Below are 125,864 nucleotides of genomic sequence, written 5' to 3' on the forward strand. Positions count from 1 at the left end.
TGTATACGATAGTTGTAGTCGAAAATCGTAGCGTCTAAACCGGCCTTTACAAGGCTAATTTTCGTAGAAACGAGATCTGAACTTTAGACTCGTTCTCTCCCAACATGACGTAGTTACGAATCTTAGGACAAGATGGCGAAGCGATGGAAGGGTTTCCCGTTTGCCATGTTGTTGGTGAAAACAATATAAAATTTCTCCTTGGGGGAATAAAATCCCTTGTCATGCATCCTGCTCAAGAAGATGGCTGACGTGAAAACCCCTAAAGAGTCGCTATTTTGCTTTATTAACTTCAGTTCCATAATTGCGTTTGGCACTAATTTGGACCAGCACTTGAATGGCGGAAGAAAAAAACTGCAATATAATGTAAGCAATAAAACACGCCTTTTAAAACAAAAATAAAGTCAAGAAATTTGTATCTTAAAAACAAGTGAAAGTTTTTCATTTAGGGAATCAATAAGGCGACGTGCATGGCTCCCCACGAGAATAAAAAGGACAAAAGGTGTAGCCGCCATGTTGGTTGACATGATAAGAGACACCAAGAACAAATCTTTTGTAAATGGTGGCTATGACGTCACATGCACCCAAAGAATGCCAGGTGATCTCGCCGATTACTATTAACCAATCAGACTGCGAATTGAGTTTCAAGTTAAAAATCAATCCCATGCATAAAAATCCAAAATGGCTAATTAATGAGCACAACAAAAACCAATCCAAAACACACATTTGCAAGCAAAATCACATTTATTAGCAAAAAATAAAATACATGCATTAGAATTTCGTTCAAGCCTGTCCACAGCAAATGTTTGACACCCAAAGTAGAAATATTCCACAAAATATGTGCCTAAAATAATAAAATAAACTGGCAAATGAAAAGTGAGAAAGGAACGCGGTGACGACGATTGCTTGTTCAGTAAATGAAAGCGAAAGATTCGTAAGTGATCAATACAATAAATGTAAAGCCTTTTTCCATTAGAATAGTGATGATCCATAAGAGGCTATCGGAAGTACTTCTCAACCCTTCCTATTAGAACCAGTACAGGAAAGACACAAGACAGTTCACCTGGAACTAATTTGATGCTAAAAGGATGAAGAATCGACCTTCTGCTTGCAGTTGGATTTCCAGTAATCTTATACTGGTACCACGAGCCGACACCAGTTAAACATTGGAATCAAGTATGAGGTAGCGGTAGTTCACTTGCCTCTCACACCTCTGGGGTCTTGGGTTTGATTCATTCCTGGACTCAGCATCACACATGTGAGTAGAGTTTGTTAGGTTTCTCACTAGATTCGATGTTTTTTTTAAGGGTTCTGGTTTTTCTCTCCCCGCAAAACTAACCAGCTATCTAGTGTCAGTTTGATCTGTGCCAGTCAACCGTGCCCTATCTTTGATCAGCCCAGAGGTTGTTTCAGGGTTCAATCTGTGAATAACCAGATCCCTGACTTAGATCAACGCTGAGGTTGTTTCAAGGTTTAATCTGTAAAAACTGTAACTAGTTATCCGTGCCCTGACTTGGGTCAACCCAGAGGTTGTTTCAGGATTCCATCTGTTAGTAAGCCGTGCCCCATATCATGTGACGATGAACAGCCAGGTTATTTCAGGGTTAGATCTTTTTGTTGAGTTTGATTCCTTTTTCCTTAGGTCGCAATCGATCGTAGGAAAAACAAGTTGGATTTAAACCATCTAACGATAAAATATGCAAAGATACAAGGTCAGTATTAGAGAATTTCCTTTTTCCTATGTATTTAACTATCTGGATGGCAAAAGGACTGTGAACTCGCTTCATCAGTACGACTGTGCGCTGTAAAAGGTCTATATTGAACAAATACGACCAAAAAAGTCTTTGCTTTTAGCACTCAATATAACGGGTTGCATTAGCTGGGGAAAGTTAAACTAATTTCTTTTTTTTTTTTTTTTTAATGCCAAACCAATTTTTTTTTAAATGGCTGTATACACCTCTTTCAAAAAAAAGTTATCAGTTGGAGATCTGAAATATGAGACCGAGTAACGCGCCTCAAACGAAAAGAAAAAAAGAAGGCGCCCATTTCAGATCTCTCTTACAGAAACCGTCGTTTTTTTGAAATACGTGTATTTTCCAACGGGAAAGCAGCACATCTGGTGTTGAGCTTTTTATGCCATGGCCCGAGTAAATCAATTTTATACTTTAACTATATAGATTCCTCATAAATGGTATAACTAAATATTTGATTTTTCTAGGTTTCTTTTTTACTCTTGGTTATCAACATTATCAATTTCACCATGGCAACAAACGTCAACAATTCTTCTGGGTGGCCCATCTGTAAAAATAAAGGTTTCAGTGGCTGTATCTGTACCAATCAGAAAACAGCTCGATGTTACATCAGTCACGTGGCCGATATCGAAAAACACGTGATCCAGCCAAACTGGTTTTTGCAACTGTAAGTAAAACTAGTCTAATAGACCTCCTTCAGTTATAATTACAATGAAAACGAGACAAGCGGGAAAAATACGAAAGTAATCATCTGCGATAAATTGGCAACAAAATGGATAAAGATCATAATCGACTAGGAAATCGGAGAGAATTTCTTTTTGAACTAAAGCGCAAATTTACTTTTCAATCAAGTTAGAGTCACTTTAAAATGATTAGCATTGATTGTTGTCTTCAAGTTCTCTCAAGCTACAATATACAATTTCATTCTTTTGTTTTTAGGGACCTTTCAGGGAATGGAATTCAATTCATACCCAAGACGAAATTATCAAACTTCTCTAGCCTTATCCAATTGTAAGTAGATCCAGTAGCGTAAAAAAAAAAAAAAAAAAAAAAAAAATTGAAAAAAAAATTTTTCAAAGCCAAAACGAAAGAGGAAAATAAATTATTACAACCTAAGATTTAAGAATGGTTAATAAAATGTTTCTTAAATTTTTGTTTGAGCGTTTATTTGTTTTATTGAGGAGTAATTTTTTAATATTTTGGATCAGTGCCCCCCCCCCCCCAGCTCCTAGGTCCTCGCTACGCCCCTGAGTAGATCTGATAGTCTCCTTTTGTCCTAATAATCTCATTAAATCCAATAGAGTACTTCACTTTACTGCCTTAAAAGTGTGGTCACCCTGTAAGTCCTTCTACAAGCATACTTTATATAAGTAGCGGGAACAATGTATACGGCTCCTTGAATGGCTCGGCTCATGCATCTAGCCTTTTCTTCTTTTAGGTCTTTAGCGAACAATAGTATACAAACTGTTAGCCAAAGAGCATTCTATGGTTTAGCACGACTAAGAGAACTGTAAGTATATTTACACAAATAACCCTTTACTATACTAGATCTAGATTATTTATAACATCTTCAAAAACGTAGGTTTACACGATGTAAAATTGTGTAACAATCGGCATGATACAGCTTTTCTTAGGCTGCAAAAAAATTATTAAAAATTGTTTTTCTTCGTGAAAAAAGTCAAAGGGATGGACACGTGATACGGCATCGTATATACCACGAACAGCGCGCCGTTCTGTTTACACATGTGACGATGTATACGAACACAGTGTCCAGTAGAATTGTAGGGGTGGACGAATGGAGCGGTCTCTGTTGTGGGCACCTTCACATTGCATGTCTTGATCTGCGCCTTCTGAATTACAGCTTACTGCGGTAGCATTTTCAAAAATAAACTTTTTCTTGACTTTCTGTAACATTGTTGCTGTTTTTGTTGTGTTGGCAGAAATCTCAGGGACAACACCATCAAACAATGGGACACGACGTCAATAGGACAAGATTTGCCAAGCCTCAGTTTACTGAACGTTGCGCGCAACACGTACTGGAAGCCTGACCAAAACATCCTGTCTTTACCAAACCTGAAGGTCATCTATCTCCTGCTGGAGGTCACTATACACGAATCATCATCGTTTCGATGTTATTTGATTCGACAAAATATGACATTAGGGAATGAAAACTACAGCGAAATCTTGCCTAGTAATGTTCAGGAGAAAGTTGACTTCACCACTTTTGCATGGTATGACAAGATAAGTTGCATAAAACGAAGCATCAATATTCCTGATAGTAACTTTCTAAATGTTATAAAGGAGCAGGAATTGTATTTCCATTGCCAGGTTGTGCCACGCGACAAGAGTTTTCTGGGTGGTGAAGACAGAAAAATGACATCTCGCAAACTGAGCCACACAAATGATAAAATAAGGCCGTGGTATTATATATTTATGGTAGACATTTGTTGGGATACTGTAAACTTGGTTCATATTCCAATTTTATGTCTTGGACTTGTGGCCATGGTTTTCAATCTGATCATTGTCATAACAACACTGAGAAGTAGAGTTCTACGAGAATCTGTAGCACACGTTCTCGTGGCTAATATCGCTGTGGGTGACCTGTTGATGTCATTGTATTCAATAACACTCATCATTACTAGACGGAGCTTGTCTATGAAGGAGTTTTATCGCGTTCATCTACCATACTACTGTAGACTTGTTGGTTCCTTCTTGGTAGCTGGGCAGTTCGCTCATTGTATGCTCTCATTGATCACGACCTTAGAGAGATACCTAGCTGTGGTATACTGCATGAGACCGCACATCAGGATCACCATGCCAACGTGTCGGGTTGTCATGGTGATGGTTTGGAGTATTTCGACTTCACTTGCAGCCTGTTCTGTGACGAATGAAAGCTTTTCAATTGACGACATGTGCCTTCCCCATATTGAAGTTAACGACATACCAGTTTTCCATTACATAGGTGGCACAGGACTTGCGCTGTACTTTCTGTCCATTGCCTTATATGGTCATATGTACCTCGACTTCAAAAGGACCAATCAGAAGACAGCCCAGCTACAAAGAGAAAATGGTTTGGCGCGAAGGATTGCACCCATTGTATTAACAAACATTTTCTTTTTAATTCTACCTGCGTTAATACTTGCAATTATCTTTTACATATTCAAAAACTACAAATTCAGCAATACTTTGGAGGTTTTTTGGAGAACCTTTGGGATAGCGTGTGTGGGGTTGAACCCATTTCTTAATCCCATTCTGTTTTCATTTAGGAACAGTAAATTTTGTGGCCAACTTCGTCGATATTGTCATTATTTTAATTGCAATAATTCTGTTTCTGACCGAATAGTATAGCTGAAAGAGTACGTTTTAAACTAGATGAACGTAATGGCTCATGATCCTTGAACTTGTGATGCTAATGTACCAATCAGTTTAGGTTGTTTGCTTGTTTGTCTGTCTGTCTGTCCGTCTCTCAGTCTATTTTGAGTCTGTTTGTTTGTCTTTCTGCATGATTATCCGTCCGTCGCTTGTTTGTCTCTTTGTTTGATTGTCAGTCGGTCTCTTTGCTTGTTTGTCTGTCATTCCAATTTTCTAGGGGATGGTTTCAGGTCTGTCTGCTTTGTCTGTCTGTCTGTTTCCTTGTCTTTCTGTCCATTTTTTTGTTTGTCTGTCTGTCCGTTTATATGTTTTTTGTCTGCTTACTTGAAAGACTCTTGAAACTTTCTTCGTGTCTTCATGTCAGTAATATGATGGGCAACAGCCTAGCCAAACAATAACAGCGAAATTAATTTTTTTCTTCAAATGAATAAATAAAGAAGATGATATCCTTATTCAGCTCAGCACTCTCACGAATGTCAGGTGTCAATACGGTAAACAATATATAAAGAAAGGAACAAAAAACTAAGAGAGAATTCATTAAAAACAAACGAAAGTAAAAACCATTTCTCGAATGGAAATAACAAAAGCAAGTAAGACAGCGCGTTTTTGGACCTTGAAATGAGCACTTTTTTCCTACTTTTTTCTACATCATCACAGTTTAAAAATAATCCAGTTTGGATGACTAAACTGACAACTTAATGTTGTCTTTACTTCTCGCAAAGACCACAAACAATAATCTTGACTCCTGCAATGAATTTAATAAAGTTTGGATTCAAAGTTTTAATAAAGTTTGAGTAACTCAATCATGCTCTGAATAATTGAATTGTTTTATCTAGTGTAATAAACAAACTTATATAAGTTATATACTGCTGCATTAGGGAAAAAAGGTCAAATAACTGCATGCGTCAAGATAGCTGTAACCAACTACAGTATTTATTCCTCGAGCTTGGGCGTTTAAATGATGGGAAAAACATACAAGGAGGTTTGTTTTTTTCTTTCTTTCTTTTTTATTTTTTATTTTATTTTTTCACGAGTTTAAGCGAACGTTGTTTTTATGGACAACGTCCCTTGATAGAGCGCTATATATACTGTACCTATTTCAACCAACGTTATCGTCGCTAAAGGCGATAGCTCATTCCGACATGGAAATGGTTTCGTCGACCACAAACAACATTGAATCAGTCTCAACACTAAGGTCTATATTCTTGACGAGAATAAGAAGCAGAAACACAAGTCATTCCAGCTATTCTTGGATCTTGAAATGACCTATCTCCTATATCTTTTCGCCGATCGCCTATTACCTATCGCCTTTGGACATGACAACGTTTTTGGAAATAGGTGTATAAAGTCAAATGGCTGCCAAAAGTTCAACGAGAATATCTAAATTACCGCCCGTTAATCAAATCATCAAACACGCGAAATACCTCGCCATCATACCAGTTTGATATCTTTCACTTTCGGTTCATTTTAGCTGTATTTCTTTTGTTTGTTGGTTGGTTTTTTGTTGGTTTTTTTTTTTTTTTTTTTTTTTTTCGTTTTTTTTCTTACTCATTTTTTTATGGCCTATTTTAGCCGAAGCCGATCTTCTCTCTCTTGCTCTTTCTCTTCGCACATCACGTGACTCCAGGACATTTGAGCAGCGATTTCAATTGGACAGTCTGTACCTCACGTGACCGGCAGGGCTGTCTCTGCTCAAGTGACTTCATCGTCAGATGCCACATGACTAACTTGTCATACTTGGAACATTTGATCGAATCTCCTGAGGTCGTTGAAAGGCTGTAAGTTTGTCTTCGCTAGTAGTTGCCCTAGCTACTTTCATCAGTCTTTATTAACAATATTAGAACATTTATTAAACAGGGGCGTAGCGAGGACCTAGGAGCTGGGGGGGGGGCACTGACCCCCCCCCCCCCAAAAATTACTCCTCCTCCCACAAAACAAATAAACGCGCAAACAAAAAAGAAACAAATTCGTATTCGTATAAACTGATTTTTACAGCGCACTTTCCTAGGTTACAATAATTTATCTTCCTCTTTCGTTTTGGTTTAATATGTTTTGTTTTGGTTTTTTCGATTTTTGTTCTTTTCAAAATAGTTGTTTAAAAATTTGGGGGGGGGGGGGGGGGCATGTGCCAGTTCATATCACGGAGCTTATTAATTGAGTGAAAAATAAACCCGTGTAACAGATGTTAGTGTATTCAGCACTATTGGACTATAGACAATATGAAAAACGAGTGTAAGACTGCAAATGAGCACTACAAACAATTTTAATTAATTAATTAATAATTATTTTAATCGTTCAAATGATTTCAAATATATATTTTCGTAACAAAACAGACCATGTGTAAATAAAGTCATTTCGGAGAGTTCTGTTGTCATATATTAGGTCACTGCAGAGTTATAAGCATTTGTAATGTACCAAAAACATGATAGCAAGGCTGGTAGGCCCTTGGTTGTTGTTGTGAGGGGGGATTGGGAAAATTTTGGTAGGAAAAATGGGGGGTGGTCAAATTTTTATCAGAAAAATCGGGGGGATGCATAATTTTTGGAAAAAGCTGCAAGCCTTGCTTAGGGGGGATCGTAATTTTTTGCATGACTTTAAGGGGGAGGGGGTGTTAAGAATTATTCTGAACATTTCAAATTTTCACCTGCCCCTCCCCCCCCCCCCCTTCTGCCATACATTATGAACGCAGCCAAAATACGGTTATTCCATTTTTTTGGTTTTTCAACAGAAATCTTTCTAACAACAAAATACAAAGACTTCCACGTGGTTCGTTCATAAGCTTCACTAACCTGACCTACTTGTAAGTTGAAACGGTCAATTCGTCATTTTCATTTGCCTGAGGTTTTTTTCCCTCGATGCGTGTTCCTTCCCAGAATGAATCATTCGATAAGCAGTGGTTTGGGAAAAACATTCTAAAACAAAAAATAGAGACAAAAGTATCCAATCATTGCTTGGAATAGCGTTGCCTAGTGTGCATATTGTTAACCACTAAAGAAAGAAATAATACTCAAGGAAAAAGGAGCGGTTCATACTTACGTTTTAGTTTTTTAATCAACAGGTCCTTGGCGTCGAATAACATTCAGACAATCGGCGAGGGAGCATTTAATGGCTTGACGAAACTACTTGAGATGTAGGTTGTTCTATGATCCCTAAACACTAAACAGAATTCCAGACAGCGATTTTCGGTCGCTGTATCAATCAAGGTTTTAAGGCTGCGTTCATAATGCATGGCAGAGGGGGGAGGGGCAGGTGAAAATTTTGAAATGTCCAGAATAATTCTTAACACCCCCCTTAAAGTCATGCAAAAAAATACGATCCCCCCTAAGCATGGCTTGTAGCTTCTTCCAAAAATTGTGCATGCCCTCCATTTTTCTGATAAAAATTTGCCCATCCCCCCTTTTTCCTACCAAAATTTTCTCGGTCATCCCTCAATTTCACCTGACCCCCCCTCTGCCATACATTATGAACGCAGCCTAAGGTTCTGTAAGGGTCAGGAAATTAAAGACTTCGATTAGCGTCTTTGATTATTATTATTAACGTCAATATATTTTTTTATTGTCAAAAATGTCTAGTAAAATCAGAGAAAACATTTAGAATTCTTAAACGAGGACATTGAAGGGTGGCTTTTAGGGGCAGGTAATGAAACTGTACTGAGAACAATAGATCATGATGTCACTATTGGGAGGCACCAGACACCGTACAAATATATCATGCTTAATTATTATGGCAGTGTGGCTTTGTTTGGTTGTAGTAATCTTAAAATATTTTTTACAACAAATTAGAAAGGGACTTTAATTTATACTGGCCAAAAGAATTGGTGGGCAATGACCCCCCTGTCCCCACACCCCTCCCTCACACACTTAAATAGACAGATAGACAGACAGACGGACAGAGAGGCAGGCGGGCAGACAGCCAGACAGCAGGGAGGCAGGCAGAAAACAGACATACAGAGTGGGTAGAGGGGCTCGACAGACGGTTTTGAAAATGACCCTAAAAGGTACGCATAAATTAACTGAGATGCTGATTTCTGACCCTAAAAGGTACGACCACATTTAAAATGACGTTTCCAACCATTTTATTCTTGTATGACGTTTGATATTTTTCAAAACGAACAAAGCTGAACCTAAAAGGTCCGTCGAGCCCCCCTACCCACTTTTTAAGAGAGTCCCCCCCGCCCCGGGGAGTCAGACAGACAGACATACAGACAGTCCCCCGTCACTGACCACGACTCCAAGACTCCATTGTTAAATATTTTTTCTTTTTCATTACAGAGACCTCTCAGATAACAACATCACAGCCTGGAACACATCTGGAATAAAAAGATACCTGCCTCATCTTCGTTTCCTCAATGTTGAAAAAAACCCATTCTGGATCCCTGACCATCGCATCCTTTCTCTACAAAATCTTCAAGGGGTTGCTTTCCTCTTTATCAATGTGCATTTTACTCCATATAACCTTAGATGCTACTTAGTAAAAAACAGCGAGTCACTGAACCAAAACAAGTCTGAACCATTTGACAAAACCACGATGGCGATGCCGGAAAATACAACATTAATCAAGACCAAGAATCCAAACGAACAACTTCGTGTCTTGACACCCTCTACATGTTTTACACCAAAGCTGGTCTTCCGTGATTCCAGCTTCTTAGATGTGGTGGGTAATCTCAGCTTTGGTTTTCGATGCGAGATGATATCGGGTTACATAGATCCAACAGTACGAAAAAAAATCGCTTACATCACCAAAGGATCGACCTTCTATATTCTCATGGTTGAGACTTGCTGGCACCTCGTATCTTTGGTGCACATCCTGACCTCTATCGTTGGCATTTTGTCTCTACTCTCCAACATAGCAGTCATTATCACAACGTTGAGAAGCAGAGTTCTACGAGAGTCTGTAGCACACGTTCTTGTGGCTAATATCGCTCTAGGTGACCTGTTAATGTCGTTTTATTTGATAATCCTCGTGTCTACCAGACAGAGCATGACCAAGAAAGAGTTTGATGCTTTTTTCAAGTCATACTTCTGTAGGATTGTTGGTCTTTTATTTCTCCTTGGTCAGATTTCAAGTTCTTTGCTCTCGTTTGTCATGACATTAGAAAGGTACCTAGCCGTGGTTTACTGCATGAGACCACACATCAGGATCACCATGGCAACGTGTCGGGTTGCCACGGTGATGGCGTGGAGCTGCTCCTTTTCAATTGCTATTAGTTTCATGACATCCAAACAGTTTTCAAGACATACTGACAATACATGTGTACCAAAGTCCAACAGCAATCATTTTCCTGTGATGGAAACAATTGGAGGAATCGGCGTTTTTTTGTACATTATATCCATTGCCTTATATGGTCATATGTACCTCGATTTCAAAAGGACCAATCAGAAAACAGTCCAGTTACAAAGAGAAAATCGCTTGGCGCGAAGAATAGCTCTTATCGTATTTACTAACCTATTCCTTTTTATTTTACCACTGATCCTTACAACGGCATTAAAAATTTCACCATTAACAAACTACATAACGAATCGAGTCAAGGACATTCTCTGGGATACCATGGCTATAACATGCCTTGGAATCAACTCTCTTCTAAACCCTATTATATTTTCATTCAGAAATGAAAAAATTTGGTAACGAATTCCGCAAGCGAGTGTTACCCTGCAACAACTCCATAGGCAATCATAATGACCCCTAGAGTCCTAGGGAAAACTGGTAACGAATTAACGCCACGAAGAATCCTGGTGCTACTGTTGTTTCTCAATGACGTATTTCCGGGCCCTCATAGTGCCCGTTATAAATAAAACATAAAGAAGAAATACGGGCTCTGCTTTCGACATTTTCATCGGGTCGGAGAAAAATGCAATAAGCTGACAAGGTGAAATACGGGCTCTGCCATCGACATTGGGGTCGGGAAAACATGAAAGGTGCATTCATTAAATACCTCTGCAAATTAGCTTCATTTCAGCAATAAATTATTCATAAATGCCAGCTGCAATATAAGAACAAAAAAACGTCAACACTTTGAAACTTCAAGCACGTTTTGAGTACAAGAATGATTCATTTTGTCAAGAGACCATCGTTAATAACAAGAGTCAATTTGAAAGAGCAGTTGTCATTGATATCTGATATCCGCGAGTGTGGCTCAAAGAAGGGATATTGTTTATTCGAAAATCCCATCAATTGAGGGGTAACTATAGCATACCCAGAAATAGGAATCTTTAACTGGGCTAAATCAAATACTAACGAATTAAGACTAAGTTTAGTAGAGGTATTGTGGGTTGATATCAGTCAGTTTTTAGTGGCTATGTAACACCGACCTTTGCAATGATTATCAATCTATCTTTGAAAAGTTGAAGTGGTCAAAGTGTGTGAGTTCCGATATTGTTTTTTCTCATTTTTCGTGCTCTTTTTCACGTTCTCTGACGCATGAACCACATGGTGGTTGGCGTGAGAGTATCGTCACTCTCATGAAACAACGACTATAATAAAAAATAATCACTTCAGTTAATATTGGTTTCCTATTAAATCAGTTTTTCTATTAAATCAGTTTTCCTATAAAGACAGTTCAGTTATATTGTTTCTCTTTTTGCTTCAGTTCAAAGTGTAATCATTGATGAAATGTTTCTGTTTGTATCAGTTTTTTATACAGTCCTAATACAGTCCCACAATGCACTATAATGCCCACTCGACCCAGTTTTCCCTCAACTTTACTCCTGATATAGACTAATTTGTTTAAATAGGACGTTTGCATGATGGCGTCATTGACCTCTACTACCAGACTCCATTGCACACTTTCTTTTGTTCAGTGAATTAGCACCAATTGTCTCACTATTCCCATGAGGGAATACAAATTTAAATAAGAAAGAAAATTCGCGAAGCATCTTGGTAGTGGGAGTCAAATGACGCCATCATACAAACGTGCTATTGGTGTTATCTCTTGTATTAATATACCATGTAGGCAAACGTGTACCCTAACTTGTACCTTAAATGTTGCGTGTGAAGTTGCCTTCAAAATTTTAACTCGGATGCGAAACATTAAATCCTTTTTTAGTCTAAACGACCCTCGCAAAGAATTCCGCCTTTGTTCGAAATCCACCGTTGTTTGTTTGAATTATTATTTTCAGGCAAGATGGTGATAGAAATGTCAATTGACACATCAAAGCTGAGTACCTTTTTCTGAGTTCATGATATTACAAAATCAATTAATTCGAACCAATCTATTTTAAATTAGAGTTTGATCTTCTGGTCTTCAAATCAATTTCCTGAAACTGTAGGCCTGAATACCCGCTACTAGCCGTGACACATGTGCAATATTATTTATACTTAATCACCAGAGTACGTTCATGTAGGATTCATTATTGCTCTCTCGCATCCAAATCTTGGTCAAACATCTGGAGGGGTTCAGATGAGAAAAAAATTCAGCCTTTTTCGATGACCATTATTATAATGTTTTAAATATTAAATAAAAAGAAAAAAGACAAGATGAAGATACGATAGAGACACGATAAAGACTTAACTCAAAGGTAGTGAAAATTTGTTTTTCTTTCTTAGTCATTTGAGTCAATTTTACTTAAGTGTTAGATTTTAGCATGGCGATCAGCTCCTAGTTCTAAAAGGTCAAAACTCACTTTCTCTTACTAGTATTAAGCTTTCGATCGTTGAAAACTGATTAGCGACCTGAACAAGATGAGGAAAAAGAAGGTGAGTTCAAAATATATAAAACAAGAAAATATATATATATAGCTGGAATATCTTAACGATTAAGGTTTGTTGAAATATAGTATATTCTCGATCTTTTATTTTATTTATATTTTATTCTATTTTACTTTTATTTTGCTATAACATATTTTATCTCAATAGAAAATAAATATGTAGCTTGAATAAGGTTTGTTAAAATATAGTATATTCTCGATTTTTTATTCTATTTATATTCTATTTTACTCTTATTTTGTTATATCATGTTTTATCTCATTCGTTTCTGACAATCTCACCTACTCGTTTACTTACAAACAAAAAAACAAACAAAAAAATAAAAATAAAACAAAAACAAAAAAAAAACACTTTCATATTCCTCTATTTAAATAAAGCCCCTGGCAGTCGGTTTTTGCTCTTGGGAAATTATTCCTTTATTTGCTTCTGTTACATTTACTTTTCGTCGTTTTCATCTCACTCAGGCCGTGGCGTTCCACACATCATAAGTGGCTCCAATGCCAAGATTTCAGGTTCAATTCGATTGTATTTTTACACTGGTTTTCGATAACATTAACGTTATCTCCATCTCGTTTAGCTGTGGAGTACCACACATAATAAGTGGCCCCAAAAGGTTCAATTCAATTGTATTTTTACACGATTCTCTCTCCACTTGTTTTTGCTTTCATTTACTTTTTGTTATTTTCATTTCGTTTAGCTGTGGAGTGCCACACATCATAAGTGGCCCCAATGCAAAATTCTCAGGTTCAATTCAAATCTTTTTTACGAGATTCTCTCTCCACTTGTTTTTGCTTTCATTTACTTTTTGTTATCTTCATCTCGCTTGGCTGTGGAGTGCCACACATCATAAGTAGCTCCAATGCAAAATTTTCAGCTTCAATTCAAATCTTTTTTACGAGATTCTCTCTCCACTTGTTTTTGCTTACATTTACTCTTTGTCATCTTCATCTCCTTTAGCTGTGGAGTGCCACACATCATAAGTGGCTCCAATGCAAAATTCTCAGGTCCAATTCAAATCTTTTTTACGAGATTCTCTCTCCACTTGTTTTTGCTTTCATTTACTTTTTGTTATCTTCATCTCGTTTAGCTGTGGAGTGCCACACATCATAAGTGGCCCCAAAAGGTTCAATTCAATTGTATTTTTATAGGATTCTCTCTCCACTTGTTTTTGCTTACATTTACTTTTTGTCATCTTCATCTCGTTTAGCTGTGGAGTGCCACACATCATAAGTGGCTCCATTGCAAAATTCTCAGGTCCAATTCAAATCTTTTTTACGAGATTCTCTCTCCACTTGTTTTTGCTTTCATTTACTTTTTGTTATCTTCATCTCGCTTGGCTGTGGAGTGCCACACATCATAAGTGGCCCCAGTGCAAAATTCTCAGGTCCAATTCAAATCTTTTTTACGAGATTCTCTCTCCACTTGTTTTTGCTTTCATTTACTTTTTGTTATATTCATCTCGCTTAGCTGTGGAGTGCCACACATCATAAGTGGCCCCAAAAGGTTCAATTCAATTGTATCTTTATAGGATTCTCTCTCCACTTGTTTTTGCTTACATTTACTTTTTGTCATCTTCATCTCGTTTAGCTGTGGAGTGCCACACATCATAAGTGGCTCCAATGCAAAATTCTCAGGTCCAATTCAAATCTTTTTTACGAGATTCTCTCTCCACTTGTTTTTGCTTTCATTTACTTTTTGTTATCTTCATCTCGTTTAGCTGTGGAGTGCCACACATCATAAGTGGCCCCAAAAGGTTCAATTCAATTGTATCTTTATAGGATTCTCTCTCCACTTGTTTTTGCTTACATTTACTTTTTGTCATCTTCATCTCGTTTAGCTGTGGAGTGCCACACATCATAAGTGGTCCCAGTGCCAAATTCTAAGTTCTAATTCATTTTTTCTTCTTCAGAGCGGCATGATATTTCTGTCTGTTTTATTCACCTTGTTCAGTCTTCAAACTGCAGGAAACTTTACAGATCCTGACTTGTCTATCCTCTGTGTAATACAAGATGGATGGGGATGTAATTGTTCAAGTGACAGTCGGCATACGGCAGCCAAGTGTAACGTTGCTATCTTGCCTCATATCGATAGCTACATCAATGATCCACAGTTCGTTCAACGATTGTAAGTAAATTGATCAATACATTTATAACATTGAGTATTTTTGGTAAGAACCATCGATATATTTTCCTGCATCAATTAAAAGCCCCTTTATTTTCTTTCCTCATCGATCTTATTTAGGGATCTTTCCAACAACAATATCACAGATGTTTTTTCAGGAGCATTCTCGAACTTCACCGGGTTAATTTACCTGTAAGTAGCTTTTTTCCCCATTTTTTCTTTAATTCCTTGCCTTGGCCTTTCCTCTTTTCTAGATCAACAGATTAATTCATTCACATTTTGTTCTCATTTTGCAGGTCTTTATCTTCTAGTCGCATAGCAGCGATAAGAAACGAGGCGTTTCGAGGGTTGACAAGACTACAAGAACTGTAAGTTTATTTGATTTGTCACAATGAAACTTACAATAAAATCCTATCAATTCAAACTGGACTGACAGCTGTGATCCGACGCGAGATAAACATCTTTTTCGCATATCCTTCGAAATCTTAAAATTTAATTTGAAAATGAAAATCTTATTTAGAAACTGATGCCGATTCATAATGCGAAATTCATCCGTGACAAATAACAGCAAAACTAATTAAAATTGAAAACCAATTAAAGAGAAAACTAAACAAATGCAACTTGAAATGAAAAAAAGGACAGGAACAAATTGGAACCGCAGGACAATATTAAAGGTAGATTCAAATCTAATCATATCGTAAAAGAAAACAGGTTACAATGGTGTAGGAAGAGTGAGACTAGGGGTGGCTAACACAACCTGTCTCTTCTAAAATTTCCTGGTTGCGACTTAAATTTTATTATTATAAAATAATTTTATTTATTTATAGTTTATTAGTCGAATAAAAAAGAGAATCTATTTCTAGCTTTATGTTCCGGATAACAAACAAGCCCGTTGGAACTACAGGTTTTCTTAATGGCTTACACTTATGGAGTTCATGCGGTTTTGGAAGGAGCTTTCCCGCCAAAACGCTCGCATGCTCGTCCTCCAGGCTTATTTCTTGGATTCTCAATCATGTTTTGTCTATACTGTAAAGTTAAACCTCTGACCAGACCTAAAGCTGCATACTATGGGATTTTTTTCATTCCAGAGATCTCAGTCACAATAATATCCAATATTGGGACACATCTTTCCTTGCACGAAACCTGCCCAATCTTATTATCTTGAACGTTGCACAAAACAAACACTGGATGCCAGATGAGCGTGCCCTTTCTGTAAGAAGCCTTGAAGTCGTTCATGTTATATTGTCAGAGATTCCTTTTATAAAAAATATGTTCCTGAATTGTTCTCTGGTGAAGGATGCCTCACATGCCAACGAAGATGCCAATGTAATGAATCCCAGGTACGCTTTACCTGGTCTCTATCTTTGTATTACTCCTAAAGTGGTGATCAGGAATACAAGCTTTGGGGAGATTGCTGGTCGCTTTGGGTACAGCTTACGATGCAATGTTCTTGTCAAAACTACACCAGTCTTCGTTGTCACTTCGAGGGAAAAAATGGATAAGGATAACGCATGGTATGAAGTATTTCTGGATTCTCCATGTTGGAAGACCGTAAACAGTGTCCATATACTAACTCTGGTTATTGGTATTTTGGCAATGTTCCTCAACTTGGCAGTGACAGGAACAACGCTTAGAAGCAGAGTTCTACGAGAGTCTGTAGCACACGTTCTTGTGGCTAATATTGCTGTGGGTGACCTGTTGGCGGCATTTTATATGGTTGTAATCATCATTACCAGACAGAGCATGCCCAGTGCCGTATATCACTATGCCTCGTTGTTACCGTACTACTGCAGGACTATCGGGCTCTGTTTCCTGGTCGGTCAGTTCTCAAGCATCATGATGTCATTTGTCATGACCTTAGAGAGATACCTAGCTGTGGTATACTGCATGAGACCGCACATCAGAATCACCATGCCAACGTGTCGGGTTGCCGTTGTGATAGTGTGGTGCTTGTCGGTTTCAGCGGCCGTCAGTTTCATGTTTTCACCAAAATTTTCCGCTCGAGTCGACGATATATGTATTCCTGGGGAAAACAGCGATGATTTAAACATCGTTGCTCTTGTCAGCTTGATAGGTATTCTCCTCTACGCTTCATCTATTGCGCTCTACTGTCATATTTATATCGACGTCAAAAAAACTAGCGAAAGAACTGAACTGCTGGAGAGAGAGTGCAGATTGGCTCGACGAATAGCAATGGTAGTTTTCACAAACATTATCTTATTTATCTTGCCCCTGATTGCAACAAGTATAGTGAGTGTATCACCGCTTAATAAACGAATTCCCCAAAATAACAAGGAAATTTTCTACAAAACGTTCGCAGTGACATGTCTTGGGATTAACTGCTGCTTCAATCCCATTCTATTTTCATTTCGTAATGAAAAATTTCGCTTCGAGTTCTCGAAGTTATATTTTCAACGTCCAAATTCTGTGGCCCCGGATACTTAAAGCTGTAGTATTACAGCCACCGTGTAGGATAGATCTATTTGTTTGGAAGTGGTATAATTTGTACTACTTGAAAAACATTATTAGCGTGAATATCATTTCTCTTTGCCGATTCATTTAAAACATTCCTTACTTTTAAATGCAACAACAGCAATTATCGTTTTAGCAATATAGTGAATATTAAAGCAGCCGAAATGGAAAGTATCTCTAATGTAAACAACTAGTGTGTGCGTGTGTGTGTGTGTGTAGGATAGGGGGAGAGGCGTTACCTCCACCGGCTCCTACGTCGCTACCAAATAATACCTTTAAGTATTATTACTTTCTTTAACAGTGGTTAAACTCGCGTGTTTTTTTAAAGAGCTCAAATATTTTGAAGCTATTTCAAAATCCCACTCGAGTAAATTGATTCCCGGCCAAATTGCATTCGAAACCATGATAACCTATACTATTATTATACGACACACTCAATTTCTTGGTATTACAACGTAACCATTTTTCAAGTGCAACTATAGAGCGATAATACACGGTCTGTTAACCGGTTTGAACAGTTCGTGAAGCTGTATTTTTTTCGCCCCTACGAGGCTCGAAAAAATACGGCCGCTTTCACTCGTAACATTATCCGGCTGTGATACACAACTAGCAGTATAATAACCTCTACCAACAGAATATGAACTAAGAGAAGGAATCCTACCTATATAGCCTTGTAACCATCATGTGCACAGTTTGATGCTATTTTTAGCTTGGAGATATTTTGAGCGAAGAACCTGATTGGCCGATTTTTTTGAGGGTAGGCGGCTTCTAGTCTTGCAGTAAACAAAAGCCTTTGTTTTCGTTGCTTTTCGTGTCCTAAAACGATGCATTAAAGGAAACATTATCGCGCGGGCATGGTAACGAGTTAAAAATAGCATCAATGATTCTAAAAATAGCATCAAAGTGTGCACATGATGGGGCACGGGGATTCCTTCTCTTAGTTCATTTTCTCTTGCCTCTACATAATGAATTATGGCTTAATGGCTTCTTACCGAGAACTTGGCTTCACTTCTTCACTTTACAAGCCTCGTTACGGCCACAAAATTTAACGGCAATAAGTACTCAATATACTGGAAAAGAAACAGAAAGAAGTATGAGGAAATTTGAAAGATTTGGAAAAAAGAAAGAATTGTACTCACCCTGTCACGCGTGGTATATTCTTGTATCAGTTTTTTTCTGTGGTCAAAAAACCTATTTAAACATCATCTACGTTATGCTTATCAAATTCATCTAGGTTAAATTTCCAAACATCGAGAATAGGGGGGAAAGGTTATAAATTTATGTCCAAGTGAAATACAACAATGAATTGACTGTTTTCGTTTAATATATTTATTGCAAATTTAAAATAGCAAACTGCATCATATAAGAATCAAAATTCACATTCATGACAAACCAGTGTATCAAAATAGAACATGGGATAGGACATAGGCATTATGGTGTCATTAACTACGACTACAACTATCCATTGCACACTTTCATCTGTTCAGTTAATTAATACCAATCCTCTCACAGCTACAGGTATTATGAGAAAATACAATTTTGAATAAGGAACAAAGATCGCGAAGCATTTTGGAAGTCGTAGACTAATGGCGCCAGCGTGCAAAGGGACGATTGCTGGCTTTCGATCATTCCCATGGGAGTGAAGTAACAAAAGATACGGCGGCCATGTTGTTTGAGCCAAGATGGCGGCTATGACGTCATGTTCAAACGAAGGATTCGAACATACCCGAATCAACCAGGTTATGTAAAAAAATGCAATATTTGTTATTAAAAGCGTATAAATCTAATTTTCAGAATTCCAAAATGTGATTTGGTTGACCTTGACTTTCTTATGAAGGTCAACACAGCTTAATTCTGTTGCAACATTTTCCTCAGATAAATAGAATACTCTTATATTTTTCTTATTGCTATTCAAATAAGACCAAGAAAAAATATATCTTAACCGTTATTCACGTTTTCCAGAATAATCATCATATTTTCTCCGGACATGTTTTCTTGGTATGTCCTGAAAGAAAAAAGTAAACTCAGAACCCTTTGTATTGATGGTTTGCAAGTAATGCAAAAAGAATCAAATAATAAAAACATGGCGACCATGTTGGTGGTATGGAAGTCTTTTGTTAAATACCACCAACATGGCCGCGAAGAATTGTAAGAATACAAGGTAAGGGTATTTCACTATTGGTTTTTCCATAGTCATTGGAATACAACTATAATAAAAAAATGAAAAATAAATGGGATTTAGCAGTGGCATTTCTACAGAGTAGCTCTTTATCCACTGTGATTCCAATTGGGATTTAGGAGTTGATTTTTGCGGAGGGAGGAACGCCGGACAACCCGGAAAACCTTCGAAGCACAGGAGAGAACCAACAAGCAACTCTACCCACATACGACACTGAGCTCAGCGAGACTCGAACCCGGGTGGCATTGGTGAGAGGCGAGCGCTCTAACCGCTACGCCACCCCGTGCTTCCCAACTATTTAGCTTCGTTGGTTTGATGTGCACATTTCACACCATGTGATGCCACTCTTGGAAGTTGATTCTTTCATGTGTAAATACTTTAACAAGTTCGTCATAAAAGAACAATTCTCAAGTCAATGTCATGTGATCTGAAATGAGCAATTTGCATACGAAGCTAAAGTTTACTGTTCTCTGGTGTGAACGTTTGCATGGGTCGTACCTTCCTGATGACAGTTTCCACATTTCCGTTTCCTACCCCCTCGTCCTCCACTCGTTCCTCTCCCGTTCGACCCTGTCCATCCTCTTCCCTGGCTACTGCCTCTCGCTCCCCTTGAACCACGCCCAGTTGTGGGTGCAAATCCTCTGCTTTGGGGTGCTCCATCCTGATCTGCCCATTGGAAGAATGAACAGCCTTGGCCCATGGGCTTTGGACAAGCGTAGAATTGACGCCCTTGATTGGGACCGTCTTTTTTCACGGTTCGACTACAAAATTAATAAAGAAATGTCTCATAGGAACAAGACACTCTAGCGCTCTGGGTAGATTTTTGTATTGTTTGCCTAGTATTAACCATATAGCATTATCCATATCGGACATATCAAAATGTATTTTTACAATAGCTTACAAATTTCTCGCGCGAAGGTTATTTTTTATCATCAATAAAAAGACAGACAGATATGCTGACGTAGCCTCCTCCGCAGGCATCTCCTTGGCTCTTTTTGCTCCTTGGGCTTCATGTGGCGATGACACTTCTTCTCATCTACTCTTTCGTTCCTAGTTCTTCTCTGCCATAAAATTCAATACAGGGATCCCAACAGAGAATATAAAATTTAATGAATATAGAATATATGGAGTAGCCTGCGGAGGAGGCTAAAGCTGACTTTCCTCTGATTGTTTTGATTACTTTTTTTACTCGGCAACGCCTCATGGATCCATTAGATGACGCAATCTATCGTCAATAAGAGGACAGACACATAAAATTCTGATGTCAATTTGTTAAGTATGCATGTAGTATAGTTCCTACCTGACCGCCGGCTCGTTGCAGTTACATACTGTTTGGTTAGGATCATCGAACCTGAACAATGCGCACAGTTGGTTAAAGCAATAAAACACTTGCAAGGTTGTGCGCAAATCTAAGTTTCAGTGTCAGAAAAGAATGGGTAGAAAAGAAGATAGAAAAAGGAGGGAGGAGAGAGTAGAGAGGAAGAGCAAAAGGGAATAAAAGTTCAAAGCAAGTAACTGAGTAGACATATATTTAGTATAAAAACATTGATAGCATGACGTCTTACCCTTGATTGGAATTACTATCTTGAAAACCCCCTAGAAATTAAACATAGAAATACAACGAAATTATTAATTAAAGAGGCAGTCAAGATTATTTCCATTCAAAATAAAAACCCTTGTTTATCCCGTATGAACTAATCCTAAAACGCTTGAATACTGCGCAGTCTCTAAAAACCTGTGAGATACTCACCATTATTGTTCCAACTGGTGTTTCTATTTGGAGGTTGAGACCCAAAAGGTGCGCCACTAGCCGTGTTGTTGGCTGGGGCACCGTCATCTCCCCATAGAAAGAAGTCACAGACACCATCTCTTTGTGAACATCGATAAAAAGGACGTCCTTAGAAAGATAATTACAAAAACCTTCAATTTACAATAGACTCCTTGCATGTGACGTCAAAGCAGCTCGATCTGGGGGGCAAAACAAAAGAATTCCAATCTCCTGAGAATTGGAACCTATTGTTTTGTCCGCCAGATTGAGCTGCATTCCAAAGTGCTGCAACTTACAAATGGTAAAGGGTCAGAGAAGAAAGTTGGTTGATGTTTCAAAGGAATGCTTTACAACTGGTTACACCCGGGATGATGGTCACCTTCGGTGATAATGATAATGCTTGTAGTTTTGTGCCATTGAAATAGATAGATGAAATGGCGGTAGATTCATGATGGCCTTTTGATCGTCATGCATAATAATGATGATGGTGATATCATGAAGTTAATGAAGATTTTGATTGATGATTATGTCGATGATGGTGATGATTGGTTCATTATATTACTGCAATTTTCCTAAACATACGAGTTCTGTGTCTGCGAGCTGCACGCTGAAATTTGTTTTTTTTTTCGCTGCCGTTAATCAAACCTAATCAGACGGTACCTTTTATATTTCAGCTTAGAGTTCCACAATATCTATTAGATTCATTAGTTTTAAATTCTGATGTTCATTCAAGAACTACTCGTTATTCCAAATGTAATTTTGTTTGCTCAAAGTTCAATCGCGTAACCGAGGATTGGAGGTCATTTGCAGTATCTGCCTTTCAACTTTGGAACACTCTTCCAGTTGATATTATTAAGTCTAAATCTAGTGTTAATAGTTTTAAGTCAGCCCTTCAGGATTACTGTTTTAATGAACAGAATTCTATACATCATTTTAGCCCTTATTGATTATATTATTTGTTATTACAGTAATTTATTTACACCTGATTGCCGTTTTTTTATTTTATTTATTTATATTTTTTTTACAGTTTTATAGTTTATGTTTCATAGTTTTGTAATTTTATAGTTTTATAGTTTTATAGATTTATAGTTTTTTATATTGTAATGTAGTTTAATATTTAAGGTGAGGGCCACAAGTTTATAAGTGTTATCACTTTTTAGTGTTTACCCTCTTTAAATAAAGTCTATCCATCCATCCATCCATATTTTTGACTGGCGGCAGTGAAAGACCAAATTACAGCGTGCAACTCGAAGACACAGAGTTCGCATGTTTATGAAAATTGCAGTAACGTGATGCTGATTTTGGAAATGTTATTGATGGTGATGATGATGATGATGTATGATGATGAGATGTATGATGATGATGTATGATGAGATGTATGATGATGATGACGTGTGATGATGATGTATGATGGTGATGATTATGTATGATGATGATGGATGATGAATGATGATGTATGATGATGAGATGTATGATGATGATGTATGATGAGATGTATGATGATGATGACGTGTGATGATGATGTATGATGGTGATGATGATGATGTATGATGATGGATGATGAATGATGATGTATGATGATGAGATGTATGATGATGATGTATGATGTTGATGATGGTGATGATGACGTATGATGATGATGTATGATGATGATGGATGATGAATGATGATGTATGATGATGAGATGTATGATGATGAGATGTATGATGATGATGTATGATGTTGATGATGACGTATGATGATGATGGATGATGATGACGATGATGATGATGACGATGATAATGATGTATGATGATGACGATGATGATGTATGATGATGACGATGATGATGTATGATGATGACGATGATGATGATGATGTATGATGATGACGATGATGTATGATGATGACGATGATGATGATAATGATGTATGATGATGACGATGATGATGATGATGTATGATGATGACGATGATGATGATAATGATGTATGATGATGACGATGATGATGTATGATGATGATGATGATGTATGATGATGACGATGATGATGATAATGATGTATGGTGATGACGATGATGATAATGATGTATGATAGTGGTATGGAACAATGATTGATGAATGTCGATGATGGTGATGTTCATGATAGCAATACCTTTATTAGGACCCTCCTTCTTGACAGTAAGTAAAGTGGCAGGATGTCCACAACCACAAACAACTGCGTTTTCATCCCTGCAAAGAAAACAAAAACAAAGAAAAAAGCCCCACACAATTCCTTTAGATATTTTCTCGACAGTATGAAAAATCAAAGGCATTTTCACGCACAGCTAAAACAATCGATACGGAAGGAATATCACTTCTAATCTTCATTACTTACGTTGGATTGGAACTGAACGAGTCAAAACTACTTCCTGGAAATGAATTAACAGAGTATGTGTTTTTAATAAGATTTCATGGCAAAGAATATAGGAATAGACCTACTGCTGTGTTCCTTGATTGCAGACTTACTTACTCCGGGTTAATATTATTTCAGTATCCAAATATCCCAAATACCAACAGTGAAGTAAAGAATGCACAACTTCATCAATACAAATACTTTGAAATTCGACGGACTTTCACTGAAACACATGAATATTCTACGAAAAATCGAGGTTAACTGCGTAAATGGATCTGTAGTCAAGGAACACAGCGGTACTTTTTAGTTAAGAATTCGAAAAATACCTGATCCAAATCCTGAGTCTCTTGAACTACTTCCACTCCACGTGTTACCACTCCCTCCAAAACCACCGCCATTAAAACTGGACTGGCGTATATAATTCTGGGTATTCCTGTCAAACTGGTTTGTCTGGTTAAACGAGTTATTTTGGCTTCCATTTGTTGTGGTGGTAGTTTGGTTTCCACGTCCTTTTCCTCTTCCTCTGTCTGCTCTTCCTCTGTCTGCTCTTCCTCTATCCGCTCTTCCTCGTCCAGGGTTGGCGCTTGAAGACGAGTTGGTTTGTCTGGCTGGCTGTGATGTTCTTGTGGTTTGAGATGAACCTAATGAGTGTTTACAAGCTTAGTTGACCTTCAGAACAAACTAAAGGTCGACCAATCAGAATTGAGGATTTGACATGGTATTTTAATTAGCATTTTCTATGATTTTGCGTGCCCCTCACTGACATGACAATGAAAAAAATGGCGGACAAATCTTAGTGTGATGGTGATGTGGTACAGAAGAGGCAAAGAATTACGAGACGATTACGAGCAATTATGAATTTTTTATTCCTTCAGCATTGCTATGTTAAAAGCTAACCAAAAAATAGTTGGCCCATATTTTTCTTACGGGGGACACGTTTTACTCTGGTGGTAAGAAAGCAACAAGCAATGCAAGAAGTCTAACCACAGGGAGCCCAACTCGATCTTTACCTCTCGATGGTTGAGTAACGTTGGATATATCTTTGATGTCTAATGTCTCACGTAACATCTCATCACATCCTCCTATACAGCTAGTGTACCTGTATCAATAATTATCAAACTCATGAATAATTAATGAGGAAAACACAATAGAAATCACAGCCGTGAAGAGTTCTGTAAATCAGATACAGAATTGTGTTCATTTGCATAAACTTTAACTTGGATTTTCTTGGGCAGACTTTAATTTGAGAATTTTAGTGAAACACAAAGGAACTAACCTAGACGTTTGATAAGCAATCTACAGTATTCGCCTCGAGTTGGTATATCGGATACAACACGGCCACTCATACTGTATATATTACTAACAGAACATTACAATGTCGAAAAGTCCTTAATAGCTACACTAGATGGAATTTCCAATAAGAGCGCGCAATATTACTGATCACCCAATCAGAATGCTCAATGAATACCTCATCTTCACGGTCACGCTACACAGTATGGTCACGGTATGTAAATAACATCATTTGTTTAACCAATCAGAGTGCGCAATATTACTCTTTATCCAATCAGAATGCCCGCATACCTAACAATCACCGTCACGGTCACGGCACAGCAATTCCATACTGTGAAACGTCACGACACGCAGCACCGTTACAAAATTTATATCCTTTGAAGGAATCGAGGAGCGAGATCAATCCTTCACGATACGTTCGTACTGTGAGTTTTCTCAGATATGACGAAATCTACTCTACGAAATCAGCTCCATTCAACGTTGAATGTAGCTACAGCGTTGCTTAAGAAGTTTACTTACTGTAGTGGTAACATTGGAGGTACTGATCCTCTTTTGAAGGTAAATCGTAGTCGGTATACGTCACCCGGTCCACACACACGACAGATGGAATCATCGACTGCTGCTTCTAATACGAACTTGGGTAAAAATATTGATGCTCGACAGTTGGGAAAACCAAGACATCCTATCATATAACTAGATAACAAGGAAAACAAATACGATTATTTTGAGCAACAAGGACCCCTTTATTTTGGTTTTCAATCATTCCCAAGGGAGTGAAATAACAAAAGACCAGTGGTTGATTTAGCAAAATGATTCATTGGAAATTCTTTTGTTAATTTAACCAAGATGGCGGCTATAACGTCATGTACAAACGAAGAATTCACACCACTAGTCATGTCCTTGAGTATTATTCTCTTATTTTTTCAGTAACGCAAGACAAAGACTTTTATTCCTAGTAAGTTTGAGATGGGCAAAATAAAGTTACTATCGTTAATCAAATACCTTTCACGCGCGTTTGCTATTTTACCGCTTGTTTTGGACATGCGCAGTAGGCCTCACCCTCCCCAACACCGTTCACATTAAATCTAGAATAATCAATGACAATAAACTACTTATATTTAAATTTAACTGCTAAATATAATAAACATATAGCAATACTTACTTTCCTTCTTTAGTCTTTCTTAAAACCATTTGTTCTTGTTTACATCTTGGACATAATCTGACTTGGGGGTTGGCGATTTGCGGCTCTATCGCTATAATAACAGCAAATTAAATGAAAAAAAGTACGTCTTTATTTGGAACAATAATACTCCTAGTCCAAACACCCACAAAAAAGACCCTGAACAAATAAAAAGCAATCTTGAAAACGGCGCCCTATTGCTATTCATAAGAGAATCCCACACACTTCAGTCGACATCCTGAGAAGAGGCGCCAATGCCTTCACTATAACTCTTGCCATAAATAATATAAACTTAATATTAATTTATAAATCAATGACTGAGTATTCAGCATCCTTGGTGCCAGAGTTCCTTCTCTCAAATGCCTGAGGAAAGTGAGACGGGAGACTCTTAAGGCTCAGGTCAAACGTCAAACTTCACATGAGCCGAACCTAATTGAAGCAATGGATAACAAGGCAGTCTTCTTTGATGTCATTATGTTCGGCTCATGTGAAGTTCGATGTTAGACATGAGCCTAAGGACGTTCTTTCTGCTGAATTGTTTTGTTTTATACAGTAAATATATGGGAAGGAAATTTTGGAACCGTGCAAATAGCTGCCCGTTAATAGTGTCCTCTAAGTAGAGGTGTCATTGTAAATCATTCTTTTCATGATTTTTGGTCAGTCTTACTAACCGGGTTCTGTATAAGCCTCTGGATTACCAAAATAGGCCGACAAAGCCTGATCAAGTTTTAAGGCCTGAAATAGATAATCAAAGAGATGGATTAATAAGGTGAGATTTAAGTAATAACTAAAGAACACTGTATGAAATACAAACCTCCTGCGCTGCTTTGACGAAACTCTCCTTGTATTTAGCAATTTGCTCGCGTAAAACAACTGTAGTTGAGAAAATATATGGAAAATTTAGAGCTTGCGCAATCGTGGAGACAAATACCCCCACCCACCCACCCTCCGTAAGGTGATGGAAATCGATGCTACAATATAGTATAGAGAGCCTCACACCAACTGACTTGGGCATTTACACCGAGCTAGAAGTTTGGAGCCATATTATGGTATCCCCCAGAGATCTTACTTGGGTCCGTCGATTTTCCGATAGCTCATTCAAATCGAAACAGAACCGTGTTTGGAGCCATTTTAATATAAGAGAGGCTAATAAAGTTTTTATTATATTATTTTCTTAGATCGTAAACTAAGACGTTACAAACCTGCACCCCTTTTAGAGCCATCTTCAATTCTAAAGTAAGAAAAAAGGATGATAGATATTACATCAACCTGTTTAGCATAGTACTCTTAACAGAATGAGGATATAAAATGGGTTAACTGTGTTATAAGGACGGAGAGAGGTTGGGCTGGTAGAACTGATCAGAGAACGTTACCTTTTCAGATCAGCCTCAAGCTCTGCTCGTAATCTGGGCTTTGAGAACTCAAATTTCATTAAATCATAACCTGTGAATGCAAATAAATATCAAACTAAAACAGGCACCACCAAGGAAAACAGGCACACAAAGGAAAACAGGGTCATATACTGACCCGTTTGACCCACACAACTAGCTATAATTCAAGTCATCTGTATTTTTCATTTTCCATCGGTCTAAGTTAGTAACTTATTGATTGACGGGAGCAAAAAATCCAGACGTCTTGGGCTATGTTGGTAGTGTGTATCCATGGAAATGGAGGTGGCAATATTATTTGAGTGTCTGCACAAGGCTAGGCAATCTTTTGAATAATATATGGATTAGGCAAGCAATGTATTGTTTGCAAAAACAATATATTTTTATCATATGTTTTTCTCTTGTCAAAAACGAATATAAGTGTTGTATTTTTTAAATTAAAGTTTAAGATCGGATAAAAGGTTCCCTGATTGGCTGAGCTGATTACATACCTTCAACCAGTCCCATGCCTAGCTGTCCAGGAAGGAATGTACCATCAGCCTGGACACCGACGTACGATCTGCTCTTTATTGTCTCGATATGGTCTGCGTGGGTGGCGTCAGTACCTTGTTACAAGAACAAAAGTCAAATGACAATTAAAACCATTTGGCTACATGATCACTTCGCAAAACGGAGGGGGTAGGGGGGGCTCTTGGGTAAAAGTATCGGGGGAAGGGGGGAAGTACGCCCTTTATGGAAGGGAACAAAGTTAAGGTTTACTTACCTATACCATGTTTTTCCATCAGAGCGATCAGATCAGCTTCAGAGAGCAATGGCGGAGGGGATGTCATTCCATCAACCATCTAAACAACGGAAAATACACGTAACTATTCAACATTGTACATCTTCCATAACGAACAACTTAACAAAGCTTTCGTATATTTTTTATCTGACCTCGATCGAAGATGGCTGGAATTGTTGGCCTTGGTCATATACTGGAATTGTCTGGAAAAAATCAAAGCGTCTCTTTTTTAGTTCTGAAAAATGATATGACTGCTGAATCAAAGTGGATTGTAGCTTGGGCGTAATGTTGAACCATTGCAAACCACTGGTCATTCACCAGCTCTAGTATTATTTCATTCTCTTGCATGAGAAGTCATAAGAATATAGGAGTGCACGTCGGAATGCAGCTCAGTTTGGAGGGCATAACGATAGGTTTCCAATTTTCAGATTGAAATTCTTTTGCTTTGCCCTCCAAATTGAGATCGTTGGACGTCACATGCAAGGGGTCTATTCATGAACCAAAACTACTAAAGCTTATGTAGATTTACCTTGTCGCTCCACTTGTCATATGGATAGACATCTAAGTAATTCCGCTCAAGTATCATCAGTCCAGTTGCTGTGAACTTTAATGTAGAGTAAATATCTATCAGCAACGAGACGGTGGACTACGACGCAGTACAGTAGTAGCTCCATCCAACCAATCATACCACAAGATAGCAGGGCCCGGTTGTAAGAAGCCTGGATAGCGCTATCTGACGGATAAATCTTATCCAGTGGATAAATTTATTGGATAACAGCATCGACTTATCCATTGGATAAGGATTTATCCGCCGGATAGCGCTATCCAGGCTTCGTACAACCGGGCCCAGAAAATCAAATGGCACGGTCACGGTACATAAATGAATTTGGTTGTACCAATCAAAAAGGGCGAAACCACCGCAGAGACAACTGAGGGATCAGTATGAAAATCTTAAAACGTTAAAACAAGCAATGCGCAGTATTATATTTTTAAAACTAACCTTTTCTCCCGCTATCTCGATATCCACGCTTGATTCTCGACCAACAGCATCCTTTAAAATAAGATGAAAAATGTTCAAGACTAATTGTTGAATCCTTGATTTTTGATTTGACAACAAACATTGAATATATACTATATCGCAACATCACATGACTTTTAATTAAGTCTAATTTAAAGATCTAGATTTGAATATCTCGAGAAACTAACCTTGGAACAGCAAGCAAGAAAGTACCTCACAATAAACTCATATAGTCGTTTTTCATTACCCTGAGATAATAAAATGGACAATAAAAAAGGTGTGAGTATTTTTCCCCCTTTCCTTTTTTCCTTCTTTTCTTCCTCCCTTCCCTTCCTCCATAACTGAAAACTTGTAAAGTGTCATTCCTTTAACCCTTAGCCCTGCTTTTCCTCTCTTCTCCCCTAACCTCACTTCTTACAGGTGTCCTTACCCCCCCTGGTTTTTGGGTACCATACAGACAACTGAAGATGAGCTTGGACTTGCTGTTGTCTATCCAGATACATCTTTATCTTACCTGCAAGTTACCAGTGTATTTGGTAGGGTGAATGGGAGGATGTGCATTATCAGTCTTCTTGCCTTGTCTGGGGTGTGGACCATCAGCAAGCACTCTTGAGGCAAAAGCTGGAACAATAAAAGTCAGTAAGGTCAATGGGACACTGACTCTGCTCTCTCTGAATAGTCCCTCTCACAGTTCCCTGTGCCATCTTGAAAGGTAGCCGTGCCTTTGCATCTAAGGGAGACGAACGGTGAGCTTGCAATGATAGAGACCTTTTTTTAACACCTTGGACAATTATTCACATGACTCTATCATTGCAAGCTCACCGTTCCTTTGCTTCTTGATTGATGGCACCAAGAAAACGAGTTTCAGTGAGCAGCTTGTACTGTAACAACTGAGCACAAATATCAAAAACTGTAGTAATACGTTCTTTGTCATTCAACTATTTACTCAATACAAGAACTGCAAGGCATTGGTACAAGTATTGGTTTATTTCTGATCACTTATACATCAAGAATATTTACCTCCCCAGTTCGCATCTTCAGTTTGTTTTTCAACCAGCTCCGTGAGGTTTAATGATTGTGGGAAGATGTTTGTCTCAGTACGTGGATAGCTAATGAACCTTTAACAAATAGTAAATAAATTCCTCACTAACTGTACCCTGACTTAGATCAGCCCAGAGGTTGTTTCAGGGTTGGATTTGAGAGTTAGTCATGCCCTGACTTAGATCAGCCCAGAGGTTGTTTCAGGGTTTGATCTGTGAGCTAGCTGTGCCCTGACTTAGATCAGCCCAGAGGTTGTTTCAGGGTTCTATCTGTGAGTTAGCCATGCCCTGACTTAGATCAGCCCAGAGGTTGTTTCAGGGTTCTATCTGTGAGTTAGCCATGCCCTGACTTAGATCAGCTCAGAGGTTGTTTCAGGGTTCTATCTGTGAGTTAGCCATGCCCTGACTTAGATCAGCCCAGAGGTTGTTTCAGGGTTCTATCTGTGAGTTAGCCATGCCCTGACTTAGATCAGCCCAGAGGTTGTTTCAGGGTTCTATCTGTGAGTTAGCCATGCCCTGACTTAGATTAGCTCAGAGGTTGTTTCAGGGTTCTATCTGTGAGTTAGCCATGCCCTGACTTAGATCAGCCCAGAGGTTGTTTCAGGGTTTGATCTGTGAGTTAGCCATGCCTTTGATCAGCCCAGACATTGTTTCAGGGTATCGAATATAAGATTTGAAGTGTTTAAATACTTTTTCTTGTCACAGGAGTCAGAAAGTTCTTTGGGACTTCTTATGAATGAGTTCACTTCCCAACAAAGCAGATGATTAAAACAACTAACAATAACTAGACAAAGTATAATGTACACTTATACTAGTATACTGTGAGTGGCAGCAGTACGGTGATACAAGGAAATTAAGCGACCAGAAAATATAATTACTCAGTGTCCTCTTACCCCTGATTGTAGAGTTTCTCGGCAATCTTCATGGTTTCTTTGGCACTAATCCTCAGTTTCCTTGATGCTAATTTCTCTAATTCCTGGGGAAAATAATACAGTAAATACTGAATATCCTACTTATGGGCAATTTCATAAAATATCAAATATCATGTACATACCACCGTATCCAAAGGCAGCGGCCTCCACTTGCTCTTGGGACGAGATGAAGTATTTGTAACGACTGCTGTTGGATTCTAAAACAAGAACAAGGTAGGTTATCACTTCACGTCCTTACTGGCAGAATTGCTAGCAGGAGAGAATAGAATACACTAACAAGTACAGTAAAAGCTCTTTACCTCTAGACACATTTGATAAAGGATAAGGCAGGGTGTATGAAGGAACAATCTTCCTCTGAAACAAAATAAATATTAGAAATGAAATGCTTAATATAATATATAAATATATGATACTTAATGCTTGATCTGGGACCATGGAAGCAAAAGGGGGAGTTTTAGCCCCATACGTTTTTAGACAGAAAAGATTTTGTTATGATTTGCCTAAGTTAATTTATGAATAAATACACAGCAATAAATTGCAATAGAGGCTTTGCACCATCGCGTGATGGCAGCCATAACAGAAGCAGGAGCAATTGATTCTGGTCTAATCTGATTTACATTAGAAAGGATTAGAAAGCCTCTATTGGGCATTCCCCTAACTGGACCTCCAGATTAGAAACCCCACTTAAAACATACTCGGCAGTCCCTGTAATTAGTTTAATGGCCAGGGGTTATTTATTTAGCAATTAGTTAGCAATACAAATATTATAATAATACTACATGAATCAAACAAAGTCCAACAAAGGCTTGAACTTATCACATATTGAACACAACCAGGAACCGGATTACCTTTTCCATACAAAATCTACTTTTGCTGTTGGTGTTTCATGGGTGACTGAAAAGAAAGGAATTCATTCAATATTAATGGAGGATAAAGAGAAGGGAGGGGAGGTGGGTTAAGCAGGGTGGTATAGAATTAAAGTAAAATTAATACCATCAAATTACAGCATCACTAGAGGTATGACAAAACAGAAATTTGATTGTTGGGTAAAAACAATTTGTGACAGGAAGAAAAGCGCTTACAACTTTTGCTGGACTTGATACTTGCAGGACTGTTATAATTGTAATTTCCAAACATTGGTGAGAAAATATCCCTATTATTATTATTATTATTATTATTATTATTATTATTATTATTATTATTATTATTATATACCTTTTATTTTGAAGAACTGCTCAGGAACAAACTGTTGAACCTGTTTATACTGGAATAAAGAAATCAAAACAATCGATAACAAGCAACAATTAAAGGGACGTATTATACATAGGCATGCGATATTATTAATTTTTGTTACAATGGACCTAATCCATATAGGCTAATATTTTCCCAATTTCCAATTTTTTTCAAACAAACTCTGTAATTTGTCCTTTCTCTGATCCCTCGCCCCTCAGAAATTCCAAATTCCTCAGGGGTGGGGGGGAAGGATAATTTCTGGAACTACACAATTTAGCTGTGTCATTCTCTTGAGAACAAGATTCCATGAGATTCTTTGTTTCAGCAATATCCATATTTTATGTGGCTTCCTATGTGAAACCATTAAACAAAGAAATAACACTCTTGGGAATGATACAGGGCCTAAGATGAGAAAACACTGCACTATGACAAATAAGGTCTATTATACAACCACACCCTAAAGTATTATAATTTATAATCACTTAATTTACTTTTCCATACCCTATCAACAACGAATCCAAGGGTAGGGAATTGACAGCTGCCATAGCTTATGAGTTGGTCACTCAAGACACCAGGAAAAACTTTCTGTAGTCTGAGGGTTTGAAATCTAGTGAATGCAGCACCTGCGATGATAGACAGAAAAAAAGACTTTTCATTTTATTGATATAAATATCAAATCTTGAATCAAGTCTTAAAATCATGGCCAGTGATCAGACAATGTTCTGCAAGAATGGGTATTTGATTGGTAAAATCTTTGCCTTTTGACCAGTAATGCTGAGCCAGAAATGAGGTATGGCCGAGCTACAATCTTGGTCAAAAATGTTGAGAATTTTTCAGTTTTAATGGTATTTTCATTTTAAAAAAATGAAAACTTCCCCTTAAAATTACCCCCTCTTCCCCCTTTACAATGTTGTTTCGAGGGATACTGGGCTGCTTTACCCACTGGGACCAACATTGTCCTGGGGGAGAGGGGGTACGGACAATATGTTTTTTTAATAAGGTAAATTCTAGTATTTCATGATTGGATGAAAAATTCTCAACTCTTTTTGTCCAAGATTGTAGAATTACCAGGTAATTTGTATAGTGAATGACAGGTGAATAATCAGTCACTATTTTAAGCTCTTTGAATAGACATCACATTGAGGCAAACCACACAGGGTGCCCATTTTACCAGGATCCATTTCCAGGAAGTTCCATACATGATTACAAGTATCTATGTTTCACATACACCTTTCAGAAATTCTCCTTAATGTGGGATTTGCATTATATTCTTGAATAACAGTTATATATTCAATTTAATTTTAATATTTTTATTTTACACTATCCTGGTATTATCCTTACCAATTCTCAAGTCCAGCTCAATTCTGACATCCACAGCTTCTGACTGCAGGTTATCGGGAGCAATAAGATTAGCACATGCTCTACTGACTGACCTGTCAATGTCAATGATGATAAATGTGGTTATGCAATGTGCAACCCAAAAATTCATTTGCTAGGATGTACTGTGCTTACTGGGGAGTTATTTCGGAAAATCTTGCTCTATAGAGCTTGATTCTTGGACAAACTGAAAAATAGATTATAGCAAGTTATCTTATTAGTGAGACATATTTTCTTACAGTTGGTTTCACATTAATTTACACCTTAGGGTTCAGAACTATGTTCAGAAATTCCTAAGCTGGCGACCAATTTCGGAACTTCCAAACTAAGTTTGTTATGAACTTTAGAACTTCTCTTGGTTTAGTATGTAGAATTTAAAGTTCCTGAATGAATATCCCAAAGAAAATTCAGAAGTTTCTGGTTGAAAATAAAGTTTGTTTGCTGCAAAATAAGCCAACCAAGTTCTGAACTTCAGCGGGAAGTTCAGAAGTTCATGATGACCTTCGTTTCAAAGTTCCGAAGTTGGTTGCCAACTTGAGATTTTCCAAACATAGTTCCGAACCTGAAGGTGTAAAGTAATTATGTGAAACCGACTGTAATGGACAGTGAAAAACAACAAGGTTTTTTCTCAACTTTTTGACTTAGCATCACACTCTTAAAATACTTTGACTAGTATTTTCCTAAATTATAAGTCAGAGATCAAGTTCAGATCTTTCCTAACCTTTCGTACACACTTCAATGATCTCAAAGCCAATATTTTCTCCTTCTCTATCACAGTCAGTCCATATGATGAGGGCTTGCGAACCTCGCACTTCACGTTCTAATGTCCTCTGTTGTTAAAAAAAACACACTTAGGCAAATATTTGAAAAAAATAACAATATGTATCATGATTACCTTGTGTGAGGAGGATAAAGGGTTTTTTCATTGGCCAGTGTGGAAAACTTGTCAACAAATATCAGCTGGTAAAGCAGGGCTCAAAATAGAAATTTTTTTAGCCTCCCATAGTAAAGAAGAATGGTAAAAGGGGGACATTCCAGTAACATTTGCCTGCCATTTCATTATTCATTTGGCAGTGCATCATTATTTTCAAATGCCAAACCTGAAATTTGGCCTATCATTTGGCCTTTGGCAGGCCACTATATATTTGGAGCTCTGTAAAGGTTAGTTGACAACCTCCTGTTTTTGAGGCTAATCCCGACCGTATAAGTATTAGTAAGTATTGGATTTATATGGGTTCTCACCTTAATCTTTTGAAAGTCTTCTGGTACCATCTTAACTACAGGAGCACTGAACAATTCCAAAGGAGAACAACTGCTCCTATAATAATTATCCAGAAAAAAAATAGTTAAATAAACTTTGGCCATAATGTTTTCACATTTAATTTCAGACCATGTATCATTCTCTTCAAAATAAGATTCTCTGTTAAAGTTGTATCAGTGTTCATGTATCGATCTTCTCATGAAATCATAAAGTAGTGGCACGTGGTCTGAAATGGGAAAAGAGTACACCTAAGCAAGGTAGTAGCATCCACTTAGACAGTGGTCTGGTTCTTAAAATATTTGGTTAGTATCATTTTTCCTTTTTCTCCTTTTTTTTTCTTTTCCCCTTTTCGTTTCTATATTTTAAGTAAACTGTTAGTTTTTCATTTATTTATCATCATATTTTATTTGTAAATCTTCTAATATTTATTTAATGTAATATATCGCCTCCCGCCTAGATTAGCTTTATGCTATTTGCGGGAGGGTGATAAATTGTGTACATATAGTCATTATTTTGTAAAAATAAACTTGAAACTTGAAACTTAAAAAAGGTCGTCCTGTATTTTTTAAATTTCTTCTTGTAATAATTATTTTTATGAGGGTAAAAAATGGTTCTGAAGGCAAAGAGTGGTGCAGTTAAGACCAGATTAACCGAATCGGTGTATATGGCCCTCAAGTTGAAGAGGTCTTATTTCTTCAAGATCTTAATAATAACATGTTTACCATTTCCTATAAGCTTGATTGAACTCAAGTCCCATAAGGTGACCTGAAACTGAGGTCATGACCATCTGTGCATTCTGTAGTCAGAAAACCATCAATATATGTGTCAATAATGTCAGTAAATAATTCAAATGCAATAGTTAAATTAATAATAGACCCCTCGCAACACATCAGAATGCAGCTCAATTTGGAGGACATAACAATAGGTTTCCAATTATCAATTGAGATCGAAATTCTTTTGTTTTGTCCTCCAAATTGAGCTCCTTTGACGTCACATGCAAGGGGTCTATTCAATCAATCAATATCCAACTTACCGTGTTGAGAATATTATAATTAAACTCGTAAATCTTGTTAAACTTGGAAAATCCCTCTCTCTAAAAAATATAGAATAACCAAAGAAGTTTAGTCTATGAAGCTTCACTCATATAATGAGTTAAGAAGCGTCATCAATATTCCTTCCCTCCTGACCCTTTTATATGAAAAACAAAAGACTGTTGACAAAAGTTCATTAAACTTTATTTTGTTTTTACTGATTAAAACTTTTAAAAACATATTTACTCACCCTTCTGACTTGTCCACGAGACATAATCCTCGACAGCTCCTTAGCGGCATCATTTTTCTCGGCGACATTAAGAATACGCATTGTTTTTTGATAATATTTTAAGGCGGTTAACGAAAAAGACCATAACTAGCTTCATCTAAATTAGAATTCAATTTTCCCGCCACACTTGCTCTTTGTCTCTCGACCCGCGACGAAAACCTTTCTTTTTCATTATCTTACGAACAACCATTGAAATTAAAAACCATGTGCATTAGAAAGTTCTACTTTCTGTATAATTTTAAGGGGTTAAAAACCCCCTAGATTTGACGAAAGATTTTACCAACATACCTATACAGCCGCCATTTTGCTAACTTACTTGCAAGGTATTCTGGGACACATTCCTGCGGACATTCATTTGGGCACAGGGAGCCCAATTTAGATAAAAGTAAAATCGAGAAAAAACAAAAGCGCAAAAAAAAAGTCGTACTAGCGCGTTTTTATTAATTTTCCCCCCCACTCTTTCGTGCTATGGAGATAGTTACCTCCATTAAGTTAATTTTATCCTTTTCTCATTTTCGACTTTCACTTTAAATCCGAGCCCGCTGGAGAGGGGTGGGTAATTCTGGGCATTCAACAGCGCGTAATTTCATTTCTCTTAGGCATATTTTTTCATAAATATTATTTACAATCATCTTCATCACAATCATTAATTGTGGTTTGCAATGAATGATGGTCAATAATATGTTACAATGTATTGTGGGTAAAATGCAAAATGGCGTCCTAGAAACAACATAAATTTAATGTTTCTTGCCCAAAACTCACCTTATTTTATTCTAATCTGCGTTTCATGCATCCGAAGCTTTGAAAAAGAATATTAATATAATATGCCTTATCAGGTAACCAAGTATCACTGTAGTTCTGTTAAAATGTAATTGTTTTCTTTATCATGTTTGCCCGCGCTGGTTTGAGCGGCTCTGCTACAAATGTCAGAAATACGTCTGTAAATAGCAACAAGAAAGCACGACCTAAATCTGATACAACTGCTACTACATCAAGAACAACCCGCACGAAGAAGCAGCAGCAGCAGGGAAAGCCTGTTGAAAAACAGAGCGATGAGGTAGAAGATGAATGCTCAGTAACTCCAGCACAGATTGTAAGTTGACAGTGCATATTACGATATTAAGTTGTGTACCTACTGTACCTAGATCACAGTTTATTCTCTGGTCTCCCCCCTCCCCACCCAGCAGTTGTCCTGTACTTCTCTATACACCTGTGCATTTTCAGCTTCAAGATATTTTGCAAAATATATTTCAATGCTATCATTTCTTTTTTGCGTTCCAGCTCGAAAATGCCCAAGAGAAAGATTGTAATAAAGTGTTTGAAATAAACTTCCATGCTCAGAAGTTGAAGAAAATCCCAAACCTTAAACAGGTAACTCAGTCCTGCATTATCATACGCACAGGTGAAATATTTAGCTATTAGTGAGACCCCACATTTTCCCCTAAAATCAGGAGCAGATACAGGAATCAGAGAAAGGGGAGGAAGAAATACATTTACTTCATCATTAATAGGGGCCGTGGACCCCACCCCCTATTTCAGCCCATGCACATATATCATACTTCTCCATTCCTTGATCTGAATGAGGCTAGGCATCAGATGTTTATCATGCATTTTTTTTTACTTGTAGTTCACCAAAGTCAGGATATTGGATTTATCTTGTAATGCAATCCCAAATATTACTGGATTAGAAACCTCTAGTGTAAGTATAGTTGCAGTACAATCCACAGCTGTACTTTACATGCTATTTATTGCGGGCGATAAGAGTAGCATGCAAGCATAATCTTGACGAGAAAACACCAAGTGGCCTGGGCCAGCGGAATACGAGAGACTAGACAGCTTTTCAGAGTTTTCGACTTCCAACTGGAATGTAAAGAATGTGAGGAATGCAGACTTACAAGATTAGGCCAGTGCTCAAACAGGTTTTCACGCGTATGTGAGGGAATTCACAACCAACCAAATCACTAAATACTCACTTGCATCTGCCTCTCCATTTATGAATAGCTACTCAAGCCTCTCAAATAAATTAAGAATATCTTCCACCAATGTTCTACTCCCACAATCCCAAACCTGAGGTTACCCCTAGTATACTAGTAAAGATACAAGAAACAATCAATTTTAACTTCAACTATGTGTTTATTTTTTCAGGAATTAAAGGAGCTGAAGCTTTATTCAAATAAGATTGAAGAAATTACTGGGATGGAAAGGTATCATGGTTTCATTCTATAATCATTATATAAATATATTTATGCCTGATGATAGATTAAGTTGAGCATGTATTTGTATGTGTATGTTTACAGGCTTAAAGAACTACAAGTGCTTCTCTTACAACATAATAGAATCAAGACAATTGGTAAATGCACCCTACTCCTTCTATATCTATTTATATTTATGTATTAGTGAATATAATAGATAAATAATAATATTCTTTTTCTATAATTTGAAATTTTCTTTTTCTTCTTGATTGTTTGCTGCTACTAAGAGCTGGGACTCCTGTGTTTAAGGAAAAAGAAGGGGAATCCCCAACCACAGGAATCCCAATCATAAACAAATAACATGTTTCTCTCCCTCTGCATATAGGTAAAGGATTACAAAGTGTGAGAAAACTAAAGATCCTAAGACTGGATAGTAACTTGCTATCGAGTATTGATCACCGTGAGATTGGATGCTGTGGTCAGCTTGCTGTGTTAGATATCAGTAATAACAGGCTCACTGATATTTCTGTAAGTACCAGGTTAAATAAGATCCATAATCTTTGCTGAAACTTTATAAGTGACTGATCCCCTAAGAATCACTATCTATTTTTATGATTTAGTGGTTAAGTGGTTTGCTACTCTCTCAGGGCTTAAGATAATGGCCAGGCATGGGACAATATCCAGGCAGAACGGGGACACGTCAGGTCAAATCTTTGCCTTGCTGGTCATTTTGTCCAGTTACTTTTAATTAATGAATATTACATTAATACATATATTAATCTCTTTTACAGGCTATTAATTCCTTGACAACTCTAGAGGAACTTGATGCTGCTGCTAATCAACTCACTAAGATACCTGTTGTCAGTAGATGTAGACATGTAAGTACTACTGTAATCACCAACATTACAATACAGCATATTGCATTGATTGTGAAAAAATTCCTCATCATAGAAAAGGCGATAAAAATAAAATAAATAAAATAATTAAAAAACAAATGCTCAGCTGTAGCGATATCTTCCTATTAAAAGGCTGCTATCAAAAAAAGGCAATGGTAAAACATTGTTCACCTAAACACTGTACTCTTTAAGAATTGCAGTGTGATTCACTGTATTGTATTCACATACTTCTATGTACAGACTTTTTCCAATCAAATGAGCATTTACCCGCCTTTTTTGGTAAAATTAAAACTTTGCATTGAATGTTTCTGTTAAACATACAAATGCCATTGCATAAATTAATATGCAAAATTAAAACTTAAAACACTTAAAACAGCTTCTTTTTTATTAACTAGTTACAAGAACTAGATTTATCAAGAAATCAGATTCATGATCTGTCTGGTCTACAGGGCCTTGTGAACCTCAATGTAAGTAGAATTATATACTTCGTTAATGTATACATTGCATTTTCATTGATGCTACTGATATATGTACAATCATTTTAGGTAATTAATATGTTTCTTCAATCTTTTTTTATTACTTTTTACCTAGCTTTCACACTACTAACCTATTTTCTGGGTTTACAACATGTGTAATGTGTTTGTCATATCAAATACTGACCAAAAATATATAACATACAGTAATATCTTAATGTAATCTTTGCTCTTATCAAGATCCTTCACCTTGAGAACAATCAGGTTACATCATTTAATTCAGTGGGGAAGCTAAGGTATTTATTTCGTTCTCTCCCTTTCATTTCTTACTAGCAACTGAGAGATACGTCATGAAATATTAGTGGCTTCTCAGATAGTGTGAGAGGAACAGTATGATTGTGTTCTTATTAGGAGTATGTTTGGGAAGCACCAGTGGCGTGCGCTGCTAATGCGCCACCTCTCACTAATACGGCCCAATTTTGAGTCCTGCCGATATCGATGTCATATATGTGAGTAGAGTTGTTTGTTGGTTCTCTCCTGTGCTTCGAGGGTTTTTCTCCGGGTTCTCCGGTTTTCCTCCCTCCTCAAAAATCAACTTCTAAATTCTATATGCGATCTTTGGGCTTTCACCTAGCTTGGAGCCTAGCTCTGTTGTGATTGTCCCACGCTGTGGTACAACAGCGAAAGCTTTGTAGATTTTTTTTAGGAGTCACTATTTGAAACCTTACTGTCCCCTAATATTAATCTACTGCTGGTATTTTTCTAATTTGGTAGGAATTTGCAAGAGCTGTATGTTTCACACAACAGAGTTTCATCCTTAAAGGTATCATTATTAGCCATAAGTGAATAAGAAGGAAACTTATGCATGAAGAAGTTTGTACACAATACTCTAACATTTCAACATATAATATTATATTAATGAATAATATATTAGCCCATTTCACTCTACTCTTCCATTAATACTCTTGAGTATTTTTTTTAAACCAGTTATCCTTGAGAAGATATAATAAAAATGGAGAATTGGATGTAACTGAAATAATTGATTTTTTTTTTTTTTCTAAAATAGAATAACAAAAATGAATGAATATTTCTCACTTATAATAAGTTCAATGTTTTAACAAATTTCCAACATTTTTCTCCCTATCTATAGGACATTAATCAGCAGTTCCCTTCTCTAGAAGTTCTTAATGTTTGCCATAATTTAATTGCATCTTTAGATGACTTTGTAAGTATACCTAATATTATGATATTGCAGTTTATTTTCATGAATAATTCTGACTAATATCTTTGAAATATTAAAAGGCAAAGAAAGAAACCCGCAGGGGGGGGGGGGTTGGGGGAGGAGGTACTCCCATTAATTAATCTCATGTATCCTGTACCCTGACAAAACCCCAAGAGGTACCAGCTTACTCTCTGATGGTCCTTAATTGGATGATACCCTTAGTAGAGGTACCAAATCAAAGATTTAGAACCTTAAAAGGTATGACTTAAGCCTCCCCATTCTTTTCAATTCGGAATACCCCAAAGGTAAAAGAATGGAAAAAAACTTGTATTAAAACAAATGCAGATTGAATGCAAGCCTCTTACTACTATGATCTTTCATTCAATTCGATAATATTAATCAAGTGGTATTGATTATAAAACGAATAAAAAGTTGGATTAAAACAAATGTAGATTGAATCAAGCCTCTTACTACTATAATCTTTCTTTCAATTTGATAATATTAATCAAGACAGTGGTATTGATTATATCTTTTTTGCCAGTCTCCTCTGACAGAGTCAAGTCTCATTGAGCTGTCTGTTTTAGGTATGTTAGATGCTTTGTAATTCTCATCATTAACTTTATAGAATACAATAACATTATATGATATCACAGCTTACAGCCCTCAATTCTGGGTAGTGAAATCATTTTGTGTCACTGTTTTTAAGTATCTCCTTTGCAACCATTTCCCAGTGCCCTAGCTACTGTAAATTTGGAACCAGTCTCACCTCATTATTTTCTATTTCCAGGGAACCCGTGCATTAGAATAGAAGATGCTGGGTAGGTATTTTAAAAACATACTGCATGAAATTAAGGAATATGTAATACAAGTACTGCATAGGAGTTGACTTAGAACAACCTTTATCTAACACCAAATGTTTGGTAGGTCTTGTATGTCTCTGAAAAGCATGCAGTACGGATGTGTCTTGCCATGCATTACTGTGCTAAACAATATTCTGGCAATAATATCTTAATCCATCATTGATTGACAGGTATCATCAGCAGCTTCATAAGATGATTCCTTCTCTTGAAATGATAGATGGAGTGAGTATTTCCATTTTTCATTGTACTTTAAATTTTTGATATTTAATTCAATCAATCAATAAACTTTATTTAAAGAGGGTAAACACGTAACAGTACTAAAAACTGACAAACCTGTGGCCCTCTATAAAAGAAAAATCAATATCTAACACTCTCTCTCTCACACACACACACTCTTACTCTAACTCACTCTCTATATATTAAATATTTATTTACATATATATATATATATAAAAGTATTCTAAAATGATAATAGAATCTAAATCTTAAAAATTGAAACCTAATAAAATTCAAACCTAATAAAATGCAAAACCCACACCAATACAAGGCTCAACCTGTGAACAAAGCGATCCGGCGCGATCTGTGACTTTAGCGGCGGATCCCTCCGTCCACAAGCCAAGCCCCACACCAGTGTGAGTTTTGCACTTGGTTTATACTAATCGTAATATGGTTGTAGTCATTGCTCAATGTTGATTTCAAAACATGTTTATAGTACGTAAGTTCGTCTTTTAAAGAATTACCTTCTTAATACGCTTAACAAAATTACTTGATTCTGATTGGACAAGAGGAATACCAATTAAATCCCAAATTGTACTCTGTAGAGTCCCAATTACGTTGCTCAGTTTTGTTGTGTTAACAAAAAAATCGTGCAATCTTCTTGTGATGTTTTGAAAGTTCTCAAATTCTCAAACACGTCCAATTTTGAAAACTTTCAAAACATCACTGGTACCTATAAATTCCGAACTGTACTCAAGATCAGTCCAATTTCCTAATATACAAATAATGGCAGTATTCAAAGGTGCCCTTCTCCTTTCCTGACATATTCTTCCCTCTTGAGCTAAAAAAATGTTTGGGCTGATCAGTTAAATTAAGTTAAAGTTAAATTAGAATGTAGCGTATTGGGTGTTGCAGAGGGAGGAAGCTGGAGAAAAACCCTCAAATCAAGTGAGAAATCCAACAAGCTCTCCTCAAATACGTAATGACAAGTTCAGGGCTCGGTTATATGAAGCTTGGATAGCGCTGTATGGTGAATAAATCCTTATCCAGTGGATAAGTCGATGCTGTTATCCAATGAATTTATCCACTGGATAAGATTTATCAGTCGGATAGCGCTATCCAGGCTACATACAACAGGGCCCAGTAATGGAGCCCAAGACCCCAGAGGTAATAGAAGAGTGTACTACTGCTATGCCACCCTTGATTGTCACTCATACTAATGTTGACCTAATTTGCTTGAATATATCCAAGATATCATTAAAGAGGCCGCCCTCTTCCTGTGGTAAAGCCAAACCATTAATGAGACCGCTATCTGCTTCTCAAGGTATGCTATCGTGCTCCTTTCTTATCAGTAAATATGATTTACCAGGAAAATTATAAAGTTTCTTATTTCATCAGCATGGCATGGTTATGGCACGACACTGTCTTATATAAAGCGATATAGCAGTTTTTGTATTAGTGGGAAACGATAGGGCGGTTTTCATGAGTGGAAAACAATATGATAGCTTCGTAGCTGCACTGTAGCAGTACCATATTTTATAACCGTAGCTTTAACTGCGTTGTGGTTGGATGAATTATTAGAAAGCAATCTCCTAGTTGTACCATAACAGTAACTATGTGATGCAGATTGGATGAATTACTGGGAATGTCGTACCTTACTCTAGGTGTACCGTATCTTATCGTAACTGTAACTACGCGTTGTGGTTGGATAAATTATTGGAAGGCAATATTCTAGGTGTACCATAACAGTAACCATGTGATGCAGATTGGATGAATTACTGGGCATGTCGTACCTTACTCTAGGTGTACCGTATCTTATCGTAAATGTAACTACGCATTGTGATTGGATGAAGTACTCGGCATGCCTTACCTTGTACGTGTTGTAGAGTATTTTTTCATATGACTATAAAAACCTCAGTGCCGTAAGGGTGTCGTAACCGTGATTTATTGATATATTTTTTTGTCATGCAATGTGATTGGTCTGGCGATGCTGAGACGTTGACGGTGACCGAGTCTGCCCCATGTTCGTGCCGTATTCCGGGTATTTGATTGGATGGAGAGCCGTTCATTTCTCACTCGTACGAATACTGTTCATTGAATATTTTTACGGATATTTAATAAATGGAATCTTCTGTATTTTTTCAGTGCTGAGCTCCCGGCAGGTCGAAGAGCAGCTTAAAGCTGCAATATTTGAACAGACATCATTTGAAGAATCAATTGCTAAAAGGTTCGTTTCTTTATATTATTGTACATGTATATTATCATTTTCCTCTTTTTTTTTTTTTTTTTTTTTTTTGTTAGTGCACTCGACTCTCACTGCTACATTCCTTGACTGGGCATCAAGACATAATAGTTTTCCTCCCAACATGCAACCCGATATCCTAAATTCCAATTCATTGTGTAGAATCAAAAGAGCATACTTAAGAGAGTGACCCGTTCATCATAAACTTGCGCGCGTGCGCTCTTTCCGTTTAGTTCTTAGTGATCAAAACCTCATCAAAACCAGGTTCAAAACGATCAAAACAATAAACGGAAAGAGCACGCGCTCGCAAGTCGATGACGCACGGGAGTAGGGTAAGGCAAATTTAAACTGCATCCGGTTACTAAAAATAGCATTGCGCGATTGTTATTAAGAAGTTTCCCTCTCTTATTTATGCTCTCTTGGTAGAATACTGATTGCTCATACATATTTAGGGTATTTTAAAATCTTGTGTTTTTTTAATTTCCAGATATAGCTCCATGAAAGATTTAATTGACTCTCTCCCTGCTCAGCTGCCAAAAACATTGACCCTATTTGACCAAGGTAGATGGGGAAAATAATATGCTAATTGTTACTAAATAATCAGTTCTTTCATCCCTGTCTATATGTATGTCCGTCTATCTGTTCCATTCTTCTTGAGTTTTCTCTTTGAGTGCGTACGATATATCTGTGAAAAACTTTGTAAAAACTGCACAAATTAGTTACTTACTAGTAATTTAGCAAATACACTCAACCTAGACCTAACTTTGGGATCGGGTATTCATCGAGTTACGCGTTTCGAGTTTTGCGCTTCGAGTTACGCGCTCGACCACACCCAAATTTGACGTTGTAACGCAGTGCGCATAACTCGAGTTACGCGATAGGCGCGTGACTCGACTGCATTATTGGTGCTGTTAACTTTTTCACGTGCATATTATGGTATGCACTCCATCAAATTTTGGTACCCTACACAATACTGTGACACACAATCTCGGTACATGAGTTTTAAATACTTTTTGTTTAGAACCAGCTTTTGATCAAGACGTGGAGTCAATATCAAGCCCTGAGAGACCTGACACTGCTGGGGAATCCAGGCCGGTCAGCAGATGCAGCAAGTAAGAAATTTTTACTTTCAGTATTAGCTAAAGCACTTTTGATATTTCTGTGACATACACAACTCCATGATGCGGCACATTTTCTTATCTTTTAGCTCACTTCTGTCTATTAACCTTCATGTGAGTGGTATAACTACGTTGACGTCACAGTTACGCGCGTTTGGATCGGCCCGGGAGGCCCGGTGAATATGGCTCGTACTACTTGTAAACAATCGACAAGTTTTGGCGCCTTTTGAATCACACACGCGTGTAAATGATGTCAAATTGTTTGATTGACTGCAGTCTATTGCAAAGTGCACGTCGCGATTTTTGTCTGGGGTGGCCGCGTAGCAATGCAAATGGCGGTAAAACCAAATGCCTAGAAGGTGGGACATAGGTTGTTTCAGGGTTCAGTCTGTGTGAGAGTTAGCCTTGCCCTGACTTTAATCAGCCCGGAGGTTTTTTTTCTGGGTTTGATAAAATATGGTGTGTCCTTTTATTGGCCACAGTTACATGTTCTAACTATATCCTGTTCTTTTATCTTGACAGTCGATCAAGAATAGCCCAAGCAAAAGCTTTTGCTCTGGAACATTTCAATTCTTCCTGAACTATCGCATATCAGCTGCCAGCACAAGTAGTATTAAGAGTGTTATATATATATTAAAATATTTTAACAACTATATGGAAGTGTATTTATTGTTAGTATTAAAAGGATTAGAATTTACATGAATTGATGTCAAAAAAATAAAAATATGAAGCACAATCGTAAAAAAGATTTACTCGGTTTTTTCCCTTTGAAAGCCAGGATTTATCCTTTGTATTCTTAAAGCAGAGTCACTACTTTTATCTTTTTAGAAAATAAACCTGTTTTCTAACTCGTGTTTGTCACTGTAAATAAACCAAGTATAAAGATCATCAGAAATGAGATACCCTACTAGTCTCCTTCCTCTCCAGTCTCCTTCCTCACTGGTGATGTATGACCCCCTACCAGTCTCCTTCCTCACCGGTGATGTATGACCCCCTACCAGTCTCCTTCCTCTCCGGGTGATGGATGACCCCATACCAGTCTCCTTCCTCTCCAGGTGATGTATGACCCCATACCAGTGTCCTTCCTCTCCAGGTGATTATGACCCCCTACCAGTCTCCTTCCTCACCAGTGATGTATGACCCCCTACCAGTCTCCTTCCTCTTCAGGTGAAAGATGTCCCCTTACAATCTCCTCCCCAGGTGATGAATGACCCATTTCCACTTTTCTTTGTCTCAAATGTCCAATGCTGCTGATACTTTCTCATTCTTTATTGCATCTATATTGAATTTCTCTATGTAGCTAGTGAAAATGTCCTTGTTATGTTAGCAATAATACAGTGCTTCCTATGAAAACTACACAAGAAAACTGCATCAAAGAAGTTTACACTAAGGACATTCAAACCGTGAACACCAAGTTTTTTTCATGTTATTGTTATTCTACCACCCCAACAAAATGAAGTATGAGTTCAAATACACCAAGTGGTCAAATAAATCTTATTTCAATCGATTGGCTCAAGTGGTGAGTTACAATAGTAAACAATTTCAACAAGTGAAAAAATGCTCTGTGTTCATGGTTCGAGTGCCGTTAATGTAAAATCTCCTACTTACAAATTCATTAATGATTTATAATAAGTGATTTCATTTGACCCGTGAAATGAATTTTTTTATTTTGTATTCTTTCAGTCCTATTTTTACAAAGCTCTGTTAAGAGCCCCACACGGCCTCTGGCACCCAGGGTAGTTAAGCTCTTAAATAGCCCTTGTTTCACAGTTCAAATGAAATCACTAAGAGCTGCTAGTCAAAAAGAAAGAATGACACTGGTGTATTGCATCATGGGATACAATGGAGGAAAATGACACGTTTAGATTATAATTAATATTATCATCATCTTCCTTTTGCAGGGCACTATACTGTGGCACCCTTAAAGCTTGGTTACCAAAGGCAGCCAGACTTAGTTACCATAAATTTAAAAACTTAAAAATAGCCACAAGTAAGTATGGGCATCCATATGGAATATGACAGCATGTTGGGAAAATATCTAACCAATAGTACTGTGAGTAATAACTAAATTAATAATTATTATTATAAAATATTCTAAACAGGTTGCACACTCTGATATCCTGCTAGTGTGGCTATGTACTGAGGAGATGAGAGATATGCTCCTGCAAAATTTTTGAAAATTGTTTAAAACAACACGCAAAATTCCATTCAAAGTACTCCAGTTTTGAATTCTCTGTTCTACAAGGTTAGCCTTGATGCATTCCAGTGAAGGTCCATAGAATTTCAAAGTATTTGTATTGTTGAAGTGTTTATTATTTGGGAATTTGGGGACTGAAATGAGGCTAACCCTGTATAAGTGAGGCTATGATCAAGGAGCACAGCAGGTTTGGACTTATTCGAAAAATGGTCTATTGACCATGCTCTAATCATGACTATGAAGAAATTGTTTTAGACAACACAAACTATTTGTTATATTTTTATACCTACAAATACTTCCTATTTACTATTATTTTACAATTGCTAATAAAGCACTATTATTAATGATTAGATTGACCTACATTACCTTATTGTGTAGTTCCAGAAATCATCCATACCCCCACCCCCACAGAGAAATTTTTTCAGACCCCCCCCCCACCCCTAGCCCTGGAAATTCCAATTTTCTCTCACACAAACTCTGCAGTTTTGTCCTTTCTCTGACCCCCCCACCCCACATGGAAATTCCAAATTCCTGTGGGGTATGGATTATTTCTGGAACTACAGTCATTACATGAAAGTTTCACTACACTTAAATTTCACGATTTAGGAAATTTAACGTAGAATGCTTAAACAAAAAGATATCAATTTTGCGTTTTTTTTAATCGAGAAATTAAGAGTCCAGAAAATTTCATATAATAAATTTTAAAATTCTACATAATTATATTCTTGTTCTAATTAATATAATTTTATTATTTTTACTTATTCAAAAATATTTTCTTGCCAGAAGAGAAGACTATTAAGTTATGCAGTTATGGAACTTCATCTCTATTCCTTATGTATATTTATTTGCTGTATAAACAGTAAATGTAATTAGAATAAATTATTCTAATTACATTTATTGATAAAAATTCAGTAATAATAAATTTCCTAACAGAAATTTGGGCGTTAATCAAGTCACAAATATGTGAGACCTGGTGAATCTCGATGCCAGGATACCACAAGAGCTTTTAAAATGTAAATTCTAAAACTCACTGAGAACAGAATAATAATTATAGCTGGAAAGAGCATGTTGAAATAAGCAGGAACTTGTGGATAAATAAGCCTGAGGCGAGATGATGTTTTACCCTCGTCTCTAGACCAAAAACCTTTTCACATTGCTTTTGTTCTTTAATTATGACTATTGTTCCTGTATTCTCTGAGGAATCAAAAATTTTAATATGAAAGAATTTTAAAAACTGTTATGGTATACAGTCGGTGGTAAAACGTCATCTTGCTTCAGGCTTATTGAATCACCGTAAAAAGCTTTGCGAAACTGACATTTTGGACATTAGTCCTTCATCAGAGTATGAGTTAAAATGAATGTTAAAATTAGTACGGCAGTGAAGTCTGGATGAAGTAAGTTCGAATACTGCAAAGATATGAATTTTCAAAAATGGAAATGTTGTATGAAAACAATATTATATTCCTGTAGGCACCACTTGCCTCCAGCAAGGATTTTCTTACAAAATTCAGTACTTTTAAAAAATCATATCTTTGCTATTAAGTTTCGAACTTATTCTCTTCGAACTTAACAAAGTTAATGCTCTTTCCAGCTATGGTTAATATTTTTCTGTTTACTTATTTAAGAAATATCTGATTAAAGCTCAATGGTTCAAAAATAAGATATAACTTTTTAACCGTACAAGAATTTGATATTCCTGTGAATGATAATAATTGAACTAGGCTGTGTTACTTTTAATGGAATAATATCTGTCCAGCAGTATTGATCTAGTGTGACTTCTTCCTTCTGTGAAGTGATGATCGCTTCTTTTGGTTATGTTGTTCTTGAGCTTTCTCTACTACAGGAAAAAAATTCAGCATCTAACTTTTCTTTGATATATGTGACTCACATCAACTTCAGTGAGAAACAAGCTGACTAAAAAGTATTGTAATCATCCAGTAAACTTTTTTTCACAAAATCTAGCTAAATGACAGTATAAAAAATACTCATATTAGGAACTGTACAATTTTTCTTACCGTATAATTTGTACGAAAGTTAGTCACATCATATTTCATATTAAACACTGTTTAAAGGTGATCTTGGGCTAACTGTGCTAAGAACTAGAGTAAGCAACTGGACTTACCCTCACGCTTCTCCTTCTCAGAAATTGGACGCTCAATAACGGCCTTGAGCGCACTCATCCACATGTCTTTTTCATTTGGCACATCAGCACTTAAATTGTAGATTCGTTGTGGGGTTTTTAGAGTAAAACAATGGCTCCTTTTAGAGGAGTTTTCACATTCTGTCACATCAAAACCATTATCTTTGGAACCTATTTGGATTTCTCCCTTGGGGTGTGCATCCTTCGTATGACAAGATAGAAGCCACAAATTAAAATAAGTATCAAGATCAGTGTGACAACTGCTTGTGACTATGTACTGTGACTACTCAGTGTTTGACAGATTATTCCCCTTTCTCTCCTCTTGAGATGGAAAGGAGCTAAAACAGATTTGTAACTGGTCAACTGCATTTAATGTTTGCCCCTTCACACTGACTGCATGTATAAAAGCCTACTCTCTCACCTGCCCTACCTGGTCCATTCACTGAAGTACCACCACCCCACTCCCTCCAAAAGTTTATCAAACTAAGTTTGGACTGTCACGTGTCATCTGCTCTAAACAAACATGGTTATAAATGATAATATTAACAATTATCAATATTATCAGTCCTTACCATTTCCTTTTCAAAGTACAACAGTCTCCTACCAGAAAGTGTAAACCATCGCTTTTGAAATCCTTCATTAGGCTGAAAGTATTAAATAAAAGAAGTTTAAGACATGGTTAATGCTGCGAAAGTGGTAGGCGGGAATGGACTCTTACCCTCGGTCCTGTCTTCCAAAGGAATCCTTCTTGTGCGAAATCTCTAGTCAAAAGATCACTGATCTGAAACAAAAAAATTTATAAGTAGAAAAAAGGCCTTTCCCAAGATACAGTCAAATCAGTCTAATGTACTGTAATCCTAAAGATTATGATCATCTCTGGACAGTATTATGATACAAACCTCTTCTCGCTTGACTCCAGGTCTGCTTAGTCCAAGAATATTAAACTTTGCAGCTCTTATAGCCATATACCAATCAATTATCTCCTAAAAAAGCAAGTCCACAATATTATTATTGACTCAAAATTTGAAATTTCACAACCCTACAGTACTCGTGTGATGAAAAAGTTTTAATATTTGATTTTTAAGAAAAATCTCACTTGTCTGAAAAAAATATTTTGCATACCTCTCCTGAGTCGGAGGCCACAAAGTAGTTCCTAGTTTGTCCATCTTTTAGCCATGTTATTTGTAAACTATTTGGTTTATGAGTCTTTTCGTCAGCAAAGACCACATTAATTTCTGATACTCTTAAATCTTCCTTGGGCACTGTGTCCTGAACAAGTAGAAAATTTTTTAAAAAAGAAAAGTTTACTAGTCACTTTCCAGTCTCTCTCCTCCCTCCTTCTCCAAAGGGATCCCAAGTGAATAGTAATTCGTAATTAAAAAAATAAATAAATAAAAAAAGAAAAATGCTGTTAAGTTCTAAGATGTATGCTAGCCTGTGTAAAGCTGCTTCCTACCACTCCCCACTACAGGCTAATGCATGCTTTTGAGATTTCAATCCTATTGTCATTATGAGTGATGGTTTTTGTTTTTTAATTCCCTTTTTCAACTATATACACCTACTTGCAAGGACGTTGACATACGAATATAGAACATTAGTGATTTAGTGGGATAGGAATTATATTAAAAAACAAAAGAAGATCATTGAAGCTGAACATTTTCTTTTGTCTTTTAATATATTCCTTTCTCACTAAATTACTAATGTTCTAATATCGTAAGACAACGTTCTCGTAAGTAGCTAGTTATATTGCTTGGTGATACTTACAGTTTCTTTTAAGAAGTAAGCTAACGAATCCTCCTTCTCAGAAAGTATAAATAATCTCTCATTCCAACTATCTTCCTTCTTCTTCTTCTTCTTTAGTTTGCCTTTTTTTAATCCTCCTTAAAAATACAACCAACAAAATACTTTCACAGTTGAACAATTTATGAATCAGTCAAATATTTAACATATAAAACAGCTTTTTTCATGCTCCGTTTAGTAATAAAGCACGCAGGAAGTGCCCTAAGCATGAAAGAAGTGTAAGGAGTGTAAGGGTGCTTCTTACACTTCATGAGTGCTTATGGCGCTTTCCAAGTGCTTTATTACTGAACGGAGCAAGAAAAAAGCTGTTTTATTCGTTTTATTATATAGTCACCAATTCTATTTTGGTATTGAATTTATTTAAGCAAAAAGAAAAACTGTTGCGGGATCTAGCAGCACTTTGAGGGCACTCATGGTGTCAGCACTGTGCTCAGTTCACTAATAAAGCACAGTTTTCGACCAATCAGCGTGCGTGTACTATCCTAACTATATAATAAAATAATACTATACACCACTTTCATATTCCTGACAAGTGCACAAAAATGAGGTCACCCAGTCATTAGTTCACAATAAAAGGTACAATAAAGCAGACTCAATACGTTACTTTATAGAAGGAAAGTAAAGAAATTTACCTTTTGTTTTGAACTAAATTCGTGCTATTGACCTTTATTTTTGAATGAGCAGCCTTGCCCAGCTTTGCAAGATGACTGGGTAGCCTCAAGTTTTTGTGCACTGGTCAGCCATTAGAGAATGGTGAATACTCCAGTTATTCAATCAACAGTGTAAGTCAATTAACCAGTGTCAGTCAGTCAAGTAGTCAGTTAGTGTCAGTGATTATTATCCAGGCTAAAAATAACAGCTGGTCAACAGCCAACAATGTCCAGCCAGAATTGGAACTTGTCCCTTTAGTGATCAGTGAAATTGAGCCATAAACAAGGTATAACCAAGCTAAAACTAATTTGGCCTGTCATTATGACTGATCAGTGACCAGTTGTTATTTTAAGCCTATGCTCATTCAGATATTTACCATTTAAGTCATAAGATGGATTAGGAGCTCCATCAACAAACTCCTGTCTCTCATACTTGGCTCTTATCCATTGCTCTTTCAAAACGCTATTGATATGAATGATAAATTTATCTTTTGTACAATCAGCAAACCTTACATCTATTCATTCATCCATCCATCCATAAAGGTATCTCTCCATCTATCAACATTCTGTTCATCAGGCAATCTGTCAATTCACCACCTATCCACCATTCTATTTGTTCATTTACCCCAGCGTCTGGCTTTCATCGATCTATTCATCCATCAATTCTAGCTTATCAATTTATCCATAGGTATTGTGGTTGCTGACCGGCCTCAGAAGGAGTTTCAGTCATACGTCTCGGTGAAATCTAAGTTACATAACAAAACGGTACAACCACATGCTTGATCAAACATAGCACAGATGTACAGTATACTCTCAAGCGCAGCCACTGGCCAATAACCACAGGAACTCCAAACATGACACAGGGTTCCCATCTGTGGCAACAGGTATCTTCCACCTATTAACCATAGGTTCATTGGCCAATCAGTCTATTTATTCATGTACCCTGCAGGCTTTCATCCATTTATTCATCCGTCTATTCATCCATCAATCTAGCTAATCAATCCATGCAAGACTATCCAGTTATCTATCTGCATCATTATCACTTACTATGGATCTGTGCACTTTGGAATCCTATACCACACTGGAACATTCTTAGCCCAAATTGCATTCCCTTTCGCATTGCCATGTTCAGTCATAAACTACATGGAACAAAAACAAACATTTTGAAAGATCAATATTTTAAAATTTCCATTAATTTATAATGTAATTTCCTGTTTGATATGTGTCATGTGTCACGTCCCGATCCCTTTATTTATCATTATTTTGTTGTTTAAGGTTAAAAAGGTTATAAAAGGTTAAAAAAACATGGAAGATACTCAAACAGTGAATTTTATAATTTTCTCAAGGGAATGGCAATATGACCTCTATTGCGTAAAGAACTTTAGGAATTTCCCCTGTCATATACACAAATTATTGAGTTCTAACATGTAGAGGAAATAACTATATATTATGAATATTATGCATATCGATTTACAAATAGAAATGCAAGGCACAGGAAATAGGTTAACAGAAAATTGTTATCTCTAATAATAATTATCAGATTAATAATTATTAGATTAGATTAATTATTATAACTATATATTTTTACAAATCAAATAAGTAAATGCTATAAATATTTACTTGACCTTGAAAACCACATGAAGAAAATAAACAAAACTAAATATGAATAAATAAATAAATAAAACGTTTTGCTTTGATTTTAAATAATCTGAGGAAAGATGAATTGATAGGCAACCGTTACCTTGAAATTTTAATATATCAAATTAAATAAGACTGGACATTTTATTTTTACTTTACTACATGATGGTGCATGATCAACATATATAATTACAGCGTCTCGCCTCAAAGCTCAAGCAAGCAAGTGGACAAGGAAAACATGAATCAAAAATATTAAATTATCGATTTTTGAGTTCAAATTAAAGAGTAAAAAAAATTTTCATTCAATCAAAAAATTAAACTCGGGTCCAACTTTAGGAAAGGAATGTAAAAAAAAAATTATCTTATTGCTCGGGTATTTCAACAATTTCCCCGGAACCATTGGTCAAAGGCTTCCATGCTTCTGAAATCTTAATCTGGAGAAAACAAAAGTATATTTTCCAAAGCTTTTCGCCAATACAAACAAACTGTTATTTGGGTATTCTATATGCCAACACCAGTAAACAAGGAATAACTTAATTAACACGGGTAAATTCTGGCTTAACTTCCTTAATCTTGGAGTCAGTCAATTCATTGACCGAAATTTTACGAGGGTTTGTATGAGAACACAAGAGAGCTAGCGAGGGAAGCTATATAGTGCTCGCTTTTGAGGTAATATTGTAGAGTATGTACGGTGGATAGGAGCAAATAGAGCAAAATTAAACTGTCAGCTTGGCCATCTGCTTTGATGAGGGTGCGACTGATTGCCGTTAGTCCTCAGTGTTAAAGAACCTCCTTAGCTCACCTGAAGTCGATCATCGTGCCAAGTATCGAGCCTTAAAGACTTCACAACAGATATCTGTGTTCCTAAATTCCTGTGAACACCACTGCAGTGGATACAAATGAAGATGCCTTTAGATGCTGAGGCCCACTCCGGATCTAAAACATTCACAACACCGGAAAAAGTCAAATAAAATCAATCAAAAATTATTACCTTGGAGCTAGTTTACGCTGGAACTAAAATCCTTTATCGTTATAAGCACTCACTTTCGGCACCACAGTCTGCACAGGTGTTGTTGCCTGGCTGTTTAGCCAGTTCTATGATGGCTGCACGGTTCTTGTCGGTCATGTTGAAATGTCCACCAGAAGACGAAAAATGATCTCCACTCTGACCCTGCGGTCCATTCGGAGTTGTTATCAATATGGACCGCTCCAGTCTTACGCGGAAACTAGTACATACGATACACCTCCAGCAACCGGGCCTTATTTGGTAATCGCAGCACGTGGGTAGCCAGAGTACAGTATACAGTGCATGGTTCGGTTCAAGGTAAGCAATAATTTGACTATTCTATTCCATAGATGGTTGATAAATCAAATACCGCATATATCTATAGATAGGTAGAGTTCGAACTGAACTTCGCAACATCGGGTATAATAGCTGGTCAATTTCTTGACCGAGTGTACTGTATTCCATATACAACTACTACACGAAAGTGACAACATCAGCTTTGTATTGACTTGGATGTTCGACCTTTTTTTCCCAAAGATATTTCACAGAACTATAGTTTACTTACCAAGCCATGTCTTCTTTTATTTGCATAGATCGAAAATTTATGGGTTGAATACATTTGTTTCATTCGTTGTATCTGTGTTTGATTTATTCTGATACCGTTAGAGTGACCACAGTAAATCCGTGAAACTTTAGTAATACTAAATAGCACAATTTCATGCAAATTCTATTGTTTTCTATTGTTTAACTAGCACTATTTTGTACTATTTAGTAATTAGTGTTTCACGGATTTACTGTGGTCACTCTATACATGTGCTCAATATATCATCCATATTAGAGAAAGTAATTTTTTTTACAGGCCTCCCCTTAACTTAATTTTCAAAGCCCCCCAAAAAAACCCACAAAAATTTTCAAATGAAATTGATAACCCCCCCCTTCCCCATGCCTTTGTATGCATGGCAAATTCTTAGAGCTTTGTGTTTAGAACTTGAATACCTTTTCATATTCATAGAAGGAAAATACGAATAATGGAAGAGCGAAAAAATAAAAACAGCAAGAAGAAGAACAAGAAAGAAAGTGCAAAGGATGTTGATATTAATGAGGACAGAGGAAATAGCAAAGAAGAAGAAGAAGGAATGTTGGATCAGGATTTAAAGCCAAAAAAGAAAAAGCATAAAAGGAATAAAGAAAGTAATAGTGATGAAGATGAAATAGAATTGGGAAAGAAGAAGAAGAAAAAGATTGAAAAGAAAAGTGAAAAAGAAAAAACTGTTCCTGAAGATCTAGAAGACAATTTTTCTTCTGACATTGAATCAATGACAAAAAAGAAAAGAAAAAAGGAAAAGAAGGGCAAAGAGGAAGTTGAAAGTGGTAAAGACTTAACAAAAAGGAAAGAAAAAAAGAAAGACAAAACTCGTCATGAGCAGGAAGTTACCTCTAGTGACAGTGATTCAACTACAAAGAAGAAAAAGAAAACCAAAAGTGAAGACAAAGAAAGCATTTATGATGACATAAATAATGCAAAAAAAGACAAAGGAAAAAAGAAAAGCAAAAGTAAGGAAAGCCAGGACAATTCAGAGGAAGATGACAGTGAACATAAGTCAGATGTAAAGAAATCTAAAAAGCGAAAGCATAAATCTAAAGATGATTCAGAGGAGAAAAGTAGTGACAGTGAAACTGAAGACCAACCAAAAAAGAAAAAGAAGAGAAAGAAAGAGAAAGAACACAGAAATGAGAAAAATCACAAAACAGATGAGACTGAAAAGAAGAAGGAAAAGAAAAAGAAAGCAAAAGACAAGGATCAAACTGATGATGGTGACGAATCTCAACAAACTGAACAAGATCTTGCAGCTGGTACAAGACAGGTAAATAACATAATATAAGCATTTTCAAATAATAGTAGAAGTATCTGTAGACCCTCTCAGCTTTGGCATAATGTTTTCCCAATTCCCAAGAGTATCATTTCTTTGTTTAAACAGTTGCATATGAGAAGACACATGAATATGGATACAACTCAATCAAAGAATCTTATTCTCCGGAGAATGACACAGTCTGAAATGGATAAACATTACGCTCCCAAGGAGAGATCTATTGGGAATTAGCCCATTAAATTTCAAAGTACTTTTGCTGGGTTGCCTGTGGTAGAACTCTGTTTTGGGCATTGGACCTACACCATCTTTAAATCCAAAGGGCAGATCCAGGAGATGGATTGGGTGGCTTTCTGCCCACTATGGCATGTAAAAATAATAAGAATGTAAAAGCTAAAGAAGATGCTATTTGATGCTTTTGTAGGAAACAGTTATCGTACCCTCCCTCAAAACTGTCCAGGTGCTGCCCACTATGTATGAAGAACATGATGCTTCATTAAACCCTAAAATATGCTCTTTTTTTCTAACAGTTCAACAGTTGGGAAAATGCATCATTTGAAAGTGATGAACGAAAAGAAAAGTTTCTTCGACTAATGGGTGGCTTCAAAAAGTCCAGCAACAAAGATGGCTCCGCTCTGAATCAAACCAGCCAACCCAAATCAAGCTTCAGTGCAATGTCAAGATCTCAGGAATCTTCTTTTAACAAAGCACTGGAGGACCAATTCCAAAAGGCTTTTGATTTGAAGCGTACTAGCCGAGGGCGTGGCCTTGGGTATGATGGTAATCTTGATCCAGAGAATAAGACATTTTTCATTGATAAACAGCCAAAATCAACAAAATTTTGAATGCAATGGAATCAACTGAGTTAATACCCAGTTTTTATTCCTTAAAAAAGATGCATTTTGAGAGCCTTTTGTTTGTCAAAAACCATGTTTAGTGAAGTTTACTTAATGTAGTTTTCCACATTCTGCGAACTCGGTAGTTGCGATCTGCACGCTGAAATTTGTTTCTTCACTGCCATCAATCAAAAATATCAGTTGGTGCCTTTTATGTCCTTGACTGGCGGCACTGATAAACCAATTTCACAACGAGCTGTTGAAATGTCTGAGTTCGCAGAATATGGAAAACTGCATTAAAATAACATACGAAGGAACCTCAAAACCTTCATTGGATCTTTCTTGTACAGCAGCCATGTTGATTGGAGCAATAGATTTTTCCCTTTGTAGTCTAACAGTTTTTATTGGATAGTCAAAATTTTCGAAAACTCACTTTTAGAGTGAAGTCATTAAACCAGTGAAATAGATTATTAGACTAAGGCCTAGGGCAAACGTCGGACTTTCCATGCACCGAACTTAATTACATCAAAGAATGCCGCCTCATTATCACCTGATATCCATCGTTTTTAATGAGTTCGGTGCATGAAAAGCTCGACGTTTGCCGTAGGCCTTATACACAGTTAGTAGACCCTAATTCCATTGTTTTCTTTTGTGTCCATTTGACAATAACATGTTGACTGGCATTTTTTATTTCACGGGTTAAATGCTTTCACTCTAATAAATCGAATCACTTTTTCACCCCAAACTTCTCTTAAGAGATGGTTAGGATGTGGTCAGAACTAGTTGCCCAATACAAATTGTTTTTACGACATTAAGCACTTTGATTTGAAAAAAGCTCTAATAAAAACGTTTGTGAACCAGGACGATATGAACCGTCTCGTATATTGTGCAACAAAGATGCACTGAATCGAGATAGACCACCAATTTGAAAAACTCTAGTTCTGGACTGACTAGCCTCATGTTCACGTGGAGAAAAAAGAGACTAGTCAGTGCAGAATGATAGAGTGAAGTAAACCCGTTAAATAGATACTAGACTAATACACTTTAGTAGACCAGAATTCCATTGTTTTATGTTTGTTTGTTTGTTTGTTTCTATTTGACAATTACACGTTGACTAATATTTTTTATTTCACGAGTTAAATGCCTTCACTCTAGTTATTCAAATTGCTCGCTATATTTCGATTACGTGTATAGACTTCTATTAAAGAAATAGAAAACGCGCGCGCGCGCACGCGGAATTTGGCAGAACATGAGAGAAGTGTTAGGAGAAGCACGACGCGCGTAGCGGACTCGACACTTCTCTAGTGTTCTGCCAATCCCCAAGTGCTTTAAAAATCCACACAGCACAGCTAGCAAGTTTTTTATTTCTTATATGAAATTCAAATAACGATTATTGTTATTTTAAATAGAATGAAGCAACTGAAAGTGCGCGCGCATGCTGTGTGCTCTCACAAAGCACGCGCTTCTAACCATCAGAACGCGAGATTTACTCAATAGTTATAGGACACTTTTTTATCATCACCACTTTTCCCGTTACCTAACATTTTAATCTTTTCCAGCGGTATCGAGATTAGTGGTGCAGGTAACAGCACGCGCGCACAACTTCTAGTACATTACTGGGCGTCGACCAAGAAATAAAAGATGGCGCTTGATAGCGCAAAGAAGAAACATTTGGACTTTTGGTTTGTTACTGAAGGGAAATTCTTCCGCTAGTTGGCAATATTTGCACTGCCATATTGAAATGATAAAGAAAGAAATCATGCGCAACAAATTAAGAACACCCGGTGCGGTCACCCTGTGTTTTACGTCATAATTACAGTGATTGCTGACGATTTTAAATGCGACGCACAAAACGATTCGAATAATTTTGAAAAGAATGCTGTTTGGAAAGAAATCAGAGATGATACTCTCTGGTATTCTTGCAGTTTTACTTTTTTCAACGCTTGCGAGTCCAATCATAGTTAACCAAAAATACTTGGTTCATATGGAAAAATTCTCACTGGGTAAGATGGATGATAGATTTGATTTTTAGATCCATGATTAAGATACTATTCGGTTTCATTAATTTTTCACACAAGTTTTTCTAAGTCCCATTCAGTCTATTAAGCTTCCCATCCCTTCATCAACGTACTACAACCAGCTTTACAAACGCACTAGAGCGCATGCAGTAAAACCATGAAATTAAAACAAAGTTGATACTGACAAATAGTAGCTATTAAGTGACTAATAGTTGCTAGCACTCAACCAGAACATTTATTAAACAAGACACAAATGGTCTCTTGTATATTTGTCTTTGTATGATGAATGTTCTGGTTGAGTCATAGCAACTATTACTCACTAGTGCTATTTGTCAGTATCAACTTTGTTTCTATTTCATGGTTTTACTGCTATTCAAAACTGCGTTGCTTTCATTCAGCGAAGTTCTTTTCTTTGAAGGTGTGCAGGGCTTTACTTATAATAAGTCAACCATGACCATGGGGCACACCCCTGCAACATATCTCATAATTAATTAATAATAATACTTTATTCAAAAATGCAGATTACATATTTTGAAAAGGAAGACATCTCTCTCTCAAGGAGGCTGTGTTTGATTATCCAAGCATCTTGCAAGGAATCGATGGTAAATACTTGAATACAATCAATATATATTATCCTTAACAACATAATAAGGATCTCAGTTTTCTTGAGGTGGTTCAAGAAATCATACTTCCTGGTTAAGAGATCACCTCGAAACTGCTCTTGTTCTAGTTAATATTTTTATTCAGCTCTTTGATAAAACTTTTTTTATGCCTTCTAGTCTTTAACGTGTCTGTTGTGTCATTTCGCGATCAGGTGCCTCGGCAGAGATGAATTGCAGTCTGGTATCACACAACAGCTTCAACGCTTCAGAAGATCTTTCTAGTTTGGTTGAGGATAAGACACCTTCGCTGAAGACTTATTTAACGGTCTTGTCACCTCTTTATCACGCTGATTTTGAGAGCCTTGGAGAACCTCTCTTACAGTATGCTGTCTTGGATAGAGCAGGTACCACATGTCAAGATGGCAGGTCAAGAGATCTTCCATACGGTAAGTGCAGATTGAAATTTTTAACGTCTAAAAGTGGAGAAGTACGAGGATGAAAGGAGAGAAGGAAAGAAGAATGGAAGGAGAAAAGGAAAAAACGAAGAAAAGAAAACGATATAAAAAAATTGAAAAAGCAAAAGAAAAGACATCAATACAGGAACTACTTGAGATCAGTCGAGGGAATGAAGAAATGGAAGGAGGAAAGGGAAAACTATATATTTCTGGCGTAACTGTATTAAATATTACAGTTGCTTCACGTAAGCATGACTGATAAGCATGATTCTCTTTTTCGTTTTATTATTATTATTATCTCTTTGACTTTAGAATTCCATTTGCCATGGCTTTACAAGACACAAGATGTCCTATGCAACATGCGAGATGCTGCTATCGATCATCTATCTGCAACCAGCTTGAAAGCATCGTCATTACTTACTCCATGGCTTTACAAGACACAAGATGTCCTATGCAACATGCGAGATGCTGCTATGGATCATCTATCTGCAACCAGTTTGAAAGCATCATCATCACTTACTTCATGGTTTCATAAGTTACAAAATGATCTCATGGATCTCTCCACGGCAGCTGGTATGAAGGCAGCAAAATATGATTATTTTTGGTTGTACAAGATTCGAGATTGTCTTGTTGTACTTTTCCGCCTTCTTGCCACGATGGATAAAACAGCAACAGCTCGCAACATCGCGTACGCCGTCGTCTCCTGCAAAGTTTTCTGTTTCTGTTTCACGTTTCTGGGCGTAATGGATGACGCAGCAACAGGACGAAGGTAAATAAAACATTAAATGTTTATTTGGTACCTTTACAAGAGTACCCAACGACATATATAATAATTATTATAAGAAGTCCTTTTTTTCTGGAGTACGTAAACAGTTGCCTCACTGGATGGTTTGCCAGTTTGTCCACTGGGTTAGATCGAAATGTAAACACAACATATTGGAAAAGACTGGCCCAACTCGAGCTGAAGGTTCTCAGTAATTAGGGTTCAAACTCAGATTAGTTCTCGCAGTTTCTTTTTTTCATGGATAAAGACAACTAATAAGTCACTTTATATATCTATTTCTACTCACTCGGGACCAACCCCGGGCTATAAAAAACTGGAGTGGAACTGCACTTCAATGTGTCTGTAAACTGTCAAAATCAATTCAAATGCGCACAGGCAGAAATCCGTTTCAGTCCTGGGGATGCTAAAGGCAGCTTATTTATTTTTAAGAATTTATTTAGAATCAAGAGAGAATTTTCTCTTGTATATGTATTAAGCAATACCCTGGAATACAAAAACTCTAACACCAAAATAAGTTAATGTTACTCATATTCTTTTAATAATGTCTCCACCTTCAGACATCGGGACAGAAGTATCGAGGAGATGGACAATAAGCTCGCTGGAAACACCCAACAACATAACAACTGGAAAAACAATAACAGGAGAAACAACAAAAAACAACAGAAGAGGAGAAACAGAAATCGCAAATAAATTGCCTGGTTCAGAAACAATAAAGGAGAAAAAGAAGCAGTGATTGTTATCATTATTTTATTTTTCATTTTTATACTTTGCTTTATGTTTGTGTTGTGACAAACTAAGTTTTTTTTATGTACAAATAATGACTTTTGTATTTGAGATTTCATTCAAACTTTGTAAAATAGTTTGTTAATAAATTACTTTCCTCTTATAAAAATGGTTGGGCGTGCATGCATAGAGAGCTGAGGCCCTACATAGCAAGCAGTTTAATTCATAGATAATAAAAGTAATGAAAAAACGTGTGTGCTCTGCTGAACACTCTAGAAGTGTCAGCTGTATGCTGTGTGTGCCATACTTCTCTTCTGTCAATCCTTGCATGCTATATAATTGCATACATCATGCTCAATTGTTTTCTTTTTTTTTTTTTTTCCTTTTTTTTTTTTTTTTTTTTTAATCAGATAAATGTTATTATTTATTAACGCATTTCATTTTTCACCAAGAGTTTTCTTCTTTGCTGCCCTGTATGCCTCAATCACTCTCATCCTTTCCTTATCAAGAACTGCTTTCTCTATTTCTGTCATGTGCTTTCTTTTCTTTGACTTTGGAATTGAATTTTTATCATCTGAACCTTCAGGTTTGTCTGAAGATTTTAGGGTTTGGTTTTCCTTAGAGAGAAATTTGCTACTAAGCAGTAAAGATTTCTTTGCCTGTTAAAAAATATTTTATGATGTTCAAATTATTAAGGCTGTGAACTCTATGCGGCATCTGGGGTCTTGCCAGTAGGTTCAATTCCCACACTCAGCATCACATGTGATGAGAGTTTGTAACTAAGGTCTCTCACTTGATTAAGACCTTTTAATCCAGGTTCTCCAGTCCCCCCCCCCCCCCCCCCCCCCCCCCCCCGCAAAAAAAAACATGCTAAATTCCAATTCAATCTAAGTTTTGACATACCCTGACTTTCATTAGCCCAGAGGTCAATCTAGAGTATGATTTGCAAGTTAGTGGTTACCTGACCTTGATCATCCCAAAGGCTGTTTCAGGGTATTGATAAAATTTGATGGTTCTAAATGTCTCGGGAATTGTAGAGAGGAAAGGTTAGGTGGGGCTATAGCTCTAATGGACTAACTATCACAAATAAGAGTTGGTGAGAGTAAATACCTTGGACTCTAGAGGAGCCTTGCGAGGTTTTGCAGTTAACATTGGAGGCTGTAAGACAACATCCCCAAACTTCACCTCATCTAAAGACCAAAATACATTTTGTTTTATAGAACACTTCAGTTTGTATAGCTAATCTTTAAAACTGATATCGTTTTACAAACTATAAGGTAGATAAGATATAAGAGGAAAATATCTGTTTCAAGAGACTTAGGGCAACTCAAAAATAGTTGGCGAGGGTTTAATTGTTGCAAGCTGCATCTGGCATTTTGCTTACTTGAAATGTATTTTACTCAATAAAATAAAAATAACATCGCAACAAATCATACTGGAAAATAGTACAGTCAAAGTTCCATAAAATTCTGTGTTGTTGTGACCTTGTGCTGATTTCATTCACATTTGACCATACTGCAATGTCGGCTTTGTATACTGCATGTGAAAAAACCTACAACACCCTTTTTTGAAATATTTGTATACTGTGTGGTATATTGCACATTTGACCATACTGCAATGTCGGCTTTGTATACTGCATGTGAAAAAACCTTCAACACCCTTTTTTGAAATATTTGTATACTGTGTGGTGTATATATAGTGCACAAAAAAATTGGACAAGTTGTTTGACAAAATACACGTGAAAAAACTGGACTGGCTGTGTTGCTAGGCAGACTTAGAGAAGTCACAGGTTCCAAATATTCATAACTGGCCATTCAGAATTTCTTTTACATGTACCTTTGAAGTCACTAAATTCTTTTATAGTTGATAAAGCTCTTTCAGGATTCTTCTTTACTTTTTCTTTTTCTTTTCTTTTTTTCAGATGACTAAGATTTAGAGAAAGTGAAAATAAGATTAAGATGGAAGGCAAGAAAACTGTAGAACTCATAGAAAACCCTTAACAGACAGTACTGTAGAACCAAGAAACAACTTCCCCCTGAATCTAAATACTGTCGGCATCAAAGAGTTCCCCAGGGAGTTAAAGTTAATGAGCTCTTATGCTGTGTGGGACCTCATTAACTTTACCATGATACACACATGGTAAGATCCCACGCGTACGAGCGGATCCCATTTACGGGGTCTGTGTGCAATACACACAGTTGACACATAGAAAACCCTTGACGGAGAGTAGAACCAAGAAACAACTTTGCATACATTATTATATAACCATATGGGTAATTTATGTAAACAATATAATGATGTCAGTATTATATTGGCAACATATTGGCCTGCCCATATTCTAGTGAAAATCTGCCATCACCCTACAAATCCTTGCAATGTTAAACCAACACACTGAGCTACCAACATCCTAATAGCTTCTAAAGTACTCCACTGGTCATGAAAAAGTAAAGCACATTCTGATACGAATTATAAATGTGCTATATGAGAACCTCCCATTACGCCATTATTTTTTTATAATTCTTTTCATGCTATCATTATCCTACCAATACCGATTTGATGATGGTGGTGTTTACTCTACCATCCTTAGGGTAGTTCCTAGTATTGAGAACCTGTGACCACAGCAGTAAGAGGCTTGGATTAGCTTAATTTGCAACACATGCCCCATAATGTGCTAAAATCATTGGGAAAAAGAGGCAATTGGTACTACCAACAATGCTGTGCCACTGGTTTCATAATTTCTTACCTTTTTCTTCTTTCACTCATTTTTTTGTTTTTCTTCATGGACTCCACCACAGCTGAAGCAGCTTCACGGTCAATTCTGTTGAAATATTTCTTTTTGCTTTCACCTTTCTGTTGCTGGAACAAGGCTTGCTTCTTTTTCTTCACCTTTTTATTTCCTTCATCTAGGGGTATTTATAATAATTGTGCAAGTTTCATTAAGTGATGGTGCAAAGCCTCTAAAGGTGTTGCATTATGGCATTTTTTGTTCTGATTCCTAGCACCCACAAATGTTCAAATCGGGTTCATGTCCAAAGCACTGTGTTATTAACGTCAATCAATATCTAGGAAGCCCTTGTCAACACTAGTAAAGTAAACTGATTCTGGGACAAATTTGGGTCCCAAATATCATGAATGCCTATCAATATTTTGAAGCCTGCACAACACAAGTGAAATTAGTCCAGAGATGCACCACATCGTAAAAGTGTATTTTTTGTCATACTTTTTCTAGAAAATGAAATATTTATGCATTAGCAGGACCCCTATAGACACATACTAATAAAAACAGTTTTCTTGCCTTACTACTGTACATGTACAGGTAATAACAATTTTTCTTATGGCTTTTACAATTCAAAACATCTCCATTTCCCATGCCCAGTGAAAGAAGAAGAGAGAATTGTCCACGATAGAGGAAAATTGAACTACGACACTCTTTATAAGGGAGATTTTAACATACATGCAGTCGTACATCACCACTGTTGTACCTAATCGTTTGAGCTTCTTCTTCTTCTTCCCCTTCATCTGCTTTGCTCTTTCAAGAATGTCTTTCATTGTTCTAGGCATCTTTTGCTCTTCCAATCCACTACCTTCCGCACATTTTTTAATCTTTCTGAAGCAAAGAAGAGTAGGACATTTATTACATAGTTGAGCTTATGTACTCCACGTGACTGCCAACCATAGTCGTACTTACTTGATTTTAGTGGGTAAATCTGTCTTCTTTCCCTTGTAAAATGGATCACAAGACTTGGTTTTTCTATGTTTGCTCACTCTACCCATGATATTCTGGTATTTTAGATCTAAATGAATCAAAATATAAGTTAATTTTGACTAACTTTGAAATTCGAATTGTAAACAAAATTGAGTCAGCGGTTTATTGCACGGTCACAACATCCCAAAATGCACCACGGTTTTTCTTTTCTTCTTTTACACTTCTTTCTTCTTTATTTTAAGATTTTGAAGAAAAATAAATCTTTTGATAACGAATTGCCGTATTTTAAAATAGTTAAATAAAGTAAGAAGAAAAAATAAAAGGAAAAAATTAATTGTCATTTGACTATGGTCTGAGCCATCGATTCCATATTTTCGTGACCAGCAGTTTGCCAAAAGAACAAATGACGTAATAACAACAAATCAAGATGGCGGATGGATGGGTGTTTTTTCACAGTGCTCTGTTTCTCTCGTGTTTTATATCATTTAGTTAGCACACATTAATGATCGCTAATGCCTTATGACTAATTAAAAGTCGTAGCTAAAGTATAGTTTAATGTTTCGGACATTCCGATTTCTAGTTATCTCGAAATCCCTCGTTCAATCACAGGTACATTGAATTTTCTGATTTTCAATTTTTCAATATTCAACAATTTTGCTAAGATTACGTATATTTTTCGTTGATAACTTTTGCTTTTGCTACAGACATCATTCAGGTACACTAATATTCAACGATTTTGTAGCTCCCAAGTAACCACAGGAAATGGTAGAGTATTTTTGACATTTTAATTAAACTAACCAAAAAGCATTCAACCAAAGACTCAATCAAATCATATTGTGCATGTGATGAGGGAAAATTCATTTAATATGCCAAGGAGGGGTAGGGGAGGGTGAAGATATGTGGGGAAAGGAAAAATTGTTACCGAATTTTTTTGGAACATGAAAGAGGTGCGTAAAACATTTGTCATGCATACAAGGGGGGGCTCTCAATTTGTTGAAAATGTTTATTGGTTGTTTGGGGTTAAGTGCTAATGGGGGGCCAAGATTTTGAAGGCAAATCTTTGGGGCTAAAAACAAGATCACAGCGGTGAGAGGCAAGCTGTAAACCACTATGCCACCCATGCAAGCCTCCCCCAAAATAGAGTCAAACATGTTTTTAAAACAAAGCTTTTACATTGTGCTTTCTAATTATTAAAAGGTGTACTGATTTTGTTCATTTTAGAGAGAAGCAAAGTCTTGACCAAGCTAAAGGGTACCCCTGATGGTCCTCCACCATCACCTCCCCCCCGAGAACTGTGCTGCATGAGTGGATGTCAGAATTGTGTGTGGTTGCAGTACATGGATGAAATGATCAAATATTACAAAGGTAACAAAGATGAAGCTAAAAAAGCTTTGGATGACATTCCAGATGAGAGCATTAAAGCCTTTATCAGGATTGAACTTGGCCTTTAAGGATAATAAAATAAATGGAAATGTTTGACAGCTGCAATCAGAAAAAAAACATATTTATTTTATATTTAAGAAATGCATGAATTAAGAACTGTGATCAAGAAAATCTCCAACAGTGTATTGCACGACAAAATAATCAGACAATTTTTGAATGAACATTTTCAACCAAATAAAACTTGACGCGTTTGTTGAAAACCCAAAAACAAGGTGAAGCTTTTGTTGAAAACCCAAAAAAGCTTGATGGTGTTCAGTTGTCAGCTGTCATTCAGAAAGGCCTGTCCAATGGAATTTTATCATTGAAACGCCCTCTATTTTTTCACGTGTCAATGAAGAAGTGCCATCCAATGAAAAGTAGTTTTTGTTTTTCACAAAAAACTGTGAATTTTTCCCAAGTGGGGAAATTATGCGTGTTTTCATTTGGCAATCGAAAAATGTCATACAATGAGATAGTGAAGCAGTTTATATCAGTCATACTCATCTGACATGCTGCAACTCATCTAACATGAAGCAACTCTTTTCTTTTTTGCAACAACTTATCTAACTTGCTGCATGTCTGTTATGGTGTGAAATATAAGGAAAGCACGCGTGGCGTGGCGTGGCGATGAGAGCGCTTGCCTATCACCAAGGTGATCTGCGTAGAGTTACTTCTTGGTTCTCTCCTGTGTCTTAAGCATTGTTCTCCAAGTTTTTCTCCCTACCCCAGCTTCCACCCCAGCTTCCCGCACCCCAGCTCCCACTCCAGCTCCCAACCTGCCATAACCCCTAACAAAGCTGAGTGACCCAATAAATTGCCTAAATTCAAGTATGTTTCACGAGACCCAAAAAATGAAAAGGAAATAATAATAATAATAAAAATTTAAAAGGAATGAAATTAAAAATAGCTTTTTTTGAACAATGTATGGGATACAGGACAGGGTTGTGGATCTTCAAATCAGGTCCAGAAAGGAGTTCCAAACCTACCCCTCTCCCACTTAACCCCCCTTCATACACAACAATAAATTTTCAAACTTTTTTGGGAGGTGAAGTTTTTTATTGCAAGATTGAGATGTGAGTTATCTTAACAAAAACTAGTTAACAATCAAACTTTTCGTAGCTGTTTTTGCTCCATTCACCAGGGGTTTGGAGCTTGCGTGCATGGGTGATTTGAAAAATTAGAACTGCACATCACATAGATTATAAGTCATGGTTGTTCAGTTGTGATGTAAATGAAGGTTTAAATAATGGTTAAACCCTTGATAAGTGCATTTCTTCTTTTTTCTTCCATTCTCTTACTTTCCCTTCCATTCTCTTACTTTCCCTTCCATTCTCTTACTTTCCCTTCCATTCCTAAAAGCTTTGCCCAATCAGGAGTATAGGGCATCTCTAATAAAGAAAAAAATGACAAGAAGAGTAATGTATGTAAAGAGAGAGATAAATATGTGGTCTGAAATGGGAAAATATTAAAGCTGAAAAAGTCTAAAAAGAGAAAATGAGTTCATTTTCTATTGTGTGCAGGAAACTTGTCATTTTTCTTTATAAGATATTAGGTTATTAATAATTATCAATTATAGCATCCATATAGTTCCAGTCGCCAGCCAAAACCTGTATGGGTCCATGTCTTAGGAAGGAATCGCACTGCTTTGGCAACAAATGGCACTTTCAGCTCATGTCTGACAACATCAACTCCGTTGCTATTTCCAATCAGTGTCTACAATGCAAAAACATATATTTGGTTAGAAGTCTGTCTTTCTGTCTACCTGATGATGGAAATGATGGATGGGTGGGTGGGTGGGTGGGTGGGTGGGTGGATGGGTGGGTGGGTGGATGGATGGATGGATGGATGGGTAAGTGAAAAGACACGTACGCAGAAACCCCTAGCTAACAGTTCACACTTACCTTTACCACTCCATCTTCTTGATAAGCCGTGAAGGGAGCTAAATAATCCATGCGGTAATATACCTCGTACGTTGAAACGTACTCGGCAGAATCATGCCTCCCTTGTGTAGCCACCGCCAAGATTGTGGTAGACTTCAGCAAATCAATCATAATCCAGGCATCCACTGCAGAGTTGGGGACCCACGAACCTGCATAGTTTACACGAGCATGCGTCCTTGGATGTGTTCCGCTAACATGCTCACTGGAAGCGGTAATTTGTGAGTCTAAAATCGTTAAGGCCTCCATGCCAAGGGCATTGCACTTAACGTCACCTGCATTTAAACAAACCAAAAGTTAATTTTCACTACGTCCCTCAAGTGCCATGCCCCTCAGCTAAGACACATTTTCAGTATTGATAACACAGTGAAGTGAATAATAGAAAAGTCAATTTTTTTGTATGAATTGAGTATGCATTTTGGAGATATCAAGGTTTAGGCCCCGTCCACGCGTATCCGGAAATTTTTGTATCCGCAAATTATTTTTTGCGGATACGAATTAAATGTTTGCGTCCACACGCAGCGTATTCGAATCGTTTTCACCGTCCACACGTATCCGTTTTCGTAAAATTTGCGGATACGGACACAAAAATTTGCGGACACGTGTGGACGCAACCCGTATCCGCAAAAAAAAAAAATTGCGGATACAAAAATTTGCGCATACGTGTGTACGGGGCCTTATACTTCCAATATGTTAATGAGTGTGATGTTATAAAGGCAATATTGCTTTCATTTCCCATAATGCTTTGCGGGTTTGGAGTAACCAGGGGAAGATCGCACTCATTCTATCATATACTCAAGTTACTCAAGACTGATCGAAAGATGTTGTAAACATTGTAAATGCATCTTATGGTGTTCAAAAATGTATAGGAAACAGCCATAAATAAAAAGAAAGAAATTTGAAGAAGCATAAAGTAAATTTTGAGATTTTTATTTTTATTTTTGCCGTCAATGCATTTATGTTCTGTAAGTAGAAAATTAGACTCCTAATCAACTGATAACCGATATCAGTAGTTCCACAGACACACAAGCAATATAATTACAGCTGATTAAAGAATTAAGTTTTAATTTACTGACAGTTTTTTGATCGCTTTTTTAAAGTGGTTAATAGATCCCTTGCAGCACTTCGGAATGCAGCTCAATTTGGAGGACATAACAATAGGTTTCCAATTCTCAGGATATTGAAATTCTTTTGATTTGTCGTCCAAATTGAGCTGCTTTGACGTCACATGCGCGGGATGTATACCAGCTGCTGGATATCAATATTACCTGAATCACAATTCTGAACATTCGTATTGTCAGAGTGGGGACAAATACAGGAGTAATCCCTCGCTGGGTTACCAAGGACTGGATTGCAGACCACACCACTATAGCACGGGTTGTTCGTGCACGCTGTCTATAGAAAATATGCACAGAATAAAAAACTAATTTATGTGTCACAGTTTTAATCTATAATAATTGCCCTATTTCACTATGACGTCACATCAAAACAATCTATTGTTTTAACGCAAAGGATCATGGTCGTCGGAGGGGGTCAAATCAACGCAAATTCACCGAAAATTGTTCTAAAACCCGTATCAATCCACGAAGAGAAGTAGATTAGCCAGCAAACGCTCAGAATATTTTTTAGTACATATTAACACATATTATATCTGAAAACCAGGCCATTTTAGATTCAACTGTTTCGCTAGGAGCAAATTGTGTTGAATTTTCTATTGAATTTGGCGATTCTATCCCCAACATAAACAAGCAATGACGTCATAGTGAAATAGGGCAATTGGTAATGAATTTTTCCCAAGTACCGCCATTTGCAATATCATTTGCACTGCTGATTGAGTTAAATACAATTCCCCCATAAAGTTTTCCGTTATAATGTTCAGCTTTTTCTTAAGTGTTTTTGCCTGGAATAAATTCTATTTCAAAAGCCCCAAAACAATGTTTAGAGAAAACCAAGTAAGAAAAAGAATGATGGAAAAACAAGTGAGCAAAGAGTATGAAAAAAATGAAAAGAAAGGAAAGACCTAGACCCTCGTAAAACAAACAAGCAAGTTAATAACGAAAAAACTCCATGATAACTAAGCGTCGGACTTCCACTGAGAAAGGTCGCAAGCGCACTATATGATTAAGGGATTAATATAGACTATATGATTTTTTTTTTAATTTTTTTTTTTTTTTGATTTTTTTTTTTTTTTTTTTTTTTTTGTTTTGATTTTTTTGATTTTTTTTTTCCTTAAAAGCGTCCAATTATTGGTGTTTATTGACTTAAGGTGCGATTCATGCAAGCAATTTTCGCTTCAACTTGTGTCGCAATTAATACAAGTTGCATGGAGGATTACAGCGTGTAACCTACAGTGCAATTTGCCAAAAGTAGAATTCGTTTCTACTTTTGGCAACGATTGCATCTCCGTTGCACCGTGTACACGCTCTCGTAACTTGTGTTGCAACGCCGTTGCGAGACAAGTTGCAGAGAAAATTGCTAGCTCCGTATAACAGCGACTTTAGCCACGTTGGCGCTCAATCACCTTGTTGCCTTGACTCTAAAGAACGCCCGACGGAATTATTTATTAGGTAATCACCTTGATACAGAATGGGCAGATGGCCCTTTTAAGATAAAAGATCCAATCCACAGAATGTCGCAAATAAGGAAAGTGAAAGCGCAAAGGAAAGTAAAAACATTTTAGACACGGAATTTTTAAAATGTCGTCAGACTGACTAATCCAAATGAAGGGATGGAAGAATCGGGCGAAACTTGCATCTTTTTCCTTCTCCTCTTAATTACCAGCAAAGCGGAAAGAAAGATAGAAAAGACAAACAAAAAAATAAATTTTCAAACACGGAATTTTATGAATCTTCGCGCCACAAAATCCGTATGAAGGCAAGGAAGAATCTGGGGAAGTAACTACTTTTTTCTTCTTGTAGTTTAGTAACTGTATACATATCCTTTTCTTTGTATACAGTATGCTGAAGTGTTATCAGCAAAGAAAGTAAGATAGGAGCAGAGCTTGAAAAACGACAAATTATAATGATTTTCAAACGTGGAATCTTGAAACGTTTGTTGTCACAAAATTCGAATGAAATCCTAAGGAAGAGGAAGAGGAAGAGAAAGAGGGAGAGGAAGAGGAGGAAGAAGAAGAAGAAGAAGGAAGAAGAAGAAGAAGAAGAAGAAGAAGAAGAAGAAGAAGAAGAAGAAGAAGCTAGAAGAAGACTAAGAAGAAGCTCATTTTTTTCACTAGCTCTTTCTTCTCAGTTCTTCTGTAGGGAGATAATGAGAAAAAACTAGCGTACTGCGTACTAAATACCTATTCGTAGAGATTATAAAAAATACTAATGGTAAATATGTGAAATAGATAGATCGAGTCATATAAATACATAACACACACCATGAATGCACACGGCGTCCATACAGCCACCACGCATAGAGGTAGATAAATTATTTATAAACGTTAACATACCTTCAATCTCAAGTGAGTAAAACCCGTTTTGGATACAAAATGTTCTTGAAAGTCCGTCCTTCCATAGCCAAACATCTCGCATTGGACTTTCCCAACATTGCTTGGATCTTCTCCATAGTTGACGGACAAACATCGAGGGTTTGTTGTGCAAAGCTCCTGACATTCTGTGTCGCTATCAACCTCGAGATGAGCGAGGAGAGAGTCATTTCTTTGCAAAGCAAAGTTGCTTTTCTTTTGTACGAAGTTTCCAAAAACGAAAGTTCCATCTTTTGAAAAATACTCAGTAACTTGAGCAAGGCTAAAACCAATTCCGAGAGAAATAAGAATCAAGATTTTTTGCCGAAAAGAAGACGAAAATTGACTCTTTGAATTAGGCATGACAGTTTTGGGTGTGCGTACCGACGCAGCGAAGAGGCAGTGAAGAATCAAGTCCTATCTAAAGTTCATGCAATACGTATACTAGGTGTAAAAAGTCCTGCTGATGGAAAAACAACACAGCTATGTTGACGTCATCGATAGAAAGCTCTCTTATTGGTCTTTCTCTGGGTTTTTTTCTTTCTTTCTTTCTTTTTTTATACATATTTATTCATTTTTTTAAATTTGCGCTGTTTTCTTTGTTTCTTGCTATCAATTACTAGTACTAGTCATCCTTTTATTCTCGTTTAAGATTTATATTTTTTTCCAGTAAGAAAGAAAGAAGGGGAAAAAGAAACGATCAAAGAACGAAAGGAGAAAAGAAGTAAGAAAGGAAGGAAGGAATAAAGGAAGGAAGGAAGGAAGGAAGGAAGGAAGGAAGGAAGGAAGGAAGGAAGGAAGGAAGGAAGGAAGGAAGGAAGGAAGGAAGGAAGGAAACTTAAAACCTTACATACGAGTCTCCGCATAACTACAATGTCGATGAACATGAGGCCGTTAAAATTGCATTGTATGATACCTGCATGCGCTATGTTTACTATTGTTAACACATTGATAGGGTGCCTAACAACTTAACTAAGTATCTATGAGGCTTTCGCTTTCAGAAATGATTGATTCAATGTAAGATTACCTAGATAAACGCGTAGACGTTTTAAGAAACATGTCCCGGCTCATAGTATCGTTTCATTGCCTCTTGCCACGCTTTGTTTACATATACGCGCTTCCCACATTTTCATCATCATTCTGGTGAAGTCTATCACTAGTTTTAGCAAAAAAAATGCTTTTTTTAAAAAAAATTATACGCGTTTTATCCGTAATTTTACATTTAAATAACTTAAATAAGTAACTATAGTCATCTCTATTCGTTTTTGTTTATTAGTCCATTCTTTATTGAAGAAAAAAAAACATCTTTTGTCAAATGCTTAACACGAATAATTGGGCGCAATATTTTGGTTCTTGGAAAATATAGACGAGATGGATGAAGTGCTATTGGGAATTCTCGTTCTGAATTCTCCTGAAGTTAAAATTCATCCAAATCCAAGATCCAATTATGACTGACAGCGATTGCGTTTTTCTCAAAACGGCTTCTTTCAATTTAAGGTTTTGCGAACAGGTGCAGATAAAAATAGTCTTCTTTTCAACCGTTGTTATTGTCGGTCCCAAACTCCATCATTAGTGGGAAGGGAATAGTTTCGGACCAAAAATGATGCTGAGCTATTACCTTAAAATTTTTCTCGGGGGTAGTGGCCCGGGAGGGGGGGGGGGGGGGGGGGCGGAGGGGCTAGTCCCCTATATTCGCTATACGGGTACATGCCGCCAAACAGGGTATGGTTTTCAGCGATTCTACTCTGGAACAGGGTATATAAAATCGCGCTCGCTCTGGAACAGGGTATATGAAATCACGCTCTCTCTCCTCTCTGGAACAGGGTATCCATTTTCGCAATACCGGAACAGGTTATGATTTTCAACGATCTTGCTATGGAACAGGGTATCAATTTCAGCGATTTTACTCTGGAACAGTGTCAGGGTTCAGTGGTTCAGTGGGCTTAGCGGCACATCCCTACCCTAAACGGGCAAGAGTACCCCCACCCCCCCACCCCGGGCACAGTGGGTTCGTACCACATCGTATCCAGATAAGATTTTCTAGTTTTTTAATTCATATTATTATCAATTTGGCAATATCTTTGTCTTGACTATCATGCATCTTCAAAAAAAAAAAATTATACCCGGTAATATTACCCGCTGTAATACTACTCTGACAATCAGGATAAGATCATATCCTTGATCAGGTGATTGCACCTTGTGTAACTAACCACTATATCTCACAGATTTAGCCAATAGATACAGCACCATATATACATTGTTCCTATAGTTTTATTTTTATTAGAATTTGCAGTAACCAGATTTTTGCTAAGCAGAAGAAATGCAAAGAGTAAACAGAGGCAACGAATAGTTCATGATTTTGAGCCTTGGTTTAGGCCTTGGATTACTTAATAGACCCGTTTCGAATTCCAAGTTACCGCTGTGTTCCTTGATTACAGACTCATTTGCACAGGGTTAGCCTCGTATCAGTGTTTAAATATTCACAAATACCAACGGTAAAGTAAAGAATGCACAATTTCAACAATACAAACACTTTGAAACTCGACGGACCTTGACTGAAACACGTGAATATTCTGCACAAACTCAAGGCTAACCCTGTGCAAATGAGTCTGTAATCAAGAAACACAGCGGTAATTTGGAATTCGAAACGGGTCTATTGCGATGGAAAAAATAAGCTCTCTAAACTTGCATAACCCATTATATTTCTATAAATATACAATTACTATAACAATTATTAGCTATGAGGCATGTTTAAAATGACTATTAAATAATCAGTTCAGAATCAAAAAATACACTTTTAACCACATTTATATAACTACTGAGATAATCAAATAGGAATAATAAACTATCAGGCTAAAAATAATTGTTGGTCTTTAGGCCAGATAGTCTTGACAGGTCACACTAACTGGTCACGCATTGATTAGTTGATGTGAATTGTCATTGTGTCTTGACATTCAGCAGCTTTTATTTATAACCCTGAAAATTACCATATTAGTTATTAACAACCAGATTAATTCATCATAACATCATTATGTTCGTTATATAGTTCCTTTAGGTACTAGTATGTACTAGCATATACTAACTACTAGGTTAATTATCCAACTCTCATAATCCACGAATAGGGCATCATTATGCTTGTCATTTATATACTTTCTATACGTACTACAGTAGTATACACTCAATCGAAGAATCATTGTCGGGTTCAGAAACATAGAACATAGAAGCTGAGACCAAAATGGCACATGGGAAATGACATAATTATATTATAATTTATTCATTTACGCCATCCATGCAGTCGGTTTAGAAGACCTGCCTTGAGAGTGGATGATGCCACGGGTCACCAGTCACAGCATGCAATGTACTTCCCATGTGCCATTTCGGTCTCAGCTTCTATATTCTACGTTTCTGAACCCGACAATGATTCTTCAATTGAGTGTATATTAGCATTACATGTAGTACTTACTAATAGCAACAGATAGAAATCTAAACTAACATGTTATTCGTTCAGCTTTCTTAATCCACAATCAGGCATTATGCATTACATTTTAATTCCTATGGTACGTGTATTTATTATATAGTTAGGATAGTATGCACGTGCTCATTGGTCAAAAACTGTGCTTTATTAGTGAATGGAGCACAGAGCTGATGCCATCTGCGCGCACGAAGTGCTGCTAGATCCTGTGACTGTTTTTCTTTTTGGTAAATAAATTCAATACCAAAAAAATTAGTAGCTATATAATAAAACAAATAAAACAGCTTTTTCCAAGCTCCGTTCAGAAATAAAGCACTTAGGAAGAGCTGCAAGCACCCAAGAAGTGTCAAAAGCTACTTGCCTACGGCTGGTGTTTCTCCATACACTTCTCTCATGTTTACGTCACTTCCTGCATGCTTTATTGCTGAACAGAGCATGGAAAAAGCTGTATTATTTGTTAAGTAACAAGCCAATTAAGACATCAACTAGGTTTATCATCTTTTGATACGAAATGTTGATAATAGTTCTTGGTGAGGTCTGTCATGATTTCTTGCATACATTCAGGTAGTTCTGCCATGAATTTTCCTACAAGAAATTTTTATAGAACTTATTAGATGTAATGGATACAGTATGAGTGGTAATGTTTTATGACATCCAGCTATTTCAAAAAAAGGTTGAAGGTTTTGTTGCATGTTGCTATAAGGTAATTCCCTTGAAAGAAATTTCGCCAATAACTTTGTCCTGAAACTTTGCATGGACATTACTGTAATTATGTTATGGACATTTTAAAAACGCCTTTCATTTCTTTGCTTTATATGCTTTATCATTTGCTAATATTAATACTACAACACATCTTAAGATCTGCTTAAGTTTTCCTCGTTATTTTTGAGCAACTCGACCGATGTTTCTAATATTTTTTGGTGCATCCAAAAATGGCAAGAGATCTTTAATATTTACTTTGTTTTTTTAAGCCACGTGCCTGCTTTAATATACACAGCTATTTCAAAAAGAGGTTAGTGAAGGTTTTGTTGCATGTTGCTTTAAGGCTCAGGTCAAACGTTGAACTTCACATGCTGCCAAACTCAATAACATTAAAGAAGATTTCCGTGTTATCCATTGTTCCAATCATGTTCTGCTCCTGTGAAGTTGAACATTTGACTTGAGTCTAAGTCTTCATATAAACTTGGATGCATCGTTATTCTCTGATAATGTTGCATTAGTATTCTTTAATAAATACGAATATACAGTAAGTATGACATCTTTATATAAAAGATCTCATTGTTAATAGTATTCTGTAAATCCGATACAGAGTACTAATTAGCTTGGCTGTATGGGCTTTACATTGCTCTAACATGACCCCAGTCATGCTAATTCATTGGGTCTCACCCTAATGAATAATTAATTGAAGTCCTCTTACCAGGTGATCCTGAGTAAAGTGTAAAAGGTGGTACTACAGTCTCCGGTGGAAGTACAGTATTGTCGGCGATTGCACAACAATCTTTTAATACACTACGTCTCCCCTGCATAAAAACAATAACATTGATACTTTATTATAACAATAAAAGCACAATGACAACCATCACCTGCTATTACTGTAACAAACTTATAGACACACACGTTAAAAATTTCTTGTCTACCCCCCTCCACACTGGATATTCAATTCCTTTTTCATCAGCAAAGTCGGAAGCATGGGTGGCATGGGTGACATTCATCCGTGGTGAGAGCAGTGCTCGCCTCTCACCAATGTGACCCGATTTGAGTCTCGGACTTGTTGTATGTGAGTAGAGTCATTTGTTGGTTTTCTCCTGTGCTTCAGTTGTTTTTCTTTGATTTCTTTTCATTTTCCTTCCTCCACAAAAATCAACTTCTAAATTCTAATTCAATCTGTGTAATTCTAGTTACCCTATCAAATTGTGTAGCCTTTCTTTATTGTGTAGTATTTGTGTTATGGATGTGGAAATGTTCTGGAATAGGACCTTTGCATGATGTTGTCATTTTACTACATCCACAAATGCTTTGCAAATTTTCTTTCTTATTCAAATTCGTATTACTTTGTTAGAATAGTGAGACAATTAGTGCTCATTAACTAAAGAAAAGAAAGTGTTCAAGGGATTCTAGACCTGGTAGTCATAGTTAATGACATTGTAATTAAAATGTCTCCTTGAGCAACACCATTCCCTTTTGGTGGTAATTAGAGGACTGGAATAGTACTTACAATAACACAGTTCTTTCCAATATGAACATATGAGCCCACTTGGGCAGCATTCACAACACAATCTTCTTCTATCGACACATGGTCTCCAATATGAAGTGGAAAGAATGCAACCCTGAAAAAATACACTGATTTCAAGTCTTGCCCAGTTCTTTTTTGTAAAAAGTCTTTTCTAATGAGCACTCTGACTTTGATCAGCCAAATACAGGCTGTATTAGAATATTTATATCTTGCTGGATTTTCATTTGTGTTTTTTACCCCAAAAACGGCCTGTATTTCTGTAGCAATTTTTTGCCCTAAATGTTTCATGCAATGATAAAGAGTGTGAGCCTAATTCTGCAACCTATTTTTGGGTGGCAAAAATTCAAGGGAAACAAGTTGAAAAAGTGTTTAGTATATTGAGAGTGACTGGTTGGACTGCCTGTGCTATAATAGAGAAGGTGCAAACTAATTCTTTGCGAAAGTCTACAGTTCCCTGTGTGATCTTGGAAGGTGCATCAAAGCAAGAACAGTTGAGACCTTGCAATGATTGAGGCTTGAAAAAGTGTCCAAGGTGTTAAAAATGATCTATATCATTGAAAGGTCACTGCTGTCTTCCCTTGGATGTACAAACAGGGTTACGTTACCTTTCAAGATTACACAGCAAACTGTAAATGGGAACAAGATTGTCATGGTGTTCCCACTTTTAACAAAATGAATCAAGAGGCATTACCCTTTACTAAATTTCTTAAATGGCGGTCTTATGACAGTTCTCTTGCTGATAACACACTGCCGTCCAATCCTGACATTGGCCAGATCACCACGAATGATGCAGTCTGATTGGATAATAGTCTGTTAAAAGAAAACAAGTAAATTAAATGGTTAGTAGTATTTAGAAGAAGGTAAGTCATCAGTACCCTCAACAACTCCCTTGGAATTGGTTGCAATTTACTTGCTAATGCCTCCTTGAAAATGTGACAATATTTAGTTTATAATAAAATATAGATAAAATTTCCCAAGAGTACACACACCTGTAAAATAAAATCTTTTCAAATAGACCACAGAAAATTTATAGAGCTTTTTCGAGTAGTAATCTTATTTAATAAGCTTACTGTATTAAAAACGAATTCAATGAAAATCTATTTATTCCATAATATACCTTTCCATTGAGAACAATATTCTGACTTCCACACAGAACTGATTGCCGGCTGACTTTATTCCCTGATGCCTGAATCAACAAAGAAAACACACTCCCTGAATTAGCTATAGTTATATGTAGGCAAACGTTATCATCTCAGGATCCGATAAATTATTTCCCAAAAATGTTGAGCTTAAAAGTCTTCCAAATGCCTTACCGTCAGGATATAATCTGCTTTGTTGTAAAAAATATCTTGCTGCTCCATTTTTTGTCTAAAATAAGAAGAAAAGTAATTGTTTTTCTGGTTTTTGGTTGGACTGATGTGATATTGCTCTCTCTTTACATGGTCCCTGATCCAATATGGCGACTCCCTTGGTAACCAGGGCCTCCCGTTCATCCACCAAAGAATTCCACAGGCAACCCAAAATAGCAAAACGTTTTTCACTTCGCCACAGTGAAACAGTGAGCATGAGGCACCACACATAATACAGTCAACTTTCTTTACAGCGGACACCTTCGGCGCCGTCACTTGGTGTCCGTAATAGCGAGCGTTCGCAATAACGAGAATTACCAGCGTTTGCATTGCTACGCGGCTACCCCAGACAAAAATCGCGACGTGCACTTTGCAATAGACTGCCGTCAATCAAACAAGTTGACGTCATTTGTAAACACGAGTTTGGATCGGCCCGGATAGGCCACGCGAGTGTGGCTCATAATACTTGTAAACAATCGACCGAAGTTTTGGCGCATTTTGAATCACACACGTGTGTAAATGGCGTCAACGTGTTTGATTGACGGCAGTCTATTGCAAAGTGCACGTCGCGATTTTTGTCTGGGGTGGCCGTGTAGCAATGCAAACGCCGGTAATTACGGTCATTTCTTTGTCATTATTATTGCCGGGGATTTTGCTCCTGTCCGTTATATCGAGGTGTCCGTAATTATCAGGGTGTCCGCAAGGCGAGAGGTGACTGTATAATGTTTTTAGCAAAAGCAAAAGCAAAAGGAGAGCTCGTTTCTTAAAAGTAAGAAGGTGCATTGAGATTCTCCTATAAGTTTGATTTGAAGTTGCCTCGCGTGATTGGCTCATAGCATTTGATTGACGTCGAAAAATAGCACATTTTTGGTATCCATGTGTGGCTTCTTGCAGTCTGAATGCAACGCTTCCCTCACCTTACCCTGCGAGCAGAGATTCCCTTTTCTATCCCGCTAGGGCGAGAGGAAAAAGAGGTTCCGTTTTTCCTCTCGCCCTAGCGGGATAGAAAAGGGAATCTCTGCTCGCAGGGTAGTCCTCAAGTTATGGTCCAAAACCTCTATCAACCAAGTGAGATAACATAGCGCCTAGAGAAAAAAGCACTTAAAACTTTCAGTTATCATGCATTCCGGGGCAATTCCTTATTAGTTGACGATTAGTACTGCTACAATAAACTTGTAAAGTTAAAACATAATGGGCCTTATTCACGCGGACAGCCATGTTGGATTGAACAATAGATTCCACCACGCGTAGCCTCAAATTCAAGCGCTTGAGAATTAATTTATGCTGGGGAAACAAAGGTTTTTATTCTTATGAGAATAAACATGGCGGCCGTGTGATAAAGATCCATGCACCATCTTGTTGGTGTTTTACGGTAGCCTTGTGGTCTTACGTCATTATGTATGTTGGCAACGCCTCAGGTGCGTCATATCCACACAAAACGCCTCAATAGTTTTTGCAAAGAATACTGTCTGAAGTGTTATTTTTTCTTCCAAATAAATCAATCTATTGGAATTTATTATATAGTATTGTAGTATCATGTTTTCCGTGGATTTGTATGTGCAATAAGCCTGAAGCGAGATGACGTTTTACCCCCGTCTCTAGACCATAATCCTTTTCACACTGCTTTTGTTCTTTAATTATGACTGTTGTTCCTGTATTCTCTAAGGAATCAAAAATTTTAATATGAAAGAATTTTTAAAACTATTATCGTATAGAGTCGGGGGTAAAACGTTATCTCGCTTCAGGCTTATTTTCACGTGCGCCCTAAAGATCGAGAACATGAATAAATTTTATGCACTAAAAAGTCACTGGTGGATGAAAAATATTGAAATTTTATAGAGTTGCGCAACTAGTCATATCGAAGTAAAATTTTGCTCTAGCGATTTTCTTCCACATATCGGAAATGCTACAACTTAGACATGGAATTAGGTCAAGAAGAGAAGTAAAATAGCAAGACAAGTCCTAGGAAAAGCAGCAAAATGGTCCACAATCACAGCTATCCCTCCCTTCCTTCGTACGAATTCAAAATAGGCGTTCTTGGGGCAGAAAAAGTTGGAAAAACTTCACTCGTACGAGCGTTCTTTGGTCAGAAGTTTGTTGAAAAGCACGTTCCTACTATAGATGATTATTACGTCCATGCCATAAGTGTCGAAGGAGATTATTTTAGCACTTGTATCATCGACACTGCTGGGAGTTATTGCTTCCCAGTGATGCAGAGGCTGGCAATGGAAACAAGCCATGGATTTCTTGTGCTGTACTCTCTCGATAGCGAGAAGTCTTTTGTTGAAGCACTTCGCTTGTTAGACGAGATATTCAGTATTAAAACAAGAATCGATAACTCGTGTAGACAAATCGTTGTGAATTTGGTTGCTACAAAGCTTGACGTTGACTGCAGAGAACGGGAAATATCATACACACGAGCGCTCGATGCAATAAAAGTCCGACCCTGGATAATAGGTGAGCATATTGAGATTTCTTCTAGAGCTGGGTTCCGAGTTACGCTCGCGTTTCACAGCCTAATGAAAAATATCGTAACTGAAGGCCAGATAAAAGAAAAAAAGAAGGGAAGAATGCGCATGGCAAGAAAATTGAGGAGCTATAAACTAGTGATGAAAGAGAAAAGAAAAGGGAAGCGAAAGCTTGGACGGATGAGGCATTGTTTCCTGAGTTGTGCAGGATCGGCGTAGGATTACTGAGTTATCAATCTATTTGCTTGCGTTTCCAAGCTGGAAATATTGCCTGGTTGTGGACTCGTTGCACAAACATGCTGTTGTGTCTTAACTGCATGACTACATTTTCAACACCAAGAATAATCCAAGTATGTCTTAACTGTCGTCACAGCTCACAGTGGCTAAAAAAGAATAGGACATTAATGGACACTAACTGAGGCGAGTTTTAGAATTTTCACTTATAGTTTAATTCTTACCTACTTTTTGAGCTTTTAAATCCTGTTTTAAATTACATGAATGTAAAATCAATCATTTTTGACGCTAGAGGCAAGCGTTTTAATTCCTTTCCCCAAAGAGAGCAAATGCCACGGGCGATCATTAACAAAAGTGTCAGATGTAGCAATAAGATCACCCTACATATATCATGAAAAGAGCCTCTTTTCTAACTTCGATCAATTTACTTTTAGGATGTAATCATATAGAACTGCATGGATATATAATAATTTTAAAAAGTTAGCGATAGGCAGAATGTCCCAGGTGATCGATAGGTAACAGCGCGCGGACTCCAAGAGAGTTTTTTTCCGTCTACGATTCACGCTCATTGCCTTATTAGATAAATTATATACACCATTCCGCGTAAATCACGCCAAAAGTTCGTTACTTAATTATTTCATAAGATTTAACCATATATTTTTATTGTTTAAATTTTTACCAATTATAAATATTATATACAGCACATTAATTTCAGTTTCAATAGAAAGGATATCTTTAATAAAGTTTGTTATCAATTTTTTAAGAAACAGAATTTACAGTTTTTTTGTATATTTGTTTATATTTCATACCTGTGGCTTACTTTTCCATTCCCAAGTCGAGGCTTCGGTGAAGCCAAAACAATTACGATTATCCCCCCTCCCCCCGGAGCCTCGACACGAAATATTTTGCGCTTGATATATCACTCAACCAGAATACCGAAAATTGTGAGCATGTGAGCTGCGTTCTTTGTTTTATCTCACCATTCATTGTTTGTTCATCTACTCCCAGGCTTCGTTCTGCCCGTTGTGGATTACCCGGGGGTATACCGCGTGTTTCAGTTAACACGCCGTAATTTGCTCAATATATTCAATCACCCAAGTCTTAAGTAAAGCTCTGCTCATTTCTGAATTAGCATAGTTTAACTTCATAGGATGTACGAAGTACTCTCTCTTATTATAAACTTGCCAGAAAAATCTGCTGTCCTTCACAAACGATTCATTTACCCTACCGGGTAGATATACCCCGGGGATTTGCTCAAAGTTTGCCTCCAGGTCTATCATACGAAGCATCGTCGGGACAGCGATTTCAAGAAAAACACTGTGTTTGTAAAAAATATGAGCCAACAATTGAAAGATCTCCGAGAATCGCGCTGGAACATACAATATATCCGACCTTCCACGGTAGCAAAATGTCTTGCCGCGACCGTTTTTCGTGAGGATTTCCATAGTCTTCGTGACGTTAAGTCTATCCCACATATTGAAATCCTTTTGTAGGGACCATATCTCGTTATACGCTTTTTGGCACTGAGACTTGCCCCATCGGGATTTCCACCAGTACCATTTTCTCCTAGGTACAAATCCCGGGTACTGGACGGGGGCCTTGGGCCCTTCCCAGATTTTTCTCCGGTCGAAACGCAAAAAATTCCAAAAATTTAACATGACGTCATCATTGATCACTAAATACCCGTTGTAGTTAACAAGGCTACTTTTTGAATTAGCTGACAGTGAGTGGAACATTGGTTCATCTTTTATATCTATTTGGACTTCTCTGCTGTATTTTTCCATTGCTCTAGCCAAACACAAATACCCAAAGTAGCCCTTCTTGTGGTAAACTGCCTCTATGGGATGTTCTAGACTGTTATTCTCAGGTTTAGGCCCGCAAAACATGATTGCGGGAAAAGCGTTCCCGTATAACTTTTTCAGGAGAGGTACACTCGTATACAGTGGATGGTTATAAATTATTACCAAAACCACATCGCTGAAACTATCGCGAAGACAAGAAGGTGTAGCGAAGTTCGAAACGCCTTCTCTCTTAGTGTGGGACAGCTGAAGGATAGAGAATGACAACCACGCAGCTGAAATGAAAAGAAGTTTGATAAAGGACCAGGTTGAATAAATAGAAACTGGGCATTGTTTATAAGGGGAATTTCAGTTCAATTTTTCAATTCAAGGTTTCTGGAACATCAATAGAAAACTAATTCCCACGTTCCTGATGATATTTATTTTTCGAATGAGATTATGCTTGATCAGTTTTAGAAGTGTTTGGCCGCTACTGCTTGCTACTCCACCAGCTGACTTATACTCTTCATCGTATTGTGTGTGCAATCAATGAGCTTTTATCATGTAATTCCATAAAACTCATAGGACAGAAGAATAATTACCATCCTGCAGTGGAAAGATTATGTTAAAATTAGTTTGAAGGAAGTATACGAATTAAGTTTTAAAATCCAAATTTTATAACAAAATTCACACTTTTCAAAAATCTTATCTTCGCGATTTTTTTTAAACTTACTTCCTTCTAACTTCTCAGTTTTACTAATATTAATAAAAGTGTTTTAGTTTTCCAGTTATGGTAATTATTATTCTGTTATATAATTTTTTAAAGATAAAAGCTCATTGGTGTTGATTATTTTTTTAAAAAGGAAACGAAATCTATTATCGTGAATAGAAAAGGGTCATCTCATTATATTTTGAATAGGATCAATATCCAAATAAAACGATTGAGTGTCGCGATCTCTATACTACCGCTTAACAAAAAAAAGTTTGGCATCCCAATGACTACAGCAATGTATAGTAGATATTCTTACCGAGAAAAGATCCTGTTAGTGTGAGGACCAAAAGCGCGAAACGTAGTATGAGTTTCACACTCATGACATAGCCATTTTTCTGTTGACTCCATCGCCAGCATATTTCTAGATAAGAACTCGTATTCTACCCTCGGATTTAGATTTACAACATAGTGACAATCCCCTGGCCATTCCTTCAAATTTCTCAATTTATTTGTTGGGATGTTGTTTTGAAAGCCGCCGTTGTAAAATATTAATGACACACAACTGGTTACCAGTTAGATCAACTACTAGGCTAGTGATATATATTAGACCACGTGTATCTACCGCTGATCAAAAATTATCGTGGTCACATGCAGGTTATCTTTTCGTTTCATGGGACGACAGCCATTCCGAAGTTAAGAAAAAACTGAGTCGATTTGGCATTGCATTGCATTGTGGGAATGGTTTTGGGGGCATATTTCTTAAGATGGCGTTTGTTTTCGTCCCTTGCTAAAACGGTCACACAATGCATTGCGATGCCAACTCGACCTAGTATTTTTGCTTCAACCTCGGAATGGCTACCGAGGATACTGCTGAGTAGAACGAATAGACCTTCTTGCAGATTTTCAAACCAAGAAACACTTACGCATTTTGGATTCCTCTTGTACTTTGCCAAAATTCATCTGCAATTAAATCAAATAATAGGACCATGATACCTACCGTTGGCCCCAAAGGGGAATGTAGCAACTTTGAAGAGTAGCTGCGCTTGCAAATTGAAAAGAAACAAGTTGATGCAAATAAGAAACGAGTTATGTAAATATATATATATACATGTGTGTGTGTGTGTGTGTGTGTGTGTGTGTGTGTGTGTGTGTGTGTGTGTGTGTGTGTGTTTGTGTTTTATAGCAAAGCTAAGATTAAATGCGCTCTCTTACTGGTTAATTGCGTGCGCGAGCGTGCATCCAGGATGAATAAAAATTTGAATATTTTTTTGATCTTGATTTGCTATGTTATAAAAGCAATGGTCAATATATGCTAAGTTGTGTGTATATCATCCAGTTCTGGATGTACTTGGGAGGTTGACTCAACTACGCCTCATACGACTCTTACGATTCTTTCGTGCTTAGCGGCCTCTCGCGTGCATCCAGAACTGAATATACACACGCTAAGCATTGACCATTCGTTACATATATATAACGGTTTACTGGCTAGGGTTTTTGTTGCGTGTGCTTTTCGAGGGGGATGGGTATCCTGTGGTGTGTGCTTCTTGTGTACTAGTCCCGCTCGGTCAACGCTAAGCTAACACAGGAAGCCCAGTACAGGAAGCCCAGTATACAAAGAGAAAAGAAGAGAAGGATAGGCGTAGCATTTTTTGTAGTTTTATGTGATTTTTGGCTTTTGATTCAAGAGAAATGTCTTGGAATCCACATCGAGGATCTCAACCAGCTTATAACCCCAGTTTCGTAAGTATACGACATCAGCTTTCATCATTGCTGAAATACTTCTCACCGAAATCGAACTATAGTCTAGTGTCCTACGCAGCCGCTAGTATAAACGTCTCCTCTATCCACGATCTACGAGTTATTTTTCGTCTTTCTTTATCTAATTTTGTTGGCTTTTGGTATCAATAAATAAATCTTTTGACTCTCGACTTTTGTTTTCAAGCTACATCCATATCAATAACGCATTTTTAAATCGTATAAGCTCTTAAATAAAGCTTAGTTCCAGCTGTTTTTATTCTTATTTCCTTGAATTTCGGGCTTTATTTGTCGTGTAATTAAACAAGCTATATTAATCATTTTTCTTTATGAATAATATTAACTATTCCGAAAATTTTTGGCATTAACTTTGTCGACCTAAAAAATGTTAAGAATGTGGAATTAAGCTTAAATACAACCTATTCTTCGTTTGCAATAGACGTCATAGCCGCCATGTTGGAAGAATTTGACAAAAGATTTTTCAATGAAATATTCTTTTGTTATATCTTCCAACATGGTGGACATCCCTTTTGTTATTGTGCTCTCTTGGGATTGATTGCAAACCAAGAATACAGCAGCCATCTTTGCTGACACTGTTTGCATGAACTGAGTTGTAGTGAACTCCCACTGGCTTTGACATCTCCAGTTATCCTTCCAATGTAATCAGTACAGGTTTTGTTATTCATGGTTCCTTGCACCAGCTTGAAAGGTAACTGTACCTTCAATGAAGCTGAGCCTGTGTGAATGAGTTTGTGGTCTCAGAGGATGGCAAGGATAGCAGTGACCTTGCAGTGATAAAGACATCATTGCAAGCTCACCATTCGTCTCGTTTCAATGCAAAGGCACATCTACCTTTCAAGATGGTGCAGGGAACTGTGTGACGGGCTATTAAATGAACATATATATGATGGTGGGGCCAGAGATTAACACTTACACAGCCATAAAGGGGGGGGAGGGCAATAAGAGAATGCCATACCACCTTTATTGATATCAGAATCTTTTTTCTAAAAAATCTTCATATCTTATTGATACCCTGAAACGACCCATCAACTGCATGATCTAATCTGTGGCTACTTAAGGGTTTTTTTTGCTTGTACACGAGACAGACACAGGCGACAAATGCTAGCTGTTATTTTTAGCCCTGCGTTCCACAACAAAATTTGATCAAGTTTTAACATAGAATTTTGTAACTTGTTTCAGGGAGGCCAACAACAGCATGGTAGGGGACAATATCAACAGCAGTATGGGGGCCAACAATATGGACAATATGGTCCCCCACCTACTTTCCCTGGGTATGGTGGTGCACCACCCCAAGGCCCTCCCCCTGGGGTTGATATGGTATTATGGCAATGGTTTCAAGTGAGTATTTAGTGTGATTTGCTGTCTATTGGGAATGCTGAAATGGAGGGGCTTCAAACTTTAACCACCCCACCTTTTGCTAAATTATTCATTAAATTTTCATGTATTAACCCCCTGTTTCAGTCTTGTAAAAAATGAACTACAGTGTAGCTAGTTAACTATATATTTTTCCAATTTATACCCCCTCCCCCCCCCCCCCAACTTTCATGGGTACCCAGTGGTCTTTGGTGTAAAGTGACCATTATTTAAGTTGGTAAAATGCAAGATTAGCACTCCAAGAGCAGATGCATCTGTTAATTGATTTACTGTCAGTTTTTTATCAATCATTTGACGGCCATTTGCCAATAGTTCCCCCTTAGAGAAAAATACTTTCTCTAAAAACTGTTGGTTATGCAATAGAGCTCTTAAATGTGACATCAGTCGTATGAAAAAACAACTTTCAGGTCCGAAATCAAAAGCATTATTATAAAGATTTTTCTCCATTTTTCTTCATGACAGGAATACTCCATTTTTTACAGTTCCATTCAGTGACCACGAAGAATAGTTCCTAGCCGAGGCTGGAGTTACCGCGCATGATAAACTGTAGTTTTGCTATGTGCGGAAACTCCAGCCTCGGCTAGGAACTATTCTTCGTGGTCACTGAATGGAACTGTAAAATGGAGTATTAATGTTGACCAACAAATAGCCAACAATTGGTCAACAAGGCATCTGGCCTTGGTGCTGTAATATTTAGGTTCAAGATTAGGAAAGTTCAAAGAATAGAGTTTTTAACACTGTAGTTGGGGGAAGTTCTGTGGCCATTTGACATCATTGAAAAACCAAGTATTCTTTTTCAGTCAGTTGATGAAGACAGATCAGGTAAAATTACTGCAAGAGAACTGCGACAAGCCCTTCATAACTCCAACTGGTCCCATTTTAATGAGGAGACCTGCAGACTGATGATTGGTATGTTTGATAAGGACAAGTAAGTAGAATATAATATAATTATATTTATAAATCACCCATAAATGTGTAATAATATTTGCTTGCTGATTTTGGCTGTGCTTATGTTGTCTTTGTTTGTTTGGAATATAAATTTCATTATTAGCCTGAGTTTGCTTGTAATCTGTTTGGGTTTTTAGGTCAGGGACAATAGATATTTATGAATTTGCAGCATTGTGGCAGTATGTACAACAATGGAAAAACTGCTTCGATAGGTAAGTCTGAAAGGAATGAAAATTGTGCTGGTGAATGATTAGCTACTGTAGGGTCAGTCTTCAGCTGTCAGGGTTTTGTAGAGTATCACAGGTGGATGAAACCCTGACGGCTGCAGACTGAGCCAAACGATCAACTTGCTACTAATTGTTGTCTTGTAATAAATCGAGGGTTTCATTAATTTTTTTGAAGTGATAGGAGAAGGTCGTGAACTAGTTGGACGTTCCTGTGGGTCAAATTTTTGAATTACTAAGTTAATCATGGTTGTTCAAACCGAGAATTTTGCTCATCTACCAAATTCCTGATGAATATCTACTATTTTTTTGAGTACAGAAAATCATATTAGATTTTTTGGAGTGTTTAGTATGGGTGGATATTTTTTTCTGCAATATTTGGTCAGCCCATCAGACTACAAATATTGCAAAATATCTGTCTTCCCTCTAGGCTTTCTCCTGCTATATTTTTACTCTACTGAGTATAGTTGGATAATGAATAATTAATATTATGTCCTTTTTATTTTTATGCAGCTTTGATTTGGACAGGTCTGGAACAATCGATGCAAGAGAATTGAACAATGCTTTCTCTACTTTTGGATACAGATTGTAAGTCCTTCAAAAAATGAAAAGAAAAAAAATCAGAATTTGTTTTGATTTTAAGTAGAGTCTGTGTAATTTTAGAAGTTGTGTATTATTCCCAGAGCAGAAACAAAGATTTTTACAAGGGAAATTTAAAAATGATAAGCTAAACCAAAAACCTTGATTAAATTTTAAAAATTGGCTGTAGTTTGGAGAACCAAAAAACTTCTAGCTTCTAATTTATTAGGGGGCTTGTACTCATGGTTTAGGGGGTTTGATAAAATCAAGATGATCTAATAAGGGGTTCATAGTTGAATAATTGTTGTTGGACAAACCTCCTGAACCCCCTAGATCTGTGTCCTTGCATTCCTAGTATGGGTATATAGTTTGATGCTGAAATTGGGTTAGCCTTGAGTAAATAAGTCTACTATATATGCATATATCAAGCAACAAAGCAGTAATAATTCTACCAATTAATAAAGTTCTTTTGAGAAGTTAAATAAATGCACTAAAAATAAGACTAATGCTTCTTTATTTTACTCACAGAACTCCCCAGTTTTGCAATTTATGTGTACAAAAATTTGATCGACAAGACTCAAGAACAATGAAGTTTGATGATTTTATTCAGTGCTGTGTGACCCTCAAGTCTCTTACTGATGCCTTCAGGGCTCATGATTCCAACCAATCAAGATCAATCACGATAAACTATGAGCAGTTTCTTGAGATGGTGCTTGATCACACACTTACAGGACTTTAAGAGATGCTGATACAAGTTTTTGATGTTGTCTAGACAACCCCAGGGTCACTTACTGAACTTTAAGAGAAGCTGATACAAGTGATGTTGCCTAGACAACCCCAGGGTCACTTACTGGACTTTGAGAGAAGCTGATACACGTGATTAATGTTGCCTAGACAATTCAGGGTCACCTACAGGACTAACCAGTGATAAACAAGGAAAAATTATAGGGACTTTTCTTTCTGACTTTCATTGATGTTGCCTAGACAACTTAGGATCACATTAAACAGGCCATTTCTTTTAAATAACTGTGCAGTTCCAGAAAATAGCCATACAGTGCCTCCTACATGTAGAGAAGATTGAGCCCCTCAGCTGAGACATCCTGTATTTGAATTACACTGCCTAGAAATTCCAACTAATTGCAGCAAAAGTATGGATATAGTCTTGACTGCCTAAGGTTTTCATCAATTATAAATTGAGTAGCGACTACACTGTAGCTTTAGGAGTACAGTCACAATTTTCCTCACACAGAATCCATCACCCTTGCCCTCCCCCCAAGAAACTTGTGTTTGACGTAGCTAATGATTATCTTAATGACAATGATAATAACATTTGACTGGTTTCGAATTCGCAACTTTGAGGCTAGCGAGGAGATTGAGTCCCTCAGCTGGGACATCCCATAATTAGATTACACTCCCTAGAATTTCCAAATAATTGCAATAACAGCGTGAATACAATAGCTTGTAATCCTTCACTGCTCATCAAAACTGTTGTGTTTATACAAAGTGCCCCTCAAAAATTAACCAGTAAAAAGAGAGATTGATTGAAAGTCATTTTTCTTTTATCTTACTCTTAAATCAATAACAGCAATTAACTGCAAGAAAAACAACAATTACTAATAAGATGATGATCCCCCTCCATAAAAGTGACATAACATAAAAGACTGATATTGTTAAGCTTGAGGGTAAAGGCTCAAAGCCAGTCTAATCAAATGTGTGCAATCTGATTTGCAATGTATCTATTATAATATTTTTATTTGGTTTTAAAATGGTAATAAAAGAAAATTATAAAGAAATTGTCTGAATAGTTCTATCACACAAAATGTTTTAAGCAATGGAAAAGCAAAAGGTCCTTCCAAAACTGGAATCTTCATAAAAATGAAGTAGAAGGTCCCCATGTCTAGGGGTGGTGAGACTATAGTAATGGGAAAAGTTTAAGTGGGGGGTGGGGGTGGGGTGGGGCTACAGTAAAGTGAGGTGCTGTAGCTCCCCCAGCCCCCCCTGTCTCTGCAGTCCCTATTTCCAGGGGGGGTACTCCCCTATATTCGCTATATGGGTACATTCTGCCAAACAGGGTATGGTTTTCAGCAATTCTACTCTGGAAAAGGGTATATAAAATCGCGCTCGCTCTGGGACAGGGTATATGAAATCACTCTCTCTCCTCTCTGGAACAGGGTATCCATTTTCGCACTACCTGAAAAGGTTATGGTTTTCAGCGATCTTGCTCTGGAACAGGGTATGAATTTCAGCAATTTTACTCTGGATCAGGGTCAGGGTTCAGAGGGCTCAGCGGCACTGAACGGGCAAGAGTACCCCCCCCCCCCCGGGCCCTGTTTGTTGGAGTTTAGTGCTATTGGTAAGATTGGTAGAAAAATGAACCTCCCCTTTTTTCAAGGTCATAGAGATGGGTCTGTTGAGACATAAATCTGGCATAGTTGGCTGTAGGGGGTGCCCATGTATGTCCCCTGTCTCTGCAGTCCCTGTTTGTATGAGTTTGTTTTGTTTTAACACTTATTATTATTTATTTAAAGGGGGAAAATAGTAAAAATGTAAGAAAAACTTAAAATACCTTATGAAGTTACTACTCATTTATCTGGAAATCTGAGTAGATTTCATTTGCATAAATTAATTCAATGCATAAATTAGTCGAATCAAAAACGCGCGAAAGAGGAATGGTAACGAGGGGTTCATGTGAACGTCAAAACACCGAGCAACGAATTTGGCGTAGGAAGAAAACAGCCTGAAAAATACTACTATTTTCAATCCAAAGCTTTCTTTCATGGCTGTGTATTAACCCTTAATAAGTCAAATCCGTATTACAAGGTATTATGTATTGTGTGGTTGAAAAATAAGAAGGAAAAAAGACCTACAATGTCTGGTATTATCGGACGACCGTCAGGAACCTTGTCGAGATCTCGCTCCTTCGAATCTCTCAACTCCAAGGTAAGTAAACACTGTTTCTCGTATTTTAGGGCTTTCTTTTGTTTCTAAATGTGTTCTGCTGGCCTTCGTTTGAGCGCAAGAGTGTCTGTTATACTTGAGATGAAGATGTTTACCAAGCTCTAGACATTACTTTTGAAAGAATTGATATCCTGGCATGCATGCGTATTTACTTATTTTTTTATTCGTAATTCTCGAAATACTTGACTCTAAAAAAAGAGAGGTTATTCTATTACTAGTATGAGAGTATTAATTTAAAATTTTACTAAAAAAGGTTTCTACGCAGAGCCTTTTCCTTTAGGAAAAACACAACATCGAACAAGACACATCATGTTCATGCCGAAGTAATCTCTTGTCCTATACACGGTACTTTTGAATTGTGAAAGTGTGTGCTACAGTACCTTTTTCACTTTTCCTACTTAAATTCGCTACAGTATTTGGTTTAGTTTATGAGGCATTAAAAAATCATTTTGACAAGAAAACCAAATCTCGTGAGTCAAGTTATGAATGATCTAGACTACAATTTTTATTTTTATCAATGTTTGAAAGATAGGCTTATTTTCTCTTTTATATTTCGTTTATTTTAAGTTGTACTATTTATTTCGTATCGTTAGGATTACTTACATGTAGATCAATTTTCTGTGACTCTATTTTTCATGCATGATTTCATTCATTCATTCATTTTTCACAACCTTTGGTGTTTGTTTATCTGTTCTTTAATTTTCTGTTTTGATCACAAATTTAAAATAGGGTTGATTCCTGTCTATGAAGATAAATAAAATTATAGATTGCATGTAACTATATAAGGAATGAGGAAACTCTAAGTTCTCATTTGGCTCACGCCACTGATTTTATTGACTACTTGAACTGAGTCCCAAGAGGAATTATTCTGGGGGACAAAACAATGGATTTTTTTTGCATAAGGAAAGACAGCCCATTATTATTTTGTCCCCAGAACAATTCCTCTAGGAAATTAGTGAAGGGGTCTATTTATGCAGGTTTAGCCTCGATCATTCAGCATACAGGGGTTAGATATTTATAGACCATAAAAAGTCAGTGAGATTTCACAACATTGGTATTGTTCTAGTTGCACATTCTTTATTCTAGTTAACTTTTTTGATTGATTTATTGGTAACCAAGTCTAGCCCTGTAGTCAAGGGTACAGACTGTTTGTTACTACTGCAGTTACTAATTTGAACAAAAAAGGACTATTTGTGGTGCTTTCAAATTTTTATCTTCAATTGTCTCTTAAAAATCATTGCTGTGTCATTTCATACTGTACAGTAGTTTGGATTTCTGTCACTTTTCTTACTCTCTTTTCATTCTCTTTGTCTCCCATTTTTCATTTCATCCACTTTTATTTTTTAGTTTTTTTCAAGCAGCAGTTCCCCATGTAATAATTATTGTTTAACAATGTAGCAATTTGTGGGAGGTTTTAATAAAATTATTCTTATAAGCCCTCCAGAAAAATCTCAGAAACTAAGAGTTTATTTGTTTTGATCAAACTTCAGACAGTTCTCAGTTATTTGTCTTTGTAGACCAAATTATCATTTATTTTAAATAATTTATTATCTGTATACCAAATATTAATGTTCATTCCTAAACAGAGTTACATGTATATATAAGAGTGAAAATATATTGTTGAGGGAGTTGATAAGAGTAAGTGGGAATCCATTTATTGAAAGGAATGCAAGTGTCAATAGGAGTGCAGTAAATAATGAGGGAAGTCTCTACAGTTTTGGCACAGATTGTAGAAAAATATTCAAATTCATAAAATCTGAAATAATTATCTTGTAACAAATTTGTGGAACTCTTTTCTTGATTTTTGTTCCTTTGTTATATTTTGACAACTGTTACAGAAATCAACCACTTTCCTTGACATATGGTTTTTCCTTTCGCTTTTATTAGACACAGCCTTTCTATCAAACATGTTTGTTTAGCAAGAGTTCCAGGTGATCTTTGCGCACAAAGGATTGTTGTAGTTGATCAGGTGGTCCGGTCCTAGTTTCAGTGTTTATTGGCGAACAAAGAGGTATCATTTCACGATAATCTTATAAAAGGATTGAAACTGCCATGCACCATTTGACCCTCAGGTAGAGGTCATAAGTATCTATAAGTGTCTAGTACCTATAGGTTGAATTTTAAATGCACTGCTAGTCCATAACAAAAGTAAAACATCAAAGATTCAGAGTTATTTTCTCTGACTGCAGCCGCAATGTTTCCTAAGATGGACCGCCTGATCAGATTTCTTCCTGCGGGATGATTGGCTGGCATTTGATAGGCTGTCAAAATGAGGTCACCTGGTATTGTCAGTAGATATTTTATTTTTCACTGTCAAAAAAAATGAAAACAATTTAATAATTATTTGATGTGATGACAAAATTTATTGTCAATGAGAGGACAGACACATAAAAAGCTGATGCCTATTTGTTTTTTACAATAACGAAAACGATAAAAACTTCTCATTTTTAGCGATCAAAACAACCAACGGAAAGAGCGTGTGCTCATTGACGTCAGCTTTACCTGTCTGTCCTATTATTGATGATAGAAAAATAATCAATCAGCGCGCAAGAAATTTGTAAGTTATTGTAAAATTCTTAAATTACAGGTTCTAGAAACATTTCTAGAAGGAACTACTAAGCGATACAAATTTAATTTCACAGCAAGTTCTGTAATCAACTGTAGAGATAAATGCTACATTAGTCATGCTTTTATCAATTATTCACACCATGGGACAGTCCAGACTGTGATTTTGCAATAAAACAAAAAGTGAAAACCAGTGTTTTGAATTGTTTTCATGCTTTTATTCATTGTTCCAAGCCTAAGTAAAATATGCACTAAAGTATATCTTTGGCAAATTAGTCATACCGTAAGGTAAAGAATAATGCCTTTTACACACATAATAAATAATAATATTTTAGAATTCTACTGATCAGGTCTACTCAAACTAGATTATTTATACAAAAATGAGAATGTATTTTCTGGTATGTAAACTCTACTCTTCTATAAAATTTGTTTCTTAGCCTGATAAAGGACTATAATGATTATTGCAGAGTTTCATATTGTACGTGTAGGAGAACTGGGTGGAAACCAGAAAATCATGGAAATAATGCCATGAATATCTCCATTTTGCATTGTTTTTTGTTTATTTGGTCAAAATTGGGCTGCTTTCCTTGAGCTCAGTGGTATTATACAACTACATATGCGGCCTCTTAGAAAGTCCTCTCAGAGATTATTTCCAAGATAACAAATGCTGTAAGAGGTTTTTCATGTTCCTAATGAGGTTTTATAAGTCTTTAAAACTTCACAATTATACCAACTATTTTAGGATGTTATCCCTCGGCTATTCATCACAAATATCTTTATTTTTTGCATCAGAAATAAAAAATCATATTTTCAAAATTGTAGCTAGTTTTATATTTTATTTTATTTTGAAAAAATATTTTGAATTGAATTCGTAATAAAAGTTGTATATCTCAAAATCATGTTTGTAATAAATAAATAATCTTTTCAATTTACTACAGTAATTAAAAAAATAGAGTTAGAGTGACTAGTACAAAAGTCTAGCTGTGAAACTATATGTCTTGAACATAAAGATTCATAGTGTTTGGACTGAAAGGTGCATTAGACAGTGTGAATGAACTAACACTGGGTTGACGGCAATGGAAAATTTCTGCAAAAATCACTCCAAAGTCAATCATATAACTATCATGATTTCCAGGAAATATAATGTATGGAAAAATGTGTTTGAAAATTTAAGTTTTCTGAAATATGATGTTAACAATTTCTTTTCCCTAATTGTGATTGATGTAAGATTTTCACTAAAAACAATATTGCAGTTCATTGTCTCGAAAGCTTCTAGAAATGAGACCTCATACTTGATACTCTTTTCCATAAATAATGTATCACTTACAGTACATAATGTGGCCCATTAATGCTTAGTTTTGGCCCCTTTTCTTCTATGGACCAGTAAAAAATACTGCGGTATACATGTATTTGTGTGACTAATGATTAATTTATTATAGGCTCGTATGGAAACGACATTTGGTCCTTCAGCATATGCTCCAGTAACAACAATTAAAAGAGGTATGATAAAGAAATTGGTTATTCTTGCTACATGTAGAGAAATACTATCTATCAGGGCGCTAAACGAATATAACCAAGTGTCGATCTATAGAATAGGTTTCTTTATCATAAGAGTCAGACAGTAAAAGATTTTTCAGGACTAAATGAATTGTCTGTAATACTTGAGTGGTGTCCCTGTCGCATACTAAGTTCAGCTGCCACTACAATACATGCTTGTACATGTATGTATGTTGGATATTGATGCACTCTCAACCTTTTTTATATTAATTACTGTATGTCATCACAGTAAAAAGTGGTGTACATGTTATAAACTAAGGTGTATTTTGTATGTTTTATCATAAACTGCTATGGCTGTTAGAAGTTGTAAATTTATTTTGTAAACAATTAAAAACTAGACTAAGTGTACATTTACATTGTTATTCATTTCCTGATTATGTACTATCTAGAATGATGTAAAAAATGTTTACGAGTAAATAACTGACTGACTGACTGACTCATTGACTGACTGACTCAATGACTGACTGACTCAATGACTGACTGACTCAATGACTGACTGACTCACGCACTGACTCACTGACTGACTGACTGACTGACTTACTGACTGACTCGCTGACTCACTGGCTGACTGACTGACTCACTGAATAAATGTATGGATGTATAAATGATTGACTGGAGAAATAAATAACTGATATTTTGATTGACAGTTGAAGCAGACAACTTCTTGTATGACTCAATAGTTGAGAGGTCCTCTAACAGCTTGACGTGCATGTCTGGGAGCAGTACAGAAAGGGATGTGGACAGTGGCACAGCTGGCTCTGAGAAAGTGAGTAAATATTCATTGACATATTACAGGGCTAAAAATGTTGGATGCTCAATGGCCAGACATGATGACCGGCCACATCGGACTGGTTAGTTTAGTTTATTATATTTCATCACACTATGAGGAGATTTACAAGTTGGCACATGCAAACGACAATAGGAATACAGAATTGCAGAAGAAGAAGAAAACATTAAACAAATTTACATGATGTAACACTAGAAAACAATGGGGTTGACAAGTCAGTATGTGACCATGCACAGTCAATGTAACATAGGTCAAGAGGACCATCCTGTGAAATGCTAAGCCAGAGAAGTGTCAATTTTTGCTGTATATATATGACTAATTAAAACATTTTTGATGCCATATTGAATAGACCTCTACCTCGTTTTGCAAATTTCCCAATTCAGACCACCTGACCTTCTCAGGAAATTGTTCTTTTATAATGAAATTTTTGAAAAAATATTTACATTTCAAAGAATCAAATCCAAAGAGTGGCATTACATGGTCTAAAAAAGGGACAACAAACAACGAAGGCCTGAAATTTAGTTCTACTGAAGATTTCTGTAGAGGGAAAAAAAATTGCAGAACCAAGAGAATCGGGAGAAAATCTGTTTTACACATGTTTTGTTAACTTGTCTTTATTTCTTTCTCTCATCTGACAGTGTAACTTCGAGATCTCTTCACTCAAGAGACACCACAGAACATCATCAACCATCTCTGGAAGATCTCTGCATTCTATTTCTACCTTAGCTGATGATGAAGAAGAGGTAAATTAATGACACTTTGTAGTACATGTACATGCGTTTTCATGCGCTTCACAATATTTTATTTCCAGTGGAAGACTTAATTAGCGACTGCCACGCAGCTTACAATCATGAGAAGTGGTTCTTTTAGTATTTTAATTAGAATGTTTATGCCTCCATAATAGGCTGTTGAAACAGGAGACAACCCCTCAATCTTATACAAATACGTGTAGCTCAACAAGTTCTCTAATGTCTCCCAAAAACTAGTTATTATATATTAACAATTATTTAATAAGAGTCAGGAGACAGAGCCCACAGTTTGTCCAATTCCAAGAAGACTTGAAGGTCTACCGAGTGACCCTGAGTGTTGGTCGAGCCGGGGCTAATTGAATTCCACAACTTTTCACATGAAATCCTGATACTTTACCAACTGAGCTTACTGGTTTAATAATGAATGGTTTTATTACCAGTAATAAATATCACTTATTCCTTGCAGTTTATTCAATAACAAGGTATCTTTTCTCTAGGAGGTTGTATTGTTTGTAGAAGAGCCATCAGGCAAATTATTCTGTCCACTATGCCGAAGGGTGTTTAAGGAGCCAGTAATAGCTTCATGTGGGGTAGGTGCTACCTAATTTGAAAGCTGTTTAAATAGTAATTTAATACATTAAATAGTTATTCACTTATCATCCAACAAGTTACGTAGCTTGAAGCCTTGACACTAACTTGTCTATTCTTTCAGCACACATTTTGCCGTCCATGTATTATGGCCAAAGGCATAGAGAAGTGTCCAGTGGATGATAATAAGCTATCTGTGGTCGTAGCAAACTTAGCTGTAAGTAAACAAATGAATGAATGGGATGAAAATAAATAACTTTTATTACATGATTAGTAAAAGACTCTTTGTATGATCATCCATTTCATTATCATGTTACACACAATCACTTGTAAACTTTTACTGCACAATAGAGATAGAGAAATAATTGGATTTAGATTTGGTTTCCTAAGTAATAATAATAATAATGATAATAATAATATAAAGTTCTTGAAAAGGCATCTCACAAAAGTCTCGATGCTTTTTACAAATTAGCAAACAAGCAGCAGGTTACAACTATAAGTAAATAAAAATATATAGTTCATAAACTCCTGTTAAGCAGGAAAGTTTTGAGTGCAGATTTGAAGGTAGGAAGTACCTTTACATACGTCCTCACAATAATTTGATTTATGTAACATGTCTATTGCCAGATTTTCTTATCACAATGGATTTTGTCTCGATCACCGCAATTTCTCAAGAATCACTAATATGAGGCCGTGTATCACCAAACAATAATTGAGTATTAAGAAATAGCAATGAAAACATGGCAAGCTGGAGCCAATATACACTCAATTGAAGAATTGTTGTCAGGTTCAGAAACATAGAACATAAAAGCTGAGACCGTATTGGAACATGGGAAATGACATAATTATATTATAATTTATTCATTTGCGCCATCCATGCAGTCAGTTTAGAATACCAAACGCGTATTAAAAACAGTGGATGATGCCACTGGTCGCCGGTCACAGAATGCATCTAATTAACGTACTTCCCATGTGCCATTTCGGTCTCAGCTTCTATGTTCTATGTTTCTGAACCCGACAACGATTAACTTCAATTGAGTGTATCTCCTTATTTTGTGAAGCAATTGAGACAACTATTTTTAAAAATTATTTATTTAATGTTATTTATTAGGTTTCGGAACAGGTAGGAGAACTCTTCATACATTGTAAATATGGATGTCGGCTTGGAAACAATGGAGGCATAAAGCATGAGTATGAAGTGAACCCGTCAGGATGTCCAATGACAACAAAGCTATATCACAGACAGTAAGAAACTACACTGTTAACAGTATAATTGTAAATTATTTCAGTATAAGCAGAGTAGTAAACAATTACATGTACTACAAATCCTACTTTAGGCATTATTAAGACTGATTTAACATCACAACCTGGAATGAAAGAGAATGGCGCTCGCGAATGGCTTTTAAGACAGGCATTGATGTTGCAGCATTCTAAACAAGACTTTATACCTGTTAAAATGGGGTCCTGAATACTAGAGTGCATCCACTAAACCGGTGAACAATATTTAGTACTAATTAGTAGTAATTCATACAGAATCCTTTGTTTCCTATTGATTGATTATCACTATTTAGTACTCAAAATTAGTATTTGTTTCACAGCTTTAGTGCGAGCACTCTAGTAAGATAATAATTATATACTAGTAAGAGAATAGTAAGATCAATACTAGTCATGTGCAAGTCTCTAATCATGATGTATTTTCTTTTTAAATCAACAGTGAACATGAAAAAAATTGTCAATATGCTCCAACAACGTGTCCCAACAGCAAACAATGTCCAATGCTGCTTAAGATGGTAATAGTTAATAAGATATTATTTGGTGAATTAGATAATTTTTCTAATATTCTGTAAAGCTCTCTTACTGATAGTGAATGTTTCTTTTTATAGGATCTTCAGGATCATTTGAAGCATTGTGAGCACATCCGCTGCCCACATCAAAAATACGGGTAAGAATACACCTCATGTAAATAGTAATTATTACATGTAGTAGTCTTACAATCCTTTATGTATGGCTGTTTTGATGCGTAAGTGCTGATCAAGACCACTGTCAATCAAATAAATTAGTAATAAAATTGAAGGTACATACATACTCTTTCAATAGTTTGTTTGATTAACGGTAATCTATTGCCCAATTTCACTGTTACAATCTGTGATCAAGAATCTCAGTCGTAACTTCGAAATTTTGAACTTGGTTTATTTATTGAAATTTGCAGCTGTATGTACGAGGACAACCATGAACAAGTGTCAATTCATCTAAAAATATGCAAATTTGAAGCAGTCAAAGTAAGTGCAAATTTACATGTTGAAACAGTTAACTTTTGGTCAGAAATCTATGATCCCCATTAAAATAACGTTGTTGTCCATTTTATTTGTAGGAATTTTTAGTTCATACAGACAATAAACTAGGAGAATTAAGATCATCATTGAAGGAAAAAGATCAGGTCTGTTTTAGAGTTGCTAAATTTTATGATGATGATGTTGGTTATGATGATAATGATGATGTAGAGGATAAGGTCAATGATAGTGGTGAGGTCTGTAATGATGATGATGATGACGATGTTGTAGAGGATAAGGTCAATGATAGTGGTGAGGTCTGTAGTGATGATGATGATGACGATGTTGTAGAGGATAAGGTCAATGATAGTGGTGAGGTCTGTAGTGATGATGATGATGACGATGTTGTAGAGGATAAGGTCAATGATAGTGGTGAGGTCTGTAGTGATGATGATGATGACGATGTTGTAGAGGATAAGGTCAATGATAGTGGTGAGGTCTGTAATGATGATGATGACGATGTTGTAGAGGATAAGGTCAATGATAGTGGTGAGGTCTGTAGTGATGATGATGATGACGATGTTGTAGAGGATAAGGTCAATGATAGTGGTGAGGTCTGTAATGATGATGATGACGATGTTGTAGAGGATAAGGTCAATGATAGTGGTGAGGTCTGAAATGATGATGACGATGTTGTAGAGGATAAGGTCAATGATAGTGGTGAGGTCTGTAATGATGATGATGATGATGGTGATGTTGGTTATGATGATGATGATGATGATGGTGATGTTGGTTATGATGATGATGATGATGTTGTAGAGGATAAGGTCAATGATAGTGGTGAGGTCTGTAGTGATGATGATGATGGTGGTGATGTTAGTTATGATGATGATGATTTTGTAGAGGATAAGGTCAATGATAGTGGTGAGGTCTGTGAGATGATGATGATGATGATTTTGTAGAGGATAAGTTCAATTATGGTGGATGGTTGGATGATTTGGATGATGATGTTGCTGTAGCTGATGCTGATGTTGGCACCAGCAAAAAGCCTGTGCAAAGAAGATGGCAAATACATTAAAAGTGGTCATACTTTTTTGCATTGTGTCAATTTTTCATAGCAAACAATGGCTAACAGCTGTACCAATAAATTTAAGCTACAGTACTTATGTGGGTTTCTCTGTTCTTTCCTTTTACAGGAAATTGGCATGCTTAAGAATATGATTCTAAAGTTGGTAGAGAGGGTGGATCGTATGGAAAAAACTGTGGACATTAGGATAGGTACATATGATCATTTTTGAAAATGATGGCAAAAAGTGTGTCAACTAGGGGGAAGTGCCCATAATAATTTATAGGAAATTTTTTAAATGGCACAATAATGGCAAAACCTTAAGATTACTTATAACTTCTAGTTACCTAATAAATGTTTTTATTGAGTCATTCATTGATGATCATTTTGCAGATTTGCTGGATGAAAGTCAAACCAAACTGTCTTCAGATCTCTCAGAATCTAGACAAAGCGTTGCTACCTTGGAAGTAAGTCTTTTTCAATTCTGTTTTAGTTTTTACAAGAGCCTACTAAATTAGTGTTTTATCATTAACTGTAAAATAACTTTTTTTGTTTTTAGAGCAACCTGTCTAGCGTAGAAGCAAGGCTGTGGGGAGTCGGAAGTGAGAAACTTTGTTTTTTTTTAATTTAACCAATATGAATTATATTCTCATCATTAACATAATACTTAATATAATAATATTTTTATTTTACAATAATTTTGTAAGTACAAAATAGAAAGAAACAAAAAGAAAGGGAATAGTGAGAAGAACGATAAATAGTTACAATAATGATAAATCAGAATGGAAGAACCTTCTTTGTCATTAGTTACCATTAGTTACATAGTTGGTGTTAAATAACTTAACAAAAGAGTGTGCAAGAGAGTTTGGTAGCAGGAGTCAAATGAAACTATTGAGCAAACCCCCTTTTGAGTCACCCATATTCAAACATAGCATCTTTTTTTTAATAATCTTAATAATATATATTTATATTAGTGGTAATTCCCACTAACACAAAATCTATAAAATATAGACTATGTAACACCTGGCCAATGAATCTTGCTTTGTAGTTTCCCTTATTCATTTCCTTTCATAAATATCAATTTCATCACTTTTTGATTATAATTTCAGCATTCGATATTCAACCGTTATTTAAATGCAAAGGAACATTTGTGGGGCATACGGTAAGTGGCTCTGCTATCTCTGGTGGCTCTGAATCCTTAATCAGATTGACATACTTAAGAACATAGGGATGACAGGGATTAGAGAAAAGGAAAGAGTGAAGGGAGAGAAAACCAGGGAAGACAACATGAGAAGGGGAAGGAGAGGGAAGGAAAGAAAGAAAAAACAAACGAAAGAAAAAAACATCAAAAGAAAAAAAGAACAAATGAAAGAAAGAAAGAAAAACAAATGAAAGAGCAAACAAACCTATGATAGCTAATGAACAAGAGAAAGAAGGAATGAAAGAATGAATGAACGAAAGAACAAACAGACAAAAGAAAGGAAGAAAGAGGAGGAAAGAAAGGGAAGGGAAGAAAATGAAAAAAAAAAAAAAAAAAGCCAGTCACTCTGTTCTTTAGGTTAAAGGTGTCTTGTTGTTTGTTCTCCAGGGTCCAGTGTGGGCATTGTGTGTTTATGGAGATCTTCTTTTCAGTGGATCATCAGATAAAACCATCAAGGTGCATTTTACTTATTATATAATTTTAACTCTATCCTTTTCTTAAATCAAACCTTTTTTCCTATGACTAAAGCCCTGGTTCTCTGTATTCTACATATAATTTCCAGGTTTGGGACACCCTTACTACCTATAAATGTGTTAAAACCTTAGAAGGACATACTGGTATTGTACTGGCCTTACGGACACATGAGTGAGTACATCTACATCCTTCCAAGGTTGTTGGTAACAGACCTCTTCACCTTGGCATAATGTTTTCTGGTTTCAGACCATGTCTGAGTCTAATGGCAATACAATTCTTTTTTTTCTAATGAATATAGATACAAATCAAACAAAGAATCTTATCCTTAAGAAAATGAAACAGTCTGTAATATGGGAAAACATTACGGCCAAGGTATAAGGTCTTTGATTAATAGATTCCCCATCCTATCCACACAGAAATGCCCTAAGGCTGGAAAACGCCTAAAGGGAAAACATGATGATGATGATGCATACCTTGTAAATATTTAGGACCTAACTCTTGAGATTTCTTGCACTCCACAGCAAAATGCTTTTTAGTGGCTCATCTGACTGTACAATAAATGTAAGTACGCAATCCTTTTTAGTGATCATTTGCTAAGAATACTTATTTCTTATGTCGTCTGCCTTGCATCAATCCAGCCCAGGAACCACAGAGAGGGCGCAGCAGGTGGGGAAGGAAGGGTCCATAGTTCAACCACTTTTATCTACAACTAATCTATTAAACTTTAGCTCTCGTATCACAGCGTGGGACAATCCCAACTGAGCTTAAGCTCTAACTAGTTGAAAGCCCAAAGTTCAAATCGGAATATAGAAGTTGATTTCTGAGGAGGGAGGAAAACCGGAGAACCCGGAGAAAAACCCTTGAAGCACAGGAGAGAACCAACAAACAATTCTACTCACCCCACGGTGCGTTAGCGGCACCACCTGTGAATCTCTTTCATTGCAACATTGTATTGAGAACATGCTGATTTGCAACTGAAACATTGACTTTATCCTTACTTGCTTAATACATGCCACTTTGAGAGTGCTTTGCTAGCCTGTCCCTGTTAGTAGCTGAAATCTTTATTTTTGCTTATAGATTTGGAGTATTGAACGGCTAGAATTACTACAGACGATCCAGGGTCATGAGAACCCTGTCTGTACATTGGTTACTAAAAGAGACACTTTGTTTAGTGGCTCACTCAAGATGATCAAGGTATTAAGACAATGGACTACTTCAGTGATGCAGTGGCCATCTTGGGTTGCAAGGCATTATGGGGCATACCGGGGTCAAATGACAATAATGACATTGATTGGTATTAATAGCTCACCGCAAGATTCTACAACGGAAGATTAATTAAGATGGCACATCCATCAGCTTTACCCATAAAAGAAAGACAAACACAAAATTCTAGATATTTCCCATCATCTTTGTCTTGTTTTTGTTTTGTTTGCCCCTTGGCAAGATGGCTGCCATATTGTCAAAGTAGTCCATTGATCATAAACTAGCAACAGACCTGACTACAGACTAGAGTGCATGCCATATATGTGTAAAACAAAACCAGAGATGTATATAATAGTTTTATTGTTTACTATTCCAACAAAATAGCTTATAGGGGATATCACTGGAGCAGAATGAAAATGAAAGCAAAATACTCTATGCATCTTTGTTTGGTGTATGCCTGATTGAATTATAGTAGAAAGAAAATGATACATGACACTTAACATCACGAGCTCAATGCTACATGTAAGGTTTCTACTATCCATGCGCATAAAAAATATGATAAAACATGTATTGTTTTCCTTCGCTATGACTGTAAGAAGAAGACACTTTTTGATTCTGATAACTATCATAATGATACCTATGTGCATCATACTCGGACTAGTTAGTAATTGTTTCATGAATGTGATATTATTATGCACTCCATTGATATTTGGAGTGTACACTTCTAGACAGTTCTCTGAGCAGCTCATTGACTTATCTTTATATTATTATACAATATGTATACATATATATTATATATTTTTTATTTCCTATAGGTCTGGAATCTTCATACTTTGGAGCTTGTGAAAGAGTTAACAGGCTTGAATCACTGGGTGCGGGCCCTTGTAGCCAGTGATAACTACCTTTATAGTGGTTCCTATCAGACTATCAAGGTATGAAATAAATAAACAACAACAAATTTAAGAAAAAAAGCTAGAAACTTGAGTACACATAAAAGTAGAGATAACTAGCTAAAAACTAGTGTGAGCTGCATTGGCGTTTCTAATGAAACAGTATGGTAAAAGGGTAAATTATGCACCGTGAAAAGATGAAAAAACTTACTGATGTTTCCGACGCTAGTCCTTCGTCGGAGTAAAAGACTCCGACAAAGGACTAGCGTCCAAAATGCCAGTTTTTTTCACCTTTTCACTGTGTATAATTTACTCTTTTATAGTACACTCAACAAAATTACTCGACTCTGATTGGTCGAGAGGAGTACAATTATAGCGTTAATTGTACTCTGTAGGAGTACCGAATTAAGTCTCTATGGCAACACGGACAAAACAATGTCAAAACAATTATTTTCTATCATTTTGTACTTAAAAAACATATAAATAAAATTTTAAGCCGTAAGAACTAATATTTTTTATGCATTTCAGTTGCGCGATGAGCTGAAAATCGGCCGCCAAATAGACAAAGATGAATGGCGTTGCTTCGCATTTTTTACTGAAATTTTGTTGAGTGAACTATAAACAAAAAATTGCACGATCTTCTCGTACAATTTGGAATTAATAGACACTCGTAATGTTTTGAAAATTCTTTAATTGCACTCGCCTAAAGGCTCGTGCAATTACAAGAACTTTCAAAACATTACTCGTGTCTATTAATTTCCAAATTGTACTCGAGATCGTGCGATTTCCTATACTAATCATTACATATAAAAGTGGTCTGTAGTGCATGGAATAGTGCATTTATTTAGAGCACAAAAAAGACACCACCCTGAGTAGTATAGGGAATGGGGGTTCCAGCGCAATCTCAACACGGGGTAAGACCCGCGTCAAAAATCCACCTACGGAAACAACCCACTCCAAGTGTGGTTGGGGGCAACAGCGCAAATATGTTAGTCTATATATGGAGTGCGAAGATTGTAAAGAGTTTGTTTATGATTTCTGTGTAAAGTGCTTGAAACCCAAGTTTGTACCTACTAAACCAAATAAGTATATTTGTTGTGATAAGAAAATGCAAATAGAAGACGACACGTCAGCACAGTGTTACGAATGTGGTAAGAATATTCGTAATGCCGTACCAAATGCTACCAAAGAGCAATATTACGCCAATGGAGGTCGTAAGAAGACCCCATACAAAAGAATAAAATACTTCCGAGACTGGATGAGTCATATCCAAGGTTTACATCCGATATATTTAAGCGACGAAGTAAGGAAGAAAATCATAGACCATTTAGAAGAGCCAACCCCACAAAGTCTACGGAAAACGTTGAAAAAATTAAAGCTAGGGAAATATTACAAAGCTATTCCCTATCTTTTGTCTGAAATTACCGGTAAGTCTATTCCCGAGGTTTCTGATATGACAAAAGCCGAGTGGATGTTTTGTCGGCTGAATAAGGATATTCCTTATTATCCTTGTACTGATAATAGTGATTAATGTACCAAACATTAACAAAAACACTCTTTAGTAATTACTACTTGTTGGGTTACCTGTGTAAGTGCCTGCCTTAGGTCAGCGGAATCTCACGTTTTGTAACGACGGCCATGTTTGTGTAAGCACATGGTTTACTTGAATAAAGCCTACTTTCATGGCTTAATCGTGTATATTCTTCACTACAATTTATTCAAGTAACCAAAAATGGATAAAGTTTTACGTCCTGAACGTTTCGGCGTCGATCCAAGTGATACTGGAGCATCCAAAGCGTGGATACACTGGAAACGAACTTTCGAGAATTTTCTCTCAGTGCTGCCCGATGAAGGTCTCAATAAATTCGGAGTGTTAACCAATTTCGTTTCACCTGCAGTCTTTGAGTACATCGAAGGATATCCAAGCTACGAATCCGCTATGCAATCGCTTCAAAATGTTTACGTTAGACCAACTAACGAAATTTACGCGAGACACGTTCTTGCAACTCGACGACAACAGCCTGGAGAGACACTGGACCAGTATTTACAAGCTCTAAAGGTGCTCAGCAAGGAATGTAATTTCCAATCTGTTACGGCTGCTAAATACTGTGAAGAGAACGTCCGGGATGCCTTCATTACTGGGTTGCAATCAAATCAAATTCGTCAGCGGCTTTTGGAGAATAAAACTCTTGATCTAAAGACAATGTTCGATCAAGCTAGAGCTCTTGATTCTGCCATGCGAAGTTCTGAAAGCTACGCAGTTTCTCAGCCATTCAATGCTGCAGCCGTAGGTGTGTCACCTGAAACCACATCGCCAGCGTCATCTCAACCTGACCCCAATCTCTTAGCTTCAACACTGACGACCGGTGGTCCCAAATGTTTCTTCTGTGGAAATACTAAGCATCCCCGTGCCAAATGCCCAGCTCGTGATGCTGTGTGCCATAAATGTCAGAAGAAGGGGCATTTTGCACAAGTCTGTCGAGGGAAACCGTCAAAGCCTGGTGACGTCTCTGCGGCCCTCTGGCCACCATCACTTGCCTCAGTTGGGACCCCGCAAGCTCTTAAGGCCTCATCTGCTACTGTCATAGTCAATTCAGGATGGAATGTGAAGGCGCTCTTTGATAGTGGTAGCAGCGAAAGCTATATTCACCCAAGTTTAGTAGAAGCAGCTGCTATTCCTGTTAATCCTTCTTCTAGTACAGTGTCCATGGCGGCATCAGCATTATGTACAAAAACCGAGGGATTCTGCACCGTCAACCTTAACTACCAAGGACACAGCTATGAGGAATTTCGCCTGTCAATAATGCCCGGCCTATGCTCTGATCTCATTTTGGGACTTGACTTCCAGTCTCAACATGACCACGTCACGTTTGAGTATGGTGGAACAAAGCCACCCCTATCTGTCTGCGGCCTAACTACGTTAAACATCGACCCGCCCTCACCCTTTGCAAACCTTACATCAGATTGTCATCCAGTTGCTGCTAAATCCAGACGCTACAGTGCAGAAGATCTCACATTCATCAGTGGAGAAGTGGATCGATTGCAAAAGGAAGGCATCATTGAACCCAGTCAGTCTCCGTGGCGAGCCCAAGTAGTTGTAACTAAAGACGAGAACCACAAGAAACGTCTGGCTATAGATTACTCACAGACCATCAACCGATTCACACAGCTTGATGCATTCCCATTGCCAAGAATCAGTGACACTATCAACGAAATCGCTCAGTTTAGAGTTTTCAGTACCCTTGACCTGCAAAGTGCCTACCACCAGATACCGTTGAAAAACGAAGACAAGCCTTACACTGCCTTTGAAGCTAAGGGCAGACTCTATCAGTTTACCCGGTTACCTTTTGGAGTAACCAACGGGGTAGCATGCTTCCAAAGAGAAATGATGAGACTAGTCGAAGACCATAATCTGAAAGGAGTATTTCCCTACCTGGATAACATAACTATCTGTGGAAAGGATCAGTCTGATCATGACATCAAATTGAAATCCTTCATGGATGCTGCACGAAATGCCAATCTTAAGTTCAACGATAGCAAGAGTGTCTTCTCCACGCGCCGTCTTCCTTTACTTGGTTACGTCATTGAAGAAGGTACCATTAGTCCTGATCCTGAAAGGTTACGGCCCTTGAAAGAGCTTCCTCTGCCACACAATTCAAGATCCCTCAACAGATGTCTTGGACTTTTCTCCTAGTACTCGCAATGGGTACCAAATTTCTCTGATCGAATAAAGCCCATCACAAGCTGTAAATCCTTTCCATTGCCTCAGGAAGCCAAAGAGGCATTTCAAGGAATAAAGAAGATCATCGCAGAAGCCATTGTTTCAGCCATAGATGAAAGTATCCCCTTTGAAGTTGAGACAGATGCTTCGGAAGTAGCACTGGCAGCCACTCTCAACCAGAATGGGAGACCAGTGGCCTTCTTTTCGCGTACTTTGCAAGGAAGTGAGCTAAAGCACTCTGCTGTCGAGAAGGAGGCTCAAGCTATCGTTGAATCTGTAAGACACTGGAGACATTTTCTCACCGGTCGCCACTTCACTCTAAAAACTGACCAACAATCAGTTTCTTACATGTTTAACCAACGACAGAAAGGGAAGATCAAGAATGACAAGATAATGCGTTGGAGAATCGAGCTCAGTTGTTACAGCTTTGACATAGTCTACAGACCCGGTAAAGAGAATATGGCACCAGACACCTTGTCCCGAGCCAGCTGTGCTACGACTACTCACGATTCCCTCTACAAGCTTCATGAATCACTATGTCATCCAGGCGTTACCAGACTCTGGCATTATGTTCGAACGAAAAACTTACCGTTTTCACTAGAAGAAGTCAAGAAAACAGTAAGCGCCTGCCCTGTCTGCTGTGAGTGTAAGCCCAAGTTCTACCGGCCAGAAGAAGCTCATCTCATTAAGGCTACCCAGCCATTTGAAAGAATAAACATTGACTTTAAAGGCCCTCTACCCTCCAACAACAAGAACAGGTACTTTCTAAACATCATTGATGAGTATTCTCGTTTTCCGTTTGTCTTCCCATGTCCTGATGTATCCACTCCCACCGTTGTGAGGTGTCTTACCACGCTGTTTTCTCTTTTTGGCATGCCGGCCTATGTGCATTCAGACAGGGGAGCATCATTCATGAGTCGAGAGCTACGAGAGTTCCTGACTAGCAAAGGTATTGCGATGAGCCGCACTACAAGTTACAACCCCGCTGGGAATGGACAGGTGGAGAAATACAATGGCACTGTCTGGCAGGCTGTTACAGCTTGCCTGAAGTCCAAAACCCTCCCAGCAGAGTACTGGCAAGATGTCCTCCCTGATGTCTTACACTCAATCCGTTCTCTGCTGTGTACTGCAACGAACGAGACGCCTCATGAGCGTTTTCTGGGCTTCTCTCGTCGGTCCTCTACTGGCAGCTCCATCCCTACTTGGCTGTCTGTACCTGGTCCTGTATACATCAAGCGTAACGTTCGAAACAGCAAAATGGACCCCCTCGTCGATGAGGTTGACCTGCTCCAGGCGAACCCACATTATGCTCATGTTCGCTACCCTGATGGGCGGGAGACAACAGTGTCTACGAGAAGTCTCGCTCCCCGAGGTCAGCCGATAAGTGAAGTCTCACCTGTGCAACCAACACCAGCTGAAGCACAATCTGCCACACCCCAACTGGCTGAAGTCCAACCTGCAACAACGCCGCCCGCTGAAGCACTCTTACCTGACAATGGTGCCAATCACGGAACTACCCATGAAAGTAAACAGGCCCCCATAGTACTGAGACGCTCTCAACGGGGAAGTCATCCCGTTGATAGGCTTAATCTTTAGGAAGGGGTGAATGTACTGATAATAGTGATTAATGTACCAAACATTAACAAAAACACTCTTTAGTAATTACTACTTGTTGGGTTACCTGTGTAAATGCCTGCCTTAGGTCAGCGGAATCTCACGTTTTGTAACGACGGCCATGTTTGTGTAAGCACATGGTTTACTTGAATAAAGCCTACTTTCATGGCTTAATCGTGTATATTCTTCACTACAATCCTGATGTAATTTACGAAATATTTTACAAAATAGACCCCAACCACCCCCTGTTAGGATGGATTCCGAGAAAATAAAAATGCAAAACTGGCGTTTATTTTGCCAGAAACCCCACTGGGGAATGCATCGCGCAGAACACCAAGCTATCCCCAGTGGGGTTTTTTGCATTTTGGGCTTACGGGGCTTATTTCATCCCGCGCCAGAGGCCCTCTAGTACGTACACATATATCTTTCTTACGACCCACCAGAGGGTGAACTCCGGACAGCGTCCCGAGACACCCCCTGACTTTTCCAACTTTTCCTCACGAAACCCCCCATCGCGGGGTTGAATCGCACTTTCTACCCCTCCCCCCACGGTTGCTGTGAGTGTGGGGAGGCTTTTTTTTTTTTTCACTCACAGCAACCGGTCCAAATGCGTCTACAGCGAGGCTCGAACTCGGGACTTTAGGCCTCCCCAGCTCCAAAGTCCCACGATCACGAGCGAACGCCAGACACATCTGGACGCTTATGTATGTGAAAATTATTATATTTAATCTGCATAATTTCTAGACTGACGTTCGATATGTAAATAGAATCCCGTCACGCTCTTTTCGAAGCAGATGTTTACTGAGCAAGCTTTCTTTGAAGCTCTTCTTTCGCTTCTTGATAGATCTTTTTGCGAGATTCCTCGGAAAGATCTCTTACGACTGTTTTTTTATTCCTTATGTCAGTCTTTAATTTCTCGTACTTTTCCTCTTCGGCTAAGATAAGCGAGAATTCTACGTCGTCTATCTTTCTGTCACGCAAAGCCTTTGAGACAAGGTCAGTGATCGTATTTACTTTAGCCCTTGACAGAGCTATTGTCGTGTCGTGTTTTGATATTTTGCTTGACAACTGTTTCATAATGCCCGTAGCAACAGCCGAAATAATACCACAGGCTGCCCCAACGCTGGCCAAAGGAACTCCAACGATTATTCCCGGCCCAGTAAGCGAAGTAGCAACGCCGGAGCCCGTTAACACAACAGATATGGATCCTGAAGTTATCGCAATCTTATGTAGCGTGCTACGGGCTCTGACGTATTTCTTCCTAACTTTTTCGTAGTGTTTTGCCTGCCCTTCCAAGTAAGCCAGGATTAAATTTGCTTTGTTGAGCCTAAAGTTTTCAGCGTTTAATTCGTTAGGTTCCTTAGGAAGTTCAGGATAAAGTGGAGGTGCTGATGGTATAACATCCATTATATATACTAATGTACGACGCTTTTGGGAATGATATTGAGGAGCAGCCACATCACGACAACCGGGATTACTGGAATTGGAGAGCATTTAGGAAGATGTTTCCACATGCAGACCCCAGTAAGTTCGAAAGAAGACCCGATGGTATTTACTATAACGGCTCTAGGATGTACAGCAACGAGGATTTGAAGCCTACGCTGGTTAATCAAATAGACGATCAACTGAAGCATTCGCCAATGCATAAGCCAACGCCAGCGCCAACGCATGTTGAACCCAGTTGGTCAAAGGAATTATTGCTTGGTACCAGTACTTATCCAATACCCGCAGTTTCATTTGATAAACACCCAAGCTTGGACCTAATGTTGAACATGCGGGTCTCTAACGATCATTCCTTTCTGTTAAAGGTGCGAGATATCTTCAAAAACGTGCCCATTGTTCATACCACCGCTAAGGAATCTCATGAATGGTTAAGTGGTCCTAACATGCGTTATTGGCCGCAGCAACTAAACTTTGCGGTTTGGTGTGCCACTAGCGGCTGCGGTGTAAGCGCAAGCTTGATGAAGAATTCAATATTTATGTTTCATTTTCACTTCACGGTTAGAAGAATACTGCATGAGATGGGCGTTACTGCATTACCGGGAGATGCCACGTTTTATCCAAGAGATAATAAATACAGCGTGCCGGCTTATGACAGACTTTGTAAGGAGTTTGACGTTGTAGGGAAGGATTTCCGATGCACTGCCGGCGCTAACAATGGTCTGGGGCATATTTGGGCTTATTGGGGGATTGGTGGACACGAGCTAAGTGATAAGGAAGTTCATGCGTTGAATCTACGATGGAACACTGGGTATCACAAAGAAACTCACGACAGTAGCACCTTCTTTGAACCAAACGCTAAGACCACTAAGGAAGTCAGAGACGGACCTCTGTTCAAAGACGAGGGCGGTAAGTATGCAGGGGCTAATCCACTGATTATCAAAATTACCAACGACGAGCAAACAAAGCAATATCTTAATTTCATACCCCCAGAAGGTAAAGGACTAACCAAAGCCGGCCTTGCCCGTTTAAACCGCAGCATAGAAGCTTACGTGTATTCTATCCTTGGAGCTCAGGTAAACACCCGATCAAGTATAATCGGAAATACCGGCGCCGCAGAAGAGACGCGAGCCGAAGCCTTGATCTCATTCGAAAGTTCGATCTTGGAGGGCGACATTAGCAAGGGCGTACAGCGTTACCAACTAGCCATACAAAATTCTAAGGCGAGGTTGGACTATGCAGTAGCCCCGGGTTGTTGGTTAATGCCTAGTAATTTATCTATAAATACTGGCTCTGTAGTAGGATACAACAATAAACTGCAGCGAGCTACTAAGGATATGAAGTTTGGGGCGAATGACGTGAACTCTGACACTCTTAGGAACATCCCCCATTTCGTAGAGAAGCCAAAAAAGTCACACGAAACGAAGCTACCCGTAGTTAAGAAACCATCAAAGAAGGTCCTGCCTACGATACCCGAGGAATATGACCATAACTTACTAAAAGCCGGCCTAGCAGTCGCGGGTGTTGGTCTGAGCTATTATATATGGCGATGAATAACCCCTACGTAGCTGGAGTAGATTGTGTCTATACGACTTACACAGGCGAGAAAAAATACACCCAGGCGTCTTGGGTTGATGTCACGGGCATGTCTGTAGACTTGAACTACTCAGGAAAGAAGTTAATCCTTTGTAGTATTTGCATTGGTACAGACAGCCACGTCAACGTAGGCTTCAGGTTCCTGGATGACAATGGCATACTGCAGCCTATGCGCGCGAAGACGAACAACAGGGAGCCTGTGCATTTCTCCACGGAACCAAACGCTAGCAGCTTTGAAAATTTATCGGTTTGGACTTTTCATATGATCACCGATTGTCACGGAAAGGTAAAGCTACAAATACGTGTAGATGACACCGGGACGGCTACCGTGAATAGTATATATGACCAAAGGGATCAACCTTATAATCACAAGACCATTAGCACTCTTGCGGTGCTTAGCCTGTGAGAATTTGTGATTCTTAAATTATATGAATCCACACTTAAAAGAAACACGTCATGCTTACTGTTTAGATCGAAAGGAGTATAAAGAAGGAGGCGGGTGGTCTGATATCGGAATGTGGGTTGAAGTTGGGGGTTTAGGATTAATAATGTGTACCATTAGCATTAGCACGAAATTAGGTGCAAACGCGGGGTTTAGACTCGTTGACGAGAATAACCACCCATTGCTGCCTTACAGGATAAAGAATAATAATAGGAACCCAGCTCATTTCTCGTTGGAGCCTCCTGCAGCGAGTGGAGAAGACTTAACACCGGTTACTTTTCATATGATAGTCAATTGTCAATATGTCAAGCTGCAAATTCTCCCCAACGATGGTAACATAATGATAAACCATGCCGGTAACACCAACGCGGTTTGGAATCATAAGCCCATTAGCACCATGAGTGTGCTGCCGCTAGTTCCGCATTATCAAGGCGGCGCGAATACTGTCTTTACTTATCCCCAGTCGAGGACGCCTCGGATGCCTGACGACGATAAGCCACCAGTAATACACAAGGATAAGATTAACCCTTCATCCTCTTCAGGAGTACCACTCCAATAGCTACGACTAATATCCAAATGTTGTTACCCACGAACTTCAACAGTTCACCGCCGGCCCTAAGTGCCAAGGAAACAACCGAACCCAGCAGCCCAGGAAGACCGGCTGCCATCTTTTTTCCCAAGTCCGTTAGTCCATTGCCTAATTTCTTTACGCCCGCGCCTGTAGCCTTAAGCGCGGATAGGATAACTCCTACTACGGTGCTAATAGCGACCGCAAATGCAAGGGGAATACCATACTTCAAAAGGGCTCTTTTTACCTTTTCCTTGGTAGTAAGCCCCAACTCTTTTTCCAGGTTTTCCTTTTGAGCCCGCAATTCCGCAAGGCGTATTTCAAGGGCCTCCACTTCCTTTTGAGCTGCTTCCCTTTCTTCCTCGGTACGAGTTTGGTCCTCGATTACTTCTTGCTGCCGCTCTATTTGCCCCTCCAGGTCTTCGATAGCCTGATCTCTTTGCTGGATTTGCTCTTCTTTAATGTTGATTTCAGCAACTAACTGCCGCCGCTCCACCAAAGAACCCTCTATGGTGGTACGTAAGTCCTTGGCTTCTTCCTTGCTTATATCCAGGTCTTGCAGGGTGAGATTGAATGCCCTTTGGGCGCTGTCTTTTTCGCGAAGAGAAATGTCTCTTTGTTCTCTAAGTTCTAATATGCGTTGATTCTTATCGTCAAGTTCTCTCTTTTGAGCATCAAGGAGTAGTCGGTTTTGCCGTATGTAATCTGCTTCCCTTTCCTCCATCGCTTGCTTTAGCTCTTCTACTTCCCTTATCGCCTCAAGACCTTTTTGTTGCCGCTGCATTATGGTCTTAACTCTTTCGACGGCTTCGTCAATATTCTCACTATTTTCTCTCATTCTTTCGGGTAAGTTGGGTTCTCCTAATGTCTTTCTAAGGGTTGGAGGAATATTTTTATCTGCGTAGTATTTACCATTTATGTCCCTGATGACATATGGATGAGCATTAGACCTATTTAACCTTGCTACTACGACTTCCCTGCCCCATTCGTTATCCGCGTCAAACATTACTTGGACTTTGTTTGGATCCCAGTTTGGGAATTCTTCCTTGATCCTATCAAAGTCGTCCGGGGTTTCTTCCATGGATTCGTCCATTTGTTCCTGAACCCTACTAAGCCATGCAGCGCCGGGGGCTTCGGGGATGTTGCCGTCCGGACCAAAGCTGGTTTCCGCGGTTTTGCTCCTAGGAGGTTTCATCATCGTGTTACTACCAAAGTCGATGTTATCGAGCTTTATGTATTCTGGTATGGGTTTGCCTGGGTTCTTAGTGCGGTATTTGTCTAGGAAAGCCATCCAGCCGGCGCGGACTCTTTTTCCAAACCGACGCACCATGTTACCTCGGAATTCCGTGGGGTCGTTGGTTTTAGGTAGTAAAGACTCGTATTCTTCGTCGTTAATGTCGACTTGACCTTCTTCGGTAAGGGGATCAAAATCACCTTCTACTTCCATTATATATGATAAGCTCAAAGTTAAACCCCAACGTATTACCTAAGCAGGTTGGCGGACTGAAAGCAGAACGCACCTTTCACCGGGTTACATTCACGCCTTCTAGCGCTAAGCCAGGTGAGACGCTGTATGTAGGCGTACCCCGCCTAACGGATAACCTAGTATTGGTTCCTGGTACCCTGGCGCTAAGGTTTAACCTAGCAATACAGCCAGATACCGCAGACGCGCGTTACGTCGTCAATAATGCAGGTAGAAACCTTGTTTCCAAAATACGCGTAAAGTTCGCCGGGGAATCCTTGCTGGACTTAAACAGGTATGATTTGTATACCACGTACAAAGACTTATGGTTGACTGCATTTGACCGCGCGCAAAGGATAGAGCAGGGAATAGCAAGCGCAGCCATACGCAAAGTAAGAAGCGCAACCTCTGGCGCCTCAGGAGAAGACGAAATAAAGACTGCTTATGGTACTAAATATGTCGTTCCATTAGATTTCGAAATTATCACGAACCACGGTACATACTACCCAAGGCAGCTAAGCGAACTGCAGTTCGAAGTGACCCTAGCAGATACTACGAACGTCCTGCAAGGAAAAGATGTAAGTTCATCAGCTGTGGATCCTTATTTCATCAAGAACTTGGAGCTGCAGTACGAGACGGTACACAGCGAAGAGCTGGCTCGTAGCGCTGGCATGGAATACAGCGCTGGGAAGGCTTTCCTTTACGATCACGTCGTGATGTACAAGACCTTTAGCTTCACGAACAACGTCGAAGAGGTCATCAACCAAAGCATTAACCTACCCAGACGCAGCCTTACAGGGATAATGTTGCTGTTCGCAAAGACATACACGGCAGGATTGCGTGACTCTGAGGCATTCTTTAATCCTAACATCACTAACGTAGGCGTTAGCATTAACGGAGTACCTAATAAGGTTTACTCACAAGGGATAAAGCCTGAGGACATGTACCGGGAAGTCGCGCGTAAGTTTGGCGATCAAATTAGTCCAAAGGAATTCTTTAAGGATAAGTACGCGCTGTGGATCGACATGCGCACGACAAACGACGAAGACCTACATGGTCAGGGATTGCGGCTGGTAAATACCCAGGACGGTATTACGTTGGAGATCAAGCGCACCAAACATGCCAGCGACACTACTAAGATCAACGCGTATATCTTCGTAGTCTCAGACGCGCAACTGAGCGTAGAAATGAATCAGCTAAAGAGCGTTGCGTATTGATGCGCTGCGCTCCCTCATCCAAAAAAAAAAAGAATGAAATATCCCTTACGTATATAATGCTTCGCGTATTTGAAAACAATGAAACTAAACTGCAATGCATAGTGCAAGGCGATAAACTTTATTTCAAAGCAAAGGAAGTGGCGGCTGCGTTGGGTTACGAGCGTCCAAAAGATGCAATTAAGGCGCATGTTTGCGATAAATACAAGGTAAAGCTTAGCGAACTTAGAGTGGAGGTGAATCGCCTCCCCTCTCATTCACAGCCTAATTCCCTGTACGTAACTGAATCTGGGTTGTATCAGTTGATATTTAGCTCTAAGATGCCAACGGCAGAGACATTCCAGGATTGGGTCTTAGAGGAAGTTCTCCCTACCCTCAGGAAAACAGGTAAATATGCAATGGACAAACGCTTTGACAGTCCTAACAAGTTGGTATTCAAAATAGAAAATGAATTTGACCTGCATAAGAAGGTCGTAAACTACATACGTCGATTCCACCCTATCCTACTGCTCGCACCAGGTCTTGGAGAACTACAGGACTCAGCTAGCAAAAGGATAGTATGTTGGCAGAAAGGGTATCAGGCGGGGCAACCCGACATCTTAGTCCTTAATGCACATAAAAAACATAATGGGTTATGCCTGGAGTTGAAGACGCCTAAGGGTAACGGCGTATTATCCTCAAAACAAGAGGCGTTACTCACACAATACGAGGCAAATGGTTACCTAACCATGGTGTGCAACGATTACGACCTTATATGTAGGGAGATCGACCATTACGCGGAAGGCATTCGTGTACCTTGTCCTTGGTGTGTTAAGGCTTTTAAGACGCAGGAGGCGTTAAGGACTCACCAAAGAATATTTCATAGATATAATGATAGTTGAACAGACACACTGGCGTAATCTGACCGTTGGTCAAACTTACAAAATAAAAAATTATGTCATGTTTGAAGATATCAACCGATTGAGGTTAATCTTGATGCATGACAATGAAGAGTGCACTTTATGGGCACCTGACTGCGTGCGGTATGTCCTTCAAGGTGAGGAATACACACACGTAAGAAGTTATGGTAAAGTGAATGGTCGATGGAAGTTTGACATCGAACGCCGCACCGACGCTAATCCATTATGTGATTAGTCATCCTCATGGGCGGTTAAGTATTGGTCTGCTATGTCGGACCTCATTTTTTCTGTCATGTAATTAGTATGGTAAATTAAGGCTCCTCCTGCGAACGCTGCGATGTAAGGTAACATCATATATTATTCATTTTTCCATGCTTTTCTTACAGCAAGGTAATGGTCTAAGGGCTTGGGTCCGTCGTACAGGCAACACCAAATATGTTGACCGCTACGTATACAGCCACATCGGTTGCAAATGCCGTCCCAGTGTTCCCTGTATTCCCATCTCACGCCCTCAACGTCGTCAAAGCATACGAAGGTCTGGTCTATTTCCTTCTTACGTCGCGTGAGCACCCGGGAGGTTTCGTGGGGACAACAACGTTCGGCTAAGTCTCCGTGGGTTTCACAGACGACATCTTCGAGGTGGTAACGACGACAGCGGTATTTATGCCAGTTCTCCTCGAAGTGAGGTTCATCGCAACGGAGACAACGGTCTTTGAGGCAGACTCTGTTCTCGCGGTGATATCGTAGGGCCTGTACAGTGGACAGTTCCTTACCGCAGTCACCGCAAAGGGTACTTACGGTCTTCTGACAGACTTTCGTGGAAAGATGGTATTGCAGTCGCTGCTTGCTACTAAAAGCTCTATCACATTGCACGCACTTCATTATATACCTTATTTTTATTGTTATTTTGTTAAATGCTGCAAAGAGGTCTCAAGTAAGGGTCTATCTTTTATTGTTATTTTGTTAAATCATCACGATCGAAGAATGGTTAACATGATTATCTTTTGCTGGTTTCAACAATGAGAAAGAATGATACCTCATCTTTTAATGGGGGCTTAACAAAATAACAATAAAAGATAGACCCTTACTTGAGACCTCTTTGCAGCATTTAACAAAATAACGATAAAAAAAGAAAGACCTATGCTAATTCCTCTTGCTGGGGCTTAGTAAGATCTTCTTTGCGACCCTCTTACTCTTCTCGAACGTCGTCTAAAGTCCTTTGTGCTTTAGTATCCGCGGGACACCAATGTCCAACGAAGTCTTCTTCAGAGAATACCTTATTACAGTGACAGCAGCTGTGTTTCTTACGAGGCGTCGGAGGGGTAACGATGATGCAGTCAGCAGGTAGTTCGCACGTAATGCAGTCCATATATCTATGGGGGATATCGAAATGAAGTCCTTAATGGACTCCTTAGCCCAGCCCGCCATTGTCAAAAGCGCGCCAAACCGTTCTGCACGCTTCAGACCACACATTTCATCGTACAATTCCTGTACGCGCTCTTTTAACCGGTCTATCTCTTCCCTTTGCATTTCTATGGTGTCTCTTTTATCCTTTTTTTTTGTTTTTTTATTTTTCTTTTTTCTTTTTGTCGACATTTTTTTGTTTTTAATTTATGATGTATTTTTTTCTCTGTTTTTTTTTTTTTTGTTTTTTTGTTTTTTGTTCCGGTAGTGTTTTTTTTTTTTTTTTTTTTGCTACTTTTTGTTTTTTTGTATTCTAATTTTTTTTTATTTTGTTTTTTTGTGTTTCTTTTAACCGGTCCCCACCCCCCCCCCCCCCCCCCCCCGCCGCCCCCCACCCCCCCCGCCCCACACACCCCCCCCCCCGCCCCCCCCCCCCCCCCCCCCCCCCCCCCCCCTCCCCCCCCCCCCCCCCCCCCCCCCCACCCCCCCCCCCCACCCCCACCGCCCCCCCCCCCCCCCACCCCCCCCCCCCCCCCCCCCCCCCCCGGCCCCCACCACCTCACCCCCCCCCCCCCCACCCCCACCCCCCCCCCCCCCCCCCCCCCACCCCCCCCCCCCCCCCCCCCCCCGCCCCCCCCCCCGCTCTCCCCCCCCCCACACCGCCCCCCCCCCCCCCCCCGACCCAACCCCCCCCCCCCCCCCCCCCCCCCCACGCCGCCACCCCCCCACACACAAGTCCCCCCTCCCGCACCCCCCCCCCACCCCCCCCCCCCCCCGCCCCCCCGCCCCCCCTCCCCCCCCCCGCGCCCCCCGCCCCCACCCCTTCGACCCCCCCACCCCACCCCCCCCGGCCCCCCCCACCACCCCCCCCCCTCCCCCGCCACCCCCCCCTCCCCCCCCCCCCCCCTCCCCCCCCCCCCCCCCCACCCCCCCCCCCCCCCCCCCCGCCCCCCCACCACCCCCACGCCCCCCCCGCACCGCACCCTCCCCCCCCCCCCCCCCCCCCCCCCCCCCCCCCCCCCCCCGCCCATCAACCGAGCCACCCCCCGTGCCCCCCCCCCCCCGCCACCCCCGCCCCCCACCCCCCCCTCTGCCCCACCGGCCCGCCCCCCCCCCCCCCACCCCCGACCCCCGCCCACCCCCCCCCCCCGGCGTCGGCGGTAATCCTTCTTACTGCTTCCACTGGTTCCATCTATATATGAACCCAGATCACATGCCTTGTAACGCTCTGATAGTAGGACCCACCGGCTGCGGAAAGACCCAGTTCATCGTGGAGCAGCTATTAGGATCCTTTAGATACCGCTTTGACTACATAGTGCTGCTTTGTCCCACCTACGTGAATAACCGCACCTGGGAAGGCATAGGAGTGAAAGATGACGACTTCTTCGTAGATATCTTAGATCCTAACGAGTTATCCAGCCATTTGAAGTTCTGGCACAAGCAATTCCCTAAAGATACACAGACGCTCCTCATATTGGATGACATTGCCTGTGGGGACGACGTAAAAAGGCGCACCTCCGAATTAGTGAAGCTCGCCTTTTAGCGGCAGACATGACAACATTAGCGTTTGGTTGCTTTCCCAGCAGCTTACCAGCGTCTCTAAGCCCTTTAGGGAAAACATAGGCTCTCTCGTAGTATTTTATACTCCGAGCAAGTCTGACCTGGAAACCATTTTAAGCGACTACGGCGGTGAGATAAGCAAGGAACAGCTGCACGAATACATGCGGCATTTAAAAACGCACCAACATTCCAAGATGATCTTCTCTTTGAGGTTTCCGTATGACGTTAACATATATGGACATTGAGCAGCTCATAGATGAAGTCCCCACACAGTTAGATGAAAGTAACCTCAAGGAACAACTTAACATTCTTGTGTCTTCTGGGAAGTGTAAAGAAATGATAGGTAAGGAACTTACCCATGAGCAGGTTAATAAGCTGTCAGAAGAGGAGGTTAAGAAGTTCCATAAGAGGTACGAGGCTGCCCTTGCAAGTAAGACCACGGACGCCGTAGCAGACTCCGCTATCCGACTTGCCACTAAATTGCTTGGACTTGCACTGCCCATAGACGACGTGGAGCAACTACAGAAGGACATAAGAGATGACTATGTCATATCCCAAGAACTTAAGATAACCTGTGGGTGGTTGTCTTTGAAGTGCGGTAAGTTAATGGCAGTCGCCTCTGCGGCTTTGCACGTAGCTCAGCATGTCGACTTGAAGGAGGTACTAGGTTCCTTCGGAACATCTTGGAAGGACTTCAAGAAGGACAGAGAAGTCGAAAAGGTCTTCCAGGCGGCACTTGCTGAGGTACCTAGTCAAGTACCTGCAAGTGACTTATCAAGTACTTAGTCAAGTCATTCGCGGGAATTACCCAGGTCGCCTCAAGTACCTAGTTAAGTACTTATCAATTCCTTCAAGTCCTTAGATATAAATGAGTGAAGCTGAATCGAAGGCGGAGGAAACCCCTCAAGTAGAGGAGCAACGAATCACCAAGGCTAAATCTCCAGGCAGAGTCGCTGCCGGAAAGAAGCTCGCGGAGATGAACAGGAAGAACAAAGCCAAAAAAGAAGAAAAGGTGGAGGAAGAGGAATCCTTTATTAATCCGGGATACGTCATTGGCGCGTTAGGAGTCGCTATAGCAGCAGGCAGCCTTTACTTACAATGGCGGGCAACGAAAAAGGTAGAACACACCAACGTATCACGCACCTGTGGAGGTTAGAAAAAGTAAGATCCCTGAAATGGAGTAGATTTATCACCACGTACCGTGGCGACCTAGATTTTCCTTCTCGCTTTGTAATATAATGTCGACCGCGTTGTTGAAAAACTGTTGAAGAGGCAGCTATCATTACTTCCATCGTTGCGGGTATTGGTTGGGTAGGTACGAAAGTGCTCAAAGAAGACTTTACTGAAGACCCAAGCAAGAGCTTCGCTAACTTTGCTAAGATGACCGCTGCCGTAGGCGGGGCTATCATGGTAAAGGATTACCTACGGAAGGAAAGTACCTACCTAATGTATATGGTTAGCTTAGTCGCAGGTGGAGTCATTGCAGCTTTAGCATTTACAGGGCTAATTATGGTGGTCAATATTGGATAGATTAGTTAGAGGCGACAAAAGCGGTGCCGCCGAAAGAAAGAGACACGACTTAGCGCTGGAGAAATATCAAAGGGACGTGCAGCTTAGAATGAAAAAAGACAAGCTTACAGGGATTGGTTGGATAAGAACTACCAAGACAAAATGCAGGCAGACAAGAACTTCGAAAACACAGACTACGCCTTCAAACTTTATGCGCAAGCACACCCCGACTTTAGAATGAAAAAGCCTCAGTTCAAGAATTACTACAGCCTTCTAAGAAACAAAAAGACAATGAATTGGTCTTTGTAGGAGTCGCAGGGCTGGCCGGAGGCGTGGCTTTGGCGTATCTAATATAATGATCGTCTTTTTGGAAAGCGACAAGAATGACTTTACCACGTATTTGAATCCCTCCCATCAAAGCCTGTAAGGTTCGGTTGGTTAGTTTGCTCTTTATACAATTCTTGGTATAATTTAATTAATGGCTTTGTCATCGGAACTTCCGGCACCAAACCAAAAATACCAGATTCCCATTACACCCCCATAACACTGGCTAAGGAGCTAGCAAAGCATGGATATACTCTTACCACAGGATTGCCCCATGAAATGACATTTAAGAAAAATAATGGGAGCGCTAATTTAAAGGACAGTTCATTGGTAGAACTCCTGGGCCTTACTAGTACCACAATAAATAGCGGCAATACATATGATGTGAAATGGAAAGTCGCATCCTCTTACGAAGTCTATTGCGACTTGGTTCATAGTTACAACAATGGAGAAAAGTCTTCTCTTATGTCCAAGTTTCTGCCCCAAGGTAATCCATTTGACCCAGTAGAATACACTCCCATTTCTTTGAGCTATGACTTGTCTAATTTGGTAGAAAGCATAAACATCACCATTAAAGTGGACGGAAAGACGGTGGATTTTAACGGACGTAAGATCAATCTTGTTTTGGAATTCATATAATGGGCCGCGTAGAGGACAAACTTAAAAGGATTTACTATGGGCCGGAAGGCTATTGGAGAGGAGCGTCAGCTATCAAGAAACTCGCGACCCGCGGCCAGGGTATCAGACGAAACGGCTAAGAACTGGTTGAAAAAAACAAACCCTCTGGCAGGTTTATCTTCCCGTGCCTAAGTACATTCCCAGGCCCAGCTTCACCGTAAATACCCCCAATGAAGTTCATCAGGCGGATTTGCTTTCTTGCCGCACGATAAGGTGAGAAAGAAGACCTATAGGTACGCTTTGACCGTAGTCGATATCGCAAGCAGATACAAGGACGCCGAACCTATAACCAGCAAGGATTCTGGGGAAGTCGCAGAAGCCCTAGGTAGGGTTTATAAGCGCGTCTTGAAATGGCCTAAGCTGCTGCAAGTGGATGCGGGGACGGAGTTTATGGGTGTGGTTACCAAGACCCTGAAAGACCACGACACTAAGATTAGAAGAGCTAAAGCAGAGTACCACAGGGGTCAAAGCATTGTCGAAAGATTCAATAAGACCCTGGCGAGCGTCTCTTTGGATACCAGTATTGGAAAGAGCTGGAAGATCCCTCCAAACGCAATAGGGAATGGACTCAGAGGCTCCCCCAGGTCGTCGCAGCTTCGAACAACGAGGCGGCCAGGGCTACGGGAATGAAACCCAGGGATGCCATAAAAAAGAAACACGTGGAACACAAGTCCTTCATCAGAAGTTCGAGGGCGGTCTTCCCCCCATGAAAGAAATTAGGTAATGTCACGGTTCGATATCTCTATGAGCCGGGTGAATTAGAAGGAGGATCCAAAAGAGCTACGGATCCTAATTGGTCTTTGGAAACTTACCAGATCCGAAGTGCGATAGCTAAGAAGGGTCAGCCCATCTTGTATTATCTTCATGATGGTCCCACGCGTGGGTTCGTCAAAGAAGAACTGCTTATCGTGTGATGTCCGAATGCTATCGTATGCACTCCGTCATCACACATCCATC

At 38.2% G+C, this 125,864-nt stretch overlaps 16 protein-coding genes and 2 long non-coding RNA genes across 19 annotated transcripts; 11 read left to right on the top strand and 7 right to left on the bottom strand.

Annotated features, from left to right (window-relative positions):
- Window positions 1-1,121: 1,121 nt before the first annotated feature.
- Window positions 1,122-5,864, top strand: LOC116298864 (uncharacterized). Its single transcript, XM_031707437.2, has 6 exons — window positions 1,122-1,255; window positions 1,640-1,709; window positions 2,216-2,415; window positions 2,688-2,759; window positions 3,187-3,258; window positions 3,689-5,864. Exons 2-6 carry the CDS (start codon window positions 1,695-1,697, stop codon window positions 5,094-5,096), a joined length of 1,767 nt encoding a protein of 588 aa, XP_031563297.1. The 5' UTR covers window positions 1,122-1,255; window positions 1,640-1,694; the 3' UTR covers window positions 5,097-5,864.
- LOC148910452 (uncharacterized) lies at window positions 1,250-18,548 on the bottom strand. Of its 2 annotated transcripts, XR_016120043.1 has the most exons (4): window positions 18,407-18,548; window positions 8,157-8,276; window positions 7,910-8,032; window positions 1,250-1,681 (listed from the first exon to the last, which is right to left on the bottom strand). It is a non-coding gene; the product is annotated as an uncharacterized LOC148910452 (long non-coding RNA). The 2 variants fall into 2 exon arrangements; XR_016120042.1 differs by lacking the exon at window positions 18,407-18,548 and having other exon boundaries at window positions 8,157-9,198.
- LOC116298871 (uncharacterized) lies at window positions 6,661-8,210 on the top strand. Its single transcript, XR_016120044.1, has 3 exons — window positions 6,661-6,898; window positions 7,849-7,920; window positions 8,179-8,210. It is a non-coding gene; the product is annotated as an uncharacterized LOC116298871 (long non-coding RNA).
- Window positions 15,245-18,683, top strand: LOC148910453 (chemokine XC receptor 1-like). Its single transcript, XM_089031603.1, has 2 exons — window positions 15,245-15,310; window positions 16,031-18,683. Exon 2 carries the CDS (start codon window positions 16,131-16,133, stop codon window positions 17,385-17,387), a length of 1,257 nt encoding a protein of 418 aa, XP_088887729.1. The 5' UTR covers window positions 15,245-15,310; window positions 16,031-16,130; the 3' UTR covers window positions 17,388-18,683.
- A 69-nt stretch (window positions 18,684-18,752) lies between these two features.
- On the bottom strand, window positions 18,753-36,849 carry LOC116298862 (DNA topoisomerase 3-alpha). The gene is made up of 36 exons (XM_031707436.2): window positions 36,516-36,849; window positions 36,268-36,327; window positions 35,957-36,030; window positions 35,216-35,291; window positions 34,695-34,803; window positions 34,109-34,160; window positions 33,938-34,029; window positions 33,098-33,219; window positions 32,579-32,627; window positions 32,212-32,257; window positions 31,663-31,717; window positions 31,486-31,560; window positions 31,325-31,407; window positions 30,412-30,509; window positions 29,906-30,012; window positions 29,580-29,639; window positions 29,374-29,424; window positions 28,903-28,977; window positions 28,526-28,576; window positions 28,356-28,434; window positions 28,084-28,197; window positions 27,578-27,647; window positions 27,407-27,435; window positions 27,019-27,077; window positions 26,876-26,939; window positions 26,187-26,277; window positions 25,544-25,717; window positions 24,745-24,833; window positions 24,061-24,375; window positions 23,717-23,750; window positions 23,495-23,571; window positions 21,344-21,490; window positions 21,159-21,189; window positions 20,894-20,944; window positions 20,092-20,354; window positions 18,753-19,419 (listed from the first exon to the last, which is right to left on the bottom strand). The coding sequence occupies exons 1-36, from the start codon at window positions 36,594-36,596 to the stop codon at window positions 19,385-19,387; spliced, it is 3,138 nt and encodes a 1,045-aa protein (XP_031563296.2). The 5' UTR covers window positions 36,597-36,849; the 3' UTR covers window positions 18,753-19,384.
- A 425-nt stretch (window positions 36,850-37,274) lies between these two features.
- Window positions 37,275-46,623, top strand: LOC116298893 (uncharacterized). The gene is made up of 19 exons (XM_031707472.2): window positions 37,275-37,647; window positions 37,836-37,925; window positions 38,182-38,253; window positions 38,700-38,758; window positions 38,852-38,904; window positions 39,132-39,274; window positions 39,538-39,624; window positions 40,038-40,109; window positions 40,356-40,411; window positions 40,890-40,938; window positions 41,266-41,340; window positions 41,879-41,921; window positions 42,125-42,155; window positions 42,368-42,419; window positions 43,665-43,737; window positions 44,559-44,640; window positions 45,143-45,216; window positions 45,677-45,767; window positions 46,296-46,623. The coding sequence occupies exons 1-19, from the start codon at window positions 37,441-37,443 to the stop codon at window positions 46,351-46,353; spliced, it is 1,467 nt and encodes a 488-aa protein (XP_031563332.1). The 5' UTR covers window positions 37,275-37,440; the 3' UTR covers window positions 46,354-46,623.
- Window positions 46,624-48,414: 1,791 nt separating this feature from the next.
- LOC116298912 (arf-GAP with dual PH domain-containing protein 1) lies at window positions 48,415-55,391 on the bottom strand. The gene is made up of 11 exons (XM_031707492.2): window positions 55,243-55,391; window positions 55,001-55,134; window positions 53,608-53,699; window positions 52,938-53,023; window positions 51,875-51,990; window positions 51,233-51,379; window positions 51,010-51,093; window positions 50,829-50,891; window positions 50,683-50,754; window positions 50,093-50,312; window positions 48,415-49,807 (listed from the first exon to the last, which is right to left on the bottom strand). The coding sequence occupies exons 1-11, from the start codon at window positions 55,322-55,324 to the stop codon at window positions 49,737-49,739; spliced, it is 1,167 nt and encodes a 388-aa protein (XP_031563352.1). The 5' UTR covers window positions 55,325-55,391; the 3' UTR covers window positions 48,415-49,736.
- Window positions 55,392-55,470: 79 nt separating this feature from the next.
- LOC116298901 (uncharacterized) lies at window positions 55,471-59,576 on the top strand. The gene is made up of 3 exons (XM_031707482.2): window positions 55,471-55,522; window positions 56,217-57,069; window positions 57,603-59,576. The coding sequence occupies exons 2-3, from the start codon at window positions 56,233-56,235 to the stop codon at window positions 57,915-57,917; spliced, it is 1,152 nt and encodes a 383-aa protein (XP_031563342.2). The 5' UTR covers window positions 55,471-55,522; window positions 56,217-56,232; the 3' UTR covers window positions 57,918-59,576.
- A 687-nt stretch (window positions 59,577-60,263) lies between these two features.
- Window positions 60,264-62,469, top strand: LOC116298917 (uncharacterized). Its single transcript, XM_031707496.2, has 4 exons — window positions 60,264-60,528; window positions 60,741-60,974; window positions 61,296-61,752; window positions 62,325-62,469. Exons 2-4 carry the CDS (start codon window positions 60,755-60,757, stop codon window positions 62,455-62,457), a joined length of 810 nt encoding a protein of 269 aa, XP_031563356.2. The 5' UTR covers window positions 60,264-60,528; window positions 60,741-60,754; the 3' UTR covers window positions 62,458-62,469.
- Window positions 62,470-62,497: 28 nt separating this feature from the next.
- LOC116298915 (uncharacterized) lies at window positions 62,498-66,335 on the bottom strand. Its single transcript, XM_031707495.2, has 6 exons — window positions 66,179-66,335; window positions 65,973-66,097; window positions 65,234-65,393; window positions 64,327-64,415; window positions 63,601-63,680; window positions 62,498-63,149 (listed from the first exon to the last, which is right to left on the bottom strand). The coding sequence occupies exons 1-6, from the start codon at window positions 66,262-66,264 to the stop codon at window positions 62,928-62,930; spliced, it is 762 nt and encodes a 253-aa protein (XP_031563355.2). The 5' UTR covers window positions 66,265-66,335; the 3' UTR covers window positions 62,498-62,927.
- A 288-nt stretch (window positions 66,336-66,623) lies between these two features.
- Window positions 66,624-67,995, top strand: LOC116298904 (oxidoreductase-like domain-containing protein 1). The gene is made up of 3 exons (XM_031707485.2): window positions 66,624-66,805; window positions 66,901-66,961; window positions 67,418-67,995. Exons 1-3 carry the CDS (start codon window positions 66,752-66,754, stop codon window positions 67,645-67,647), a joined length of 345 nt encoding a protein of 114 aa, XP_031563345.1. The 5' UTR covers window positions 66,624-66,751; the 3' UTR covers window positions 67,648-67,995.
- A 663-nt stretch (window positions 67,996-68,658) lies between these two features.
- Window positions 68,659-73,406, bottom strand: LOC116298903 (uncharacterized). Its single transcript, XM_031707484.2, has 4 exons — window positions 73,007-73,406; window positions 70,824-70,950; window positions 69,520-69,830; window positions 68,659-69,331 (listed from the first exon to the last, which is right to left on the bottom strand). Exons 1-4 carry the CDS (start codon window positions 73,382-73,384, stop codon window positions 69,185-69,187), a joined length of 963 nt encoding a protein of 320 aa, XP_031563344.1. The 5' UTR covers window positions 73,385-73,406; the 3' UTR covers window positions 68,659-69,184.
- Window positions 73,407-75,274: 1,868 nt separating this feature from the next.
- Window positions 75,275-80,181, bottom strand: LOC116298908 (dynactin subunit 5). Its single transcript, XM_031707488.2, has 6 exons — window positions 80,040-80,181; window positions 79,844-79,912; window positions 79,418-79,536; window positions 78,709-78,820; window positions 77,911-78,013; window positions 75,275-77,078 (listed from the first exon to the last, which is right to left on the bottom strand). Exons 1-6 carry the CDS (start codon window positions 80,085-80,087, stop codon window positions 76,975-76,977), a joined length of 555 nt encoding a protein of 184 aa, XP_031563348.2. The 5' UTR covers window positions 80,088-80,181; the 3' UTR covers window positions 75,275-76,974.
- Window positions 80,182-82,054: 1,873 nt separating this feature from the next.
- Window positions 82,055-82,762, top strand: LOC116298870 (GTP-binding protein Di-Ras2-like). The gene has a single exon (XM_031707445.2). The coding sequence runs from the start codon at window positions 82,055-82,057 to the stop codon at window positions 82,760-82,762; it is 708 nt and encodes a 235-aa protein (XP_031563305.2).
- Window positions 82,763-83,561: 799 nt separating this feature from the next.
- Window positions 83,562-85,817, bottom strand: LOC116298869 (uncharacterized). Its single transcript, XM_031707444.2, has 2 exons — window positions 85,584-85,817; window positions 83,562-84,851 (listed from the first exon to the last, which is right to left on the bottom strand). The coding sequence occupies exons 1-2, from the start codon at window positions 85,645-85,647 to the stop codon at window positions 83,836-83,838; spliced, it is 1,080 nt and encodes a 359-aa protein (XP_031563304.2). The 5' UTR covers window positions 85,648-85,817; the 3' UTR covers window positions 83,562-83,835.
- Window positions 85,818-86,861: 1,044 nt separating this feature from the next.
- Window positions 86,862-91,961, top strand: LOC116298906 (programmed cell death protein 6). Its single transcript, XM_031707486.2, has 6 exons — window positions 86,862-87,007; window positions 88,223-88,381; window positions 89,218-89,345; window positions 89,503-89,577; window positions 90,103-90,177; window positions 90,697-91,961. Exons 1-6 carry the CDS (start codon window positions 86,957-86,959, stop codon window positions 90,905-90,907), a joined length of 699 nt encoding a protein of 232 aa, XP_031563346.2. The 5' UTR covers window positions 86,862-86,956; the 3' UTR covers window positions 90,908-91,961.
- Window positions 91,962-92,861: 900 nt separating this feature from the next.
- LOC148910454 (E3 ubiquitin-protein ligase TRAF7-like) lies at window positions 92,862-106,524 on the top strand. The gene is made up of 20 exons (XM_089031865.1): window positions 92,862-93,108; window positions 97,131-97,191; window positions 97,896-98,014; window positions 98,674-98,778; window positions 99,282-99,374; window positions 99,497-99,589; window positions 100,484-100,617; window positions 101,087-101,162; window positions 101,256-101,314; window positions 101,582-101,651; window positions 101,744-101,809; window positions 102,839-102,920; window positions 103,102-103,175; window positions 103,268-103,310; window positions 103,818-103,870; window positions 104,297-104,365; window positions 104,472-104,554; window positions 104,905-104,944; window positions 105,461-105,577; window positions 106,402-106,524. Exons 1-20 carry the CDS (start codon window positions 93,037-93,039, stop codon window positions 106,522-106,524), a joined length of 1,632 nt encoding a protein of 543 aa, XP_088887991.1. The 5' UTR covers window positions 92,862-93,036.
- A 1,060-nt stretch (window positions 106,525-107,584) lies between these two features.
- LOC148910455 (uncharacterized) lies at window positions 107,585-120,227 on the top strand. Its single transcript, XM_089031703.1, has 2 exons — window positions 107,585-107,903; window positions 119,819-120,227. The coding sequence occupies exons 1-2, from the start codon at window positions 107,585-107,587 to the stop codon at window positions 119,824-119,826; spliced, it is 327 nt and encodes a 108-aa protein (XP_088887829.1). The 3' UTR covers window positions 119,827-120,227.
- Window positions 120,228-125,864: the final 5,637 nt, after the last annotated feature.

This window comes from Actinia tenebrosa, unplaced genomic scaffold (assembly GCF_029948245.1).
Source record: "Actinia tenebrosa isolate PJP-AT-01 unplaced genomic scaffold, QUT_ActTen_1.0 PGA_scaffold17__23_contigs__length_9995812, whole genome shotgun sequence".
Classification (NCBI taxonomy): Eukaryota; Metazoa; Cnidaria; class Anthozoa; order Actiniaria; family Actiniidae; genus Actinia; species Actinia tenebrosa.

Excerpts from the sequence above, each read along its gene's own strand:
- LOC116298864 (XM_031707437.2), top strand. Across the intron at positions 2,416-2,687 it reads CCAAACTGGTTTTTGCAACT|GGACCTTTCAGGGAATGGAA; the intron begins GTAAGTAAAACT and ends TTTTGTTTTTAG. Across the intron at positions 3,259-3,688 it reads TTAGCACGACTAAGAGAACT|AAATCTCAGGGACAACACCA; the intron begins GTAAGTATATTT and ends TTGTGTTGGCAG.
- LOC148910453 (XM_089031603.1), top strand. The coding sequence starts at position 16,131 with ATGCCAGATGAGCGTGCCCTTTCTGTAAGAAGCCTTGAAGTCGTTCAT.
- LOC116298862 (XM_031707436.2), bottom strand. The coding sequence starts at position 36,596 with ATGCGTATTCTTAATGTCGCCGAGAAAAATGATGCCGCTAAGGAGCTG. Across the intron at positions 34,030-34,108 it reads TTTTCCGAAATAACTCCCCA|GTCAGTCAGTAGAGCATGTG; the intron begins GTAAGCACAGTA and ends TGACATTGACAG. Across the intron at positions 31,408-31,485 it reads CGCTGCCTTTGGATACGGTG|GAATTAGAGAAATTAGCATC; the intron begins GTATGTACATGA and ends TATTTTCCCCAG.
- LOC116298893 (XM_031707472.2), top strand. The coding sequence starts at position 37,441 with ATGTTTGCCCGCGCTGGTTTGAGCGGCTCTGCTACAAATGTCAGAAAT. Across the intron at positions 39,625-40,037 it reads TTGTCAGTAGATGTAGACAT|TTACAAGAACTAGATTTATC; the intron begins GTAAGTACTACT and ends TTTATTAACTAG. Across the intron at positions 40,412-40,889 it reads AATTCAGTGGGGAAGCTAAG|GAATTTGCAAGAGCTGTATG; the intron begins GTATTTATTTCG and ends CTAATTTGGTAG.
- LOC116298912 (XM_031707492.2), bottom strand. The coding sequence starts at position 55,324 with ATGACCGACAAGAACCGTGCAGCCATCATAGAACTGGCTAAACAGCCA. Across the intron at positions 53,024-53,607 it reads CCAAAGTGCACAGATCCATA|CGTTTTGAAAGAGCAATGGA; the intron begins GTAAGTGATAAT and ends TCATATCAATAG. Across the intron at positions 50,892-51,009 it reads CTGGAGTCAAGCGAGAAGAG|ATCAGTGATCTTTTGACTAG; the intron begins GTTTGTATCATA and ends TTTTTGTTTCAG.
- LOC116298901 (XM_031707482.2), top strand. The coding sequence starts at position 56,233 with ATGGAAGAGCGAAAAAATAAAAACAGCAAGAAGAAGAACAAGAAAGAA. Across the intron at positions 57,070-57,602 it reads TTGCAGCTGGTACAAGACAG|TTCAACAGTTGGGAAAATGC; the intron begins GTAAATAACATA and ends TTTTTCTAACAG.
- LOC116298917 (XM_031707496.2), top strand. The coding sequence starts at position 60,755 with ATGAATTGCAGTCTGGTATCACACAACAGCTTCAACGCTTCAGAAGAT. Across the intron at positions 60,975-61,295 it reads GTCAAGAGATCTTCCATACG|AATTCCATTTGCCATGGCTT; the intron begins GTAAGTGCAGAT and ends CTTTGACTTTAG. Across the intron at positions 61,753-62,324 it reads GACGCAGCAACAGGACGAAG|ACATCGGGACAGAAGTATCG; the intron begins GTAAATAAAACA and ends CTCCACCTTCAG.
- LOC116298915 (XM_031707495.2), bottom strand. The coding sequence starts at position 66,264 with ATGGGTAGAGTGAGCAAACATAGAAAAACCAAGTCTTGTGATCCATTT. Across the intron at positions 66,098-66,178 it reads GATTTACCCACTAAAATCAA|AAAGATTAAAAAATGTGCGG; the intron begins GTAAGTACGACT and ends TCTTTGCTTCAG. Across the intron at positions 65,394-65,972 it reads GAAGAAGCTCAAACGATTAG|ATGAAGGAAATAAAAAGGTG; the intron begins GTACAACAGTGG and ends AAATACCCCTAG.
- LOC116298904 (XM_031707485.2), top strand. The coding sequence starts at position 66,752 with ATGTTTCGGACATTCCGATTTCTAGTTATCTCGAAATCCCTCGTTCAA. Across the intron at positions 66,806-66,900 it reads AATCCCTCGTTCAATCACAG|ACATCATTCAGGTACACTAA; the intron begins GTACATTGAATT and ends CTTTTGCTACAG. Across the intron at positions 66,962-67,417 it reads CCAAGTAACCACAGGAAATG|AGAGAAGCAAAGTCTTGACC; the intron begins GTAGAGTATTTT and ends TGTTCATTTTAG.
- LOC116298903 (XM_031707484.2), bottom strand. The coding sequence starts at position 73,384 with ATGCCTAATTCAAAGAGTCAATTTTCGTCTTCTTTTCGGCAAAAAATC. Across the intron at positions 70,951-73,006 it reads TTACTCACTTGAGATTGAAG|ACAGCGTGCACGAACAACCC; the intron begins GTATGTTAACGT and ends TATTTTCTATAG. Across the intron at positions 69,831-70,823 it reads TGTTCAGAATTGTGATTCAG|GTGACGTTAAGTGCAATGCC; the intron begins GTAATATTGATA and ends GTTTAAATGCAG.
- LOC116298908 (XM_031707488.2), bottom strand. The coding sequence starts at position 80,087 with ATGGAGCAGCAAGATATTTTTTACAACAAAGCAGATTATATCCTGACG. Across the intron at positions 79,537-79,843 it reads ATATTGTTCTCAATGGAAAG|ACTATTATCCAATCAGACTG; the intron begins GTATATTATGGA and ends TTCTTTTAACAG. Across the intron at positions 78,821-79,417 it reads TTTAAGAAATTTAGTAAAGG|GGTTGCATTCTTTCCACTTC; the intron begins GTAATGCCTCTT and ends GTATTTTTTCAG.
- LOC116298870 (XM_031707445.2), top strand. The coding sequence starts at position 82,055 with ATGGTCCACAATCACAGCTATCCCTCCCTTCCTTCGTACGAATTCAAA.
- LOC116298869 (XM_031707444.2), bottom strand. The coding sequence starts at position 85,647 with ATGAGTGTGAAACTCATACTACGTTTCGCGCTTTTGGTCCTCACACTA. Across the intron at positions 84,852-85,583 it reads ACTAACAGGATCTTTTCTCG|CTGCGTGGTTGTCATTCTCT; the intron begins GTAAGAATATCT and ends TTTTCATTTCAG.
- LOC116298906 (XM_031707486.2), top strand. The coding sequence starts at position 86,957 with ATGTCTTGGAATCCACATCGAGGATCTCAACCAGCTTATAACCCCAGT. Across the intron at positions 88,382-89,217 it reads TATTATGGCAATGGTTTCAA|TCAGTTGATGAAGACAGATC; the intron begins GTGAGTATTTAG and ends ATTCTTTTTCAG. Across the intron at positions 89,578-90,102 it reads TGGAAAAACTGCTTCGATAG|CTTTGATTTGGACAGGTCTG; the intron begins GTAAGTCTGAAA and ends ATTTTTATGCAG.
- LOC148910454 (XM_089031865.1), top strand. The coding sequence starts at position 93,037 with ATGTCTGGTATTATCGGACGACCGTCAGGAACCTTGTCGAGATCTCGC. Across the intron at positions 101,652-101,743 it reads GCAAATTTGAAGCAGTCAAA|GAATTTTTAGTTCATACAGA; the intron begins GTAAGTGCAAAT and ends TTTTATTTGTAG. Across the intron at positions 104,945-105,460 it reads CATCTGACTGTACAATAAAT|ATTTGGAGTATTGAACGGCT; the intron begins GTAAGTACGCAA and ends TTTTGCTTATAG.
- LOC148910455 (XM_089031703.1), top strand. The coding sequence starts at position 107,585 with ATGCAAATAGAAGACGACACGTCAGCACAGTGTTACGAATGTGGTAAG.